General features: G+C 38.8%; 9 protein-coding genes and 2 long non-coding RNA genes across 15 annotated transcripts; 7 read left to right on the top strand and 4 right to left on the bottom strand.

Annotated features, from left to right (window-relative positions):
- The first annotated feature begins 9,204 nt into the window (after positions 1-9,204).
- Positions 9,205-31,110, top strand: LOC122651435 (U-box domain-containing protein 33-like). Its single transcript, XM_043844814.1, has 7 exons — positions 9,205-9,762; positions 10,262-10,380; positions 13,235-13,344; positions 27,657-28,194; positions 28,595-29,146; positions 29,590-30,312; positions 30,514-31,110. Exons 1-7 carry the CDS (start codon positions 9,462-9,464, stop codon positions 30,694-30,696), a joined length of 2,526 nt encoding a protein of 841 aa, XP_043700749.1. The 5' UTR covers positions 9,205-9,461; the 3' UTR covers positions 30,697-31,110.
- Positions 31,111-32,571: 1,461 nt separating this feature from the next.
- LOC122651436 (clathrin interactor 1-like) lies at positions 32,572-34,128 on the bottom strand. Of its 4 annotated transcripts, none has more exons than XM_043844815.1 (4): positions 33,874-34,128; positions 33,616-33,765; positions 33,339-33,500; positions 32,572-33,221 (listed from the first exon to the last, which is right to left on the bottom strand). In XM_043844815.1, the coding sequence occupies exons 1-4, from the start codon at positions 34,050-34,052 to the stop codon at positions 32,732-32,734; spliced, it is 981 nt and encodes a 326-aa protein (XP_043700750.1). In that variant the 5' UTR covers positions 34,053-34,128; the 3' UTR covers positions 32,572-32,731. The 4 variants fall into 4 exon arrangements, with proteins under 4 accessions (XP_043700750.1, XP_043700751.1, XP_043700752.1 ...); XM_043844816.1 differs by having other exon boundaries at positions 33,616-33,738; XM_043844817.1 differs by lacking the exon at positions 33,339-33,500.
- An 8,292-nt stretch (positions 34,129-42,420) lies between these two features.
- LOC122649436 (probable protein phosphatase 2C 23) lies at positions 42,421-45,725 on the bottom strand. Its single transcript, XM_043842601.1, has 4 exons — positions 43,905-45,725; positions 43,672-43,785; positions 42,948-43,212; positions 42,421-42,851 (listed from the first exon to the last, which is right to left on the bottom strand). The coding sequence occupies exons 1-4, from the start codon at positions 45,579-45,581 to the stop codon at positions 42,736-42,738; spliced, it is 2,172 nt and encodes a 723-aa protein (XP_043698536.1). The 5' UTR covers positions 45,582-45,725; the 3' UTR covers positions 42,421-42,735.
- A 16,137-nt stretch (positions 45,726-61,862) lies between these two features.
- Positions 61,863-84,353, top strand: LOC122651767 (ergosterol biosynthetic protein 28). Of its 2 annotated transcripts, none has more exons than XM_043845298.1 (3): positions 61,863-62,022; positions 69,883-70,089; positions 84,168-84,353. In XM_043845298.1, the coding sequence occupies exons 1-3, from the start codon at positions 61,908-61,910 to the stop codon at positions 84,236-84,238; spliced, it is 393 nt and encodes a 130-aa protein (XP_043701233.1). In that variant the 5' UTR covers positions 61,863-61,907; the 3' UTR covers positions 84,239-84,353. The 2 variants fall into 2 exon arrangements, with proteins under 2 accessions (XP_043701233.1, XP_043701232.1); XM_043845297.1 differs by lacking the exon at positions 61,863-62,022 and adding an exon at positions 66,605-66,812.
- On the bottom strand, positions 66,075-69,888 carry LOC122651770. The gene is made up of 3 exons (XR_006331506.1): positions 69,758-69,888; positions 66,274-66,824; positions 66,075-66,236 (listed from the first exon to the last, which is right to left on the bottom strand). It is a non-coding gene; the product is annotated as an uncharacterized LOC122651770 (long non-coding RNA).
- Positions 84,354-89,133: 4,780 nt separating the features above from the next.
- Positions 89,134-92,216, top strand: LOC122649437. Its single transcript, XM_043842602.1, has 4 exons — positions 89,134-89,296; positions 90,681-90,766; positions 90,947-92,093; positions 92,182-92,216. The coding sequence occupies exons 1-4, from the start codon at positions 89,134-89,136 to the stop codon at positions 92,214-92,216; spliced, it is 1,431 nt and encodes a 476-aa protein (XP_043698537.1).
- A 17-nt stretch (positions 92,217-92,233) lies between these two features.
- LOC122651766 (protein TRM32-like) lies at positions 92,234-94,193 on the top strand. The gene is made up of 2 exons (XM_043845296.1): positions 92,234-92,720; positions 93,337-94,193. Exons 1-2 carry the CDS (start codon positions 92,264-92,266, stop codon positions 93,981-93,983), a joined length of 1,104 nt encoding a protein of 367 aa, XP_043701231.1. The 5' UTR covers positions 92,234-92,263; the 3' UTR covers positions 93,984-94,193.
- A 6,570-nt stretch (positions 94,194-100,763) lies between these two features.
- LOC122651769 (metallothionein-like protein type 2) lies at positions 100,764-101,408 on the top strand. Its single transcript, XM_043845302.1, has 3 exons — positions 100,764-100,902; positions 101,047-101,130; positions 101,280-101,408. The coding sequence occupies exons 1-3, from the start codon at positions 100,838-100,840 to the stop codon at positions 101,371-101,373; spliced, it is 243 nt and encodes an 80-aa protein (XP_043701237.1). The 5' UTR covers positions 100,764-100,837; the 3' UTR covers positions 101,374-101,408.
- Positions 101,409-108,670: 7,262 nt separating this feature from the next.
- Positions 108,671-114,531, bottom strand: LOC122651768 (outer envelope pore protein 16, chloroplastic-like). Its single transcript, XM_043845301.1, has 6 exons — positions 114,373-114,531; positions 114,196-114,247; positions 112,132-112,163; positions 110,506-110,539; positions 110,304-110,371; positions 108,671-108,815 (listed from the first exon to the last, which is right to left on the bottom strand). The coding sequence occupies exons 1-6, from the start codon at positions 114,484-114,486 to the stop codon at positions 108,675-108,677; spliced, it is 441 nt and encodes a 146-aa protein (XP_043701236.1). The 5' UTR covers positions 114,487-114,531; the 3' UTR covers positions 108,671-108,674.
- LOC122651771 lies at positions 112,441-120,328 on the top strand. The gene is made up of 3 exons (XR_006331507.1): positions 112,441-112,451; positions 116,041-116,045; positions 120,072-120,328. It is a non-coding gene; the product is annotated as an uncharacterized LOC122651771 (long non-coding RNA).
- A 2,228-nt stretch (positions 120,329-122,556) lies between these two features.
- On the top strand, positions 122,557-133,244 carry LOC122649886 (mitochondrial import inner membrane translocase subunit Tim9). Its single transcript, XM_043843142.1, has 2 exons — positions 122,557-122,743; positions 132,813-133,244. The coding sequence occupies exons 1-2, from the start codon at positions 122,649-122,651 to the stop codon at positions 132,997-132,999; spliced, it is 282 nt and encodes a 93-aa protein (XP_043699077.1). The 5' UTR covers positions 122,557-122,648; the 3' UTR covers positions 133,000-133,244.
- The last annotated feature ends 1,249 nt before the right edge of the window (positions 133,245-134,493 follow it).

Raw genomic sequence — 134,493 nt, 5'->3', positions numbered from 1 at the left:
ACTCTTGAAATCTCTCACGACTTCTTGTACTGATTATCCATTATTCATCAGTTTCTCCAATTCTTGCTCCTATATAAAAGCCTGGGATATAACTGACATGTGTCATGCTCTTATTGAAGCATGCATGGCCCCACACAAGTCTCATCTAATCCCATTTTATATATCAATTCTTGGATTACATGTGAAATATAAGTCATGATTCCATGACTCATGAGAAGAGAAAATGAGGAGAAATATTCGAAGGTTGGGTACTTGAGTTAGTACAAACCACAAACTCAAAAAGAGGTCAAGAAGGGTGACATTTAAAAAACAAAAAACAAAAAACAAAAAAAAAGAAGAAGAGTCCAGAAGGGGGTGGAAGACTTGTTTTTCGGATTTTGGAGAGTGCTTAGATTTCATCATCAAATGGCATAAAGGGAAGCATAGGAGACTGTTATATCTACTTTAAGCATTTTATTAAGGTAAATTGTCCAAATTAGGGTTTTTGTTGTGTGTGTGTGTGTTGGGGGAGGGGGGAATTAAATACATATTTTTAAAGGAGTAGTGCACTTCACCTTACAAGCCTTCAACACACACTCTCATGAGGCATCATTGCATCTCATGCTCATCTCTCATGATTTTGCCCATCTCTATCCATCATCTCTCTCTCTCTCTCTCTCTCTCTTTCTTTCTTTCTGTGCCTCATCTCCAATCAATTCCCACCTCACTTTCTAACTCTCCCTTTTTTGAAAAGAAAAGAAATTGTTGGCTTGCGATATACTCTTGTTCTGCAACTTTCCTTGTAATACAAGGAGACATGTTCTCCAACATGGAGGTGTGTGAGTTCCTTACCGAGCATATGTAATCATAAATTTTTGTTAGGACATCTTTTTGAGTTTATTATGAAGTCTTGGTGTTTTATAGGAGTGTATAGTCCTTTAGGCCATCTAAAAGCTTTGACACTTTCTAAACTTTACCTATCTCATCAAATCTCAATGTATTCTTCTTGTTTATTTAGATCATTCTTCCATTTTGGCCGAAAAATAAGATCAGATAGGTATGAGAATAAGACTATAATGTCAATAATTTGCTAATTAAAGTAAAATATACTGCTATTTGAGGCTGGGAAAGCCTCACCCCTCCTCATGAAAACCTCTATATGTATATACATGTTATTAAAAAAAAAGGGAAACAGATCTCTACTTTGTGGTGTTTTCTATGCCCTCTCACAGGGCACCGTGAAATGTTGCCTCTGCCCTCCCCTTGGGTAGATACCTAGACGTACTCCCCCATTGGCCCAGATGCTTTTGTAGAGGTCATGCGACCAAGTAGAAGTCTCTTGCCCTAAAAAAATAAAAGAAAAAGAAGAAGAAGGCATAATTAATTAGCTTAGCTTTGTTTCCATACAGATCAAGACCGATTATCCAAATCGTAAATATTAAAAAAAGTATCCAAAAATGCTAATCGCACGCAATTAAGGCTTGATATATACAGAATCTAATCCCCTATGGCATGAAGACACGCGTTACAGAGTCAAATCGTACCGGAGAACGGTTTAGGAAATAAGAACCCACAACCCGACCGAGCCCTCAGTTGCAGCCTCACGTCGGAACCATGCGTAGGAAACTTTACACATGGCCTGCCAAGAGCACAATCACTGACAATACTGACAAAATCGTTTAATGGTTCCTGCTCAGATCTCCTGCCTAACTTGAGAAACATATAACCCTAAGGAGAGGTAGGACATTTGAGACAACGTCATATAAGGGAGGAGGAGGAGGAGGAGAGAGAGGGGGTAATACTCTTAGGACTGTTTCATTGTTTGAGACCTTGAAGCACTGAAACCAAGCTTTCTGCTTCCGGTCTTGTTAATTGTTGTTTTGCTCTGGGATCTGACTTAGGCATTGGAGATTCCCCCCAAAACCCATTCCGATGCACTCATCTGCTCAGTCTTCTGATTCTATTGTGTACAGAACAGAACCAAACCACGAGAGGAAGATCTTGATAGCAACAAGGCTTTTTCAAACCAAAATGCTCCTTTAACCTGTTAGGTGGTATAGCTACACTCATTGGTAGTTAAATATTAGAGGATATCCACGTCTCCTCATCAATCTTTAACACTGTACTTACTTCTTAGAGACCCTTTTGATGAGTTTTGAATAATAAAACCAATTTTTCCTAGCTACCAGCCGTACATGCTTAGACATTCTTCATTGAAACTAATTTGAGACAACCATGCCTTATCCAGAGATTAAAGCAAAAAGTGATGAATTAATTAAACATAAAAAACAAAAAATAAAAACTGACCTAATTACTGTATTATTACCTCCCTGGACTTGTTTTCAAAGTGGAATAATTTTTTTGTTTTTCTGATGATCCCATTGGATAAAGTCCAGGAAGAAGGAGACACAAAATCGTTAGCAAAGCAGATTGAGATTGGTTGGGTTAGTTGAATTAAGGATGATGATATGTTTGTGTTTTCTAAAAATAATGCTTAACTAATTTCTAATGGAACACTGAATTAAGCTTTTTAATTAAGAAGTGTTGGTATTAATCTGTATACTATAGCATGCATATATGCATGCATGCATGGAAAGAATTAATTAATCTCAAATTTCATGTCAGTGATCTTCATCTTCTTATGGAAACTAAGAAGAAAACTTGGAAGGAAAGCCAAACGAATAACAACACAGAGTGGTTGGAGTAGAAATGTCTAGTTTCTTAAAACTTAATTAGATATAGTCTCCTTTTTCAGTATCCTTTCCTTATAATTATATTATTTGAAAGAACATGCATGTCCCTCCCTGCCCCAACTTGAGTTTAAACCGCGGTTCAGATTTGAAGTTTATTTGTTTGGTTGGGTTGAGTCAATTGGGTATAAGATTTATCTGATTCTGGTTTTGCAGTAAGGGTCATTGATATGTCCTTGTACAGGTTGTTGAAGAAACTTGCAACACCAAAGTACGTCCTCTTATCGTATGAAGATGGTAGACAGAAGAGTTGAGTTGTATCAAACGATATTGCCCTTGAGGTTTTTAAATGCCCCAATTTGTGTCATCCGGGTTGACCATGCGTTTATACCTCCATGATCGAACAATTCTCAAATCAAATAAAGTGCACTTCTATATGTGATTACATAAAGAATCCGAAAACTGTACTCACTAAATCACTGACACTGACAGCGAGACACCACCAAAAGATGTCTCCAAAAGACATGCCTAAAAAATCATGTCTTTTAACCTAAGCTTTGTTTGTTGACCATTCAAAAAGTCTTCCAATATTCATATTTATTGATCATTTAGGTACCTATTAAGAAGAGATTGAACCTTCTAATATATCTTTATAAAATAAAATTATATTTTAAGTTTTTTTATTTTAAAAATCATTTAAAATTTCCAACAAACTCTCAGGCCCGTTACCATTTTGTCTCGTGTGGTTGCTAGGTTGCTGAAGTCATGTTATAATTAAATATAAAAATAAAAATTTTTTTTTTTTAAAAGGGGGAAGTTTTCATACACGGCTGTGTAAGCCGTGCATGTGAGAGGGTGGGAGTTTCAAGGCATTAAATATGGGTGGATGGTTTATGACTTTTCCTACTCTTTGTGAGAGGGAACATGATCGTGCATGCTTGAACGGCCGTGTATGAAATCTTTGGCCTTAAAAATATAATTATTTTCCAATAAAAATATTTGTATTGTGTTTGCAATTAACCAGAGTCGTAACGGCACGATTCAGAATTTTATAAAAACCATAATAAAGGGTAAACTGGTCTAGACTCTAGACCTGGCTGGGCGTGTAATCAATTTGTTCAAAATTCATAAATTCCCCCAACTGAGGCCCAGCCCACTTGTACTTCTAGTCACAACTATCACTGCAACTCAAGTCCAGCCCGGCCCAGCCCAGCCCACATGTTCATTATCATAGCTAGGCCAAAATAGAGAGAAAGCATTCTAGCCTTTTTCCCAGAATGAGCAATAGGCTCAATTCTGAATTTCGACATTGTTGGGTGACCTAGCTAGGTTCCCCCAAGATTGACCCAAACGCTACTCTTTCTGTTGCATCTTAGGTTGAGTGGTGAAACACCTCTTTTACCTTTAACAAGACAAATAAAACCATAAGCCAAGAGCCCAGGTTTGTCTCTGGTAAATTGGAAGTAACAAAGTTGTTCATAGGAAAATAAAGGAGAAAAAAGAAATTGCTTTCAACATGAGTGAAGGAAATCAATGGTCATCAATGATCATAAATGTTTACCCGGCCGTCTTGCTAGACGCTTACTCATATGCCATACTTGTTGTAGCTCACTCCCAACCAATTATCAGCAGCAAGCTGCCTGACCTAGCTTTCAGTTGGCGAAGGTAATGAGTCGCACTAGGTTGCTTGCAAGCCTTTATATTAGTGGAGGAGGTATTCCTTCATTGTGGGCATTAATGAGGGTGAGATGAGGATCAAAATCAGGGTAGGGGCATTTTTCAAACTTTCGTCCTATAGAGGAGTATTAATGATTGTCAAATCGTAGGTTTTCCTTCTCCTACGGTGTATTAAAACTTTTTGCAAAATATTGCCACAATACCAATCAGGTATCTAAAAGTAAAATTTGGGAGAGGATTCTTTGAGCAAGTGACATAGAGGAATGCACTGATGAGGTGAGGGGTAATAGTTTTGTACATATAAGACAGCGAGGTGATTTCATATGTGTGTGTACACCCCAGGTGTCTTAGAGAATCTCTTCCTATAAAATTTTAATTCTCGCTCTCTTGGTTTTTTGATAGGACTTTGAGGTACCCAACATCCATTTGTATTTGTGAAGTTTCTCTTGACCTTAACAAAACATTTGCCTCTATGTTGAAGCTTTTTAAAGCCATGGTCATAGTGTTACTAAGAAGAAGAAAAAAATCAAATTCTAGCTTCCTTGCATGGTTTGTTGAACAATTGCATATAAATTAGATTTTTTTTTAAAAAAAATTTCTTTTGGGGGAAATTTTAGAGAAACCTACCCGACATGGTCCATCATTTTTGGCCACAAGCATATATTTAGGTCCATATGAAGAGCCTTTCCCTGATGAACCTTAAAAGAAACATTGTCCCTTTCAGAAATTATCAAATTATATTGCATTTGACGATAACAACTTATCTTATGTTGTGTAACAATGGTCTTTGTAGTTTGTTCCCAAAAAAATTTTAAAAAAAAAAAATTTAAATATATGGTCAAAACTCAAAGCCTGATTCTTCTTTATTTTCTTGTTTCACAACACATTATCGATTCAAAATCTATTCCGATAATGCACCCCAAACAAAGCCAAAATGAAAACGTATATGGTTCAGTTGCTCACCGTCAGATTTTGGATAAGAAAGCGGTTTTTAATTATTATTATTATTTTTTCCTGATAGATGCCTTTTCAAATGTCCGGATAGGCCTGATAAACCTAAGCCCCGGTTCTTGTGTGAGAAAGAAAGGAGATCGTTGTGTTCACGTATGGTTGTCGAGTGATGATAGAGATTATATTTCTGGTTTTCCATTTTTTAATGACATTTGGATGAGATGATTCCGTCATGAATTATTATGGGAAAAAATATTGGACATTTGGGCTTCCGTCAGTCGTGGGCCGCTGTTACCTTATGGGGCCCTGTATTGCAACCACATTGGCTATCAGCCGTTGAAAACAAAAATAAGAAAATTAGAAAACAAACAAATTTTGTTTTTTTTTTTAAAAAATAGATACGACAAGCTACACATGTGGGCCCCAATTGTTCCTCTTCCTCACGCGTTTTAACAACCTTTAATCACAACCTAGGCCCCACCGTCCACCTTTATTCATGCAGTCATCTTAACTTTAGTTTTTTTTTTGTTTTTTTTTTGTTTTTTTTCTATACCCCACCACTTGTTCCGGTGCAATAGACAAAGCCAAGTGGGCCCATCTAAATCCGTATTATTTTTTATATTTTTTTTGGTTGAATCTAAATCCTTATTACTAGATTAACCCATTTTTTTTGTTTTGGTCTTAGGTCCTCTATTAGGAAGGCTCATTTGTTAGCCACTGGACTCTTCGCTGGGGATTCTCTCGCATATGGGGGTAGAATCCACCTCCTCTTCTTGTATCTCCTCAAAGGGACTTTGCCTCCTAAATTTTTTACTTTGAATAAATTTATTTTATTCGTATAAAAAAAATGTACTATTAAATCAATAATTATTATTGTCACAACAGTCTGTGATTTTTTTTTTTTAGCATCATAAAGTATATATCCAACTTCTTACATAAATGATGTGTTTATTTTGACTATTGGGTAGAAAGAATATACTTTAGATTAAAGATTAGGCAGGTGTCAAATTTTAGTATTTAATTCAATCAAATAACTAATGGATTGGCCCAAATTGGCCCATCTAATCCTATCCTTAAACTGAAAAATCTTAGATGCCAAGAATATATTGATTCTAGGACCCATCAAGATGGATCCAGGTCAATTGCGATATATATCGATCGGGACCCAACCTGAATCTTGATTCTGTGTTTTGAATCTTTGGACCAACACTCGCGTATCCAAAGAACCAAAGAGAGAGTGAGGTTATTCATAAATAAATAAAATCAAAAGGCAGAGGTTTTTTGAGCAAGTGTCTCATTGCTTCAATAATTGCCATTGGATCGATCAAATCAGAATCGACCATGATCGATCTCAATTTTGGATGATTGATTTTAGGATTTCTGAGACTGAATCGCTTGCTTTTCAAATCTGAAGAGTCGATGCTAAGGTCGGAGCTTATATATATATTTCTTTTAGGGGGGGGGGGAGGAGAGAACTAGGGAGGGGTAAGGTAACAGCCAGGAAACTCGAACTCGATCGAGATCTCCTGGTGAGCATGGGCACGAAGCGCACCACAGCTCACCAACTAGCAAGTGTGCTAAGCAACTGTTGTTATACTGAAATACTTTGTGTCTATACTTGTCTGAAACCAAATTAATCCAGAAACCATTAATACTGGAACAAAACTAGTTGGCATTCTAGCTTTCGGCGGTTTCAACAAGATATTTCGAGATGGATTTTATTGGGACATATTATTGTTCTCAAACTTATAAATTTGAATGAATGTTGGAGCTGGAAGCTTGGGAGAAGGAGACATCGTCAAATTGAAAATTTGGAATTGGTCTAGCAAATAATCTGTAAAATTTTCTTGCAGTCATTTCAAGCTATTTGCAATACTTTTTCCTAATCGTCCATCTATGTATGTTTTAGGCTTTTAGCTTTTTATGTGTCAATGTTCTTAGCATCAACATCTACAAAACTGTTTAGGCAAGTTGTGGTCCATAAGTAAGAAACCCTACAATTTGGATTTGATTCACATTAATGTGTTGCCAATTGTCAACGGCAATTGGAGATAATGCGTGGTCCAAAGTAGTTTGAATTCAAACTTCTTTTTTCTCAGGGACTTTCATAGAAAGGGGCAGTAGTGATTGTAGGGGAGCGAGGATGAAATGGGCCGGGGTAGGGCGGGAGGGATTGTAAGGGGTTGTAGAGGCTAAAGATGAAGAAGAAGATGAAGGCAAGTTTGTTGTTCAAGAAGAAAGAGTATGTAGTTTGGGGGTATGCTTACACCCTATTTTCTTTCACATATCAAAACATCACTAGGAGAGATCCTATATGATAGAAGGGCATCCACAATCCCATTTGAACTTGTGTGACCCTGTTTAGACGGAATTGTGAGGGGCATTATTTACACCTTATTTCGGTCAATAAATCGAACTTATTTTCAATCAAGATCGACATAGTTTAAGTGATTGAAAATTTTTTCGATGATCGATGAGTGATTGACGAAGTATGAGTGATCGATAAACAGTCAGTAACCGACAAATAGTTAATGACTGACGAACTGTGAGTGAGTGATAAATGATCAGTAACCGACGAACGGTCAACATGAGAGTCATAATCAACATTTAAGGAAGTGGGTAGTTGTGAAACCATCTGATAACTATCAGAAATCATCATAAACCACTAAGAGTGTCTATAAAAGAGAAATTTAGCAACAAAGGAAGGGACCTCAAATCAACACAACAAATTTATCTTTTTCTTTTTATTTTAGGAGTAGGAATAATGTAAACTTTTGGATCTTGCTTGGAGAATAACTCCAATACTATGTCTTTTTAAAAGACATCTCTTAGCATCAAGTTGTAAACTTCAAAAGATACATTTTTGCAAGTAAACAAATCGATTTTAAAGTTCTTATTCTCCATCTCTTGGTATTGTAATTTTTACATTTAAAAACCCTTAGAGCGTCTGAGGCAATGGTAACATGATACTAACGAAAAGAGGGGTGGAGTGGGATAGCAGCAAATGATAGGCGAAGACAGGGAGTGGGATTTCAGGAACGGATGGGCGTAATGGAAGGAGAGACATTGTTTTGTGTTGTTTTGTAAAATCTAACCTTATTTTGTGTATTTTTATGGAAGAATGTTCTTTGTGCCGCAGCACAGCTTATGCCCAGGCACATGGGCAGCCTGTGCAAGGGGACAGGGTGTCATTATGCCTACGCCCTACCCCCTACCCCCATGTGCCTGAGCATAGGCTGCGCTGTGGCACAGAGAACAGCGCACCTTTTATTAAAAGTGCAACAATAGTAGGTGATGTACCACAAAAAAAAAATAAAAAAATACAATAGTAGGTGATTATTAAAAGTGGGTAATCATAAAATTACGGTGAGACCCACCCCACCTAGTGACCTGTGTGCTCTAACTTATTTCATAGTTGGCTGCACGTTTGTCGTTGCCGTGGTGTATCCATGCCATTGGAATCGGCATCCATCCATGATCCATCCCTTCCATCCCTTCCCTCCCTTCCCAGCTCTTTGGGTTGGAGAGGGTTGATCGATCATTGGTTCCTCAGTCCTCACTCATCATCATACACAGACCCACTGTTGTGTGCGAGAGAGATAGACTCTCTTCTTCTTGACTTCTTCAGTCACAACGTCACAACGTCAGAGAAATGGCATCATCCGTACGTTTCGGCATCTTCTAGGTTTTTGTTTTTACTGTTTTCTGTTATTAATTATTGAATGACATCTCAGATTCTCAGTAGCTTACCATTTGAGATTAAACCCCCACAAAAAAAAATTTAGAACATCAATGGAGGAATGATATGATTTTCGTTGACGGGAAAAGTTTTCCTCTACCGTGGTAACTGGTGAAGGAAAACTGCCTCCTTTGTTGACCTACTCCCTAATTGGAGAATTGGAGAATTGACCACCACTATGATGGATCAGGGATGTCATAAGAAGATGCCCTTGTTGGCACTATCTCAATAGTTTTATTCCGGCGCCGAAAGTGATGGAGAATCTCGTGGATGAGGGAAATTCTAGGCCTTTCATTGTTTATTACAAGTATTAATATTAGTCCAGAGTCCCAGAATCCAAAACAAAATTGAGAGAAATAGAGAGAGCTCAGACGGGAAGAATTGAATCGACGGAGGCATCAGTTTGTGGGGCGTCGGACTGGAAGATGGAGCTGCTGACACCCACCCCTCCTCCCCAACTCGCCGGAGCTTACTTCTCCGGCTTCTATTCTCCGACTACTTCCCTTTCCTCACTCGAGCCTCCTTGCGATCTTCATCATGATCACGATCATGCTATGACTCCACGACTGCCGGAATTTAAGGAAGAAGTTGGTGACACAGTCACAGTTGCAGTTGGGAAGGTTGAGAAAACATTGCCTTTGCTTCATTTCTGTTTTCGGAGGTTTGGATGCCGAGAGATCGTTCTTCTTCATGTCCATCAACCTTCTCCCACCATTCCTACCCTCTGTAAGTTCTTCTTCTTCTTCTTTCCTCTCTTGTTTTTTTTCCCCCAATTTAAATTTTTTTTTACTGTGACATGTTTCTTTTCGGTGTGCGATGGGTTTTCTTCTCCAACTCTGGAGTGAAATGGGTTGCTGTGACATAGGCTTTTAGTTTTTTGATTGCTCTGAATTCTCTGAAATGATTTTGTTGATTTCCCTTTTATCATTCCCTTTCGAGGGTTCATCTAATTTCTCCTTGTTCTTTCTCTGATATTTGATTACCCATCTCCAAAGCTTCCTCGAGAACTTGACCTGTATATTCCACTTCCTTTTCACGTTGCTTGTGTCTAATTCGTTCTGAACTATTGTGTTGTTATACTTTCGAATACCCCTTGTAGGTTTTCACTCTCGGGCGTATATCAGACTTGTATTCTTCCTTCCCCTCAGTATTTGCTTCATGATCGAGTAATTTTCACTCATTTTAGTGGCAATTTGACAATAGTTTCTTCTTTTGTTACCTATAGTAGGAAAACTGCCTGCCAGTCAAGCAAACGAGGAAATGGTGTCTGCGCATCGGAAAGAGGAGATGGAACAGACAAGAAAACTTCTATTCAATTACTTGACCGTTTGCCGGAAAGCCCAGGTATTCTTCTCTCTCTGATAACTTGTCTTTCCCCTTTTATTTGTAGTTTGGGAGATGTTAAATTTGACATAATATCCGTAATGGGAGTCTCTTTACGCATCCTTGGATATTTATAAAGCAAACTTATACTCTCAGTTAATCTTTTTGTCTCCACCTATGATAACAATCTTTCCATCTGCCTGCTGAGTTTGAGAAGAAGAAATTTTAGGGAGTTTAGCCTGCTGAGTTTGAGAAGAAGAAATTTTAGGGAGTTTAGTCTCACATGAGTATTACTAACAATTAGTCTCAGGTCCATCCCAATCAACTGCCCTGCTGTTTGAATGATGTGATGGCACTCCCAATGGACGAAGGAGGTCTTTTGAGTGTAAAGAGAGGCCATAGTTGACTAGTGCAATGGATCATTTGCTTGTTACATTGGTGGGTGGACAATAGTCCCTCTCTCTCTCATGAGTTAAACGAAGGATTCCATTTCCCTGATCAGTGTCGGGATTGAGCGCCAAACTTGTTGTCAGCAACCTTGTTCTCAGGCAAGTGTATGCATCTGATGTGTATAATCTACCCCAAATACACAAGACTACCAGATCAATGACCCTCTTGATCGGTGTAAACCGACCACCAAAATTTGCAAATAACATATTTTCCTGGCGCATCAGGTAAAATTGCAATAGTAGAAGACAATAAACATAATTAGATACTGAAAACTGACTGCTGATTCATGGTTGCTTAATATTCAGTACCTATTTGTGTCCAAGAGAATAAATTCTCTGGTTTCACAGTGATCCCAGATTCTGATTCTATGCAGGGAATAATTAAACAATGACATATCTGAGCATTCTAAGCATATAAAAGTGGGTCCTGATAAGTTTAATGAAGGTTAGTGAATTTCTATTGTTGTCAACAGTGCCACATCAACTGACACGGGTAGGTCCATGTGATGGAGAACACCAGACCCATCTCATGTGTTTGTGTTCATGTGGTTGAAACATAGTTGCAAAATATGGGAAGGAAAAGCAACAAGAACAATAAACAAAAACATAACTATTGGGGAAAAAAATGTAAATATAAAATGTGATTAATTTGAACAGAGAAGCATCATAGTATTACTAGTACTAATCTGTCAAACAACATGGAAGTAATCCAAGAGTTATAGCATACAAACTACAGAGTATATTTACCAAAATTGACAAAAAAGAGGACAACCACAAGCTGTTGGCTACTTGGAATTTAATAGAACCACACTTGTGTATGGTCGAATATGGGTTCAAGTTTTTCTTCCATAGTTCTCCTGTTGAAGATGTGTTGAGAGCCTCTATTTATAGATTTTTGCTAAGCTTTGGGCAAGGAGTTGCTAATTAAAGGTAGAACCGTAGAACAGTGGAATTATAAACCATAATAGACCTAGGTTTTGAAACCAATAGCTAAAATTGGAGTTTTTCTTTTCATTTTGTTTTAAGGGTCAATTAGAAAATGTTTTTATGTTGGTGGATGCTTGACCCCCGATGGTGGGTGATTTCTACTTGAAACGGAATGATTTATAGCTCTTCAGAAATGGTTTGTTTGATCAATGTGGGTCCAACTGCAATGTGGTGGAGGGCCGGTTAGGAGAAGAGAGGAACTAGGGAGAAATCAGAGTTGCAGGGGGTAAAGAGAGAAAAGAGAAGACACACGCACAGCCACTTTTTGCACAACCCAACAACTTCAACTTGCAAACGCTCAATTCTTCATAACTTCTAAATCTGTGTTCTCCTATGAGTTCAATGAATAAATAGAAAATAGTGTTGCATAGGAATAGAAACAACCCAAAAAGGAAACTACCAAAATAGACTATAGCTAAAGAAAGGAAACTACCTAAGAAGCTCCTATGTAATCTACCCATTTCAAATAAAAATAAACTAAAATAAATATTGCAGCCTAAGTGAACTACCAGCCCTTTCCAGACCAGAAAATCGGTTTAGGACCAGTCTTTGGTTTGGGCCTCCAAAGTGGGTCATATCGGTCCAGCCAGGCTAAAGCAACTGCATCAGATCAATTTAAAAAAAATAGGTATTCTGGAAAAATTCAAGTTTTATAAAGCTCAATGTTTTGATAATTTCGCAAATACTTGCTAACCATAGAAAGAATTACGTTTAATAAAGTTGGAATGTTTTGGTAATTTTCCAAAAGTTTAGGAATTCTGGAATTTTCTTTTCCTGGTGGAGGGGGTTGGCGGAGGTGCTTGGGGGGGGGGGGGGGCTAAGGATAATTTGGAGAAATTGAAGAAGTAACCTGTTTTCATCAAAACTAATAATTTCACCATTTAAATCCCTGAAAAGAAAAGCTTGTTTCATCACTTGTGGAATTTAATCCCTGCTTGCTTGATGTCAAGCCAACCATGAAAAAAATGAGGGTCTACGATCATTTTCTGCAATTACAACATTTTGTGCTTTTGGGAGTCTCTTGGTAACTGACTGACTGACAGTGAATATAAATGCACAATACTCCTTTCAAATGCCAAAGGGCTTTAGGTAATAATTCACTATCATTTTATCTAAGATTGATTAACAATAAGACTGATCAAGGAATTAGAAGGTGCAGACAAATTGGTTGGAAATATTTAGTGAGTGCCTAATTGAATCTGGGATGAGACACGGAGAGAGTTACACTTGAACAGAATCTTTCTCCATGTACATCTTGGCAGCCACTTAAAGGTGATGGAGGGGTGAAATTGATCTATTCTGAAGGTGCATGGACCTGCTCCTGTCCCTTCTGGATAAAACTTGGACCTCTTTGGTTCATCATCATTCAAGTGCTTATGCTGGCTCCTGGTTGTTGGGATGTTTACTGAGTTAACTCATATGAAGCTGCCACTTTTCAGGTGAAAGCAAGAGTCATCACCATTGAAGCTACACAAGTTAAGAAAGGCATTGTAGATCTGGTCAACATACACAATATCAGGAAGCTTGTGATGGGGGCACCGCCGGCTAAGTAAGTGTTCTCATCTGGATCTAACTTGGTTGAAAAGCAAATGATCTTTTGTCTTATCTTGGCTCTCTTGCTTTTTTATTTGGCTCTTGGTCCAGTAATATTGTAAATAACTTTTGACTGATTTGTAAGTGTTCTCATCTGGATCTAACTTGGTTGAAAAGCAAATGATCTTTTGTCTTATCTTGGCTCTCTTGCTTTTTTATTTGGCTCTTGGTCCAGCAATATTGTAAATAACTTTTGACTGATATGCTGAAATCCTGCAAAATCAGAACATGACATATTTATTTTTTCCTACATAAAGGTTGAATCTCTAGTTTCCAGCTAAGAGACTCTTGATTTTCAAAAGTAAGTATTCAATGTGAATTGCCTGAGTTGGTAAGGGCCTGTATTGTTAAATGATAGGCTTGAGGTTCAAAATTAAGGTTAAGTAATGGATAATTGGCCTGGGCATTTAAAATGCAGCTCCATTTCGGTCCAATTGAATCCCGATCTTTGACTTGACACGTGACTTTGATGCTGCGAAGCTGTATCATGTAGATAGAGGTGGGGATGGTAGGATATGGTTATGTAGCTTCTTTTTTTTTTATATATGGAGAAAGAAATTTCAGAGGGATTATTCCCAATAAATTAAATAGGACCAGCTACCAGATGTGGTATGTAGGTTTTTCATGAGGGACGATGAAGTTTCATTGAGAAACAATGAGAGAAAAGAGATGGAGCTGTGGAGGGATCTGTCTTTTGAACATCCCCAACCAACCCAAACACCCCCCCCCCCAAAAAAAAAAAAAAAAGAGGAAAAAGAAGAACGACCTACACATTCTTCTGTTCCCTTTTGCTCTGTCCTATCTATTATTGGCTATTTATGTTATTAGATCGTTATTATTAATTTTTCAAATTGTTGCTTGGAATGACATCAATGGTTCATTTTTTTCCCATCAAAGTCAGTAAATCAATGGATATCCCTAATCCCTAATGTATTAGCTGAACAGAAAAATAATCTATATTTATTTTTAGTCTCATTTTTCTTTGTGACCTCTAATTTTTTTTAAATCAACAGTTGTACTAAGATAAATTTCGATTTTCAATTCTTGGGTTGATCATCATACAACTCATAAACATAGCCTTATCCCAAGTTCCCAACTAAATGGGGTTTGCCACATGGATCCTTGCTCTCCAATCAGTTCTATTCAAAGTCATATGCAGTACAAGGCCTAAGCTATGCATGCCTTTTCTCACCACTTCTCCTATGGTTAATTTAGGCCTGCCCCTGGCTCTTTTAGTACCTTCAATCTGAATCGAATTGATCATCATACCATTCCTGTTATTTTCTCATTTTTCTCTCCCTTATGGGTTCTTCCTTTCCCACCTACCTCCCTAATTTAGTTTTACCCCTCTCTGCTCTATCCATGCGTTTAGAGGTCGGAGTGGTCAGAGTAACCCCAACTTGTGTACTGAACCTATCCAACCAGTTGCAAACTTCAATGTAGGAATATCATATTACGGGAACACAATAATTGCAACTTTGAGCGTGAAAAAGAAAGTTCCAGGCATGTCTCCACGAGTGGGAAGAGTTGGTTGGCTGTATGTGTCTCCACCATAGTTATCAAGGCGGGAAGGCAGCCATTGTGTTTTAGAAGGTCAAAAATCAAGGCGACACCGACATGGCGGCAAGGCACCCAAAGCGTCCAAGGCGACCAAGGAGCCTGGACGCCATGGGTGACGCCTTGATAATTATGGTCTCCACATGGTTCTCTGGGGATGAATAGTGATGCAGGACAATCTTGGATCAGGCCGACCCAACTGATGTACAACATTGGACCGACCCAAACCCAGTTGAACCGGGTCCAGTTTGAGTGTTTGGATCTAGTAGGATTTTAGGAAGTTTATTTTATTTGGGAAATTATTATGTAATCTTTTATTTTAAGGTAGTCATTAGACATATAGGGAAATTTCCAATTTGAGTTTTATGGGTTTCTATTTTAGTTAGTATGGTTTTAGTAAGTAATTAGGAGTCTTTATTTTAGGGATTTACATTTTTCTTGTCTTTATTTAAGATTGTATTCAGCCACGTTTTGGAATTAATGAATGCAAGAATGAATTGAAAAGAAAGTTTGTGCGTGTATGCACACCCCCCCCTCTTCTTCTTCTCACGACTTCTTCTCCCCCCCCCCCCCCCTGATTTCTCCTCAGATTTCCCCTCTTCTATTCTGTTCCGCATTATCTGGTATCAGAGCCGAAGGATCCCATCTTCTTCCTTTGCATGTGATCTATTTCCCCCATTCTATTCTTCTCCCTCCCTTGTCTTTCCTATTTCCTCTTTTCTGTTACAGTTCTGCAGTACAGTGAAAAAAAAAATAAAAATACCATCGATTCCCACTGCACCCGCCAGCCCCTTTCTCCTACCCTCTATTTCCCCACCTTCTTCCCGCTGTGAAGCACCCATCCATTCGATTCCCACAAAAAAAAAAAACCTCTCTGTTGAGAACAGAGAAGCCGAACCAATACCCAGGCAATCACCTCGATTCCCACTGCCTTCCCTTTCCCTAGAACCAATCGTACAATACCCCTTCCCTTTAGGGTTCCACCATCAAAAAAAGGAGAAAAAAAAAACTCCCATTTCAGAGCCTCCCATTGCTGCACATTACTGCAGCAACCCATCGACCCATTGACATCCACTGATATCCCAACCCCCCCACCTCTCATTTCCCCTTCTACCTTGCTGAAACACTGAAATACACATTAAAAAAAAAAAAAATTCCCTGCAATTCCCACCGACAAACCCCCAATCCCATCTTTTTCGTTTCCATTACCAAAACCCCCAACCCCCTTCTTGGTTCCGCTATAACCCAAAAAAAATAATAATAATAAAAAAAGAGAGAAGAAGAGAAGAGAAAGTGAGAGGCAGAGAACTCCACCGATCTTCCCTTTCTCCGCATCGTCCCCTGCGAAGTCGCATAGATCATTCACGCTGCTCATCTCCAGAACACGCAGCATCTCTTTCGCTGCTTTCCTCTAGCTCGACTACATGGCAGACTCCGCTTCGGAGTGGAACTCCAGCCGCTGGTTGTCCATTGGAAGAAGACAGCCTCAACACGTCTTCCTTTTCTTTTGATAGAACCTCATGTCTTCCACTCCAAGATTCCCACGATAAGTTCCTCTTTTTAACCCTCATTTTTTCATATTACCCCCACCCTCTCACGTCCTACTTTAAGTCGTACCTTTTTCTTGTTTTCCAGAATTGCCAGCTTCTTTCTCTCTCATCTCCTTTTCTCCTTTAATTTTAGTACTTTCCAAGTTTACCCCTCCCCAGCCCCACCAATCACTTCTACACCACATTTTTTTCTTCTCTCTAGTTGAATTTTCATAATTACAAATCCACCATCCATTTAGCAATTTCAGTTTAATTACAATTCTGCCACCGTCCTTATAACCTTCATTGTATTTACAATTGGCATCAATGTTCTCCAAACCACCACCGAACCAAATTCTTTTAGTTACAATCCACCAGCTGCTCTATCCTATAACTGTGAAAGCGTTGCATCAAGTGTTTTCTCTTCATGGATTTGTTGAAAAGATCAAGATCTTTCAGTAGTCTGCTATTGTTTGTCAAGCTTTTGTCCAGTATCAGTCACTCCTGAGTGCCGTTTCAGCAAGGAATATTCTTCAAGGTCGTAATATTTATGATGATTGTTGTACACTAAATATTCAATTTTCATGCCTAAGTGAGTTACAATTGAACTACAATACTGAATGGTCATGGGATTTCATGAACAAATCAACACAGGATGAAGAGCTCTTGAGACTTGAACGGCTGGATCGTTTGATTGGAGAGGTCTTGAATAACCTTCCAGTTACCCATGAAATGCAAATGGCTGCCCCGCCTGCTAATAGGACAGTTCCTGAAGAGCCTGACGTTGAAGCAACGTTAATTGAGAATGAAGAAGTTTCAGTAATTTCTGTCTTCAAGGAAGATCCAGCCCGCGAAGTTCCTGTTACCGACACTCATGTGGAAAACGTCGAAAGCAATATGGTCGCATTAGTGGACAATGAGGTCGAGACCAAGGAACTTGGCCCTTTAACAACTATGATGATCTTGACCAGCCAAGAGGATCCTAAGGAGCTTGAGATTGAAACTATGGAGGTCAAGAACACAATGGAAGGCGACACATATGGCCCTATGGATACGTCCGACGACGTTAAGGTTGGGCACGTAGAATTCGTCATCCCCTTGAAGTACTTTGAGGAGTGTCGTCCTTGTCTTTACGATTACATCCGTACGTTCACCCCATCCAAGTTGTTGATGGTGGATGTTGATCGAGTGGTGTTGATCCTCTCCTTTTTTAAAACTCGTGGTCGAGTTTTTCTCAACATCGGGAGAGTTGATGCAGGACAATCTTGGACCGGGCCGACCCAACTGATGTACAACATTGGACCGACCCAAACCCAGTTGAACCGGGTCCAGTTCGAGTGTTTGGATCTAGTAGGATTTTAGGAAGTTTATTTTATTTGGAAAATTATTATGTAATCTTTTATTTTAAGGTAGTCATTAGACAAATAGGGAAATTTCCAATTTGAGTTTTATGGGTTTCTATTTTAGTTAGTATGGTTTTAGTAAGTAATTAGGAGTCTTTATTTTAGGGATTTACATTTTTCTTGTCTTTATTTAAGATTGTATTCAGCCACGTTTTGGAATTAATGAATGCAAGAATGAATTGAAAAGAAAGTTTGTGCGTGTGTGCACACTCCCCCCTCTGATTTCTTCTCAGATTTCCCCTCTTCTATTCTGTCCCCCATTAAATAGTTTAAAGGCAGGATGATTGAATTCCAAGAGCTTAAAGGGGGAAGGAAGAAGAGATCAGAGTTGTGCCCACACAAGACATCTTTTGGGATTGGAGTTTATATTAATAGATAGCTTTTAGGGAGTAGTGTATGAAATTATGACAGCTTCCGTTATATGGATTTGTAGTTTGGGGTTGTGGGAAGTCAAAGTTTGCTTTTTGTTACTGGGGCAGTTGGTTAATTAATTATGAGGTATTTCATGGATTCTTTATCCAGGCTTATTTTAGTTTGACTTTTTATAGCCCCTTCTGGACTGATAACTACTCTGGGAGGGGTTTTACCTTTAGTCAACTTCTGTTTAGTGGTTTTACATAGTGTGGACAAGGAACTATAGTCTTATAGTCGTCTTAAGGCTTCAACCGGGCAGCAACTATATAGAGCATGTTCCACCTTGAATTTAGTGTAGCTTCTCAAGTTTGGGATTGATTGTTTAAGGTATCCCTCTTCTCTTTTATCTTCTACATCTTCTTTTTCTTCCTTTCACTTTCTGTTCTCTTAAACCTGTTTATGGTCCTTAAGGTACGGACAAACTTGGATTTTTAGCTGTGTAGAAAACCGAGAAATAATTCAAAGAAAGTAAAGAAACAGAGTTGAACTGCTGATGCTGTACTTGTTGGTTATTTCGCCTTTGGAACACATTTTGCATCAGTGGAGCACTATTAGTCCAGCCACTACAACCTCCTTTGCTTTTCTATTTGGCGCACAAGTAATAAAGGATTCCCCTCTAGAGAACCTGTTATTGTTATGGGTTCTAGGGTTAGGCATCTGTAGTTGACTTGCCGCTCAAATAACCAGCCTCTCAACTTCCTTCACTGTCCATATCTTGTAAGAATACTATGTCTTGTATAGGCCTATCTTCAATTAACCTTGCTATTCTCTTTGCCTTTGATGCCAACAAATTATTTTGAGATGACAAATGATGAAATTCCGCTGCATACTTCCTTGCAGTATTATTTCCTTGCCGACAATTTGGATACCAAGTAAACTGTGGTCATAGTCTTGACGAAGGTACTGTTCGCTTAATTTCTCCTTCATATAAGCCCACAATCAGATTAAGCTTTTATCTTCCTCTTGAGATTGGTCTGAAGCTCATGCCACCATGCAGAGGCTCCTCTTTTTAATCTATAAGTCGCTAATTTCGCCTTCTTATGCTCAGGAGTATCCATGAGCATAATTAAAGATATGTATGATGAGGTGGTGACTAGTGTAAGAACCGTGGGGAGTCAAAGTAGTGAATTCCCAATTACAGTTGGGTTACATCAAGGGTCAGCTTTAAGCCCTTATCTGTTTGCGTTTATCATGATGAGTTAACCAAAGACATCCACGATGAGGTACCTTGGTGCATGCTTTTTGCTGATGACATTGTTATAGTGGATGAGACAAAGGCTGGGATTAATGCCAAACTGGAGTTATGGAGATCAACCTTATAATCAAAAGGTCTAAAAATAAGTAGAACGAAGACAAAATATATGGTATGTAACTTTTGGCAACACCGGGGACGGAGAATGAGGGGGTGAAAGTTGATGGAATGGAGATTCCGCAAAGTAGCCATTTTAGGTATCTAGGATCGATTATTAGTATGGAAGGTGATATAGAAGATGATGTCTCACAGAGGATTAGAGTAGGGTGGATGAAGTGGAGAGGGGCAACCAGAGTGTTATATGATCGATGGATCCCTTTAAAACTTAAAGGAAAGTTTTACAAGACAGTCATAAGACTGTCTATGATGTATGGTGCGAAGTGTTGGGCAGCTAAGAAGTGTCATATAGATAAGCTAAGCGTAAAGGAGATGAGGATGTTGTGATGGATGAGTGGCAAAACCAGGAAGGATAAGGTAAGGAATGACCATATAAGAGATGGTTTGAGAGTTGCCTGATTCAAGATAAGCTTTGAGAAAGTCATTTGAGGTGGTATGGCCATGTCCATCGTAGGCCTTCGGACACCCCAGTTCGGAGGAGTGACTTGATTCAGATTGAAGGTACTAAAAGAACTAGGGACATGCCTAAAATGACCCTAGGAGAAGCGGTGAGGAAAGATATGCATAGTTTAGGTCTTGTCTCTAGTATGACGTCGAATAGAGTTGATTGGAGGGGAAGGATCCGTGTAGCCGACCCGAGCTAGTTTGTGTTTTTTACTTTTGTTACGATGTTGTGCTTCTTTTCTTCTTCTTTGTTTTAACATTGTGTCAAAGGATCCATGTAACCGACCCCATTTAGTTGGGATAAGGTTAAGTTGTTGTTGTATGCTCAGGAGTATCCATGAACTAAAGTCAACCAGTCAAAAAAGTCTTCAATGGTGAGTGTACCATTGAAGTGGCAGATCAATCTTCAATTCTTCATTCTAAAGTCATTATCTTTGTTCCTGCCATCCGATTCCTTCTTCGAAATACTCTTCTACATCATAACCAAAACTGCTATCACTCTTAGGCACGTCTCCTTGCACTTATAGCGTGTGGCCTAACCTAATTGAGGTTAATGGCCTGCTGTACATGTGTACTATTATTGATGAGCTTTAAGAACTCGGTTTCGGTACAGGTTTTGCCCTGGCCAAAAACCGAGTTGGGGTAAACTTTTTTTTTTTGAACTTGATGGCTGGTTTCGGTGGGTTTTAGACTTATTTTGGGGCTGAAACTTGGTACTCAGCCTATTTTAGGCCATTTAAACACAATGGCACTATCAGATTCTGCAAAGACAAAGTCCAAATAGGAGTTTAACTTCGGACCCTAGGTTGGTAGGCGACGATGTACTAATAAGCCCTATTCTACACATAATTTAGTAATTGAATGCAATCAAATCATACAATTAATATAAAACAACTTAAATAAACATTACAAATGTAAAAGTGTACAATACATCAATCTTAACATATTACATCTATCATCCCATGCCATATTGCTGAATCAAGTATTCAACTCCATATCATGCCACAAAGTGTTCCCATGTCATAGTCCTGTTGTAGTGTTGCACATAGGTTGCCACACAACTCATGTAAGTATGGTCATCAACATATTCCAAGTTCCCTATCCTAGGGTATAGAAGAGGCGGTTGCGATGAGGCGTGAGATTCACTGCTGCTGTCACCAGGCTGATTTAAGGAAAAATTGGTTTACCTTAAAAATATCTTCAAATGTGAGCTGATTTCTCACAAATCTTGCAAATTTGTAGATTTTGTAACCTCTTCCCTGTCTCCGGCAAGTTCTCTGTTGAAATCATAGGCAAAAATGACCTAAAACTGAGTTCCACACCACACACGCACACACACACACACACACACACAAACTTCTCTGCCGAGACAGTCGAGAACTGGAAGGCTTAAAGGGTGGTTTGGGTCAAAATCTCGGTTGAACCGAAATCTCGACCGAGTTGGGGTATTTCTGAGTTTTGACCTCCATCTCGTCTTGCCGAATAAAAAAAGTGAGTTTTTACCGAGATCTCGGTGAGTTCTTGTACCATGGTTATAGACAAGTGTTGTCTTTCGATGTTCCCGATCATCTTCTACTGTTTCTCTTATCCATAGTTGCTGGTTACTGTGATCCGATATGGTTCTATACATCTGTTGGTTGAACCGTGGGTTAGAGAGAGGGAAGAAAATAATAGAATTGATTGATTTAATGAGAGAAAGACCCCCTCTATTTATAATAGAGGGGAAGTTACAACTTATATAAGCTATGCGATGTGGGACTAAACCCACACAGCCAACTAAACACTTAATAACATAAAATACCCCCAAAAGGACCAGAATACCCCCACGGTATTCTGGAGTACATTATTCTAACACTCCCCCTCAAGCTGGATTGTACAAATAATAAAGAAGGAAGATCCAGCTTGGACTAAAAGAAAAAAACTCTCTCCATAACAATGCTAACACTCCCCCTCAAGTTGGCGCATACAAGGTACTAATGCCCAACTTGAATGAAAAATGGGAAAAATAAGTTGTAGCAGAATCCAGCTCCAAAAGGAATGCAACTCCCAAATAGACCTTCAAGAACTTGAAAACAAAATAGACCTTCAAACTTGGGCAGACTTAATCAATTGTCACCAATCTTCAACAATTGTCCAGGGATGAATCTCTGACTGATAATCTTGAAGGTAAGTAACTAGGGCAGCAAGCAGATGAGTCAGGCAGCAATAAAGATCAAGCAGAGGAAACAACCAAACTGTAGGATCTCATATGGGCAGGCAATAACCAAACATCTTCAAAACTTTAACACCAGCCTCCCCCTTACGGCAAACGTAACCCAATAACAAGGTAGATACTTATTGGCAATGGTGAAACCTCTGACCTTCTATGTTTTGGCACCAAGTGTCCTTGCATGTTCTGCTCTCTCCAATGGCTGCAGGTATACTGTATATAATCCCCCCTCACGTATAGTGCACGTGGACATAAGAGAGATTAGGTTAGAGATAGGGCCAAACATAACATTCCAGAATGGTTCAATGGCTGCCAAGTGTAATGGAAAAAGAAGAAATGGTAAAGAAGAGAATACCATTAACTTCCAAGGGTGTTATGGGTAATGCCAAAGGTATGTTGTGGGAGGTGATGAAAGAAAAACAGCAGTGGGATAATGGAGTAGGATTAACTTGGGTAACATAGAAAGCTCCAACCATCTTCCATCAATCAACCAAACACTTTAAATGGAAACCCCTGCAGGGGAGAAACTCCTAACTCTAATATTCAGATCTGATTCGAAGTAAGGAAATGCTCCAATTGTCAAGGCTTGATCAATCTTCAAACAGGGAGGAGCAATTGTGCAAAAGATTCCATGGTAGAAACTCCCACATGCTAGACAGTACTAAGAAGATATCCGGACAGCAATGAATGGAAGTAGCCTCAACAAAACTGGATCAGATCTGAATCAGTAACAATGCTAGTATTCAAGCTCCAAAGTATGCTGGATTTGAACCAGAGAAGCTTCACATAACTGAATAAGTGCGTAGGTGCAATCAAAAAATCGTGGAACACTAGTGTAATCCCAAATAGGCTGATCTCCAGGGTAGCAGATTCGAGTCTTCAATAATAAAAGAAATTCGATCTCCAATAAAAGGAAACTCAGTCATAATCATAAGGCAGCAGGATTCCACATGAAGGCAGCAGTAACACATCAACCAGTCATGCTTATAGAAGCCAATCAATAACACCAGCCAGGTAGGTAGTGAAGCTCAAAAATAACCAGACACATCCATAGGCAGTTGAAGCAGCCAGCCATAGAGTAATAAGTAAGTGAAATAGGTTGTAAATTGAAGAAACCAAGCCAACAGAATGAACCGTAATTTTTTCCAAAAATAACTGATGAATGATGCTGAAATATGGGTTGAATATTCCTCTGATATGTATAAGACTCTCCTCAAAATATGAGCTTGATAGGAAAACCCTAACCCTAAAATCGATTGTTGTCAAGGTTTTAGAAAACCCTGAAAGTGAGATCGATTTAGGGAAAGGGGGCTGTAATTGCTGATGTAGACATGTGATAGATGCTGACCAAGGCTGCTAGAATGGAACCTCCAAGATGAACAATCAATCTCCAGTAAGAGTGAGATCTGATCGTCAAAGGGGATAGACTCCAAAAAATCGCAGAAGTAGAGCAGGGCAGCATTACAGCGCTACACCAGCATAAAGGACCTTTTTCAAGCCTTGAATTGATGAAGGAGAGTTCTCTTTTAATGTTAGAACCACCTTCAAAGCACTCGAACAACAACAAACATCCCTAACCCAAATCGATTTTATTAGGGTTTTGGAAAACCTTGAAAAGAAGAGATCGATTGGGGTAGGGGTCTTCAAAAAACTTGAATAGGTGCAATATTGAGGTCGATTGGTCCTTGAAGTGGGAGTAATCAGCCCTCAAAAAACTAGCAAAAACTTAAACCTGAAAGTCAGGGTTTTTGGCAGGTAACTAAATTAGCAGGGTTTTTTGCTGTAGAAACAAATCCAACCATTAGAAATGGTCCAAATTTAGGTCAATTAGGGCTTGGATTAGGTGGGAAATATCCTTGAAATATTGGCTGCATCTGACAAGGGAAAACCCCAAAATCGATTGGAGTCAAGGTTTTGAAAAACCCTGACAAGGTGAAATCGATTTGGGGATTTAGGCTGGAAAAAATAATAATTGATGGAGAGAAAGAAAAGAGGGAAGTTAGGTGTAGGAATAGGGTAACATAGGGCTGGAAAAAGACTGCATAGGGTGTTCCTCTATTAGAGGATTAGGTTTATCGAGATCTGATCTCAAAGAAGGAGGAACCCCAAAATCGCAGAAGAGGCTTCCAGCTGTTTTTTAATAAAAAACGATAGAAGAGAAAGGGGGCAGCACTAAATCATCGATATGATGTTTACCTTATTAGTGCTGCCCCTGTTTTTGGGCTGAAAAGGAGAAAAACAGGAGCAGGAAAAAACGAGAAAAGGGAGAAGAAGAGGAGAGATCGATTGGAAGGAAAGGAGGGAGAAATTAGGGTTTTTCTCTCTAACCTAGATCAGACCGGCTCTGATACCATGTTGATTGAACCGTGGGTTAGAGAGAGAGAAGACAATAATAGAATTGATTGATTTAATGAGAGAAAGACCCCGAGGGGAAGTTACAACTTATATAAGCTAGGCGATGTGGGACTAAACCCACACATCCAACTAAACACTTAATAACATAAAATACCCCCAAAAGGACAGAATACCCCCACGGTATTCTGGAGTACATTATTCTAACAACATCCTATCAATCAAAGCTTAGAAGACTCTTGCATTGAAGCCATGAAATTAGTTTTCATAGACTGCTATAGCTCCGTGTTTTTTTTTTTGCAACTCCACCAAGGCAGTCATGGGGTTGTTGCTAAAAAAATCTCCAACTTGCTGGTCATTGTTCACCATGATGGAAATTTTAACGAGATCTAGATCACTGAGATTAAAGCAGAAAAATAGAGGAATAATCCCTGCAAATGCAATAGCTGCTTTAAAATATATTAAATCAGTAAAAGACGAAGAGTGATCTGTTTGCAAATTGATACATCTCTTAATAGACCTAAACCCTACTGAACAATGATCAGAAAATCAAGGACAACATGGCATTTAATAAAAAGGAAAAGCTAATGACTAAAATATCCGTACAAAAACTCTCAGACTATGTATCATAAGTTTTCTGATGCATGTCGGAATCACGAGACCATGGCCTCTTTGGATGGGTAAAAACCTATCAAATGACACCAATATCACTTAAAGCGGAGAATTTTTTACCATTCAAAAACAACCCTGAAGAAAAGTGATCAAACTGAGCGTTTGACATAAAAGTCAGATCTGAGATCTAATGTGCCTCCTATTGTTTCTTCTGCTCTTTTATTTTCCGATCTTTTTCTTCTAGGCCTTTCTTCCATCAACATCCAATAAACCTTCTTCTAGTTTCTGCCCATTGATCTTTCTTGATTTAATATAAATATGATATAACTCAGCTCTTTGATCTTGAGCAATAATCTGGTCAATCAACCCCTTCACTTTCTGTCTTTCATCAATCATTGCCAGCATATACAACCGGTCTATCCTCCCTCTATCCTTCATCATCAAACCACCATAACAGCAACCCCATAATCTTCTCTATTCAAGTCTCAGAGACTCAGACAGCCTCGTCAATAACCAACAAGCCCCAGCCATGCCGTCTACTTGCTTTCCATCAATAACAGAACCAAACTGCAGTCCATCAAACCCTACTCCCTTATATCCTAGCATGTTCCTACCATTCTGATGTAAATAAGTCACTTGGAGGGCTTATTTTATTGAACATAAGCTTTGGGTTGGGTATATATGTGTTGGGCTTTTGATCCCATGGGTTTATTTTTTAATTGGTCAATTTAATGGGCCTAAAATATGGGTAGAAAATAGGAAAACGGGATTTACTCCCTTGGTTTAGTTAGAGTCTTATTTTGAGTTTGTTTTCTTTATTATTTCACTTTCTTAGTCAATTTAGGTTACCTTATTAGTTTAGGATAGGGTTAGGCATTTCCTTTTTAGTGTCTAAGTCTATTTTAGAGTCTTCTATATAACTTTGTAAGGGAGGCCAGCATTGAACACGAATTTGATTAATGAAATATTGGCTTTAGCCTTTGTTAAAAAAATCCTGAGATAGGTTGGGTGAGATGCCCAGGGTGAGCTGAGATAGCCATCCCCTTCCCCAACCTCCATCGATCTCCAATCAAGCTCCAATCAAGTTTCAATTCTGCCATAGCCGATCTTTTGAAGAATCATATTCAGTTGCTGGAATTTCTCTGCAAGGTTCAAGATATTTTCAAACAAGTAAGTCTGAAATTGAAATTCTGCAATATTCTTCTTCTCTTCTAGAAGGTCACATACAAGGTGATTTTTGTGAGAATTCTTCCTAGCCAAATCTAACCGTTAGAACCTGCTGAAATTTTGATCGAATCTTCCTCAAACCCTAAGAAAGACTTGATTCAAATTTCATTACCATAGCCGATTGTGAAATTACCCTTTTACCGCTCAATCCTATTTCTACTAGGATTCCTCAATAATTTCAGATTTAGTCATCTGATTTAAATATAACTTTCAGCATCTCTTCTCTCCCATATAATCCACTCTCTCCTAACTTAACCTTAACATCTAACCCTAGATCCCATCAAACCCTAACCCTAGTTTCACAATTTCACATAATTTGACCTAGCTGATTTTTCCAATCCCTAGCAGATCCTGGTTATTGGTTCTAGTTGGTTTCCTACCAATCTAGAATTACATTACATTCTCCATCACTCTGACCAAACTGTAATCCTAATATTGGCTTGTAAACACTAGTTTTAGCGATTCCAGTGCTTGCTAGGATTCCTGTTGTTCCACAAACAGAAGCTGTTGCCCTATATTCTTCTATAGCCAAGTATTTTTCTAGGATCTTGGATTGGATGGTTACACTCTTTGTAGACTGGAAACTGTTGTGAAACCCTAGGTCTACATTGAATTGGAGTCAGCTTTGTTTGTTGGCTTTACTTCTCATTAGTAAGTTATGGAGATTGTGAAATGTCATAATGTTAGAGACAAAATATCTATTTTAGACTCTGGAATGGCAGGACATCGATAATATATGGTGAGAATCCAATATAGTGATGAAACATTTGAACTTCCTTTTCTACACAAAATTTAAAATGGGTAAACAGCTGTACTATTTGGTGATTAGGTCATATACTCAAAATAAATTTGATTTTATTTTTGTCTTGTTTGTAAAAGGTTGTAAGATGTCTTCAGTTCAGCCTACCTAGCTGCTTTCACACAAGGAAAAAGGGACGAGGGTTCTAAATAATATCCAATTACATATTCTAAACCTCCCCCACCCCCAAAAAAAATAAATAAATAAATAAAAGAAAAAAACTAGCTTGATTCTTTTGGGTTTTCTTTTCTTTCCCCCCCTAAGGATGTTTGTAATTGTAAATTGATTAGACTGTAAGCCCTGTGCTACATCATTCTTTTGGCATATGGACAATTCTAATGAATGCAATACAGTTGCATGAAGGTGAAGAAGACCTCAAGCAAAGCAAACTTTGCAGCCAAAAATGCTCCTCCATTCTGCGAGATATGGTTTGTCTACAAAGGGAAACATGTCTGGACGAGGGACGCTTCTGAAGGCCTGACTATTCTCCCTTCAGTTATCAGTCCATCTGATACAGTAATTTCTGAAAGACTAAGAGCTAGTTCATCATGTAATCTTATGGGTGAGCACATATCCAATCATACATGTCTTCAGACAGATTCTCCCAGTAGTGGTACACTCTGCTTTGGGGTCAGAAACCAGGTCCATACAGTATCAGATAAAGTAGAAGTCGCTTTATCTACAAGTGGGTCCTGTTCCACCAATCAGTTTGATTCTTTGCCTGCTGAAAGGCTGTTACCAGCAGAGTCTGACTCAAAGGTAGAGGAAGAAAGTTTATGTAATCAGCTTAAGGAGATGATGACACTAGCTGAGACATCAAGGAATGAAGCATTTACAGAGCTTGTGAAGTGCAAAAATTTGGAAGCAGAAGTTTTTGAAGCTATCAACAAGGTAGAAATGAACCTGATTTCCTTGCTTTGTATTCAGTTTTTTCTGCAAATTCCATGATTACAACTTCAAATTTCTTGGGAACATTCTTTGGAGGAAAATTATTAGTAGAACTTCATTGTATTTTCTTTTTCCTAGACTTGGGTTCTTTTTTTTTGTTTTGTGCGGGGTGGGGGGGGGGGGGTTGGGTGGAGAGGAGGTTGGTTTACAAAAATTTGTCAGTGAATGATAATACATAGAAAATCAGAAACTGAATATCTCATTGCAATATTTCAAAAGAAACTTCGATGATTTTTTGAAACATTTAGAAATTTTGCGAAATATCATTAGGTTCCAAAATAATGGTCACACTTTGGTTAAGTATATTCGCCCCTGTTAAGATCTCCTTCCTTGCTGCTTCCAGGTCAAAGTGTTTGATTCTTCCCTTGCACGTGAAATTAAGCTTCGAGAGGAAGTCGAGGACATACTCAGAATTACTAGACAACAACAAGAAAAGCTCTTGGAACAAAGAGAAGAAGTTACTAGATACCTCCAGGAGATGATGAGAAACGTAGCTGTACTTGACATTCATCTTCGGGACTCGACTCGTCGGCATGAAGAAGCTGCTGGAGAGTTGGGATTAATCCAAGCATTCCTTGCAACTATCTGGGATGAAAGGGAGAAGCTACAAGAGCAAAAAGCAGAAGCCGTGTCTCAGCTGGAACAGTGGAGAGGTCGTGGACATGCTGAAGTACCTAACTGTGATGGGTCCATACGCTATGTCAATGAATCTTCTCAGTTCACAGAGTTTTCTTTGTCAGAACTGCAGACTGCAACATGCAACTTTTCAGAGTGCTTTAAGATTGGTGAGGGAGGATATGGATGTGTTTACAAGGGAGAGATTTTTAACCGAAGTGTTGCTATAAAGAAGTTGCATCCATATAGCATGCAAGGTCGATCAGAGTTTCAACAAGAGGTAAACCTCTCTCTCTCAAGCAAATATACTAAGTTGGCATTCAGTGGACTAGGAAATAACACATTCTCTCCTGTCTTCTCTGTGGCCAAGATAGTATGCAGTTATTTGGGTCAATCATTTGACAGATACCATATTGGTTACAGTGAATTAACCAAATTTCATTTCTTTAAAACCTTCTTCCTCAACCATTCACCATAATTTTTCTTGCAGTCTAAAACACTGTGATGATAAAATGATCAATTTGACTTTCCAGCATATGTTCAGTGTCTACTACATATGGGTTTATGGTTCTTCTGTCCTGATCCAGTACTCTCCCCGAGTATATTGACTAGAATCAAGAATATGATGGGCAATAAGATTATCTAGGGATGCTTATTCAATTGGATATCAAAATGCCCATGGTTGCATCATGTGTCTTAAATATCGTGTCTTCATGCTTGCAGGTTCTAGTTCTCAGCAAACTACAACATCCTAATTTAGTTAATTTGATTGGTGCATGCCCAGAAGCTTGGTCCCTGGTTTATGAGTATTTGCCAAATGGGAGCCTCCAAGATCATCTCTGCCGAAGATGCAACACTCCTCCCTTAACGTGGAAGACCCGGACACGGATTGCTGCCAAAATTTCAAGTGCCCTCCTCTTTTTACACTCCTCAAAACCGAAAAAAATCATCCATGGGGATCTGAAACCTGAAAATATCCTTCTTGATTCAGATTTTAACTGCAAAATTGGAGATTTTGGGATTTGCAGGCTTGTCCCTGAGGAAAGTGTTGATTTTCCAAGTTTCCGCCGGAATACTGAACCAAAGAGCGCATTTCTGTATACAGATCCAGAATTGCAGCGGAATGGAAATCTGACACCGAAGTCTGACATTTACTCCTTTGGGATCATTATTCTACAGCTACTCACTGGTAGGCCTCCAGTGGGACTGACCAATGAGGTGCATCGGGCTATGTTGTGTGGGAAGCTGACATCGATTTTGGACATGTCCGCTGGAGAATGGCCTACATCTGTGGTAATACGATTGGCTGATGTGGGCTTACAGTGTTGTGAACTGAACAGTCGGGATAGACCAGAGCTGACACCAGCTATGGTTAGGGAGCTTGACCAGTTACATGTTGCCGAAGAGCTACCTGTGCCTTCTTACTTCTTGTGTCCGATTCTTTGGGTAAGTGGATAATGACTTTTTTCATGTCTCAAGACTGGGACCAAGATTTCATGGGTTTGGTATAGTAACTAATGTACAATACCAGTGAAAAAATCATGGTCTCAAAGCCCAAAAAGTGAAAGGATCTCACTTTGCAGAAGCAAATGTGTCGTGTTATTCCTATTGTTGGTTAGTGCTCACACAGCAACCTTGTGCTTGCAGGAGATAATGCACGATCCTCATGTGGCAGCTGATGGCTTTACCTATGAAGGCGAGGCCATTCGAGGATGGTTGGAAGATGGAAATGATACTTCTCCAATGACCAATTTAAAGATGAGCCACTCGCATCTTACTCCAAACCATGCACTTCGGCATGCCATTCAGGACTGGCTTTCTCAATCTTAAAACCCTGTATCTGCACGTGGGCATCTACCACATTGTGCATTTATGAGCTAGGATGTATGTTTCATTTTGTGTATGTATGTATGTATGTATGTCATGAAAAGCAGGATGTGGGAAAGTGGGATGGAGAATGATACTCCCAAAAACTCAAGTAGGATAAGATGTTAGGAAATAGCTCAGTTCGGGAACACCTTTGTTTTAGCCATCAGTCCCTATGTGTGACTTGTGGAGGTAACCTGGATGTGATCTCCTGATGGCTGCCCTCTCAATGGTATGCTTCTTTAGGTACTAGGTTGTCTGTATTTTGTAAAGTGCCCTTATTATTTTCCCGAGGATAAGTGGTATCGGGTGAATTTGTTGTCCTGATGTTTTGAGTTCTCAACCAATTTGACCATAAATAGAACAGAGCTCTTGTATAGTTGTTCTCTGAGCGGAATGATAATGTGACTTGATTTTTCAGAATGAACATCTGTAATTTACGCAATATACTGCACATTGTCATGTCAATTTGAATCATGGGTTAAGAGAGAACATGTAATCGGGAAAACTCGACATAGATGATGGTGTCCCAGTGTTTCCTATGACTTGCTGCTAGAGACTTGTGGTGTCAAACTAAATTTGGGAATTTTCTGAGATAATGAAATCAAAAGGTAAATCTGAGAATCTGATTTGGGGGGAATGGGTGACATTAAAGGAGCAGTGAGATGTGCAGCCTTCTGGGAATAAGAAAGATCTGAGTATCATTACTCATAGTTGTGAGAGAGACTCGTCCCTTGTCATTACCTAAAACAATGACGGGATCTTGTGAGGAACACCAACAGACAATACCACATCTGGTTCCGGCCTGTGGCGAAGAAAGACCTAAAGAAAATACTTTTAAGCTGGACTGGATCACCACTATTTTTATTGGATATTTAGTCTCTTGATTGCAATATCAAGAGTAGTAGGTTACTTTTGGCGCAAAATGCAGGCTTAGAATTAAGTTAAATTTGCAGGTAAAAAATCTTTGTAAAAGATTAAGATTTTGTTTGAAAAATTCCCGTTTTACAGAGTTTTTAGCTGATAACAAACATAGCCTAGAAGTTAAAAGAAGAATAAGTAAAAAAATGTTAAATAATCTAAACAGTAACATATAGTCACAGTTTTTGTCAATGGATCACACATGTTCTTCATGTGCCTGTAACGCTTGCATGGTGGGGGAACTAACGGTTATATAAGAATGTTAAGTAGGCTGTATCTATATTTTATCATGCAACACCAATTTCTAAATTTATATCATAAAAAAAAAAAAAATTAAAAATTTTGTATTTTAGTTTTGTTTAGACGTGCTAAGGGCTGCTTTATCATTCCTTTCACCCCTTTATCGGGCTGTGCATCCAGCTATGTGTTCCACGCACATTCCTGATACTCGGAGTTGCCATGCCCACCATCTGTTCGGAGTTGGGACTTGGTAGAATTTGCCCTTAAGGGGAAGATGTACAAATCCTTGTAAGTCTTCACATTAGGTTATTCATATCCGATGTGGAATCATTGCTTTTGCGGATTACTCCTCACTGAATATTTGGGATTACTCCACACCTTAATGTGAACATTTGAGATTACTCCACACCTAGATCTTTTGATGGGTGTAGATCATTTCAGTGCTTAGAAATCATCTTTAGATAATTTCCCAAGTAACCAAACCACCAATGGATATGGAACGATTGAAGTTAAGACACCAATTAAAGTCTTTTACCAGTCTAATGAAAAGTCAATACAATTACTCAGTTTGGTATTCAAGATTGATCAATTGATTTTTGCTCACATGTTATCCATGAAAGATATTGGTTCTGATTCTTCTTCTTGTAATCAAATGTACATTAAGACACTCATGCATACATTATCTCTTTTTCTCGTAAAGAAAAAATCAGACTCAACATGAAGCAACTCACTGATTCAAACCCATGTTTATTAACTCGCAGACAAGGTGTCCATCCCACTTGACTGGTTTCAGACGCTCTTGATAGGACTCAAAACACCCTTGCAAGAGTTTGTTCCCTTAAGTAGTAGTTAGGGAAGTGGTAAACTGGAGTTCAGAATTGATGAATGGATGATCTTCTTCAATTGAAAATCCCACATTGACTTCATCTTTCTGATTATCCAAAAGAGATATTGACTCTCTTTTGCAGTCCCATTCATGGAGTTCTGGAGTAATTTCCTCCATTGGGGCCTTATTTTCTTTAAGACTTTTGTCAATCTGCTTCTTTATCATCTCATTCTTCTGACCTTCATCAGAACAATCCAAGGAGAATTGATTATTGTCCTCAAGATCATTAGATTCTGAATGATTCCTCTCATACATTTTCATGGAAGAGTTTCTGAAACTCGTTGCTTCAGTTGATGAAGACCGGTGACTGAAGCTGCCAAACCCTTCAATGCCACGAGTTAGTTTGCGAGCTCGGTCCCTCTCTTCTTTGAGGAGTTGGCTCTTTTCCAGCAGCTTCAACACCCTCTCGGATTTCTTCCTGACAGTGAGGCCCCAATTGAATCTGCACAGTGCACATACACCATACAATCAGGACAATATATTGAGTCTGAAGTCTGAACCACAGAGGAAAAAACAGAGAATTTTCAGATTACAGAATACAGAGTGAGTAAAGACAGACCCTCTCTCATCAATATATTGAAAGCTCTCCATCTCCTGAATTACATCTTTATCAGTCTGAAACTCCTCTGCGACACTCTCCGGTCCGTGGGTCAGAAGGTGTTCCAGTAAGATCAAAGCCTTGTAGGAAACTCTCCAATTTTTTCTGTCAAATCTAGACAGTCTGGAAATAATAATAAAAAAAAGAAACAAAAAAATATGAATTTTGAGAAGAATAGGAAGTAGTCCATGGAAGGACAGAGATCCTTAAAAAGTTGAGAAATAATCCAGAAACAAACCTTTTGTGCAGAATATCAACAATTCTCCAGTAATCATCAACTTCAAAAGCAGCCCTCGATATCAAACCCATGGTTCGTGTGTCAGGTGCCCATTGATTCTCATTTGTAGCATCTTCTGTCAATCTTTCAAACTCAACCAAAAGGATATCTCTAGATGAAACACAGACTCGAAAAACAAAAAACAACAAAAGGAAAAAAAGGAAGATTGATGATACAGATAAACAACTATCTATCTACATCAGGAGAAGAAGAACTTACAGTTGTGCAGGGGTACAATCGGTCAAAGCCAATCGTGCCATCTTGATCTTCTCTCTGAGGAAGAAAGAAGCCTGCTTCTTGAACTCATGGAAGAAAGGGGTACCCATGTTAGTGGTGTTGTTGTTGTTGCTGGTGATGGTGGGGTTGGGGGTTGTTGTTCTGGTTCCAAGGATCGACATGTTTAAGGTTCACTGTTATAGAAAGAACGAATTTTGACAACTTCTGTTTGGCGTAAGCAAGAACCACAACTACTCCTGTGGGGAAGAGAGAGAGAGGAAGAACAAGCAGAAAACAATGGGTGATGGATGTGTAAGGTAAACAGAAAAAAGGACAAGATTTGAGGAAGGTGAAGATTTGAATTTTCGAAGGATAGTTTCAAAAATCAAAACTTTAGCTGTAACCTTTACATTCATCAACATGAGGTGGGGACACTAGTTTCAGGGTTTTAAAATCCGTATCAGTTCAGTCGATTTGGGCTGATCTGGTTCGGGATTGGAATCATCAGACTGATTCTGTACAAAAATTAGGGCTGCGTTTGATATGTATTCTAAATTTATTTCGCATTCTTGGATGATAAAAATAGCAAAATCGATTTAAAACGCATACCAAAGACAACTAGGGCTTTAGCCGTTCAGGGGGATGGGGTGTTTTTTGCCGGTTCCCATCTATTCTGAACTGATCTGGGACCCATTCTAATTAGCTTGATTTAAAAGGTCTTTTTCGTCCATGAATCTTCCTGTAACCTTCCACATACAATGAGAGTCAAATTCAATTTTTTTTCTTCTTCTCAGCTTTCCCAGTCTCTTTCTCTTGTTTTTTGGCAAAAGACTTGAGACTTTTTGAATTATAAAAAATTAACCCTCGCTTGAGTCTTTCTTACTCCATTATGATATATATATATATTGGTAAAAATACTTCATTATGATTATGATATTACTTCTATAATGTTGCAGTTGCCTAATACAACGTGCAATTCGTTGACTTTGACTAATGTAGACAAATTCAATATAATATTTTAAAAACAATTTTTATAGAATAATTAATTTATTTATGGAAAAAAGAAAATCACGATGCCAGAGTGCAGATTCTAACATGCATCTTCTCACATAATGAGATGTAGGGTTTACGAGTTGATCCTCTTTCTCTCATGTTTTGCCTCATATGGGTCCAAATGGATGATACCATTCTCTACATTGCCATTAGGGTGTTGTGCACATTCCTTCCCATATTAACAATGTGGGAAAACCTCTCCCTTTATATATTTATTTAAATTTCTTCACTTGATCTAGACTAGATGCATGTTCTTTGGTTACCACTTAGAGTAAAATCCTTCCATTTTTGAATTTCCAAATAACACTTGTACGTTGTAAGGTGGAACTTTACCATAGATGGCAAATTTTATTCAATCTCTATCTATATGTTTTGTTATAAATTCTCCCATGAAATGCTTCCTTTTTATATCCCTCAATGAAACAAACTTTCACTTAATTTTCTCCCCAAAAAATTCTAAAATGCCCATTTTATTCTTCAATAACACTTGCCTAGAAAATATTTACCCAAAAAAAAAAAAACACTTGCCTAGATCATCCCTTCAATCCTAATTGTGTATTGAAATAAATTAATTGTGTATTACATGATTATTAAAATTATATTAGTCATCTAATGATTATATTGAATTTTAATACCCAAAGGGTCATGCTCAATCTCAACAAAGTATATTATTAAAAAAAAAATAAAAATCTCAACTAAGTATGTGTTATATTTTTGTGATACTGTTCATACATTTTTTTAGTATGTCTAATAATTAGATATCAATTTACTACAAGTACACATGATGATAATTTCTGGGGCTTTTATGGCATGTAACTCCAAAGAAAGGTATTGTAAGGTCATGAGATGTGTCTCTTCATCTTTGTATAGATTTCAAATTGATATTTATATTGTTAGGTTAATAATTATGTATTATTGAGATGACCTAACTACATATTGCATAATTGCACATCGCCACCCTCAGTCTTAACAAGTTGTGATATTTATGCATGTAACTCCATTCCCCTTTTTCTATTGTATTTTTTAATTATTTATCAATTTACTCTAATTACATAAACGGAAAAGTAAAGAGCCACATTCCACACAAGTGCCTCTGCGGTTAATAATCTATGCATTTTAAATTACCAAGGGAATGTTTACCGAAAAAATAAAAAACCATCAAGGGAGAAGGCGAAGTGAAAGCTTGATTCATTCAGAAAATTAAAAAAGAAGTGTTTGAGAGTTTTTAGGTAAATACAAGTGAAGTTTTTGGAAGAGATATGACTTCCTTATCAAGTCATTCACCCCATCACTTTATTTGTTGGGATATCCATGCATAAGGTAGAAAAAATAGTCCCACATTGGATATGAAAGGGGATGTGAGTGGGTTAATAGGTATTTTGACACCATCTTCTTAACGGTTAGCTTTTGAGGATGAGATCCAAGTCCCTAACAAGTGGTATCAGAGTCAGGGTGTGAAAATTCTCATTTGACCGAGGGTTCTCGGGGTTTGTTCTCAGGCTCCACATGTTTGTCATCCGCGTGAAGGGGGAGATTGTTGGGATATCTAAGCATGAGATAGAAAAAATAGTCCCACATTGGATATGAAATGGAATGTGAGTGGGTTAATAGGTACTTGAGCACCCTCTCTTTAACGACTAGCTTTTGAGGATGAAACCCAAATCCCTACCATTATTGAGCAATAATTTTTTTGTTGCTCTTAGGCTAATCGATCCATGCAAGTGGTCATCAAGTTATTACAAAAAATCAATATCAACAATAAAAAAAAAATAATAATAAGAGATTCATTGAAAGGTCTGGCCTTGATAAGTTTATCAATGCGGCAAATCTCCTTGTGCCATGTGGAATAATGATAAGACAATTTTGACCGTTGTATTGCTACTAAATACATTGTATTATTTTGTTTATATATAATGGGTTCTATACATGTATTTGACCGTGAGTGATATGGTATTGCCTTTCCTTGCATATTCACCCCTATAATGCACTCAATATTCCTCGTACCCCCCTAAGCGGTACAATATTCCACGTACCACCTTTCAATATTCCACGTATCACCCCTGCTTTACACCCCAAATGCATGATAGGTCTAATCCGTTAAATACCACCGTTAAATGCCAAAATTTTGACCATTTTACTCTTTGCTCTATTTTCTTAAATCTAAAAAGACTTAATTACCCTTACTTATTTGTTGCCCTAAACTAATTGAAAATGACCATTTTACCCTTTGTTTTATTTTTATAAATGAAAAGACTTAATTGCCCTCATTTATGTATTACCCTAACCTAATTTGAAAAGATTATTTTACCCCTAAATACTTGTTCCTAAAAACCCCAAAATGCCCTCATCTTCCCCAAATCATCATCTTCTTTTACACCACCACCGCCACCCAACTCGACAATCGACAATCGATAATCGCCGCCGCCTACGCCGCCGCTGCCGCCGTGAACTGAAGGGAACCCTTTTTTGAATAAAATCTGGAACCCTGCAAGCCTGCTTCTCCTCGATCCGACACTTGCAACAACCGATCACTGAGACGAAGAACACCTTTGCTGAGAAGATGAATGGAGACCCACGTTCGATTGCAGAAATTTCAAGTAACAGTGACTGAGGATTATTACAGACATATTAATACTTAAAATAAAAAAGGGGTGAAGAATATGAGAGAAGGGAGAAGATGGGACGATGGAGTTCTGGTTATGGGATTGGGGTACTCAAAGAGAAAATAAAAAAGGTTTCCGGTGTTGGATTTGGGTTTGGTTGAGTGGAAAGAGAAGAGATGGGTGGGGTTTGATATGGAATAAAAACTAGAAAATAGGAATTGAAGATAAAGAAGTGGGATTGGTGGAGATTAGAAGAGGGATTTCATCTCTCGGAGATGGGTTTGTAGATGGAGAAGGGAGAATAGGGTATTGGAGATTGGGGTTTAAAGATGGGAAAACAAAAAACAAATGGATTTGGTAGGTCTCAGAAATGCGATGGAGATGGTAAGAAAAGAAATCAAAATAAAAGAAGGATAAGTGGAGAAGAAGAAGACGATGTCGGACGAGAGTCTTCTACCCCGGCTCAGGGAAGCTTCGAGCTTTCTCGTCTCAGTGCTCCTTTTTTCTTTTGCTCCCTCACTCTGCTGCTCTCTGTTTCTCTCATTTGTCTTAGAACCCAAAACCAATGGTGGGTGGCAGTGGTGGTGGAGGGTATGTAAAAGAAGATAATGATTTGGGGAAGATGAGGGCATTTTGGGGTTTTTAGGAACAAGTATTTAGGGGTAAAATAGTCTTTTCAAATTAGGTTAGGATAATACACAAATGAGGGCAATTAGGTCTTTTTATTTATAAAAATAAAACAAAGGGTAAAATGGTCATTTTCAATTAGTTTAGGGCAACAAATAAGTGAGGGTAATTAAGTCTTTTCAGATTTAAGAAAATGGAGCAAAGGGTAAAATGGTCAAAATTTTGACATCTAACGGTGGTATTTAACGGATTGGACCTATCTGGCATTTGGGGTGTAAAGCAAGGGTGGTACGTGGAATATTGAGCCGCTTAGGGGGGGTACGAGGAATATTGGGTGCATTATAGGGGAGTGCGTGTGCTTTACCCGCATATTTATGAGTTTCTTAAGAATGTGTTTTTAGGTCCTCGAAAATAAATCCTTATGTTTGTAGTATAAACAAGACCTTAGAAGGGCATGGATATATCCAAGGAAATAAAACACGGTATTGGGTATCAGATGGGTCATTGTCAATATCAATACCGATATTGATATTGATGGAAAATTATCTCCTCCAATTCCCTGCTCAACCCAGTTCCCCCAGTGCCTATAATAAGGGGAGGTGGATCCCACCTGGGTAGAGTGTTCGGACAGGGGTAGGGTGGTCAGTGCACCCCCCCTTTTATTATAGGTACTGGAAAAATTGGACCGGACAAAGAACTGGAGGGGACAGATCCTGATATTGATAGCATCGATTGAATCGGTCTGATTCCAGATCAAAAAGGCACTTTTTTTTGTTAAAATTTTCATTTTTTTTACTGTATTTGTACTAAATTGGTCCTAACGATCTAATACGATACCGAAATTAAATTCCATGTCATGCGTCCCTTAAATGACTGATCAACGTTACATACCTAATGGTAGTAATTTTTCATGTCCACAGGTTGAGAATGAATATAGGGCAGCCAATAAATATTAAGTAGATATAGAACAGAGGAGCATTCATGAAGAGTAGTTTGTTTGCTGCAATGAAATGCGCTGTTATGAAACTTTCTTGAAAGTGACCTAATGCGAGCTTTCACAAAAAACCAAACCTTATGCCCGAGGGGCATGGTGTCAGGGTCAGTTTGACTAATACCTTCCTTTACTTTCACAATATTTAAATAAGAGGAGAAAGAATGCTACTTGGTGCATGCGGTGTGGCGTCTCTAGGCCCAGGCATACCGGTGAGCGAAATGACCATTGCACTCCATGGAAAGGCAGAATTTTCCAGAAATGCGGTAGTCATTTCGTCCACCCCTATGTCTAGATGCAAAGATAGCATACCACACATGCCCAGATAGTATTCTCTTAAATAGAAGTTTTCTTTTATTTTTTTTTTCTAGTATGGCTTTTCTGCCGACATATCTTCATCATGGCATGGTTTAAGAAGAATTGAATTGATTCGACTTCACAATCCTTCTTTGAATCACCATGAATGCATTTGGGTATTTCATTTTTTATAATTTTTTCTTTGATTCTTTGCAATGAAACTAATCTTTAGGTAAGTTTTGGCGGTTAAGAAGACATTAAAGCTAGCACTTTCTCTCAATCTAAGAAAGGTCATATTTGAAACTGATAAACTTCTTGTGATGCGTCTTCTAAGTGGTCAAACAGATGTTACTCCTTGGAGAATTGGGATAGTCATTAACGATTGCTTCAATTTGGTCTCGTTGTTCGATGGTGTTAGGTTATCTCATTCATTGAGGGAGGGTAATGCTGTGGCAGACTCTATGGCTTCACTTGCTGAGTCTTCCCAACATTCTTTATGTTGGATTTCTTCTCCTCCTCCCTTCTGTTGTATGCTGACTATATTGGAACATTGTTCCCCCGGTAATAAAATCTTCTTATCAAAAAACAAAAAAAGGTAACATAGATAAAACTTAAAGGATCATATCTTATATTCTGACTAGGAAATGACTACGAATATCTTTAGATTCTGACCAAAGGATTATAGACAGACCAAGATAACCGGTGCTAGTGTCTTTGTTTGGTTCTCCAAGCTTTTGAGAAATATTTTTTGAGGGCTTTTGGAGTTGGGAAAGTGTCATCTTGTTGATGCTTGTGAGATAACCTTATATTTCTTCCAAGTGGTATTACTCTTCCCTTGTTCTTGTTGTAAATATCAAGTTTTGGATAAAAATTTGAGAAGAGAAACTTTGTAATCTTCCCCATGGTTTTTCCCCCCTCATTGAAGGGTTTTCAACATTAAAATTGGCCTTGTGTTTTGTTTGTGTTTGCTTGTTTTATGTTCTGTACTTTCAATATTTGCATATATGCTTTTGTGTATGGTACGCACTTTTGTGTATGATATGCAAGATTGCAAGTTTGTTTTTGCATTTTTGTGTATTATACAAACTTTCTCTGTCTATTAACAATTAGAATTTTCTATCAAAAAAAAAAAAAAAAAGAATTTAATGAGGGAGTATATGATTGAATTTGAATCTCAAATTTAACGAACAACCTATAGAAACTGTCTCTGTCTATTTAACAATTAGAATTGTTAGATCATTTTATCGTGTGAAAAATTTTTGTGGACTGTCAAGAGAAAGCTTATCGTCATTGATTGTGAAGTGGCAATTTTCCGTTTGAAATTAATTATTGTATCTTTATTTTTTTAATTTTTGGGGTCAACCTCATAGATTAAACTTTGATCGGAGAATTACAATTTTCCTTTTAAGTCATTTTATTTCTATGGGAAAAGATTCTCTCAAGTCTAAGCCCATCGTCGATGTCGACGATACACTAACACCCTTTCCTCACGTGTAACTACCTCTTTAACACGTTATATATGAAACCGTTTTGTCGCTCTTCATTGATGCGCTCTACTATGCCACATACTTAGAAAACCCTCTCCCTATTTTTCATATATTCACACTGGAAATGTGTATCGGAGGACCATCCCATCACAGCTCTAGATAGAATTTTGAAATGAGGAGGCTCAAGCCTCAAGCCTTGATCATGACAGTTCAAAATATCCAACCGGATTCACATAATTTGTAACGAGTTTTCCATTGTTGAGTTCCCAAAATTCTTTTATTTTGTTAAAGGAGTAATTAAATATGTTGCAAACCTCACATATATAATCCAAGAAGAAGTCAAGAAGAATACGTCACAATTTTGTTAATTGACTATATAGACTTAAAACTAATTGTGTTGATATATTCATACATATCTAACCTGAAAGCCAACAACTTCCCTGTCATTTTCTAACAACTTAAGGAGATAAATTCAAAAAAACCCAGCGAAATCGACCACTTTCCAATAGCTTCCTACACAATTTGGAAAACCAAATTCGTTGGAGGCAGGAGCCCATGGTTGACTCAATGGATTCATAATTTTCTTGTTTCAAACTAGACATGGAATGTCCTTTTCTGTTCTCACTTTTCAAACAATGGGGTTTGATATGTTCAGACTTAGGAAGAAAAGAAAAAAAAAAAGAAGAAGCAAGTGTTGGGTATTGACAATCCTTGTCTTTGACTCTTGATCCTGATTCCAACTGCATCAACAGGAGATTTAGAGTTTCCTTTTCTCTTCAAAACCAAATATCTATTGCTAAACCAATTGACCAGTCTATCATCTTGGTTCTTAAATTAACCAACACCCATTTGCAAGATCCCCTCCACCTAATAGTTCATTCAAGCTTATATGTTAGAATCTAACAATTAAAAACAATCAAACCCATCACTTAAAGTGATGAGTCTATATATAGTGTTTGTATTGATTCTGTAGTAGACATGCTGCTCCTCACAGTGGAGGTATGTATTACACAAGGCAATAATGCTTCTTCAATATTGTTATCTCTTATCTATGAGAGCTTTTCAATTTTAATTTACTTGAGGAATATAAGGCAGTTGGTAAAAAAGATAATATGGAATATAGGAATTGAATTGAGTGGCTCTTGAAACAGAATATTGATTGATTCTATTCTCAGAACATTACTTTTTTGCACTAAGTTGCATTTAAGTTCCAATTTCTGAGTGTCCCTCCATGGAGATAACCAAGATAAATTTTGACCTGATAATATTATTCCAAGCAGGTCAGTTACTTGAGTCAAAATGCTTTAGCCGGTCCTGCTAGTTCACCAACTAGTTATCATCTTCCCATGCTCACTCTGTCAGCAATTTGATTCCAAATTACAAAAAAAAATTTGAAGCTAGCTTGTTTGTGTCTCCTCTCTTATGTTACTGATTACAACTGAGAAACAAAAAAACCTGATTGGCAAATAGAAGAAAGAGGCATAAGGAGTCAGGACCAATTGGTCACTCTTTTAATAATTACTTTTCATAATGGAACTTTTTTAAGGAGTCCCATTTTATTGGAAAGTTACAATTTTCTACAACCGCTTAAAATCAAGAAGCAGGTTTTTACATCTTTACACAACTACAACTCTCTCTCTCTGTCTCTCCCCGAAGTTTCAATTGGTATGTTACAAGGTGGCTTTGGGAAAAAAGAAAATGGGGAAATATAGGAAAATGGTAAACAAAAAGAACAAAAAAGGGGGGAAAAATGAGGGCCTCAAGTTTCCTGTGAATGAGACTATATTTTCTATTTGTGGACTCCTATTTACACACTTGATCTCCATATCCTTCCCTCCAAAGAGATAACAATGACAGAGACATCATCGTGATATTTGCGACGATGCCCTTGTGGTATTTCAAGTAACTCATGGAAGTCCATACCTGTGATAAACCAAAAACAATCTCAAGTTAATTACAGTTTGGGTGATTTGATATCTACATCTACCTTATTCCTTTGAGTACATATTCAGGACTTACCAGCTTTCTTTGCTGCACGAAACAAGACCTCTTCAACAAGATGTTGTGCTGGATCTCCGTCGGGTGACAAAGAAAGGAAGAGTTCGACTTGTGAGACTGCCTCTTCATTGGTGAAATATTGGTAGAGCCCATCAGATGACAATATCAAAAATCTGTCTTTGTGCCCGAGTCTCTGGTGGTGGAGAGATGGGCAACAGGTGATGTACGGAGAAGTTCCTATATAATCTATTCTGAACATCTCCAGGAGTGCATTGTTCCATTTTGGCTGCAGAAACCCAAGGAGCTAATGTGTTAAAAAAATGGCTAAACCTCTATCTAATCTAACTTGGTATGTGAAAGAAATGAACTTTAAGCTCCTTATTTGATCATGGAGTTGCTTATAAATATTAGAAACATTTAAAAATCATATGTTTGCCATCATATACTAAATCTGTAAATGAATACCAAATTCGAAGGCAACAGGATATTCTGTAACATCCATTGGAACCATGTCATACATTATGGATTTGATGAACCCAAAGTTCGAAGGTTCCCATTGCAGTGGACCTTTAAACCCAAAGATCCACCAGACTTTCTTCCATGAATGAGGTCTTAACAACTGAGTGGGAGACTCCAACATACAATTATGCCTCATGTAGCAGAGGCCTAAAGGCAGCTTCTTCCCACTTCCTATTCTCCTCTTTTAGTTTTACTACTCTTATCAGAATGATGATGGAAAGGGTACCTGTTTGAGAAAGCCAGCTCCAAAAGCTCGTGTGACCTTCAAGGAACCTTTTACTCTATCGTTCAAGAGAGCAGAAGCATCATCTGGATGTTCATTCTTTATTCTCTGGACTTCCTGAAATGCAGAGTAAATTTAAGTCAAGGAATTGCTTAACCCAAAGGAGAGCACAAACATACAAAATCATATATGCGAAGGATTGCTAAACACACAAAGGATGTGCTTAAGGGTTTTACCTCTTCCACACAAGTGGAATGGTCCAGAGTTAGCTGAACAGCAGTTAAACTGGGTAACTTGTAGTGCTGATCACCATCGAATGCTTCAAGATCATGCAAAGTTTCCTCATTGATCCGTTCCAAGTCTTGGGGACCCTTTCCGATCCACAGGTCGGGCTCCTCTTTCTGAGCTAAGACTGCTCTACTATCACCCACATTCATCAAGTAGACATCCTCTCCTTTCATCAACATCACGAGAACACAAGAGCCCATCAGAGCCAACTCAGGATTTTCCATTACCATCGTATCGGCAATCTCTAAATAGGCTTCCTCTGTTTTTCTTAAAGCCTGAGAAAGAGCTTTCAAGACGTCCGAGTGATTTATACCATCTTCGGAAACATGGTGGCTCAACTGTTCCTTTAACCTGAGGTCGAGTTCCAACCTCTCCCTGTCCCATTCGCATTTCCACCTCCTCTGACTCTCGTCCCATTTCTTTGCTGCTCCTCTAAATCTATTCCTCGAGTTCTTCCTACTTCTCCTCCTCTTTAAATTCGAATTCAAGCTGGTGTTAACATCTCCACCTCCGGAGGGACTAGTTTCAGGCTGGACACACTGAGAACAACCAAAATCAGCACAATTCGGATTCTCAGTCCTAATATGATCAGACTGGTCCGTCTGAATCGAAACTTCCGCCTTCTCCTTCTCCAAACAAGAATCCGCCACAGGAGAATTCGTGGTATCGTGTTTATCATCCCACAACAAGCCTTCGAGCTCCTTATGTACAGCAGTGTAAAGATTAGAGAGAAGATAATCAGGAGCATCAGGACCATTAAATCCATCATAAATCCCAACGAAAACCCAACCATGTTCTTCCGAGATGACTACATGAACTCGATCTTCTCCGGCCTTCCCTTGAGCCCATTGAAGATTCTGACTCCCCAAAGAATCGTCATCATCCAAGCTCGTTTCGCTGCTCAGATTAGTACTGCTAACGATTAGATTCTCGCCGTTCCTATCGGACCCAGCAATCCAGTCGGATTCCTTAACGGAGGCAACCCTTTTAACTCCCGGAACAACGATGGAGTTGCGGCCACCACGAAAGGTCTTAGCGATGGCTCTGGAGAAAACCCTCATCAAAGAACCTTTCTTGGATCGGAGCCTCAATGCGTTACCACCGTGGGAGAAACTCCTCTGGAACTGATCAGCCCCTTTATCCATAGGGCCAGAAAAGATGGAGCCGCGATCGAGAGGCCCCGAAAGGAATCCCCTTTCGATGGGTCCGGACATGAATCCCCGCTCGAGGGGTCCTGAAAAGACACTACCACCACCGGGCAAGGGACCAGAATTGAACAAAGAGCGGGGGACTGGTTGGAGGGGGATAGAAGCGAATGAATTGGAACTCTCAAAAGCGGCAGGACGATCGAGACAATTAGAGGAGTAAAGATCGCCAAAAGCAGTAGAGAGAGGGGTGGAGGTGTTGGCACTTACAGAGGCACCGGAGATGGAGCGGAAGGTTGTAGTCTCTTCGGAATGAACTTTAGATGAAGAAAAGAGTGAGGGATCGGGACGAACGTAGCAGAAAGAGTGGCCAAGACCTTCATCCAGAGGCTCTGAAATCACGAAAGCCATGTCGTTCCGACGGGGAGCTCCTCCGGCACCGGAGAAGCAAACGCTGAGCTTCCCAAAACCATTACCCATCGAGACGGATCCAGAGAAGGAAGAGAAATACGAAAACCCTATATGGAGTTGAAGACTTTAGAGCCGATCTTTCATTGCTAGTGATGCTTCTTCGATTTTCTCTGCTTTCTTCTTCTGGGAAGAACCAAAACGAGGGATGATGATGCAGACGCGTCAGCGGAGAAAAGAAGTAGCGAAGGTGAGGCGTTGACTTTTGGGTTTGGTTTCTAAAATCTCATCAAAGCCCTCTTTTTATTTGATTCTGTACCTTTTTTTCCCCTTTCATAGTTTGGGTAGTTACGTACTTTCCTTTGGTTAATTGTAATTTTTATAAATGATTTTTAAATTTATAAAAAAAAAAATGGATTTCGCGTTTTGTGCGTGTGTAAGCGTTGACTAAAGGGGGTGGAGGGGCATGGGCCGTAATTAACTATTACGAAAGTTGTTCAATAAAGTAAGGGGGTGGTGGCGGTGGGGGAATAAATTTGAAGTCAAAAGGGAGAAATCCAACGGTGTTTGGGGGTTGTGCCCCTATGCAGCCGCCGTTGGATTATCATGGAACCGTTGACTAACACGTGTTAGATAATAATGGCAGTCGTGACCCTTGACACTGTGAATCCCCACAAATTAAATACATCTCCAAAATCTGTACCAAAATTACATTCCAAACCCTCCACCGGTTCACCCCGAAAAAAGTAATAATATATATTAAAGATATTATTAACTTGAATTTTCTTAAAAATGGTCGCCCCGTCGCCTCTTTCGAGTTAGAGTTAGGCTGACTTTCATTATTTTTTGTTGTTTTGAGAAGTTTACAATTTATATTTGGGCGATTGTTCTCTGTTTCGGAACATACTAATAAGCCTAGACACATGGGAACGATCACGTCAATCATTTAAAGGGGTAGGATAGTCATTTTGCCATTCTTGTGTTTGACATAGACAACATTTGAATTTTAAATTTATTTTGGAAGATGAGGGTGGGTCTTGGTTCAACGGTTAAGGTGTCTCTATTGTAACCTAGAGGTCAAGGGTTTGAGTCCTAAAAACAATTTTGATTGGAATCTCGATTGCAGCCAATAAAAAATTGGGCCGAGATTCTGATCAAGGTTTGAAAAATTGGATCAACCGATTCCAATGGATCTGGATCGAACCAACGTTATACGGAGACTAGTATTTCAGGGATTTTTGCTCGATTTCCACCAATTTTAAATCAATTCTGACCGATTTCGATCTGGATATTTCTAAATTTTAAACGTTGATTCCTATCCTATCCTATCCAAATGGAATCACAATTTTGGGTTTTAAAAAAACACTGAATCAAATGTAATATGTGACGTTTTGAGCTCTCTCCATGTTTGTCCTCTTTTGTAATTTTATTTTGAAAATTGGAGGAATATTAGGATGTGAAACGTGGAGTTGATCGCTTTAGACGCACAGAGTGGAGTGGAGTTGGTTGCAGGGATTCTTCTTTTGTTTTTTTAACCGTAGTGGTGCATGGTGCGTGTTGTACTGTTGCGTCCGCGCTGTATTGACCGGAATACCCCTGTTTCTTGGTTGACCTTCAATACTTTTTTAACCCTCATAGCTCATTCCATAGAGATTGGCCATTGGACGGCTGAGATTTTTTTTTTCTTTTTTTTTTTCAACTCTGGATTACTGGATATTGACCTCATCAAGCTTGACTTTTTTTTTACTTTTTTTTCTTTTTTATGTTTTTTATGGGTGTTGTCTACCGGTTAACTGCCCAATGGGACATTAACTATACATCTACAAAATAAATTATTTTTATTTCTATTTCAATTATTTTTATTTATCACCCTAGGAGTGGGTTGGAAACGTAGGTTCAGGATTCCCTTGATCCAATAAGGTCCTCTCGCTTAGAAAGAAAGGCCTGGTTGACAGGAAGATCATAAGTCTAAGGGTGTCAATCAATTGGTTTGCTATTGGTTTTTATTAGATTTGGACCAAGTTAAAACCAAACCGTTAAGATAAGTTTCGATTTTGGTCGATATCGGTTTCAATTAAATTCAGTCTAGCTTTTTATCAGACTTTTTGTATCAAATCGGATGATTATCGGGCTCAATCCAGTCTGATTTTGGGTTTACATGTATACATAAGGAACTTGACGGGAATATCCTAGTTTTTTTTTTAATTTTCAATTTCTTATCAGGTTACTATTGGTCCAGTCTCAATTTTTTTGTTTTATCAGATTCAGTTTGGTTTTCAGTTTTGATTGGTGTATTCAATCATTTTGATTTGTTTTGATTTGTACCAGTTCTATAAAATCTTAATTTTAAACCAAACAAATAAGGGTTCAGTTTGATTCAAACCGAACCAATCGATTTTTATTGGCCAATAGTAAAAAGTATGTTGGAGTATTTATTTGTGTAAATTTTTAATATGTGAGGATGTATAAATTTTAAGTCTTAAGAGCACTCCTATAAAAAACAAAAAAACAAAAAAAAAACTCATGACCAGGTAAATCATCCCTAGCGAGACAATAATTTCCTAAAAAATATTAATTGTTGAATCAAAGAAATGAAGAATGATCTATTTTTCAAGTTCTTACTTAATTTGCAAATTTGTGATAAGGGTATATAAGGGTGTTAAACGGTTTGGGCTTTATATAAGATTTTTTAAGTAAAACCAAAACCAAATCGTCTAGTAAACGATTTCGACAGTCTCAGTTTTAAATGGCTGTAAATAGTTTCATTAAGTTTTTATTTTTTATTGAAACGACTTCGTTCTTTAACTCTTTTTTATTGAAATATATGTAAACTTAACATTAAATTTAATTACTTATTGTTATATGTTTTTTAATAAATTTAATGATATAGTTATTTGTATGTTTTAGTTTTTTATTGAAAAGATTTGAATGCCTCTTAATTTTTTAGTGAGATTTTTTTTGCTCTTGAGTGTGTGTCATTGACCACACACTATTGGACTCTTTTTATTCTAAAGAATAGGCTCCTAAATCCTAGTACACTAAAGAGAGAGAGAGAGAGATTTACTTCAGCAGTTCCTAGAGTACTGGTAGATGCATTTCACCAGCTTCTATTTGCTTGCTCCAATTAGGTTGAAGTGAGAAAGATTTATTTGTCGATCCAAGGCTTGCCCTGGTGGTTCGCTACTCCCTTGGGAGAACTGCGTCAGGAGCTTGATCGGTGGTTCAAGTCTCCTTAGCAACACCTAGTCCACATTTAATTGCTTTCCAAGAAGTGGAGCCTTTGGATACCATATTTGACCCCTTGTGGGTCCCCTCATTGCCTCCTTGTGGGGTCTTGTTGAGGTTGATGGCCAATGGGCCCTTGAATTGCACCCAAAAAAAAAAAAAAAAAAAGAGAAAGATTTTTTTTTTAATGTAATTTTTTGGGGTCAAATAACTTATTTGTTGTGACATATATACATATAATTCTTTTCTCTTTTATGGAAATTTTATTGTGGTAGTTATATGTTTATTATTTTATGCTTCTTTGCAATTGTAACCAATTGCTTGTAATTTTAAAATTTGATCACACAATAGACAAACTTAGAAAAAGTATAGACATAGTATTTGCAAAGAAACTACAAATTATCGAGTATCCATCGTTGATTTGTATGTTTCAACGAGTGTTTAATCTGACTATTACAAATTTTCATGTATCATTCTTTTTCCTATCTTCTACTTTAATGCCTATTGATAATCTTATATAGTTTTTTTCCTAATAACTTTAGGGGAAGGTGCACCTAAAATCCTCACCTACCCTCCCCCCCCCCCCATAGAGTAGGTACCCTGTAAGGGTGTCAAAACTTAGGACCAACCGAAACAAAAACCAACTCAAAACTGAAATTCCTTAACCATTTGGTTTTGATCTCTCTCAAGCGCGCACGCACACACACACACACACCCACCCACCAGAGCATGACTTAACAAATGGTTGGTGGGTTGAGGATGATGTTGGCGTTTCAGAGTTGAAAACAGAGAGAGAAAGAGAGATTTGGTACATGGATGCATCAAACACTGAAAAAAACAAGAAAAGAAGACTGGAGAAGAGGATGTCTAAAGACTAAAACGTCACAAACCAATACAAAATATAAAAATATATGGAGGCCACAAAAACCTAGTAGGTTCTTTATTGAAAAAGCAATGAAAAGTTGGACTAACCCTTCCCACTTCCATAATAACAAACCCACCCATTTTAGATTCCAGATTTCAAAGCTTCCATCATTTCATTTAATTTACAGCTAGTGGAGAATGGAGACACCCTCCTCCACCTCCACCTCCACCATCTCCACAACCCATTCACTTAACCAACCTTATCATCTCCCTCCCACACCCTTATTTCCTGACGTGCTCTACCTCCTACTTAGCCTTATTTACAACTCATGAACGAATTTGTATACACCTTAGAGAGACTTGGATGGATTCAACAAACATTGCAAGAGATCTTCAAAAATAAATAAATAAATAAACCATACAATAAGAAGCTTCTATATATGGTCTCCTCTATGGAATAGCATCATATAATTATGACTTCCACCCCATGTTAGCCTTAACTTTTAGGGGCCACAAATGTTCTATAAAACCTATTTAAATTAGGAGAAATTATTATGAGTTAGTGCTCTAAGTGCATTGACTTCCAATTTTTAAAAAGCTTCATTGGTTCATCCTCGATTTTGACCTCCTTTTTTGTTTATATACATATTTTTATTTTATTTTATTTTTTTCTCTATCTGTGACTCTGTTCCTCTCAACTTGTAAAGAGGGAGAATGATTGCCACATCTTCAGATGGTGATTTACTTGATCAAATTTCATAAAGAAGAATAAGTACCTACCCAATAAAAAATTACAGTACTTATCCATTCTTGTATTTAAGTCAAATTTTAATAAATATCCTGGATACCTTTTACTGTCATTTGATTTGACAACCATTTTTTATCCCAAAAAAAGAAAAAAGATTTGACAACCATTGCAACTAATGGAGGGAGGGAGGGAGGGAGGGAGGGAGATTCTTCCTCATCCCCAATTTCCCAATCATGCATGAATAGTCAAACCATAAATTTAAAATTAGTGAATCCATCGCTTAACAAAGTTTAGTATCTTTTTATCAATAGTAGAGAAGTAGAGTTCCACTAGTTTTCCTTAAGTCATGGTGAAGGAGGAATTCTTTCACATTTCACAACTAGGCGAACTGGCCCTTCTATCACAGTTGCTTCAATTAATCCGAATAATTATATCGATTGACTTTTAGAATTTGATCGTCCATTGTCGGACTCAGATTAAGTCGTCGCTGCAACTATCATACTTGACATGAGAAACCTCTTGTATCTCGCCGCTACAACTGCCAGACTCAATTTCTATTCTCATTCCTCCAAGTCCCAACGCAGATCTTCTACGGTGTGCTACCTTATCCTGCCTGTGCTACTCAATCACAGGGCTACGTGCAATGACCGCCTTACCCCCGCTCGGGTAAGGCGCTCGGACAGGGGTAAGGCGATCAATGTGCACCGCCTTGTGTCTGCACAGCACAGCAGGACGGGCAGCCCACGCCATAGAAGATCTAGATCCTCCAAGTCCTACTTAATTAGAGTAGAGATTCTCTACCAATCCTCAACTATGAGTCTACAATTCATATATATATATATATTTGCATCTCTCTATAACTCTATTTCTTAAGCTTAAAATCCACATGGGTTCAGTGCCAATTTAGCTCTCCTCGAACTGTGGCGGGAGCTAGGGTCCAGCCCAGCATAACAAGGAGAATTTTGATCATTACACAGGTGGGACCCAAGACTCCGGCTTCCACCATGGCTGGAGGAGAGCCAGATCCGTTCGGTGCACCAGTTTGTTCATTGCTGAAATTAAGAAGAGAGTTACACGAGGCTGGCTACATTCTTATGGAGGGACCTACTAGTAGTAAGTATGGTTTTGAATCTTCCAATGGCATGCAGGACATATATGCTAGCCACTGAGTAGGCAATTAAACACTTTGTGGCATCAAAGATTCACTGACCCTCCTAGTTTGAGATCTATTTATGCGCGCATGCGCGCTTACTTGCTTATAATTAAATATCTGTGTTCAGAGAGACCCGGACTCCATTGTGCACCAAACCATCATTAATTGGCCATTTCCAACCAACCATTGCCACCAGCCTAGGGTGTCTAAATAGAATAGAATAGAATAGCAGAGACCAAACATTTTGGATTGCCTTTGATGGCTCCATCAATCAATCACTAATCATACAATTTCTGTGAAGAAGGCAAAGTGCCTAAAAATCTAACAAGCGTCTGTACGTGATTGTCGGATTTTGGTGGGTTCCAAGCTCCAACACATCCACCACCACTCTACTGCAACTCAGATGACCTCATCAAACTGATAATGTGAACCAAATTAATTAAGACTCTCCTTTCCCCTCCTTATCTCTCTGCCTATTAATGTTTAGTTACTTAAATAGGAGGGCGTGTAGCTTTTCTCCTTTGCAGGTCCAACAGCTTCAGCCCTCACTCCTCAGTCTTTACCACCACAAAATGGGGTTCAGTCCAGTTATAAGATATTGGTTTAGGTTTGGGCATAATAGACTGAGCTCAAACATTTATACATAAAACGGGTCGTGCCTGGCATTCGATTGATCTAGCTAGAGCCCAGTTCATACGCTCCTTGTTCCTAAGGCCTATCAAAGAAAAGGAAAAAAGTTCTCTGAACTGCTTCCTAAGGGAGGGTACATCACACACACACACACTCTCTCACTCTTGGGTTTTTAACAAATGTCCCCCTAAAAATACCCATTTGTCCAAATGCCCTCCTTCAATTTTTTTAATTGTAAATTTCCCTCTACTTTCAAAATATTGTAGCATTTGGGTCTAATCCGTTAATTTGGTATGTTAGATGTTAGTTTTAAAGAATATAATATCTAAAATGCCCTTCTGATAACAAGCCGCTAAAATTACAAAAAAAATGATTAAATTGCCCTCATCTTCCCCAAATGATTTAAGGTTGAAACTAAAAATCTAAAAACCCCTAAGAGATTTCTAGACGTCTCTGAAATCCAATCTTCTTCAACTATTAGGTATGTGTTTCTTTCCTTTCCTGTGCTTCAGATTAATTTGAAATCTGTAACACGCTTTAGGATTATCTGTTTAATTTGTTTGTTCAATTCAATTTTATAAATCTTAAGAATCGTGTCCGATCCGACATGTCGGTTTGTTCCAGCGGAAGGTGAAGAAAGTATTCAAGCCGTCTTCAAAATGTAAATATCCTCAAATCTTCTTCTTCTCCTTCTGTATTTCTCTGTTATCCCCAATTTCTAGTTGCATCTCTTGATTCTCTTCACACTAATATAAAATTCATCGAATTGATAAGGAAAAACTAAGAACAGTTTCTGTGTATTTACACAATGTAATCAAAAGACGAGATCTTGCAGTTTTTAGGCATTAATGATGCATATCGGTGGCTTCTGGCTGATGGCCAAAAGCGAATAATCCCACTTAGACAGGGATCGTTTGAATGCATAAAGATAGAATGATTTTCAAAGGGGTTATCTTTCATTGATTCATTAATGGATATGGACAATCCTTTACTTGCAAATTAAACAATTCGTTTGTCCAATTTGTTCATGAATCATGATAGAGCAACTATTGCTACCTTCTTTCGCCTAATTTTAAAAGCAAAGCAAGTTCCCACCAACCATTAATGCTTAATTTACAACTTTGTTTGAGGAAGGTTGAGCCAAGTTAGCCACAAGTTCATTACATGCACCCTAATTGTTGAAGAAGATTAGATTTAAGAGAGGTATTGAATTCGTTTAGGGTTTTTTAGATTTTAGATGAGGGCAATTTGATTATTTGATTTTTTTTAATTTTGGTGGCTTTTATTAGAAGGGTATTTTGATCATTAGATTCTTTAAAACTAACATCTAAAATCTCAAATTAACGAATTAGATCAAAATATTACAATTTTTGAAAATAAGGGAGAATTTGCAATTTAAAAAATTATAAAGAGACATTTGGACAAATAGACATTTTCAAAGGAGGCATTTGTTAAAACCCCGCTCACTTCCTCCCTCTATCTCTTCACACAAAATGACACCATTCCACGACACATAACTGGTGTGCTCAGGTTTTAAAATTGGGCAACGGTGACGGAAATGGGCATTGTCGATTTCGATTCGAATCAGATCAGAATCGTCTTAAAAAGCCCTAAAATTGATAGATCCCGAGAATATTCCAACGATTATGAAGTTTTTCTTTTTTTTCAGAATCAACTATATTGAATTGCCAAAAATCGGGGTTGGTATCAGTTGATTCCGATATAAATTGATAATGATTCTGGAGTTTTTTTTCTTCGGAAATTGACTGTATCAAATTGCCAAAAATGGGGATTGGTATCAGTCAATTCATATATGAATCATCGGCCCAATTCCAGATCTAATTCACCGATTTTTTAAACTTTCAAAACCAAACCGAAACCATGTATCAAAACCAATTGAGCTATTTAAATCAAATGGGTAAAATATGTGTTTCAAAATTAAGACTTATTTTTTTGGGTAAACAAATTAAGACCGTTTAACAATTAACTCTTTAGATTTTGGGTTCTTTTCGATAATAGGCGTTATCTGCATTCAAATAAAATAAAAATCCTCTCCAATTCTTTAATTTGGCAATACCACCTTCCCTGCATGACACATGACATTACAAGATCTTGTGGTGGAGATTGAATTACTCCATTTCATGAAGTCCAACCCGATTTGGCTTCCGGGTCACTCCCAACCCGATGAGATTCTAAACCCAAAACGCAGGAAAAAAAAAAAAAAAAAAAACACGTAGGAAAAATCGACTTTTCCTCTCCCTCTCTCCGTTCATCACCTTCCCTCCTTCCCACCATTGGAGAGCTTCAAGTTCTGATAATCAAATCACAAGCTCTGCAACTTGGAGAATGGCTCTGGCTGGGAGCAGGGGAGGGATCTAACGGTCACAGGAAGCTTTGTTAGGATTTCAACTTCGCGTAGAAGCACTAGCATGTATACCTTTTTGTTTCTCTCCCTGCTTGGTGATCCAGTGTTCCCATGTTTTTTTTAAGCCCTAGGCATCAGAATTCTGTTATATAGAGATGAGGATATTTCGATGGTCATCGTGTTGAAGATCTGCTTCCCCCCCTTTGTGCTACCTTAAATTGAATAAGAGTTTTCGTTTCACATTTATTTATGACGGTTCAATTTTTTCAATTAGAATTCTTCGTTGCAGGTAATTGTTATAGTTTTGAACATCCAAAGATGGTTTTCTGTCCAAGTGTGATAGCAAAATAAGAGTAAACAAAAATAATTTTTTGTAGATCTGCAAATTTAACCGAGATTTAGAAGACCTGGCGATGAAAAGAGTCAGATTTTCCAAGAGAAGCTAATATGTGGAATTGCTTTGGAAATCCATATTCAGTTTATCCTTCTATGATTTTTTTTTTGGGGGTCACTTTTTGATATTCGAAAGAAAACAAATGAACAGGGTGGAATTTCTTTGGAAACCCATATTCAGTTTATCCTTCTCTGATTTTTTTTTGGGTTTACTTTTTGATATTCTCGAAAGAAATCAAATAAACAGGGATTGAAATACCCCAAATCACTGAAAAGGTCTGGAAAAAAGAAAAGGGGAATTTACACATACCACCCCTGAGGTTTAACGAAAAGATATTTTCACCCCAGTTTTGGAAAATTCTGCGTACCCCCCTGAGGTTTGCAAACGGTAACAAATAAGCCCATTCCGTTAGTTCATGACTAACACTGTTAAAAATTAGACTTGAACTGACGGAATTGTTCTTCTAAAAAGAACCCAAAAAAAAAAAAGAGGTGAATGGATAAAATTATCCTTACAAAGGAAAAAGAAAAAAACCTGCAACTCATCTTCCCCAATTCGATTGGGGAAGATGAGTTGCAGGTTTCAAAACCATAAGGGTGTTGAAGCCCTGCCATGCTCCCAAATAGAAAATTAACTAAAAGACGAAGAACAACTACATTGAAGATTATAATAATGAAAAAGAAAAAAAATTAACATAAAAAAAGGGGAGGGGCGAAGAAGAAAGTAACAGACCAGAGAGAGGGCAGGGGTACCTCCGTCTGCAATAATCCCAATCCCAATCCCCCTTTGAAACTTCAAGATTGGAATTTGATTTGATAATCTAAGCAAACAAAACACTAAGAGGAGGAAGGTGAGGATTCCGGCTTCCTGCAGAGGATCATGTGCATCGGAGTGAAAATCCTAGTATTCCCACCTCTGGCCAGGTAATCAATGGTCACGAATAGCATCTCATGGACATCGACAACACCCTTAGGTGCGATCCCAGTCCAAGATAGCAGAATCACCAAGATATGGTTTCTCCAGTAAGCAATCCTTCCCATCTTCAACCTCTGCCACCATGGTTTTGAAGGGGGTTTCGCCAGATCCTTCTCTTTCACGACTTCGAATCCAACCTTCCATGCAGTGTCTGCAACCTCATTGTACCTCCTCAATCCAGGCAATGCATCACCTCTCTTAATCCCATGAATGATCTCCACCTACTCCGGGTCCTCCGCCCTGTACCTATCGGTCGTGACCCACTCGTAGGACAGGTACATTGATCCAGGCTTCAACACCCTGTAGATCTCTGCGTAGACCTCCTCAAGCTTGGGAGGATGGCAGGTAGCTTCTTGTCTTTCCCCTTCTTCTTCCTGTTGCCAGTGAGATCAAGGGAACAATCGATGTCTTCGATGACTATGATGAATTTGTTCAGGAACAAGTTGCACGACGTGATTCCAGATTTCATTGGTGATTTGCCCGAGTTGGAAGTGTTGCAGCTTTGGGAGAATAATTTTACTGGAAGTATTCCTTAGGGACTTGGAAGGAATGGCAAGCTTCAGCTCCTCGATTTGTCGTCGAACAAGTTGACAGGGATTCTCCCTCCGGATCTCTGCTCTGGAAATCGGCTTGAGACGTTGATCTTATTGGGGAACTTTCTGTTCGGGTAACATTCCTGAATCAAGTTTAGGGTTAGGGTTTGAGGGTGGAGCAGAGATTGATGGTGAAAATGGTGATGATTCGGTTCAAAAGAGGAGTGATTGAGTGGCAAACGTTTTAACAATCAATGGAGCGCTGGGATGGTTGCAACTCATCTTCCCTAATCGCTTTTGGAGAAGATGAGTTGCAGGTTTTGATTTTTTTTTTTGTTTGGGTTCTTAGAAGGGCAATTTTGTTAGTTCAAGTCGAATTTCTACCAATGTTAGTCATACACTGACAAAATGGGCTTATTTGTTACCGTTTGCAAACCTAGAGGGGTACGCAGAATTTTCCAAAACTGGAGGTGATAATATCCTTTCATCAAACCTCAAGGTATGTGCAAATTTCCCAAAAGAAAATCCATCAGACCTTGAACCTCTCCAATAGTGGGAAGGAGGGAAGGAGATGATGAGGGAGAGAGAAAGTTGAGGTTTTCTGCATTTTTCATTCCTATTTTTCATCGGGTTGAGATTGATCCGGAAGTCAAATCGGGTTGGGCTTCATGAAATGGAGCAATTCAATCTCCACCACAAGATTTTGTAATGCCACATGTCGCGCAAGGAAGCACAAGGAAGGTGGTATTGCCAGAAATTGCCAGATTAAAGAATTGGAGAGGATTTTTATCCGTAACTCATGGGGTGGCGATGATTATTTTCCTTTTTGGTTGGGTGTCTCCATAGTCTTCTACATGAGTAGAGCAAGCAGTGAGGGTTTGAACCCTGGGTGCTCACAGCCGAGATTTCGGTTTAACTCGTGCTTCGCATACATTCGGCTAAACAAGGATTCTGATCGAAAGAGGTAATCGTTAGTAACAGGGATATGGGTTGTTCTCTCGTTTAGATAAAAGTTGTTTCTCATTTATAGAGGTATAGTCTACATCGATAATCTAAAGCTGTGTTTGATATGTATTCTGAAATCTAGATTGTAAAAAAACGCTATTTGGATAACATTCCATTCTCAAATGATAAATCTTTGGAATGGAGCCAAGAATGCATCACATTCTGGAATGCGATTTTTTTCCATTCATTCCGTGTTCTCATTCTTCCACTTGTATCAGGAGTTGCCCCTCCTGAGCTCTCGTTCCATACTTCCACTATTTACTTGTCGTGATTGATTTCTAGGATCAATCAGAGCCTTATCGTTTTCATACCCACAACAATAGTTCGAGTTCCGGATCCGAGCTTCGAGGTAAGCACGCACGAAACGATACTCTTCTCTTTCCCTTTCCCTTTCCCTTCGTTCAGTTTAGCTTCTAGTAATTTCATTTCTTTCTGCGCTAAAACAAGAAAACCGAACTTTCTTTGGTCTAGCGATAGACATTCCATCCCATGTTTCTCTGCAAGCGGACATGGATGTAGATTGTGCTAGCTTGTTTGAATTGTTGAAACAAGAATGCATTAGCCGAAGAAATTACTTGATTTGTGGCCTGAAGCCTCGGTGTTGTGCAAATTCAGTCCAGCAAGCTTCGGTTTTGTGCTTTTCTTTTTTGGAGTTTTGCGCTTGTGTACTACTTGACTTCTTCGGCTCAAGCCACATATTCAGTCCAATAAGCTTCCATCCCATGTTTCTCTGCAAATGCTTGTTTGAATTGTTGAAACAAGAATACATTGGACAGGGACCTTTGCGCTTGTGTTTTACTTGATTTCCTCCGCTCAGGCCACAAATTTAGTCCAGCAAGCTTTGGTTGTAAACCCTGGGACCTTTGACCATCAGTTGTTTGATGAAATGCCCAAAAAAAAAAGGGGCAAGAGGTTTATCCCTATTTAAAATCAAGAATGGATTAGCCAAAGAAGTATCCAAACAACGTTTTCATTGTTAGTTAAGAATGCATTCTGCATTTCAAGAATGAGAATGCATACCCAACATAGCGTAAGATTCTTGTTTCCTTAGAATGCTTTTGTATTTCTTTCTCTCCAGATGTGATATATCATTATAATGTGGTACAAAAGCTTTAAGTACTTGATTACCAGGTAACTCACTCACCAAGTAGATCAAATTGGAAACACCAGTGAACAAGAAAGAGAATGATGGGATCTCAAATTGGTAACCACAAGTAACAAGAGAAGTGATAAATATAATCCCACAAATTAGTAACCTGTTGAAGCTGCAAATAGGACTGAATAATCTTCTTCAAAGTAGAATGAATCCCCAAATAAAAGAACACGATCAGAATAGGAAGAAAATAGAGATCGAACAGCCTTTAGGGTTTTGGGAAACCCTAGATTCTCTTGGATCGATGGTAGGGTTATTTCTGTTGGTTTGGCTGATGAAGATGGTCCTTGGCAGCGATGATATGATGAATGTAACTCCAGAATATTGATGAGAATAACTCGCAGAAGAAAATCTCAGCAGCTGCAGAACTCTTGAAGTCAATTGGGCAGATTTAGGGTTTGAAACGTAAAATCAATGGAAAGGGATGGGGGAAGGGAATGGGTATCTCACCCTATGCCTCTCACCTATCCTCTATCAGGACTTCAACAATACTCAAAGCAAATTCTCTATTTATTCAATCATGGGAGCTCTCAAGAGCTGATTACATGTTTATATAGCCTGATGGCTGAAACAAAAATAGAAAGTAGAGTCTAACTAGGGTTCTAATTTCTAACTAGGATTCCCAATTAGGAGTACAACTCAAACATAACTAGGAAACTAAAACCGATGGAAAGGGATGGGGGAAGGGAATGGGTATCTCACCCTATGCCTCTCACCTATCCTCTATCAGGACTTCAACAATGCTCAAAGCAAATTCTCTATTCATTTACTCATGGGAGCTCTCAAGAGCTGATTACATGTTTATATAGCCTGATGGCTGAAACAAAAATAGAAAGCAAAGTCTAACTAGGGTTCTAATTTCTAATTAGGATTCCCAATTAGGAGTACAACTCAAACATAACTAAGAAACTAAATAAAAGTCTAATAAAAATAAAACCTAACATCAGCCCATGATTTTTACTGCTGGTGTAGGGTAATCCCTACACCTATCCCTACACCTACGGTGCTGCTTGTGTAGGGGAATCCCTACACTTGTGGCTGTACTTCTTGGTATACAACCTAGATACATCAATTCCTCTAATCCAGCTGTCCAGGTCCATATCATTGTTCATGTGAACAGTGTTTTTGCCTTTTTCTTCATGCTTCAATCTACATCAAATCCGACCTTGACCCGGTGTAAATATATGTCGGAGAGACGGGTCCCACAACTTTGGAGCCACCACCTAGATTTTGGGGATCTAGGATCCATATGGATGTGCTCATTTATTGGCTTAATGGTCTTTGTTTTTGGTTGATTCCAAATTGTACCGGTCCGACCATGGGATTGGTCAAGTTATGGTCCGGGGAAGGTGTTAGTCAGCCCCAGTCCATCCAGTAAAACCGGTCTTCCACAAGCATTCTAATTAGTAAATAAAATATTCTAAGCCTAGCACTCAAAAGGATGTAAACTGCCTTAAATGGAAGGTTGGAGATACTTACAAATCTTCATCGTGCTACATTTTTTTAAGGTAGTATATAAAGTGCAAATCGAAACAAATTTAAATTTCTGTCAGTACTATTCAATAGAAATAGAATCGGGTATTGGTTTCGCCGAAAATATTTTTGAAAAATACTTTCGGGAGTTGGGCCCACTTAAAAGTAATTTACATAAAATAATGAGTAAAACGTGCAGTTTTTATTCCATCTTTTGGCACTAGGGTGATAAAAAACACCAAGTTATAAAGTTTAGGCCAATTCTAAGCCCATTTATCTGGTCAAACCCTACCAAGGATGATTCAGTTCCTTGTAGGGAAGTTCACCGAAATCTCTTCAGGGGAGGGATTTTAGTTTGTTAGGTTCAAGGTCATGGGAGACTAATAGAAACGAAAGTTCCAAGCTTGTTCTTGATTTATTCTGCAAGGTTTTACTGCAGATCCTCCCGTTTTGATTTAGATAAGTCACCTAAAGGAGTTTATTTTATTGAAAATAAGCTTTGGGTTGGGTTATATATGTATTGGGACTTTGATCCCATGGGTTTACTTTGTAATTGGCCAATTTAATCAGCCTAAAATATGGGTAGAAAGTAGGAAAACAGGATTTTCTACATTAGTGTAGTTAGAGTCCTATTTTGAGTATGTTTTCTTTATCATTTCACTCCTGTCAAGGAGACCAACACTCGACCCCAACCTGAGGCCCTGCTGCTGGCTGGTTTGGCCTGTGGGCTTAACCTTCTATTTTGGTGCAACCTTCAGATCTTTCAATCCCTCCATCAGAATTGAGTGAAGTTTTCTGCAGAGCTTCTCCCCCATACAAACTCCACTCGACCTGATTTTGATCCTATTCTGTTGGTTGATTTGGATTCCACAGCTAAGTTCTCTTACCTTCTAATTCTGTGAATTTTCTGTTTGGCTGTTTCTAGTCATCCAAATTGACCCAAACTTTGGGAGTATTTTTTACTGGTCCCTACTTGAGTTCGACCCTGATATTGGCCTATTTTATTGGCTGAAACTTGAATTCCAGCACCACCCTTTTATTCTAAACTTGTGTTGATTCAAGCCCTTACACCTAAGTTTATTTATTGTCTATTGTGGGTTTACTTGGGACTATTTCTGACCTAGATTTAGTCTTACACTAAACAACTTTCTTTTTCCTTTTTATTTTATAGAAACACTCTTTTGACTCGATGTTCTATTTTATCATGTTTGCTTGTTTATGTTAATCATGCATTATCATTGCATCATAAATCACACATATGCACCTCAAAGACCATCATTTAGGCACATGATCTAATCATGAGCCTAGTATGAAGACACGCAGTTCACTCATGGTGAAACCGCGACCCTTAGTCTCGTAACTTTGGGTATATAAAAGAGGATGTACCGCCCAACCGCTTGCACACTATATGCAAAGGCATCATGAGACGAAGTAACACCAAAATATACCTAAGGGTGAACCTTATGTCCCAAGCCAAATTCATGCACCATGTAGGAACATAGAACCAATGCTTACAGAACAACTCAAGAAATCAAGTGTTTGTGGTGGTAATTGTGGAATATATCATATGACCTTGACTTGTGGGTAGAACCCATACCAATGCACATTGATTGTTTGTGTGGGCTATATTGTTATGTGATGCATGTCATGAAAGCACAACATATATGGTATGAGGTTGATGGTTAATTGCATGAGTGGGTTTGTGAAAGGAAGGTACTTTCTCAAATTTTAAGATAAAATTACCCCTAATCTATAGTTCTATACCCATTAATTGTTACACCTATCCCATCAAATTTATAAAAATTGCCATCGGTTAATTCTTGGCTGATAATGATGTAAATTGTTTGATTTCCTTGACAGGGAAAAGATTTTGACAAAATATGAGGGCGTTGGGGTGGTGGTTGATGTTTGTTGGTTTCCTTCGACTGGCTTCAGTTTGGTTTGGATTCTTTGATATATGGGCTCTCCGACTCGCTGTCTTCTCCAACACCACAAGTGAATTCTCTTTCTCTCTCTCTCTCTCTCTTATGTTTTACCTTTTTAAACTGATCAATCTTCTGTTGCTAAAATCTTAAGTGTCAATGTCTGAATCAGACTCCTAGTGAGTTGCATTCTGAGAAGATTTGGTAGAACCGGTATCCATTCAGTCATTGGGTCGCAGAATCAGACTGACTTGGTTGATTCTTTCAATTCTTCCAGATCATTCCTGAGGAAATTGTTTCAACTGGGCTACTCATGAAGACCTTTTTGGTCTATTTTTCTCTTTTTTGTTTTTGTAATTCTCTTCTTTACTCTTCTGATACATTTAAGGGTTTTGGACACCCTTTTTGCTGATTTAACTTCCCTAGCAAGAATTTAAGATATGGAACTTTTCTTCCTCACAACAATTTTTTGTATCTTTGAGCTTCTCTAGTAGCCATAAGAATAGCTTATAAGTTGCACAAAATGTTGCTCTTTAGTTAAAAGGGTGTGGTTGGTACTCTTACTCATTTATGGAATTTTTGTATGGTGATGATAAGAATATTATGTGAATCATGTAGTAATATTGGTATAGAAGTGGGGGATCCGAGTGCGAGAGGGGGTGTGTGTGTCCTTAATTGTTGAATCACTCTCTGATGTTGCTGTTTTCCCTCTTCTTGCGAGGAATGGAAGTCCAGTGTGTTGTGTGCAGGAGGTACGTGGTGCCCCTATTCATGCTTTGTCTGAGTTTGACCATCTTGATGGGGTGCGAGGCTCTGAAGAGGGTATGCGAATCCCTGCGAGAGAGATCAACCCCACTGCTTCTCTGAAGCAGGTGCAGGGGCCTGGAGCTGAGCCTTCTGCTGGTTTTACTTGGAGTTCTTTGTTTGGAGCAGGGCAAGGTAAAGGTAGTGCTGGGCTGAACCTCCATTGTATCCCTTTGGCCAGTGCAGGTGGTTTCAAGGTTGCAAAAATCGGTAATGTGGAGCTGGAGCCTTTGATTAGAAAAATGGAAGAATACTCTTGTGGGGCACTTCATAGGAAGTAGATCTCTGTTCCACCTTGCGAGGGAGGTGCTGTTATGGTTGTGGAACCCTTGGGGGAGATAGATTCCTTTGTTCTTGAGAATGGGTTGTTTGTTTTTAAGTTTTCGGAAGAAGCCGATAAACTCAAGGTTCTAGAGGAGGGACCTTGGATGGTGACTAGAAAACCCATTGTTCTTTGGCAGGGGGCTAGGAACATACAGCTTAAAAAAATCAACCTATCCACTCTTCCAATTTGGATAAGCCTTCCGGGTTTGCCATTCCATCTTCGGGTGGAACATGGTCTAAGTGCTATTGGTTCAGTCTTTGGAGTGCCGATTTGCTCGGACAGTAGAACGAAATCCCAAGACTGGCTAGCTTTTGTGAGGGTTTGTGTTGAAATATCGGCGGATATGAAGTTACCGGATTCTGTTCTGGTTAAGGATGATGAAGGCTTCTCATTCTATCAAAGTGTTTGTTACGAATGGAAGCCCCCTGCTTGTAGTAGCTGCCATACCTTCGGTCACTTCTCTGGTGTAATGCAAGAGTCGACCTCAAACCAGGGAAACCAGCGGGAGATCGATTGCAACCAGGATCAACACAATAAGGATAAACAAATTGAATAACTGAAACTTTTATTGCCTTATTTTAAATTTTTTTTTTTTTTCTGTTTACATATGAAAGAAGAACATAAAAAAAAAAAGGATAAGAAGAAGAAGGGGATATAGATAGATGGAGGGATAGGGATAGGAAGGTGAAGGCTATCTCAGCTGTTGAATACAATTGGAACGTGGGAGAGAATGAAGTCCAGATTATGTGGAAAATTTGTTCCACTGCCCAGATGTTCTTCCAGAAACTCCAAAACCTACGCCACACAGCTATCTCAACTGTTGAACACAAGTCTTCTCAGACCAAACACTTGCAAGCAAGCAATATTAATTCCATTAATCAAGCCTTAATTCAAGTACAACTGATTGAGCCTATTTATAGCTTGGCCTAAGCTTCACAAAATAGAAAGTCTCAAAAATAGAAACCAAACGAAAATAGAAACTAAATCTAACTCAAAGGAAACAAAAGACTGAAATAGAAACTTAAGAAAATAGAGACTTCTAAATAAAAGCTAAGCCTACTTTTTAAATCTGAAATTAGAAACTAGTACTAACTTGCTAAAACTGAATTTAGAAACTATTTAATCTCTTGTTACAACCCAACTGGAAAATAGAAATAAGGTAAACTAACATAGCTAAATAAAAATAGGAACAAAGATGTCCATATGTGCCCCCAAATCGCTGTTCACTTAAACAGTACTGTTCATGTTAACAGTAACTTCTTTTTTTAAATTTTTGTCTTGGTCTCTTATCTTCGTCATGCGTCTCTCTGGGCTGGGGCTGCCTTTGAAGATGCTCCATCGAACCAACAAAAACTTGCCACATCATCAAACCAGGTTGCCTCTCACAATAGTCGAATCCCACAACCTTGCTAGGCTGGTTTTGGGGCTTGTTCCTGCGGGTACATATGGACTTGTGATCTACATCACGGTGCTTGCAAATCTGAAGCCCCCCATGCTCCTGCTAAGCGAGGTTTCCTGAAGCGTTGGGAAGCAAAACGTGGGGTTAGTGCTGGGAGAAGTGCTAGCCTAGATCCATCTAACCAGAGCTCCAATACGGCGGCCTCTACCCATGAAGTTGATCTTCCTCAGTCCCAGTCTCAAAGAACACAGTCTCCACCTCTCGTCGACTAGAATGCTTTGCAATGGCCTTGTCCTTCCTCGACGCCGGTTGTGAGGAAGACGCACAGTTCCCATAGTTTGCATCAGGTCTCCCTTCCACCTCTCGTTTGCTAGAATGCTTTGCAACGGCTTTGTCCTTCCTTGTCGCCGGTTGTGAGGAAGACACACAGTTCCCATAGTTTGCATCAGCCCTCCCTTCCGTTAGTTAGCAGATAGTTTGGAAGGATTAATTTTGAAGCTTTCCTTCCTCATGATGGGTCCATGACAAGTGACATGCTAGCTCCTTCAGGCCAGTCGTTGCTGACTTCAAATAGCTTTGCTATTTTGGAGTCTTTTGAGGAGGTTAGACAGCTGGGCCCTATTGAGACTCCTATTCGAGTGCAGCCCCTGACTCATGTTCTATCACACCATCAAGCGTCCAACGCTTTAAGTAGCATGAGAGAGAATAATGATAGAGATTGCTCCCTGTATTCTGCTGAACCCTCTGGAGAGAGAGAGAGACAGTAATATTCAAATTGTCTTAGAAGTCGAATTGATGGATGTAGAGATGGCCGCCCTGTTGGGAGGTCCTTTGCAAGCTTCGCTGACTCATCTGCATTCTCAGTTCGAGTTGGCACATGATGTGCTAATTGATAATCCAAATGGGGACGTGGTGACCACTCCACTTACTGTGGATGATAGTGCTTTTGACATCAATGGTAGGGGAGTATTTGGATCTAATGGTGCCTTTTTGGATTGAGAGTCTTTCCTTAGCTTCTAAGAATCAAAGCAAAAATTGGGTGATTCCTCCCATTCCTCCCTATAATCCTAATGGGAAGAAGGTCAACTTTATATACAGGTGATTGGTTATTTGGGTTTGATTAGGTCCTTTGTTCCTCTTTGGGTGGTCTCCCTTCAGCTTTATTAGGCTGTAAGTTAGTTTGTTGTTTTGTTGTGGAGCTCTCTCCTTGTATTCTTCCGTGTTCTTTCCCCTTTTATTTTTTTGGGGGAAAAGATTCTCTGTGTTTCTTTAATATATTTTTCATTCATCCAAAAAAAAAATATTGGTATAGATGTATGAGTATGAGTTTCCACATCTTCGTTTATATGGTTTTCAATTATTGGGTATGCATTAAATTATATGGATAATCAGTGATTTATTTATAATTTTTCGATTTGTTTGGGAGAATCAATATGAATCCTAAAATGCATGATTTAGGTCCCAATTGGATTCAATAAGACCTCATTGTGATTCTATAATTTTATTTGGTAGTGAAAACTATTTAGTTATTTAACTTCATTCATTTGAACTTTGGGGCGGGAGGTGTAAACTTTGGGATTCAGGGTGTAGAATTTTGTTGCTTCAGAAGAATGTTGAGTTGTGGGGCATTTGGTACATGGGTGACTATAATTGGAAATGCCTTCACTTAATGAAATCGTAAATTGACTTCATTCCTTATCTTATCCTCATTTTACTGATGATGAACTTGTGATGAAGTTGTTTCTGCATTACAGCGCAGCTATTAATCTGCAATCCTTAGTTGTACTTGACAATACTAGTCTGATTACTTTACTTTCTGCTTTCTTAGTTGCTTAAGATCTATTTATGTTTTGATTATTTCCATTATCTTGTTCTTCTATTCCTTTTGTTAAAACGACGAAGCCATATTCAGAGTTTGGCCAGAATTTGCTCCTAGCAAAATATCTCCTCAGGAGATCTCTATCTTTTTACAGCTGTTTGGTTAATTGCATCTTATTGCATTTAATTCAAGTTTCCACAATTCAGTGTTGTTTTTAAGCATTAGTATTATGCAATTCTGTTTGCATACCGAAATCATGATTGTTTAAGATTCATTTTCTCTCTTTAGGCCAATTTATCTTTTGCAGAATGTGTGTTCTTATGGTCCCAGTTACCTTGTTCCTACTCTTCGCGGGAACAGGGGAATCTCAATTGCTCGTGGATACTCTTTTCTTTCATCAACCACCTGAGCATTGTTTCTCCCATACTGATTGCATATGGAGCCATGCTTGTTTTAGATTCTTTTTTTTATCTCTTCAAGCTAATTTGTCTTCTGCAGAATATGTTCTCTTGTTAGGAAATAGTTTAACTGTAGAAAACCTAGGACCTGTAACCAGTAACTTGAGAGAAGAGAAAAAAGAGAGAATGAGAGAATAATAACTTGTTGTTTTCATTGATAGGAAAGCCCCTCTATTTATAATAGAGGGGAAATTACAAATAAAAAGGGGAACTCCTAATCAGATTAGGAATTCTTAATCATGATAGGATTCCAAGTTACAATAGGAAAAGAACTAGAACTAACAACTCTAACTGAAACTAAGACTAACAACTCACAGTAGAATTAGGACTTGACATAATTAGAAACTAGGACTCCAACTAGGACTAGGAAAATAGAAGATACACATATCAACCAAATCACTGTTCACGTAAACAGTGTCACGTGAACAGTACTTCTCAACACTCCCCCTCAAGCTTGATTATACAAATAAGTAAAGAAAGAAGATCCAGCTTGAACTAAAGAAAAAAGAACTCCTAATAATGCTAACACTCCCCCTCAAGTTCGCGCATACAAGGTACTAATGCCCAACTTGAACAAAATGAAAAAAACTTAGTTGTAGTAGAATCCAGCTTGACATATGAATGTAGCTCCCAAATAAACCTTCAAGAACTTGAAAAAATAGATCTTCAAAACTTGGACAGACATGATCAGCAAACCGGGACTGGAATGTCTTCCAAAATAGGCAGCTTTCAACGATCTTCAATAGCTATCCAGTGATGAATCTCAGATTGTCATAGTGACGTAGAATCTTGAAGTGAAATAACTAGAGCAGCAAGTAGCGAAAACAAAATGAATCAGGCAGCGGAAAAAAACTGTATCAACCCAATCGAAAGTCCTCAAATAGGCAACAACCAAATATCTTCAATATTTCAATACTTCAATCTCCCCCTTACGGCAGACTCAACCCAATAACAAAGTAGATACCCATTGGCAATGGTGAAAACTCTGATCGTCTATGCTTTGCATCAAGTGTTCCTGCAAGTTCTGCTTCTACAATGTCTGCAGGTGTACTGTACAAAATCCCCCCCTCACGTGTAGTACACGTGGACATAACAGAGATAATGTAAAAGATAGGGCAAAAACATAATATTCCAGAATTTTCTAAAAGTGCTATGGGTAATTAAAAAGGAAGGAATGACAAAATTGTAATTTACCAGAAGTTTCCAAAGGTGTTATGGGTAAATGCCAAAGGTATGTTTTGGGATATGAAGGGAATTAGAATTATTGAAAGGGAACGGTGTTGGAAAAAAAAAGGATGGCATGACTGTAATTTGGTGGAAATCCACTTTTAAATACAATCCAAGCCAAGGGGTAAACTGGTAATAAACCAGAATTTTCAAGGGTCGATTGGGTAGTCAAATAGGAGAATGTATTAAACAGGTAATGGCAGTGCCGTAAATAACCAGAATATTGCAAGGATTTTTTGGTAATCAAAAAGCAATGGATTGCAATAAGTAAAATAATGGTTATGGAGAGTGGCAATTTGGTAAATAATCAAAATTTTCAAGAGGCTCTTGGGTAAATAAATAGGGGAATGGCACAAGCTAAGGCAAAAAAATGTTACAGTCGTAATTATGGTGAAATTCAATTTTAGCACAAGCTAAGGCAAAAGGGTAAATCTGGAATGAATTATAAAATAATGACAAAGGAGACTTAGCCACAAAGGAAGGGGTATATACGGAAACACATAAAGTAGATAAAGATATGACTAAAGGAGATACCGTAGATGAACTTTAAGTGGAAGGGTAGTTTGGAGAAACAATATTAAAAACAGTTTAAAGATAAATACCATGACTAGCAAAAGAGGGAAGTCACGATGAAGAAGAAGTCTACTTCCTCACAAAACAGAGGCAGCGTTACCAACAAGGCTGTGAAACCACGACTCTTGCGGGAGTAGGCTCTCTTCTTATAGCGGACAACAATCAACAATCGGCAGCAGAGATAGCAGCAACAATCGATACCAGTTGAGACAACGCAGCATCGATCAGCTAGCACAGCCGAGATATTGATGAACAAGCAAATACTTGATGGAGAATGAAGGCGAGACAGCAAAGCAGTTCAATCGATCAGCAAATCATGGTAGTATAACAAGTGCAAATCAGAGGCGCATGTAGCAAACCAACAGCTACTACTTTCTTGTAATCAGAAACAAGAAAGAAAACCAGAACTAACGTCAAGTCTTCTTCCTTTCAGAAACCAGAACCCACAGTGGAAATCAAGGAAAGATAGGCACTAATCAAAGGGGGAATCGAGGTGGAGAAACCCTTAGCTGCAGATTCAACATCAACATCTCTGTTCAATTCGACATTGTTCGTGTAGCCTTCGATAGAAACGAGAAAACCTAGTTCAAATATGATCTTCAGCAGTAGCAGCAAACCGATACCCAAATATTGAATCAGTAATAGATAGAAGACCATATAAATCTTCGATCATCAAATCAGCAGAACAACTTTTTCACAATCACAAGTATAATTTTTCATAAAAAACCTTCATTGAATCGCATGCGAAACCCTAGTTTTCCTTCTTTGAACTAGGGTTTCCTTCTTCAACCGGAAACCTAAGACGACTCTCAAAACGGCAACTGGTTATAGCTTTGATACCATGTAGAAAACCTAGGACCTGTAACCTATAACTTGAGAGAAGAGAAAAAAGAGAGAATGAGAGAATAATAACTTGTTGTTTTCATTGATAGGAAAGCCCCTCTATTTTTAATAGAGTGGAAATTACAAATAGAAAGGGGAACTCCTAATCAGATTAGGAATTCCTAATCGTGATAGGATTCCAAGTTACAATAGCAAAAGAACTAGAACTAACAACTCAAACTGAAACTAAGACTAACAACTCACAGTAGAATTAGGACTTGACATAATTAGAAACTAGGACTCCAACTAGGACTAGGAAAATAGAAGATACACATATCAACCAAATCACTGTTCACGTGAACAGTACTTCTCAACATTAACTTTTTATTTTCAAGCTTTTCTAATTTAATATAATTTAGATTCTATTGGTACAACTCTTATGTACACCTTGTGTTATGATTTTTCTGTGACATTTATTTCTGATGGAAAGTATTGCTGTTATGTAGTGACCGAAGTTCATGGAAGGACATTCGGAGTCTGGACCTTTCTGACATGCACTCTTTGCTTTCTTTGTGCATATAACCTTGAAAACAAGCCCCTATATCTAGCCACCTTCCTGTCATTCATTTATGCCTTTGGTCATTTCTTGACTGAATACCTAGTGTACCACACGATGGTCATTACAAATCTGGCAACTGTTGGCATCTTTGCAGGTATTGTTTTTCCTAATAATCAAAATTGAGATGATTATCAGTACTATTTCTCTTGCGTAGATTGTTGTGCTTCAATTACATTGTTGAGTACAGCTATTCTCTCACATAGGTATCTGGATGACACTTCATTTGATGTCTGCGATCATTAATACTTGAAGATGTAGCAGATTATTGTGCATTTAACATCTAAAGAACATGCTTTCTTAACTTACGTCATTAATCTTTGCCTTTGGTTGTCTCCTGACTGATTCCACCGTTGCCATCTTTGCAGCTGTTAATTTCATAATATTAATTTATATAATTTTGAGATCTTTATGTGTCAATTATCCCTAATATCTTTTCTTACATGGAATTTTTTTTCCTCTCTTTCTTGAAGCACAGCTTCTTTTCCCCATATATTAATAATGATGAAGTTCAATTAAAATGGGTCTATGAACAATAATATTGATACAGAGCCACATGATGGTTATGGCTGTTGGTTTGTGAACCTGAGGTGCTGTGTGGAAACAGATGAGATTCATAAAGTGATGGATTATTATCTGAGTATTCTCCTAGATTTGAGATAGGATACACGAAGTCTATCTAAAATTTTATTTATTATCTAAGGCCATTTCTTTCTCTCTGACCATGTCTTTCGATCTTTTGATCCATATCTTTTTATCATTTTTTTCGTCATCAACTGAAGCATTCCTTGATGTAGATGAACCCATGTATGGGCTTCACTACCACAGGAGAAAGAACCAGAACCAGCATTAATGCTGGCCCAGATCTGGTCCCAATCGGCCAAGCTTTGGAGCTTCCAGAAACCTTGTTTCCCTCTCTACCGATTCCAAGTTTTGACTCCTATTTTGTCTTTTTGTGAAGCTTGGACAGAAAGAAAGGGATGTTGGCAGGACATGGTGGCAGGCTTGGATATATTGATAACGATTGTTTTAGGGCAAATGACACTTAGTGTACACAACGTTTGGAGAAATTGCACGTAGGTAACCAACATTTGGAATTGTATCTTTTGGGGTACCTTACATTCATAAACATGATGTTTGAGGTACCTCACGTTTCAATAATGTTTGTTTGAAGTTCCTTATTTTTTTATAATCCCTTCATACCCTTTTTGTCTTCTCGAGTGATAGAAGTGAATGGGGAAAGAGAGCAGGGAGAGGATGGGTGGGGAGAGAGAGAGAGAGAGTATTGCCGTATTGGGCCTTTGATTCCATGTGTTTACTTTGTAATTGGCCAATTTAATGAGCCTAAAATATGGGTAGAAAGTAGGAAAACGAAATTTACTTCATTAGTTTAGTTAGAGTCCTATTTTGAGTTTGTTTTGTTTATTATTTCACTTTCCTATTCAATTTAGGATACCTTATTAGTTAAGGACTGAGTTAGGCCTTTCCTTTTTAGTATCTAAGTCTATTTTTGAGTCTTCCATATAAGTTTGCAAGGGAAGTCAGCATTGTACACGAATTTGATTAATGAAATATTGGTTTGAGCCTTTGTGAAAATCCTAAGATAGGATAGGTGAGAGACCTAGGGTGAGATGCCCATTCCCTTCCCCCATCCCCTTCCATTGGTTCTTGATTCCAAGCACTAAGGCTGTCCAATCGATCTCAAGGTTTATTCAAGTTGCTGGGATTTTTTTCTGTTGCAGATTGTTCTCATTCAAATCTGGAATTACATCATCACAGCATTACTATCAAGACCCACCTTCATCCACCAAACCAGCAGAGACAACTATACCATCGATTCAAGGGAAACTAGGGTTTCAAAACCCTAAGGCTGTTCGATCTTTGTTCTGATCGTGTCTTCTATTTGGGATTCATCCTACTTTCAAGAAGAGTATTCAATCCATTGTCAAGAAAAGTATTCAACCCATTTGCTACTTCAGCAGGTTATTGTTCCCTCACTTAAGTTCCCATTGTTCTCTTTTCTCTTGGGATTACCAATTTGAGATCCCACTGTTCTCTTTTTTGTTCACTGGAGGTTTTCTATTTGATCCTGCCTGGGACTAGACCTATTTTGGTTCTAGTCTTACATTAGAAAGGATAGGGAACCAGGGGGTGGCGCTACAATGTGGTTTGGTTTGAATCGAAGAAGGGTAAGGCGACAGTCTGTTGGGACGGAGGGTAGGTGCAGGGGCGGGGGTTGCAGAGGGGGTGGGGGTGGAACATGGTAGTAGGAGGCGGCGGGATTGTGCGGTTGAGGAGCAGGAGAGAAAGGAATGGGTAGGGGTGCGGGACAGAGTGGGGGTGGGGAGGAAGAATAGATGAGGGTGGTGGGGGAGACCTCTCGGTTTTAGGTCGAGGGATGGGATTGTAGGGAGGTGGGGCGGGGTTGCAGGAGAATTTCTCTCCTCTTCTTCTTGTCTCTTCTGTTGCACACCCCGTAAGCAAGATTCCAACGAGGTGAAGTTTGATATTACAAATCCAACTACTGATTGCCAGAAAAGTTCGAAATTGACGATGACCAGAAACTTCGGGCATTTTTCGACAAGAGGATCTCACATGAAGTCATTGGGGATGCCTTGGGCGAGGAGTTCAAGGGTTATGTTTTCAAAATCATGGGAGGATGTGACAAACATGATTTCCAATGAAGTAGGGAGTTCTTACTCCAGACTGTGTCTGTCTTTTGCTTCACAGAGGGATGCCATGCTCCCGTGGGTATGGAAGGCGTAATGGAGAGCAAAGGAGGAAGTCTGTTTGTGGGTGCATAAGTGCATTGTCACCCAAGACCTCTCAGTTCTCAATTTGGTTATTGTGAAGAAGGGTGAGATTGAGAGCAGGGGAAGAGTAGAGATTTCGACCATGTTAGATGTATTAAAAGTTAAACAAGAACACTGCCTGCCGAAAGTACTGTTGAAAACTTAGAGAACTCTTTCTAGCACTCAAAAACACAGAGCCAAAGGCCCGTAAGACGTGGGTAAAACCCTTATTTTGTAGCTTGAGACTCTCCTTGAGCATCTCCACTACAATTAGCAACCAACCTCCCTCGAAACCGTTGGATTTTGAGTGAGATATAGCCAATATAACATCAATGATAAAAAAAAAAAAAAGAAGTCTAAAAGACCTTCCACAACTCAAATCAAGTGTTACTCATCTTTGGCAAGGTTTCCTTGCTCCAAACTACATGGTGAAGGCAATTGGAATGAGGTTAGGACTCCAAGAGTTTACATCTAGCAATCCTATGCTACGAACTCGTAGTATTAAACCTAGGAGTTGACATCCAATGGACTCAGGTCAACATTGGATGGGTATCTGTCGATAGGTCTCCATTGGATATCGACTGATGTCATTGCATGTCGCCTCCAAATGGTGAAAACCCTTATTCACTTTTGGGGGCCAATTTGAACCTGGACCGGGTTGGTCCATCAAATTAGGATGAAAAATAATTAATTTAACAAGGGGCGAGAGAACGCCACCTGGGCCTCTAGAACCTGCATGCGCACGCCGGGCAATGGGAGCATGCGCGCAAGCATCGATTTGGACGGGATTTCTGTCTTTCCATGGGGGTAGGGTGGTACTTTCCATGTGGGCAGGGTAGTACTGTGTCTAGGCGTAGGAGCCATGCTGGCCATGCGACCAGGTAGTGTTCTTTTTCCCTTCAACAATATAAAACATGGAACATTAAACGACCAACTCGGCTTGGACCCTGCAAACCCTGCTAAGGGCATTTTCAATCGTTGATACCAAATGTTCAGAAAAATGTTTCTAATTGAAGTCTCAGGGGCGAGAGAGCCTAGGCTACTTCAGTACCTAAACCACGTCCATGGGGATTTATTCATCCTCACCATGCATGCCCCCTCAGGGTGACAAAAATGAGATGTCTACATGTAGAAACCGCTTCCTCTAAAAGGCCGACCTTGTAGGAAAGAGAGGAAACAATATGTATATCATACAGGAGTTCTAACACGGCGGACTATCCAAAGGGGGACACAGGTGGATAAATAATTTTTTAACACTTGCCTACTCCCAGGGGGATTCGATACCGTGACCCCTGCCTGCTCTGATACCATGTTGGCAGAATCGTGGGCTAAAAAAGGGTGAATGAGAGAATAATTGCTTGTATTAATTGATAGGTAAGCCCCTCTATTTATAATAGAGGGGAAAGTTACAAGAGACTAAAATAGGCGATGTGGGACTAAAACCCACATAGCCGACTTACATTTAATAGCATAAAAACTACCCCAAATGGACCAGAATACATATTCCAACACTCCCCCTCAACCTGGATAATACAAAGAATTAAAGAAAGAAAATCCAGCTTGAACTATAGAAAAAAGAACTCCATAATAATGCTAACACTCCCCCTCAAGTTGGCACATACAAGGTACTAATGCCCAACTTGAACAAAATGGGAAAAAATAAGTTGTAGCAGAATCCGGCTTCAAGACGAATGCAGCTCCCAAATAAACCTTCAAGAACTTGAAAAAATAGATCTTCAAAACTTGGGCAAACTTGATCAGCAAACCGGGATTGGAATGTCTTCCAAAAAAGGTAGCTTTCACCAATCTTCTATTGCTGTCCAGTGATGAATCTCTGAATGATAATCTTGAAGATAAGTAACTAGGGTAGCGAACAGATGAATCAAGCAGTAGAAAATAACAACCCAACTGTAGAACCTCATATCGGCAGGCAATCACCAAACATCTTCAATACTTTAATACCAATCTCCTCCTTACGGCAAACTCACCCTAATAACAAAGTAGATACCCATTGGCAATAGTGAAAACTCTGATCTTCTATTTTTTGCACCAAGTATTCCTGCAAGTTCTGCTTTCTGCAATGGCTACAGTATACTGTACATAATCCCCCCCTCACGTGTAGTACACGTGAACATAACAGAGATGATGTAAGTGATAGGGCAAAAACATAATATTCCAGAATTTTCCAAAAGGTGCCAAGGGTAACGGAAAGAGAAGAAATGGCAATTTAGAGGATACCATAAACTTCCAAGGTAGTAATGGGTATATGCCAAAACTATGATTTGGGAGGTGGTGAAGTGAAAAGAAGCAGTGGGATAATGAACCATGGACAAAGCAACACAGTAATTTACAACCTGCTTTCAATCGATCAAACTAATTCCAAAACACCAATCTCCAATGATCAGATCTGAATTATAAAAAAAACAGGTCTAATTTGTAGAAGGAGAAGGTACCATTCTGCAAAAACTTGATCGATTTCACACAAGGAAGTACTAGTGTGCAAAATTCCAAACTATAAACTCCCACATGCTAAATAAAACTGACGAAGATATTTGGACAGCAATTGATGTAAGACGCTTCAACAAAAAACTTGGATTAGATCTGAATTTGTGAACAATGCTAGGATCAAGCTCTCAAAGGGAGCCAGATATGAACCAGAAAAGCTTCACATAACTGAATAAGTTTGTAGTTGCAACCGATAACCTTGGAACATATTGTTGTAATCCCAAATAAGCTGATCTCCAGGGTAGTAGATACGAGTCTTCAATAATGAAAGAAATTCGATCTCCAATAGTAGGATACTCAGTCTCAATAATAGGGCAGCAGTAATCCACATAAAGGCAGTAGTAACATGTCAACCAGTCATGCTTATAGAAGCCAATCAATAAAACCAACAATATATGTAGTAAAGCTCAATAGAACCAACAAATATGAGATAAAGAACCCGAAAGATCCATAGGTAGTTGAAGCAGCCGGCCACATAGGAACAAGTAAAAAAATAGGTTGATAATTGGAGAAACTGAGCCATAAGAATGAACCTGAATTTTTGCCAAAAAGAACTGATGAATGTTGCTGAAATATGGGTTGAATACTCCTCTGATGGTTATAAAACTCCTAAAAAAATCAGCAAGAGTGGACTGCTCTAACCCTTAGATCGATTATAGTTAGGGTTTTGAAAAAAAAACCCTGAAAGTGAAGATCGATTGTAGGGAAGGGGGTTTCAACAAAAGTGATGATGACTTGTCATAGGTGATGTCTTCTGGTAATAGATGCTGACCACAACTGTGGGAATGGATCTCCAGTTCGAATAACCAATCTCCTTGGTGATTGAGACTTGATCTTCAAGTGGGAGAAACACAAAAAATTGCAGGAAAAATAGGGCAGCAGCTATCTTGTGTAATATAACTTCTTCAAGCCATGAATAGTTGAAGTAGAATGCCCATCTTGATGGTAGAAACACCTCCAAAAAACTCCAACAGCAGCAATCAACCCTAACCCTAAAATCGATGTGTCAGGGTTTTGTAAAACCCTGAAAAGGAGGATCGATTGGGGTTAGGGGTCTTCAAACACTTGGAAAGAGGCTAAGATTGAGGTTGAGTGGTCCTTGTAGCTGGAGTAATCATCCCTCCAAAAATCAGCAAAAACTGAAACCTGTAACCCTAATGTCGATTTGAGTCAGGGTTTTAACAGGACCCAAAAATAGCAGGTTGAGAAGGTTTTGCTGTAAAAACAAATCCAGCCATCAGAAAGTGTCCAAACTTAGGTCGATTAAGGCTTGTAGTAGTAGGGAATCACCCCTAAAAAATCAGCTGCATCTGAAAAGTGAAGCCCCAAAATCGATTGGAGTCAGGGTTTTGAAAAAAACCCTGACAAGTTGAGATCGATTTGGGTATGGAGGCTGGAAAAGTTAATAAAAGATGGAGAGAGAAAGAAAGGGAAGGAAGACTATGGAATAGGGTAAAAGAGTGCTGGAAAAGGCTACATAGGGGGCTCCAACAATGGAGGATCAGTCTTCATTAGGTAGAAATCAGATCTCCAAAAATTCTGGACAGCTCCAATATCGCAGGTATGGCTCCAGCAGATTTCGAACAGAATTTTTTTAATTAAAAAAAGGTAGAAAGGGAGTGGGGCAGCAACTAAATCATTGATATGCTGTGTTTACCTCATTAGTGCTGCCCCTTTGCAAGGTTGAGAAGAAGAATAGAAGAAGGAGAAGCCGAGAAAGGAAGAAGAAGTTAGAAGTCGATTGAAGAGATGGATTAGGGTTTTCATTCTCTTTTTCTAACCTAGATCAGACTAGCTCTGATACCATGTAGAAACCGCTTCCTCTAAAAGGCCGACCTTGTAGGAAAGGGAGGAAACAATATGTATATCATACAGGAGCTCTAACACGGCGGACTATCCAAAGGGAGACATGGGTGGATAAATAATTTTTTAACACCTGTCCGCTCCCAGGGGGACTCGATACCGTGACCCCTGCCTGCTCTGATACCATGTTGGCAGAATCTTGGGCTAGAAAAGAGAGAATGAGAGAATAATTGCTTATATTAATTGATAGGTAAGCCCCTCTATTTATAATAGAGGGGAAAGTTACAAGAGACTAAAATAGGCGATGTGGGACTAAAACCCACATAGCCGACTTACATTTAATAGCATAAAAACTACCCCAAAAGGACCAGAATACCCCCACGGTATTCTGGAGTACATATTCCAACACTACACTATATGAAACGATTTTTTTTCTACAGGCATTTAGTTAGAAGGTTTGTGAACTGTGGCTATAACTGCTCAAGTTCATTTACACTTTGTTTCGCTATATATTGTTTATTGGAATGTCCGACATGCTTCTTAGTAGACCATTACAGTGTGAAATATTCATTATTTTTTATGGTCAACGAGAAACATTTAATGTGGAAAACGGAAGTCATCTAATTGATAACTGCTAATTACTTTGCTGATATTATAAATTTGAAGAAAGAGCTTGAAATTGAGTGTATAGCGTCAAGAATGACTTCTTTTCAACCTTGGGTTATTCATGTAGGAGAATCCTCTAAGATGACTTAGTATGTGCATCTGCACAACTGAGGCCTTGACCAATTGCCCAAAAGGGACCCTTTGGCTCCATCCAATAAAGAAGAGCAAAGATAGTTTAGTGCAAGTTTTATTAATTAGTTGGTAGCATCTTTAATTTTTCAATTGTTTTTTTTAGTTCTTTGGAAATTCTTGGAATGGGCTTTGTTTTGTTGTAATTTGGAGATTCACAGTGGGTCGATGATAAAACATATGGGAGTCTAGTTTAGAGGTTTTTTTTTTTTTTTTTTTGGGTGAATGGAAAATTAATTAAGAGGGAAAAAAAGGAACAAGAGCGAAGCCTGAAGGCAAGACAATGGGGGGACCCCTATGAAAACAACAAACAACTAAATTGATAGATCAAAAACCAGGGGAGGGGATAAACATTAACCGAAGGATGATACATCAAAATCCTGGGATGGGGCAGAAACATTATTAAAGATGATACATCAAAAAGCCGGGGATGGGGGAGAAATAAGAGGGAGGTCCCAATTATTTGCAAGATGCCTATTTCTCAATGTGTTTAGGCTCACAGAATGAATGGGTAGAAGTTTATTTCTGATCTAAAAACTGGTTTCTTAGATCTGTTCTATAGTACGTGACGAGGAGGTCCATCTTCTTTTATTTCTTTCCCACCAAATATGGTGAATCACAGCACAAAAGAAAAGCTTACCAATATTATCATAAATTGACTTACCACTGAAATTAATTGAAATCCATCTCCATTCTCTCCTGAAAGGGAAAGATAGTTCTTTGACGAGGCCAACACTTTCTAAGGATCCCTTTCCGGATAGATCTAGAAAAAGGACAAGAAAAGAATAGATGGTCTACATTTGCTTGAGAGTTCCAATAGAGACAACAATTAAGTAAGTTTCTCTTGAGAAGGAAAACCTGGGTAGGAAGAGACTGAGTCAAAACCCGCCAAGCAGTAAAACTATGCCTAGGAATGTTTGTACTAAACCAGACAATCCTATGCCAAGGGACTTTCTGGGATTTTGATATTATCAAATTCAAGGCAGTTGCAGAGGTGACTTTCTTTGAAGAATTTGCAAGCCATAAGATTAACTCACCACTCCCTCTTGGCCTTACCAGTGTGGAAGGAATATTAGACCAAAATTCAATTAATTTATTGGAAGTAATAGGCCCTGGATACCAAATTTCATCTTGGATAATAGAGGAAACCTTGGCCAACCTACCTAAACCAGCATCAATTCCTGATTCGATCACCGTATCTGGAAATGAGGAGAATATTTGGATGCCAATTATCAATTCACAAATAAGTATCACATCCATCATCAATACTTGATCAAATGGTGTCCTTGACAAGGTGTCTTTACTTGAGAATTTTCCTCCAAGCCCAAGATGCATCTAATGGGTAACTGACAGTCTAATTGGAATCTGATTTTAAGTATCTTGAGTATACTTAATCAATCCAAATGTTTTTGTGTCTCGACACTATTTTCCAGATAAGTTTGATGATGCTTGAGTGTTAGCTTCCTTTCCTCTACAGAAACCCAATCCTCCCTCATTTTTGGGAGGCAAACTTTCAACCAACTGATAGGATGAAGGAAATTAAGGTTTCCTGGGCTTTCCAGAGGAAAGAGGACATAGGAGATTCAATCTTAGAAAGGATGGAGTTAGTTTTAAGATTCTGGGGTTGATTATGAATAGTTTTTTGGGCAGTAGGTTTCTCTATCATTTTTTTTTGGCATATGGAGATCAAAGTTATAAAAAAAAAAAACAGTTTGGATTTGGGAATTTGAATGGTTGTTGTATTGGAAAACCATAGGATGTTTTCCCTGTTTTTATTATTATAGTTTTTTTAAGAAATAATGATTATACTAGACTAGAAAAGAGAGTATAATGAAAGGAGCCACAATAAAGAGAAGAACCACTGCTCCGCCCTGAACAAGGAAAGAGAAAGTAAAAGGAGAGCTCGGAGAACAGACTACAACTTCACAAAGAAATTCTCTCCTTAATATAAAATTTGGGACAGAATACTAAGAAATGCTCCCCTCATTACAAATTCCAGGACAAAATACTCCCTGGTTTGCTATATCTTCGGCTACATCATTTCTTGTTCTCGGTTTCCACTTGAATGAGGTATTTTCTTATGAGGGAAGGTTGTAGACGTGTCTAATTAGATGTGAGAAGTGCAAAATTCAATCAGATTGCCTCCATATCCAACCTATGACAATGCCTGAGTCACCTTCAGGCCCCTGCCTATGTACCTGTTCTTTTTTATCCTATTCAGGGTGTAATTCGGCAATGCTTCAAATAGGAATATGGCTTGGCAGTCAAATTCTTCTGGCTTTTTTATGGCCTTTATTTAGGGATAAATAGTACCTTTTTTTTTCCCCTTTCATTTCCACCTAAAAGGAACATTTGTGTTTGTGATTTTATTTTCCTTTGTCTATGATCTGGGAATGAGTCCTTTTCTACTCCACTTTGCATATAGAAGCCCTGGTTATGGGTTCAACGTAATTCATAATTTTTCACGTACTATATGAATGAAATTGTTAAGTCTATTTAGTTTTCCAAATTTACACAAGCATTGAAAACTATCTATGAACTTTTCTGTTGAAATTAGCTTACTAAGTCTATTTAGTTTCTTTGGTATATGATCTGGGAATGAGTCACGTTCTACTCCTTTTCTTTTTCCCTTCTTCATTCCTCTCTTCTTTTGAGGGGTTGGTTTATTAATCTATTCCACAGTCGGATGGCTGCTAACTAAGTCACTGAATTCTCCAAACTATTCTAAGGGCATAGTTTTTTCAAGGGTCTTTGAGCCAGAAGCCCAGAAGTTATTACAGAGATCAGGGAAATCAGGGTGAAAGGTCCAAATCAGTTGAAAATGAAAAATTTTCTTTTAATGATGTCTTTTAGGGGAAGTGTCAAGAATTAAAGGGTTATGGTCTGAGCAAATAGATGAAAGTTTTGAGAGGGCAGTAAGAGGAAAAGATTGAAACCAAGAAGGGGAACAGAAAGCCCTATCAAGGCATTCCTTAATAAGTTTAGGTGGTTTCTGCTGATTGGTCCAAGTGAACCGGGATCCTGAGAGAAGAATTTCTTCCAAGGAAGAATTATTAAGGTTGTCCAAAAGAAGGGAAGCAGAAGAGAGAGGACGAAAAGGGGCACCCCCCAACTTGTCCAAATGCGAAAGAACTTCATTAAAATCACCGATGATACAGATGGGTCCTGAGATAGTGCTTAGGAACGAAAAGAATTCCTTTCAAAAGAGCAAATGAGAATTTGATTGAGGGGGGGGGGGGGGGCATAAATGCAAATAAGCCAGAAAGCACCCACATTCAGATCCAAGGTTTAAATAGCAAAGAACAGAGGGAAAGGAACAATATCCAAAATTTGCACACCCACTTTGGCAAAGATGCATAAACCCCCTTTTCCTTTAAAATCCTTATTACTGTTAGCATACAATAAACGAGTGAAGTTCTCAGAAATACCTGGCAACTTAAGCAACGGGTGATTTTGACACTTTGTTTCACAGAGAAAGATAGAATCAGGATTAACTTTCCGTATATGAGACAAAAGGCATTGTTAATGCCCCTAATATTCCAGGACAGGATCAGCATGATAACAGAAAAAAATAAAGTAGAAGAAAAAGAAAAAGAAAGAAAACCTAAATCACCTTGCTTAAAAACGCCGGCGAGGAACAAAGGAGCGTAACAAAGCACGTCGATTAAGATCAAACAAGCAAAGAGACAGACTGAGAAGGATAATAAAGAACACTGCGAAAAAATTAAAAAACTCAGAGAAAGAGTATAGGAACGTTGCCGAACTAGGTAATTCTGCCCCGAGCACTTCACCAGGTTCTGGGATTGGGGGGGTGTTCCCAAGAGTGTCAACATTAAGATCTTGGTTGGACCCAGAAGACATAACATCAACCCAATCTTTGACAAGGGCCAGCAAGGAGGTAGGGTCAGATGAGGTGGCGAGGGAAGACTCCAAGAGAGTACTAAAGCTACAGAATTCTGAGGCAAGAGATGGTGGAATTTCAGTCGTGACCAATTTGCTCTTCTTACTCACAGGGGACCACGAAGCAGAACCCATGAAAACCGCTCCTCCTCCAGCAGGAACCTCAGGAGATGGACGAAAAACTGCAATCGAAGTCGAACCTTCCAAGGGTGAGGGCGCCAAGCGAGTTTCCACCGGAGGATCAAAGGTTAGAGATTCAGCCAACACATTCTCAGCAAATAATCACCAAGGGAGGGAAGAGGTTGGAGATCCACAAACAGAGACGAGATGAAAGATTCTTCGCTTGATTGAGGACTATGAGGCTTGAAAGGAGCAGCTTCTTCAGGGCCAATATCAACAGACAAAACTTTTCCAGACATAACAAAGGGAGCTTCAGAGGGCATAAGCGGGTGCGGAGTTCGAAGAGCCAGGGTCCAAAGGAGCCGAGACCTCCACTTCCAGGGCATCACAATCCATAGTGATCAAATTATCAATAGGAAGAGGGCCAAGTTCATCAGAGGAAGTTGGTTCCGGTTCCAGCATAGTGACATCCATAGTAGAAGACGGAAGCAGAAAGGCCGCATTAATCCGAATAGGATGAGTTAAAGCACCTTCAAATAAACCCCGGGGGGGGGGGGGTTCTTCTTGGTAGAGAGGATCTTTCGTACGAGCAATAATCATCAACATGGAACAGCCGTCCGCAACGGAAACAGATTTTAAAAGCTTCATATTCAATTGAGACAGGCAGAGAATCACCATTGGAATTTCTAACTGTAGAGAACAAACAGACTGGCTGTTTAAGGCGGAACAGGACTTTAACCTTGGCCACAATCATCGGCAAGCCCGCCTCCTCAGAGAAGAGATTTATGTCAAGAACGCGTCCAATACAAGATACAACTTGTTTAATGGATTCATAGAAGAAAGCCGCAGCAGGAACCGGACTGATTTGGGCCCAAATAGGGAAAGAACCCTTTTCATACGCATACAAATCATCATCAAGGGCATGTTTCACCAGATTAATCATAGTTTTGCCACACCACCAAGGAGCAAGAGCAAGAACCTTGTCACGTTCTTCACCAGAACTGAATTCCACCATAAAACCTCCCTTCTCATAACAACATAAATACACGGCCCCCAAAGGTGCCCAGAGCTCCACCAGTTTGGAACAGAGAGAATCCTTAGAAGGGCTGGGGTACCCCAGGGAATTACCATAAAGAATCCTCGACGAGAACAGTGTCTTACAGCCAAGAGAAGCAGGCCCCTCAGCATTAGAAGCATCAGTGCTATATCTCCAAACAGCAGAGGGTGGACGAAGAGATGCATCAGATCGTCCAATCCCCAAGCTAGAAGAAGCCAGACCACGGGAGGAATGCCCAGAGGAAGAGCGGTGGTGGAACCCTCGAACCTGCGACATGGAGAGAAGAAAAAACCAGAAGCCAGAGCCCGTCGTGAGAGCAACTTCACAGACAAAGTGCGAACAAGAGACGGACTAGGAAAGTGAAGCAGATAGACTTCCAAGAGAAAGAATATGAAAAGGCAAGAGAAAAACGGAGAATAAGAGGAAGAAAGAGAGAAAAGGCATCAAGGCAAAAGGTAAGTGAAAGGGCAAAGATTGGGAAAGGTGGGTCCTAATAACACCCCGTCCTAGAACCTAGGAGCGAAAGGGACAGCTACCTAGCTCGGGAACCGAAACGTATCTAAGGAAAACGTAAAGAAGAAAACACGAAAGAGAAGAGTGGAAACTCAGTTCAAAAAGGAGAAAGAAACAAAGGGCCAAAGGGTCATGTTGCTAAAGCTCCAGAAGCCTCTTCAGTGATTATTAGTGGCATTTGGCACTGCTTGCGGGATTTGGCTTTATCAAAATGCGACAAGCCTACCATGTAATGGAAATCTCAAAGCATTAGAACTGTACTTAAATAACCAGCTGGCAAGTTGAACTTATCTTTAATCCTCCAAAACAGGCAAACGCTTTATTTTTTCTCTTCATATCCCCTAATTATATGCATCAACTAAGAAGCCCTCATTGGAAGCTGGAGTACCTGTATAAACTGTCCCAAAAACACGCTTAATGTTATGATGATTGTCTTGTGATTTCTGGTTAGACAGCAGCCCGCCTGGAGTAAGAAGCAGCATTCTATTGTGGCCCCATTACTGTTCAATCTTCAATGTCACTGTTTCATGTCATAATCCATCTTCTTGGTTGCAAAGTTGCATGAGCATTGAACTTGCTGAAAAGTACTCACTGTTTTGACCCAATTTTTTTACTGAAGACTTGTCTGATTGAATTTTCTGAGCGAGTTGATATTTTTTTTTATGGACTAACAAGACTTTGTATAATCAGGAACATCAATAATATGGATGTTGCTGCAGTGGAATGCTCATCAACCACAGGCTCCTAAAAAAATTGAATGAATCCTCAGTAGGGGTCTGATTTTTCTGTTGCAAGGGATTTTGGTAAAGATACTAATGCTAAGTATTTTTAGGAAAAATGCATTCATTTCTTAATGAAAAATTCTGATGGTTAGGGTTATAGCTTATAGGAAGTTTTTTTTTTTTGTTGATTGATTGGTATCTTGCTTCTGGCATCCCATAAAAGCAATAATAGCTATTAAGATGTGCTTCATTACTTTATTGTCTGGCTATTTTGATTAATAACTCATAAGTTATGGGCTTACCGAAAAATAACTCAAGTTACTTTGTTTAGCAAAGTATTTTTACCAACACGCCATCATGGAAGTTACTACTAGCCATTTTATTCTTGTCATTGACGCTCTTAGGAGTTAATGAAATGCCATATTTATGGTAGTAATGATTAATGGAGGACTAGTTTGTTTTTTTTTTTTTTTTTTTTGGTTTTTCACATTGTCACTTTAGAAGATATAAGAAAAGAAAAAAAAAAAAAAAAACAGAAAATGTGAAGAGGTGAAGAAAATAAAGAAAACTATAGTTATTGTTTCCCTACTCCCACCCCCCCCCCCCCTCCAAAAAAAAAAAAAAAAAGAGGAAAAGGTGAAAAAAGGCAAACTTTTTACAGGTGGAACAATGCCAAAACAGAAATTACTACTGGGGAAACTTTGATTGGGCTGAATTTTTACAGGTGGATGGAAGACTCTAGGGCATTCATATGCACAAAATGAGTGCCAAAAATGTTAAGCAGGCTGTGGCGGTGCTGCCTTCCCAAAGAAAAACATGATACTGTAGAATCAAGTTTAAATAAATTGCTCTTTTAGATGGTGTCCGTCAGCTTCTTTTGCTTGCATTGTTGGGCTCAATTTGGATCCTGAGAATCCAAAAGGTCAAGTTTGAAGCTGGTGACCATGTTTGCTCAAGTTGATAAATTAGATTGCCATCACGGCAACTACCTCCATTACTCCTCCCAATGGCAAGTGAAACTCCACAACAGAAATGGAAGACTGGCAAGATCTGCGACACTGAAGGATAAGACCAAAATGAGTGCACTCTTAGGGGGGGGGGGGGGGTGGTGTTGATAACGAGGAGGTGGAAGACGGGGGGAAACTTTGTAAGATGGTTTGGTCATGCCAATTAAAAGAATTGGTTTCATATGAACAAGAACAATATGGTTCAGGTTGAAGGCTCTGCAAGGGAAAGGAGTAGTCTTCTGGATGACTTCCTTTGCAAGGAAAGCTGTTACTTGTCATCGCCACTTTTTGTATGGGCAAGACTCTTTAGATACTTTGTTTCTTTCTTAGTTATAAAATTTTTATTTTCATCAAAAAAAAAAAAAGTGCTCCATTAGGAAACGCCAAACAATCAAGCACGACATGAGTTGTATTGATTTGGGGGGAGGGGGTTGCATAACTAAAGAGCCTGCTTTTTGCTTCTCCGTCAATAAAATGAAGAAGTGGTGGTTACGGTAAAACAGATTCCAGCAGTTACATCCAAAGCAAGGAGAGTTGAAATCACAGAAGATGCAGTTAACACTTAAAAATCTGTTGTATCTCTTACTGTGTGTCTGAGAAGATGGAACCACTCCAATGGATATCTAGATCATTGACAAAGAGGATGGGGAGTTGCCAAAGGAATGGCAATGCCTCCTTGGACAACTACCAAAATTCCATGGTAGGCATCACCAACATACAAATTTCTGGTCTCTCAATCGAATCTTTGGCCAAGAGGATGGCCGCATTGGTACTCTAACTCTGATTGCTCCGACGCTTTTGACTGGATTCCGCCAGCATAGTTGCCCAGAGCTTTTATGATCTGTAGAATTTATATTGCAGGAAGCATTAGTATATTGGAAGGGGAAAAAAACAAAAGAGGAAAAACCCAAGGTGATTCGAAGTGTATCTATTGATGTTTCACAACTTAACAATTTGGTGTAACAAGTGCAGATGTCTCCAATACAACTCTGTGTATGGTCCTAGATTATTAAGATCGAACTCCAAAGACTCAGGACTATATACTCCAACTTCCCCCGACCCAACTGGCTTCAATTGTCTCTTGGCCAGTTCTTCATGACTTTACCATACGATGCAATGTTGTGCTTCACGGAGGCCTAAAAAAGTCATGAGTCATGAGGCATGACCCCTTCCCCCCTAGGGGGACCAATCTGAAAGGGATCCATCAAAAGGAAGAGGGCCATGAGAAAAAAGAGTGGATGCTGGAATAGCCATATATTCATCTTTGAATGGGCTTCTTCTATTCTCCATGAGAGGACGGACGACTTTGGTTTTGGAAGATACAAAATAAGGGTAACGAAGATAAGTGAAATGAAGAGTTTTTATGCGTTGAATGGTTGGTCAAATACATGCCCTTTGCTTTGCTTTTGAGTGAGCGTTCACTTCAATGGTTGGAGTAAAGGTTTTGTCCTCGTTTTTCACATTCTTTCTTTTTTTTAAAGGAAACCCAACACAAACCTACTTTCCCCCCTCGTTAATATCTACATCATTGGTGATATCTGATAACCGAACTCATATCTGATAACCATCATTGGGAAATATAAAATATTTGAGTGTGACATCTCAACAATAAAGAGTGTTCATGTGCAATCAAAAGAAGAAGAAATGAGAGAGAGAGAGAGAAGGTTTGATTTTCACCGTAAACCCAACAACATCCTTCTCTTGACTGTTTTGGACCGGTTAGACCATCCTTCTCTAGAACTAGTTCGAACTATTTTATGGTCCATGCATGGTTTCATCATGCACACCCTTAGCTGCTCTCTCTCTCTCTCTCACACACACATTTCCCCTTTTTTTTTTGGCCGGGTGGGGTGGGGGAGAGAGGTATGGTTGGAACGTATATGGATAGATCCTAAAGCTCACCATTTATCCTATGAGTCAATCAAAACCATTTTGAAATCCTATATTTTACTCCCCTTTAATTGCATTTTGGTTGTTTAAACATGTAAAATGATCAGAAGAACCATATGAATACCTCTAAAATGAGATAAATTTGCCATACTTTTGTCATAACATGTTATTATTATTTAAAAATGGGTTTTGCTATGTGTGGCCATAATTAGTTATATTGAGCTCCTATCAACATACTGAATTTTCCATTCTTCGTACAATAAAGGATAGTCTTCTTTGTCTCAATCAGATTCATCGTTATAAATTATAACGTGTTGAGTCAAATGGTTCATCCAATTTCTCTCATATATAAACCCTGATAGTGATAATTGTTAATTCATTTTTAAGGATTTTGCAATGTAGAAAAGAACAAGTCAGATAGTTACAGAAATTTATTTAGTTGAAAATTGTTCTTCATTTTTAAGAGTAGAAGAATCTTGAAAAGAACAAGTCCAAGAGTTAGGGAGGAAGGTTAAGTGTTGACTCAGACAATTGACTTGTGGTTCAAGTTTGATTAAAATCATTTCTAGACGCCCAACCCAGAGTTTGACCAATTCAATTAAACCGGATCCGATAAATGGCTCATCTGATCAAATTTCTTATCCTCCTTAAAAACTGCAAAAAACACTTCCACATCCAAATCAATTTGACTCGTCAACCCCATTGGCAAACTTGATCCGTTAATTAATGGGGGAAGGTTTAATTAGAATTTTTGTTTTTTGAATCCAAGTTTTTAGCAGATTTTAATTTCCAAGGAAGGAGATTTGATCCAAACGCAACTGTACAGTTAAAAAAGTTAGTTAACGTCAGTTGAGGAATTCCAAATTGCGAAGCAGTCAACGAGGAGGAGAAGGAGATAAGAGTAGAAGACTACGGAAGCGGACTGGCGGAAGAGCCAGAGCAGTTGGCGGGTAAATAACGCCGAAAGAGAAGCAAGTTGAGGTTTCATCAATTATGATGTCAGCACATAACAACTCGGTGTAATCAATTTCGTCTCTTTCACAAATAGTCGAAACACCAAGTCATAGTTGGAATCAGAGTAATCCTCTCTCTCTCTTTCTAACTACTTTGGTGTTCTCTCAATGGCCCTCAAGACACCCGAGAGTCGCTCCTCTTCCTCGCTATTGTATTCTATTCTTCCTCGTTTTGGCTTCCACTTCCCTACCCAACGCTAAGGTATGACTGCTTTAGTGCTTCTTCATTTCATTTCTTATTTTCTTGATTATTTTTTTACTAATTCAGGCTTTAATCCCCCACCCCAAAAACCCCATGTCATCCTTTTTGTTTTTTTTTTTTTTTCTATATTTTTGGAAGATCAGCATCAGCGCCTCTAATTCTGTGATATTTGATTAGTGTTAAATTTTTTTCTTGTGTTGGAATTGGAACCGATTGCTTCGATTACTTTCTGCAGCCCACATAGACATATTACGTTTTCTTTCTGGTGTCAGGTCCCAATGATCATTCTCTGTTAGTTAATTAAATCTTTAAATTACGATGTATGGATAGGAATTCCTGATGCTTCAATTCTCCATGGAAGCTTTTGGGTTTGATTCCACCTTTGTTCTTGAAGGCTATTTCAGAATTAAAAAAGAGTTTTTGGAATGTTGTATGGGACTCTTTAGTTTTCTGGGTACTCTTATGTTTAGTGTTTACTTCCTGTTTTGAGTCCTGTTTAGTTTGTTTTCTCTCGTTATCTGGTTTGTGGAGTTAGGCATAGGCCTTATTGATTTTGTATTGGTTCGGAATTTGGCCGTTGCTTCTTCTTTCACTCTTTTAATAAAATTTCCATCTCAATGAAGGAAGTCCTGAGCATGAATATATATTGCAAACCTCAGGCACTCATGATGCTGGTGGTAGACTCTGTGAGTTGAACATGCATGTCTTTGTGTGTGCAATGGGCAAATCATACTTCATAATGGCCTTTCACATTCCTGACTAAATTTGCTGATCAGGTTTCACAATTTGGCGGCATCATTTGTTCCTGTAGTGCCATAGCAAATGGGGAAAAAACAATTGCAACGTAAATACTCCAGTATGTCATTTGACGACTCCAACCATGGCTGCATGCCAGACATATTTCATATCCTCTACTTCCATCAGTGGCATAATGTCAAAAGGATGCTCCCACACAAGAAGCACAGCCCTGGAAGGCAACCTGGGGGTAAGAAATCTATCCTAACTGGACTCTCTCGGCTTTTTCACACGCTATAGTTTATATATAATTTTGTTGATTGTGAGTAGTCTTGTGTCTTTGGCTGTGGATTGGTGTTTAATTTCAGAGGTTCATGTGGTGTAAATTGTAGACATCCAATGGAAGGTTTTGAAAGGCTTGGAGAATCAAGCTCTAAGAAGAAAAGAGCCCCACCATGCCTCCAACTTCAATCTTAATACATGAGCAAATTCTGTTTGTGTCTCAGAATTTACAAAGGGAGGTCTTGAAAGTTCCTTTTTCTGATTATCCTTTTCAAGATTTTATGAAAGACAAAGCATCCAAGGCCACCAGCTCTTGTATTTGAGAATTAAATTCACAGTTGTAGGAGAGCATACATTGGTTGTGTCTAATAATCTCCTCATTCAGAATAGTTGTTCTACCCTAAAACCAAATCATTTCAAAGATAAGGTCTCAAGAATATTCATTATATTTCTTAGTCCCAACTATATTTCAATTTAGATTTTGCCTCCACATAGTCAGAGCTTACAGTTATTGTTGTCTAGAACTTGCATTCTCTCCACTTCGCTAGTTTACAGTATCTGATAGTCAAAGATAATAACCAAATTAGCAATCTAGTCTCTTTAATGTTCTCCATATTTCTTTTGTAGGAAGTGGATCTTGCAATGCTAAATGATTTTAAAACTTCAACTTGTCCTTTCCAAATTGTCTTCGTGCAAATATTCTAGCTTTTTCCTGGATGGCAAGCTTATATACATGTTTTAACCCGAGAACATCGGGATCTGAGAAGCCTGAATTGGTTGAGCAGAAACAGAAAAGAAAGGCAGGGTCTCATGCAACATATTTATATGTTTCTTATCTGACCAAATGATATGTATTGTAAACAAATGGGATCTCCCGTGTTCTGTATTTGTTCACTGTGAATGGTCTCAAATACCTATAAACAGGTGTAACAGAAATGGTAAAATGCTTTTTCTTTTGATAAGACAAACAAAATGCTTTTGCCACCCAAAAGCTTGCTATAGGAAAGGAACCTTGATGCATGACAGATGTAAATTTTTTTTTTGGATTGTATAACAGATGTTAATTTACATTCTGCAATTAATGAAAAGGAGTTGGACTGTGGATTACATGTCTCACACCATGTATCCAATGTATGTCTGACACTGATATTTCATTCATTTAAAGAAGTCCAGGCGGTACTTCTGCTGAATTCTGCAGTTTACAATTTCTATATTGGGATCAGAAAGTATACCTAAAGTGCAGATATAGGGGATTTTCTAGCAATGGTATAATGTAAATGCCACGACTCCTATTCCATTGTGTGCCTTGTAAATTTTGTAACTTCTTTTTCATTTTCCTTTTCTTTCCTCAGGCCTCAAAAGTTCAAAAATGGATCAGAATATCCCTAATACCATTGAAGCAGAAGAATCCATGGATGGAGAAGTAGACAAATTGCTTGTAAGTAACATATGATGATCTTTGTAGGCATGCTTCCGTTGTTTATTTAAGGCAAACATGCCATGTATGGATTATCCATCTAATGAAACAACTGCTGGTTCCTTCTCCCAGTGTTTTTTGCCTTCTTACTCATTTGGATTTTTTCTTAAGAAGACAGAATTTATTTTTTACAATTTTCAGTTCGAAGAGGAAATGAAAGAGACCAGCCCAACCAACAAGAAATCTGGCAAAGCCCACATCAAAACACTAATTGCAAAAGAAATATCAAAAGAAGGTGACCAAAAATGCCGAACTAAAGTGTTCCCTGCGCAAGTACGGCTACTGCGTACTTATGCCTTCCATCATTTGGAACCTTTAGATGATGGTTCCTTTGAGGATATAAGAGAAAAAGGTGACAGTCCTAGAATTAATCATCGGCAATATAATGTTACGAATACTGGTGTGAACAAGCTGGTCCCAGTCATGCTAAAGCCACCTGATACAGATTCCTGCAGTGAAAAAAGTGAGGTGTGTGAAACAATGAATGCTGGGAGTGACATGGGGCATAATCAAGTTGATGAGTTGAGGACGCAGCTAATTCAGAATCATCCACTTCTTCGGGATAAGCTGGACAAGGGCTTGTTAAAGCAGAAGTACATGGATGCTAGGGATCTTATTAGAGAAGATTCACTTCCCCAGTCAAAGGAATTTCTGGATGTTCTGGAGGTATTTCAGATAAACAAGGAGTTATTTTTAAAAACTCTACAAGAACCAGATTCTTCTCCGACAAATGAGTTCCAGAATGTACACATTTCCAATGCAGAGAGAGAATTGACCAAGTCAGGTTCATTCCCAGTAGCTTACTTGTCATGCAAAAACAATGGTAGGTCAAGCAATCTCAAAAACAATCTGAAGGAAGTTAAATCTTTTACAAAACGAGAGGGGCAGTTGCAAACTGGGAGTTCGCTAATTGATTCTTCAGATGATGTTATCACAGGATTGATGGCTGATCATGATGAGCAAGAAAGGCTAAGAACTGCTGAAACTTGTAAAGATTCAGATTATTCTCTGGGCTCATCCCATGCATTGAAGAACCAAGGGGATAATCCAGTAGTTACAAACCGTTTCAAGAATATTAAGCAGCGGATAAAACATGCAACCGAAGGTAGTGGAAAGGAGCATCATCGGATTTCCATGGATGCAACCCTTCATAAAATTACTATTGACCGTAAGCATTCAAAGGATGGGAAGAAGGAGATGCCTGACCACTGGAAGAAGCCCACAACAGACACAGATTTTAAGGACAGTCCTAGTAGTTCTGGGAGTGACAGTTTTGTATATGCTCTTGGCAAGGGTGGACTCCATCACCTCAGAAGAACAACCTCTCTTAACGAATCACTGGATAGATACTCTCAACTGTTTGAGTCTACTTTCAGCAGAGAAGCTAAGCAACAGCCATCTAACAGATTAATCGAGTCTACTTTCCCTAGTGGACCAGCCCGAAAAGCCTTTGGAAGGATGCTATCTCTACCTGAAATCACGTCTTTTTGTTCTCTGCCAAGTGAGGTGGATACTTCTTGTTTGGGGATGCCAGTTAGAATTCATGTGGACAGCCCTGCTAATATGGAAAGGTCCAGTTCTGATCAACAGACGCTTGCTGATCTTCCTATATGTGCAGAAAATGACAGTGAGTTAGAAGCTTCAGCAGAAAATGCAACTCAAGAAATTTTGGTGGAAGTGAATAGAAGTATTCTAATTGGGGGGGATGAGGTGGGACTAATACTGAATGCAGATGATGATGGTAAACTGGATAAAACGAGTGATAATTTGGACAATCAGCCAATGCTGGAGAATAGTTCTACTTCTCACCATCAGCAGGAGGTTGAGCTTGCAACAGATGCTTGTGTTAAACAGACACAACCAAGTCCAAACTCGGTTTTAGACTCCCACCCTTCAGAGTTTTTCATCACAGAAGGTAATTTCCCTATGCCAATTATTTTCTTCCTCAGACACTATAGCGTCACTTATCACACTCTAATCTTACTCCTCACTTTTAAGTGTTTGTTAACATAATTAGGCTTCTGAAAAAATGTAGGGAATTTTAATTTCTCCTATTGCTATTTCATCTACAGAGGAGGTTTACCATCTTTGATCATGGCTCCTCCAAAACGGAAAACACAACTTTGTTATATCAACTTAGATAGATAGTGTATTTTTTGATATCTCAACTTAAAAGTGAATTAATTATTTTGTTCAGTAAGAAAAAAAGAAAGTTGCAACTATTGTTAGATAACTAAGACAGTTGATTATCATCCCGATCTCAATGGTCTGGTACAAGTCTGAGTTGTTGGTTTTCCAACAATTAATGTTTACTAGTTATGGAATAAATATGGACAGAAACAATAGGTAATTTGTATAATGCTTCAATGGAATTTAAGTGTTTGCAATTTCAAATAAGTTTTATAGAACTCTTGTGCACTGATATCTTGAAAGAAAAATGTTTAGGTAGCAGCATGTTGATAGAATTAGATTGCTTATGAAATAAAATATTGTTGCTAAAAGTAGCTATTCCTTGGATTTTCTTCAAACAGAAGCAGACTCTGAGTTAAAACTGAAGCTCATAGATTTCAATGAGCTGGACTCTTTGGTCAACATGCCATGTGGGAAAGGAGGCATGACAGAGATTGAGAATGTGACAATTCTGAGCAAGCATTTTGACAGTAGTGACCTTCCACATGTCCAGGTGGATAAAAAGGATGAATCTGATTTTAATTTTGTGAGGGATGTTCTCAAGCTATCTGGTTTCAGTGGGGATGAGAAGCTCAGGACATGGCATTTACCAGACCAGCCAATTGACCCCTCATTGTTTGAAGAAGTAGATTGTTGCAGACAGGACACTGGTAGCAATTGTGATCACCAGCTTTTGTTTGACGTAGTTAATGAGGTCTTAGTAGATATCTATGAGAGATCGTTCATGTACTGGCCCCGGCCTTTGTCCACCAATTTGAACATCCGCCCACTGCCCATCGGCTTCCATGTTCTTGAGGAGGTATGGGCCAGTATTAGCTGGTTCCTGAGCTATCAGCGAGAGTTGGATGACATCGCATCTCATGATCTTGCTAAGGCTGATGGGTGGACGAACCTCCAGTTTGAAAGTGAGTGTGCTGGACTTGAGCTTGAGGAATGGATATGGGATGAACTCCTGGAGGAAGTTATTCTTGAGCTTGAGGTGGCCTGATTAGATACCCTTTCGAAGGGTGCTTTCTTTGTCATTCTTTTCAGTTATACATAAAATTTTGCCTCCTTATTTACTGTGTAAGTAATAGGGTTTCTTCATTTAAAACATTGTATAGATAGAGATGAATATAGGAAAAGGAAAATTCTTGTGAAAATTAGATACATTGTACAGTTAATGAAGTGTTTTACTTTGTTGAATTATTTGCTTCAATATCCTACTTCCCCGAAATTTTCTATAGTGACAAAAAAAAGTATTTTCTCATAACATGTCCGGATAAAAGACATGGGAGCCACCTAAGAGATCGCCCAACCTTAATCCTAAGATGAGCAGATGAGATCCAACCATATGATTTTTTCTTATTAAAAAAAAAAAAGATAAATAAAACAAAGGATCATTGGGGTGAAGCTGAAACAACTTCTAGAATTAAGATTAATAGAACAATGACTTCAAATCACAGTTTGCATTTGTAGTCATTACATTTAAGTACAAATAGTGAAGAGGGAGTTGCTGTACTTCGTTAGTATCATAGATTCCCAGTTTTCATAACTCAGGTCTCCTAGTATCTGCCACAGAGCATGCCAAGTTGGGCAATCTGAATCATTGAGTAGAGGGAGTACAATATTACGTATTACTCAATGGTCAAAATTTAGATTGTGTTTGGTATGCATTCTTGGAGTGTATTCTAGGTCAATAATGCATTCCAAGACAAGAAATCATACCATACGCAACCTTAGTCTGCCACTTGTGATCTTCAATATCTAGATCCAGTATTTATTTAATTTACATTTGTCATCTCATCTTCTCAATCTCAACATTTTGTGGATCTTGAAGGCGTTTGAAATCGTATGGTGAGCATGCATCCCAACGTGTGCCCAATAAGCCATCAGGATGTGTGCAGCACAGCACAGCCCAGCTCAGCTGTTGGATGTCTCATTAGGCACTCATTGGGCGAAACCGTGGAGCCCAATCCAACGATATGGGAGAGTAAAAGTTCCACAGTACTTTACTTGTGGTTTTGTCTCTTGGGAAACAAACAAAAAATAAAAGAAAGATAAAAAAGTGGTTAGCAAGGGCTCGAACTGAGAAACCCACAAGGTCATGCCCTGGATTTAAAATAAGAATAGGAATAGGATAGGAAGAACGAGATCATAACAAAACAAAAGGGAAACCAGATCTTGGTTGTCTGATATATAAAAAGGAGTTGCTAGCTGGGCAGTTTACGAACAGAGAGAGATCTAAAAGATCAAGTTAGCCCAATGTCAAGCTGGGCCTTTGCTACTGGATGGGCTTAGGATTTCAGGAACCCGACCCAACCCCACCTGGGTTACTCCCCAAGGTTTAACAATGTTTCAAATGGTCCGGTCTTATATTGACTGAACTCCACCCAATTCTGCTCTCATTGTCATCCCTCGATCGTTGTAAAGGGAATTTTATATGTAAACACCTAAAACAAATATGGGCATAGGTTTCCCTTTCCCACGCAGCTGCTGTGAGGGAATCTCCCCCAGACCACACCAATAACGGCATGAGGGGCAGTTTAGTCAATAGGGCCCATATGGTATGAGAGGATTGAGGATTGAAGAGTGATAGTGTCAGTGAGGAGTCCACATGATCAGACATGAAAGGATGTGGGAAAGCCTCCCCACATCGCTGGTGTGGGCATCTTCTTCCCAAAAATATCTCATGAAATGAAGGACCGAGTTTTCCTTCAGCCACAGTCAATGTGGTATCTATTGACCAAAGCCTTCAATCGATGTCCATAGGAAATCATATACAATAAGGGGGTATATTCGACCATCCGTAAATAAAAGGCATATTTTTATGGCCATTGATGGGGGTGGTGATCCTTCACCGCGTGGTGAAGGAAAACTTCTTCCAATGACATCATGAGACCCAAGTGACACATTAATTCTTCCTCAATGTGGACCGGGCTTGGCTTTTAGCCTAAAAAGGAAATAGTCGGGCTTGGTCTGACATTGGACCAAGCCAGTTTCAATTGAAAATTGTTTATTACCAATTGGATAATGTTTTTCAGTTTTTGTGCCTTCTAATGGTGAAATTAAGGTTTTTGTACATGGCTCTCACTTCAGCCATCTGATAGACATGATTGATTAGGTGTGTGATACCATTGACCATTGTTGCACTTGGACGGACATTTGGGAATAGTGAAGGGCATTTTTGACATAGCTCCAACTTACTGGGAGAGTAATGAATAATGATGATGGTGTATTTGGGCATTTTTGACCTCCAACAACATAAGGGCTTGGCTGCTTTTAGCCTAAAATTGGTTATTTTATGGCATTCCAAGACTAGACCATAGCTTTATAGCATCATTTTGATTTACTACATCAAATTAGTCGTGTGATCGTCAAGAAGATGATTTAAGCTGTGTTTGGTATGTAATATTCTAGGTCGAATTTGCATTCTTGGATAACTCTAAAAATAATTGTTTTTATCGTCTGAAAATGAAAAATCGACCTAGAATACATTCTAAAAATGCATATACCAAACACAATCTTAGACTCTTAATGGTGATGTGTGCCTCACCTTGACCTTCCTCTCTCACAAGGAAGATAAAAGAAGAATTTCTTAATTCATAATGAAGACTAATAGAAGAAGAAGAAGGTGGTGGTGGTGGTGGTGGTGGAAACTGGAAAAGAAGTCTTTGTAGGTGACATCAAAAGGCAAATCCTACTCCACAATGGAAGGATGGAAGCCACTCAGGGGCCACCACTACACAAAGCTAAAATCAATTCTACAATAAACTACTCTAATTATAAAAGAAGACGAAAACCCTTCTTTTTTCGGTAAAAAGAAGAATCTCTCTCTCAACGATTGTTTCTCCTTCAGTCATTGAGAGAGAGTTTGAGAGAGAGAGAATAATAATGAATGGGACAAAGTGGGGTTCGTTCCCATAAAAAAGAACACTTTAATTGGACTTCGAAGGCTGAACGCAAATCTCCTTTTCGCTTTTCTTTTAATGGAAACCGATGGATTTGTTGATGGATGAGAGAGAGAGATATCTATCTATTAACCAGATCAGAGAAGGCGAAAACCGAAAACCATTCTTTTTTCTTTCATTAAGTAGGAAAAGGAATCCATGGAAATGGGCTTGTTCCACTTTTAAACAACTCTTAAACAACTTTATGAAATGGAATAATGGAGTCTTCCTTCCCTACTCAATAAGCCCAAGATCCTTTCAAGACTAGTCGATGTGGGATTTGATGATGAGGATTCTTCCTTTTACCAGCTCCGTCAGCTACTTTATGGCCCTGAAACTTCCTCCCTCTTCTTCTCCAACTATCTGACATTACCAAGAACTTCTTTGAAGATATTGTTTTTACTGTTACCATTGACACTAACATTACAGATCTGATTAAGAAGATGGCTTCTCAAGCAACGCTGAATTGGCATAATTTTGTACATTTTGGGACATTTGTATATCTTAATAAGTTATTTTAATATATAATCGTTGGTATTTTCACCAACCCAAATAGAAAAAAAAAAAAAAAAACAATGCATATATCTTACATATCTTACATACGCAAAGAGAATCCGAACTCATGTGGAACCATCTTGTGGGGCACATAATCTTTTGATCAACAATACAATATATATATATATATTTGGTCATTCAGTTGAGATAGACCATCAAATTTGACATTTGATTTATTCAAATGACTTTAAATCTATTTAATAGATAAAATCATTGAAGGAAAAAAAAAAAAAGACATCAAAGGATCAATGGAAATGAATGATTTGAGAGGAGGGGGAGGGGGGGGGGGGGGGAGGTCATAATTCATGGGTGTCATTTACATGAGAAAGGGTTTCATTTCACTATGCTTTTGAAATTATTCAAGAGAAGCTATTTTGATAGCCCAAGCTAACATTTGTAAATTGAGTATCAGATGTGTTGTAATTAAACCCCATTATTAGCTAAATGTCAAATAATATTGAGCCCATCCCAAGTCCCAATTATATATATAGTAAGTCAGTCCATCATGAATTGAGCCTTTTATCCTTGTATTTTTTTTAATTTTTATGGTTAACTAAAACTAGTAAAATTACCCATTACATAATCCTAAATCCTAATACATATTATATAAGCTAAAGAAGAGGAAGGGAAAGACTAGAGGATCACAACCAATCCACCTTTTAATTGTCAACGGGGAAAGTACGTACAAAAAATGGTACTACAAAATTATTGTACTACATATGTTAGTACCATTTGTCCAAATGAATCTTGTATAGTACAAATTACTAATCAAATGGACCTACCCCAAGTCTTGGTTGCTTCACTTAGTAATTTTTTAACTTTATGGATTTATTTATGGACACAGTTTTTCTTCATCTATTATTGAAGAGAAGAGACAACCTCTTATACTACCACATGTGATCCTTGAATTGGATTTGATAATAGAAGGTAGGAGTTTAATGATGAAGCTCATTGTCAGAGAGTCCAATCATAGGGTCACATGATTCTCTCTTCATCCAAGAGGGCAAAAAGCTCTCTCCATATTATGGCATTGGTCACAAATTCTTCTTTACACCTTTTTAATCGTTGTATCCTTGTGAGAAAGCGTAAGAGAAAAATATAAAAATAGAACTTATCTGTTATGGTTGTAGTCATCACGATCGTCACATTAGGAAAGATTCATCACAATACTAATAATCAAAATCACACCAAATTCTTAGAACTCAATCTTCATGTTAGGAAAGTTTTGTCACAATACTGATCAAAATCACGTCAATATCTCGGAACTCAAGTGGTAGAGGTCTGAGTCTTGCCACTTTGACACTCTCCTTAAGGTCTTAGACATCCTTTATGGTGTAGTCATAAGTTTACAAATCAGCCTCCAAGATAAAACGGTTTTATGACTTCTGACAGAAATCATGCACTTATCTGTTGTGCCTATTCACACACACACACACACACAGGAAGGAGAGAGAGAGAGAGAGAGAGAGTACTTAAATGAAGCAAGCAACCTTCTTATATATTTATAGAGGAGAAGTACCTTTTGATCCATCTTTTTTAATAGGTACAAGTTCTTTGCCTGATCCAACGTTTGATACGCTTTATACAAAGTCCAATGCAATTTTGTTGACGTCAACAACACGTCAGATAAAATCTAATCCTCTACGTTGCTAAAACCTCTCAAACTTCAAACAGAGAAGAATATACATTATTGATAAAGGTTAGATATGACATCTAGAAATAAAAGCTCAACTCAATGTATGACTAAAAAATTTCATCTCCTTTGCAAGAAGCAATAAGTTCATAAAGGTCTAAAATTCAACACTTATGAGAGACCAAACAAGATAAAACACAAAGAGAACTATTTTAAAACTTCTTTTGCTTTAAAAGATCATCTAAAACTAATAGATTAAGGCTAGGCGATAAGGCTACAGACCTAGCTTTCCTCCGGCCATGACAGGAGCTGGAGGATCTAGATCAGCCAAAACAGGGGGGGGGGTTGGTCATTTCATAGGGTGGGGCCCATCTATGAAATCATCCAAATACCCCTATTTTAGTTGGGCTGGATCTTTCAATTCCTGCCATGGCTAGAGGAGAACCAAATTGTACATTATGATTTAATGATCCTCCCAGATCCAGTAGTGATGGGACCCTCATGCACTTCAGCTGGTGATAGTATTGTTTTTTATCATCACTGTTGCTAATTTTATCAAACAAACAGAAAAAAAAAAGTGAGATACTTATCCAGATAATAATCGAAGATAGAGAAACGCAAAATTTTGTATCTCCAGCTCCATATATCTCTATGGCCAAGACAAATACTTGGTACAGGAAGGGAGAGGTCGGTGTTTATATATACAAGAGCTAATAATAATATTGGATGACAAGATATGTACCCAACTGACCCTTTAATTGTCATTCTCGATCATCATTTATTATTCATATCTCTTTTTTATTTTTTCACAAGTATGAGAACAATAAGATAAGATAAGATAATATAATATAATTAGAGAAATACAAGATGCAAAATACTAATAAAATGTATTCCCTTTCATTTTCATAACATAGTTTTTTTTTTTTGGGGGGGGGGGGGGATGTAAGTTTTATTTCACCTCCTCCGGTGAAGAGAGAACCTCTTAAACTAAGAAGACATCATCTGATCGAGTGTTGAATTTAGAGTGGGGATGAGTATTAATGCAATAGGGGATGGTGGGAGTTTAATTATGATGAAACTGCAGGTGTTTGTTTTAAATTTCTGGATCACATTCGGCCGATCCAGCTAGCTAAGGTTGATTTGATTCACGGAAGGAAACTAGTTTTACTGTTTTAGGGGTTTTATTAATCGGATTCCCACTGATTTTGAACCGATTCTGGCCGACCCGAATCCAATCCAGTAAAATTCAAAATCAAAATTAGTCGTCGGACCAATCCAGATTCCGATTCCTGATTTTAAAACCCTTTTAATATTGGGAAATATTAAGGGTGTGGGAGTAAATGCTATGTCATTGCAAGGTTGGCATAATTCAATTCAATTCTAAACTTTCTGATAAAGTAGTAATAGGTCTCCTCAGTGTCTGAACGGGAGCATTACTGGGTGGGTTTGGGTTTGCTACGAATTCGTCGTCTTTAGGACTTTTAGAACCACACGCATCAATTGTTTTTTTATTTTTGTTTTTTGGATTTGCGTTGGATGTTGACAAGTGTACGGTGGATACCATCTCAACTCTACTCAAAGACCCTCCCTCAGTTTCCTATAAATAGGGAGTCGACCTCCATCATCACCCTCATCCTCAGAGCAGAGATCATCAGAGAAGTCTCCAGGAATCCCTCTTTAATTGCTTCCTATTAACAATTCTTCATCTTTTTTCCTAACAAGAAAATGTCTTGCTGCGGTGGAAAGTGTGGTTGCGGCACCAGCTGCGGTTGCGGCAGCGGCTGCGGAGGGTATGAAATCTCTTTTATTCTCCCTTCTATTGATTTCCCTTCCCTTCCCCCCCTTTTAAAACCATGTTTAACTTGCTCTCTCTCTCTCTCTCTCTCTCTCTCTCTGGGTTTGAATTGAAATTCTTGTGGTTTGAACTGGTGCAGATGCAAGATGTACCCAGACTTGTCTTTCTCCGGAGAGAGGACAACCACAGAGACCATCATCGTTGGAGTCGCTCCCGAGAAAGCGTATGTATCATCGTTCCCGTCCTAATCCCTAACGAGGAATGATGAATTTTAAACCTTTGTTTTTTTGTTAAATTTGTTGAACGTTTCCATTCTTCTTCTTATGGACCTTGTTATATATATATATAACAATTTTTTTTTGGATTGGACAGATACTTCGAGATGTCCGAGATGGGCGTTGGGGCCGAGAACGGTGGCTGCAAGTGCGGAGCTAACTGCACCTGCGACCCCTGCACCTGCAAATGAGAGTCCGGCCGACACTCGACACTCGACAGTGGCTGCTCTGCCTCTTAATTTTATGAATAATAATAATATTATACAACATGAATATGGTCTGTCTCTTGTGTATTGGTGTCTGTCTAGTCTGAAGCTTTTCTAAGCTTCCAAAACAATAAAGTAGTAGCCTTTCTTTTGCTTGCTTCTTGTAACCCTCTTTCCATGGCTGCTTTTGTAACTGTCTTCAATTCCGGTGACTTATGGTCGTCGTCTCTCTCTGTAACTGTTCTCTCTGAGAAAAAGGTTATGAATTATTATTAATTAAAAATGGATGAATGGTTAACCCCTTTCTATGTTATCAAAAATAAAAAAATTCACCCCTTTCTAGATTTCAAGTTTCAATTTTTTACCCCAAAAAAAAAAAAAAAATTCAAGTTCTAATTTTTTTTCATTAGGTTTCTAATGTTTTACAATCGTTAGAAGTCTATGTAATCCTTTGATTCATCTTCACGAGCATCATCATGATGATGATAACGATGACCTTGAGAAGTGTTGCAGATCGAGAAAATTTGTTTTAGATGCCGTGAGTGAGACGTGTGTTAAAGTTTTCTTCTCTTCTGAATGGATTGGATTATTGACGAAAATCATTAAATGGAGGAGGGTGTGGTGGGTGGTGGGTGGTGGGTGGTGGTGGGTTTAGGTTTGATTTGAATTATTTTCAGTATGGTTCGTAGGGGTGTAAATGAATAGCTGAAATTCATTTTCGTATCCATATCCGTGTTCGTATCCGTTTAGCATTATCCGAATCCGTTCGAAAGTTAAACGGATGCGGATATGGATAAGCTATAGTTAACCGAAAAGTTATATTTACATGTAAACGGATAAAATATTCGATCCGTACCTGTTTAGCACTATTCGAATCCGTTTGATAGCTAATCAGATGCGGATGCGAATCCGTTTACAGCCCTATTGATTCGCTTTCAATTATCATATTTTTCATAATAATTGTCTTTGTTCTGTAAGGGGTCGACGGTGGATGATGGTGGTGGACGCTTATAGCCGTTCGTCTTTGTAACCTTTGTCTTTAATTACGAGTTACGAAATTACGGGCCCACTCACTTACCTGTTGACCGCTCCGTTTGATTTGTGGGAAGATAGAGGAAACCGAAATCATAGAAAGGCAATGAGGAAAGGACTTTGGCTGGGAGTTCAGTCGGTTATGAATCAGGTCCCATCATGAGGTTCCTCTCCCCCTGTCGGTAACTCTTGGTAACCGGCCACTTCATCTCATCTCATTGATCTCGCTCCATTCATGGGGTGGGGTCAGGTATGATCCCACACCTCAATGATGGTCCCCACACCCATGGACGGTGTGAGTTGGGATAGCGAGGCCAAGGATCCGGATTAGGATCGTCTTCACGGAATGCCCAGGGCGCTGTCAGCCGTTGGGCTGTGCCGCACACATCCCTAGGAGTGCACCGAGATGTGTGTGGTACAGCTCAACCACTAGATGCCCTCTGGCAACATCCTGGGTGCACGTCTCCCTGGAGACGAGCTAAATTGAGGGGATCCGGAGTCTAGACTCAATTGAAAGTAAACGTACTTACTTGTATTTAGTTTTGGTGTACTACGGTGTACATTGTACTTGCAAAGAAACCATCTGTCCTATTTTTACCATTTACAAGGGGATGAGGGGTATTTATGGAAACAAAATAAACGTGTAATTGGTTATGAGATATACATTCACCTGTACGTATGTGTTCGTTTGAGTTTTCGATGGAGAGAGTCTAACCCATTTAGTTCCTGCCCAGCCAGGTCCCCAGTGCCCCTAACAAGAGGGGGCACAATGACCACCCTACCCCTGCTCAAACAGTCTACCAGGATGGACCCACCCCCTTATTAGAGTCACTGGGTGGGGAACTAGAAGAGATAATTCCCCCCCCCCCAAAACCCTTAAATGCCCAGAAGTTAATGAACTTAGAGCATACACGTAGGCTTCAACCTCGATTAAGTAATAATGGTGATGGCATGTGACCTTTTGTTTCCATTAATGTCCTTTGACCTTGGGAAATAGTGGTATGTTTGGCATATTTGGCTTCAGTGTCTAACAAAAGAAAAGGAAAATGAAGAAATGTTGGGACTTAGATATGGATGACGTTTTAAGATATAACAACCAAAGAGGACAATGATAACGAACTTATAAATGAGAATAATTAAATAAAGGGTTTTGGTTAGTGTCACAATGTTTCTTTTCCTTTCCTCGGAGTCTTTTCTGAAGGTCACCTTGGTTTACTGACATTAGGCTTTTAATCATGATCTATACAGCTTACATGGATTTCCAAAATAAATTAAAAAAACAAATGAGAGAACCCACGTTGAACAAGGGTTTATTCTACAACATAAGATTAAGGATCGAGTCTTCCTTCAATTACATTGAATGGGAATCAATTCGTTGTGGGCTGAAGGATGTGCGAGAGAGAATATTTTTGGATTTATACTAAAAACCTATAAGGGTTTACGAACCCTAGTATAGGGTGGTGAACCTTCACCATGCCGTGAAAGAAATTTTCTCCTAAGATTAATGTTTTCATTGTAAGGCAGTTAAGTGTTCACTTGAAATTTTGTATTTCATCTCATCCCTTATGTGGGTTTGAAACCTGATATTTTTTTCAATTCGCCAATTTCTATTTAGTGCATTCTAGACCTAGGATCTATTTTGAGAATACATATCAAACACAACACTATTGTCAATTCCCGAATGTTGACAACTATTTGTTCTTTTTGTTAACTTTCAATAGAAAAAAAAAAGATAATACTATTTATGTTAAGGGTTAATTTTCGTGTAACCAAGAATGGTTATACTGAGAGTCACCATCTTACATAGAATTATAGAATGTATAATACAAAGGGGCAGTAATGATGTTGACATCATCGATTGTATGAACAAGCACAAAACAATCGTGGCTACAGTCTCCGTGTAAGGAAAACCTTTATATTAAAGTTTACCCAAAATCGTACAATATTACGAAGAATATTGGTATCATTTTAATTTGGAAAAACTTGGGTACATATTTTATCCCCATTATATACTCATATTGGTTTGAAATTTGATCAATGACCGACTTACCCTCACTCGGGCAAGGCACTCGGGTAGGGGTAAGGCGATCATTGATCGCCTCATCGTGTCTAGGCAACACGATCCTGCTGGGCAGCTCAACAGTAGAGGATCCAAATTGTCATACCCCCTTGATGTAACATCTTAATTGACAAATTTTTTTTTTTTTTGAAAGTAAACAAGAGGGCTCTTGACAAAGGTGTTCGGGCAATTATAAATGACTATGTCATGGCAACTTCTCACAACATTCTACCACTCATAATATGACAAAATGTTCATCAAAAGAAATGGTCCATCATTGTTTAGCTACTTTGATAATTGATTATTAACCACATGTCCAATAATCAATTCAAATTCAATTATCCATCCATGTATGTTAATGTATTAATCTTGTATTTTTCTACCATCCATGCATATCTAAACAATCAGAATCCTCTATGATCAACGTGCGACCTCACACAGGTAGAGCGTGGACTCGAATATTTGGGATGTCCTGACCCTAACATGCTTATTAGGACTGTCCTTCCTGCCTTCTTGGACAAGTTTGCACCTTTTTTTTTTTTCTTTTTTTTTTTTTATAGAAAGTTTGCACCATTTTGACAACATTAATAGTTGGGGGGGGGGGGGGGGTTGAGTGGTAATCGAATATTATAATGGTAATAAAATTTTTATAATCAAATAATTAGTAGCTTTCTAGTTTATTGTATTTTATTGAATGGATATACTAATTATATGACATAGTTGGGGGTGAGTGGTAATCGAATATTATAATAGAAAGAAACATTTTATAATCAAATAATTTAGAACTCTTGACTTATTCCTCTTTGTAGCTTTCTAGTTTATTGTGTATTATTGAATGGATATACTAATTATATGATAAGGAAATATGATTGTTTTTACGAAATATTTTTAAACTAATCAATCATTCAATATCTCTCTCTCTCTCTCTCATTAATATGTATGATTTTCATTAAATAATATATAGTTATACTAGTTTTATTTAGCCTATTATTCATATATTAAATATATACAGATGACAATCAAACACCCTTTCCCCTATTATCATTTTTATGTATGTTTTAATGGAAATATCGTTTTTTCTTACTTTGCTATTACATTTTATATTAATTATCTAATGGGATGCCAATGGTAAGTCTGCATACATAACTACCCTACCCCAAACCTCGCATTGAAAGGAACCTCATGCATTGGGTACACCCATTTTTATGCCTGTAGTAGGAACTTTTCAACAAGCCAATTTTAAATGCTACACTTACCATGTGGCAGGTAATTCAGATGGACCCAAATCGTGTGAACAGGTGAAAATTTTTTTTATTAGAAAATGATCCTGGGATGTCTTGGCAACTCTATTTAGCCACTCCCTCGATCATCTCTATTCCTACAAATCTTTCCCTCTATTGCTTCCTTGAATTACAATGCCTTTTCTCACTCCCAAATTTGTGGTTTGTGGCACTCCTCTTTTCTGTTCCCCTTTATGTTTGCCCATCATTTGTAAGTATTGGGGTTCATCTTGTTGTAATCAAAATGGTGAAGTGAGAAGTTGTAGCCTTCTTTTGCTTGCCCTTCTTCTTATTTTCAAAAGTTATTTAATGTAAGGGTAAAAAAGAGTTTTCAAAATAATTTGAAAATAATTTACCACTATATCATTATTAAAAGTTGCATATTTTTTCGAGTAAAGCATCTGAAATGATAGGATTTATTTTCATTGGAAAAAAAGGAAGTAAGATTACAACTATTTTTTAACAACCTTAATTAGTTACAACCAGATTTTCCCATAAATATTGTTCTTCATTTTTTCTAAATTACAAGGTTTTGAAAAAATGTACTTCATCACATGGAAAGCAGATAAGCTGAAGGACATGTTGAGATTTTGGGCTGCCAGCTCAAACCCTCCATATCTGGACCGGGAAGAAAGCTGGTTTTGTATTCAATGCCCATTCCATCCCCATACTAGAGATTGCACTTTGTTGTTTTGTAACATGCAATAACTAGTATGTTAGTTCTGCTACTCTCATCAAACTCGCAAAAATAATACCCGAGATTGCTTTGATCTGTCTCTCTTGTTATTTGTGAAGCCTGATCTCATCTTAATCCAAGAATTACTGGTGATTCTTCTCCAATATTGGTGATCTACACGCCTCTGAGTGGGCCAAGGGTTGGAGATCCGAATTTTTTTGTGAGTCGTTTATACTGGGAGGTAATTTTGTACTCTTGAGGATTAAGGTTTCTCTATATTGTATTGCGGGATATGCTATATATAAGGGATTGAGGATTAGTAATTTTTTATTAACGAAATAGTGGAAATCCTTGGATTGAGCTCCTCTCCAGGGAGCCCAGCACACCTAGGCATGCGTCGAGATGTGTGCGGCACAGCCCAACCCTTGAATGCCCCCTGAGCGTGCCCTAGGCACTAAGGTCCCTGGAGAGGAGTCGGATCCGAAAATCCATCTTAGCACTCGACCGTGAACGTAAACCCACCTTCTCTAAGTCGCACAACCGCAACAACCCAAGTTATTCTTTTTAGCACTATTGAAGTAATAATTGTTTGATCAAATCTATTCATGGGTTTCAGGTATTTCTTAGGGAAAATTACATGATTAGCTACTTTTGGGTTTTCATTTACAAAACTGTCCACTCTATGTTTAAGTTAACAAAAATAAACAAAAACAAGTTAAGGTTTACAAAACTGGACAAAATAGTGTCTCTCCCTCCCTCACTTACTTTTTTAGACATTTTTACCCCTGCTGTTGCCTTCTCGCCCAGGCATCCTGGGTAATCACAAGGAAGAGAAGGGAGGGGCGGGTTTGAGTAGCAGAGAATGGCAATGGCAGGGACAGGGGTGGGTTGCAGGGAACGGAGGATGTTTGGGCGAGAAGGCAATGGTAGGGATAAAAATATCTAAAAAATTAATTTTGGGAGGGAGAGGCACTATTTTGTCCAGTTTTGTAAACCTTAACTTGTTTTTATCTATTTTTGTTAACTCAAACATAGAGTGAACAGTTTTGTAAATGAAAACTGAAAAGTAGCTAATCATGTAATTTTCCCTATTTCATACTGATCACAAGTTCACAAAAGGCTTGCAACTCTGCTGGCCCTATCCTGAGTTGCCATGGCTGGAGGAGATGCTGGGCGGCATGTGGTGGAAGGCTTGTGAGCACTACCCTAAATAATATTACTACTCCCATTGTAAATTTCAACAAACCACGATGGCATGGGCATAATTAACTTGCAAACCCTTGGCTAGTTCACTACAGATTGTAAACTATTTTACAAAATTTAAATATATAAACGAAAGAGAATTTAAATTTAACACTGAAAACCACTAGTTACTTGAACCTCGGGACTCCATATATTTGATTATGGAAAAATGAATGTGCCATCACACCTGGCAAAGACTTCAATGCGTTAGAGTTTTACATATTTCTTTTAGGGAAAAGGGATGCTGCAGTGTGGCGTGTACCTGCGCTTAGGCATAACCGCATGCAAAGTGATTGATTCACATCAGATCCTTAACACCATTCTAGGGGATGTGCCGATCATTTCATGTGTAACTGCGTCTGAGCGCATAGATACACCGCACTGCAGTACTAGTTAGCATTCTTTCTCCCTTTTTTTTTAAGAGGGACTTGTTTCTGTACACTATCATATATGAAACAGTCAACACTTTAACGTTCAAATAAGTACACAATAATAGAGCATGTTCAAACAATGAGGGGTTTGTGAACCCTATAATGGTGGGTACACCGTCTTCTATGAGTGGAGGAAAACTTTGTCCATGACGGACTGAGTATCCCTCCACCTACGGTGAATGGGATAGGAGAAGGCAGGAATGGGTATCGGGAGGATATTTTGAAACATAGAAAAACCCTAAGAGAGGTTCATGAACCCTAGGATGGTGAGGATGGTGAGGATGGTGGGTGAACCGCCTCTATGGGTGGAGGAAAACTTTGTCCACGAATCCATGACATAATGGAGAGTCACTTTCAAGTTATTTTTAAAATCTTTTTTCCTTAATTTAAAGAGTTCTTACGAATAAGATAAAATGCAATTAAAAGGATTTTACAATTTCTAAGATCACCAATTTGGTTACAACAAGGTGCAGTATTTCTAAAAGAGAGGCAAAATAGCAGATAGTGTTTTACTTTTCCTTCTCTTCTACGATCTGCAGAGAGTAGGAAGTAGTAGATTCTGTCATTCAAGTAAGATAACTAAGGAACTCAGCTGCAGTAGCAATGGCAGCTCCCGATATAGCAGATAACACAACCTTGTCTTTACCGTTGTCGGTTGCAGCAGATATCAGAGCCCCAGTAATTGCACCCCCAAGCATCGCATTTTTCTGCAAAAAGCTCAAAAGAAAGGACAGAATGACATATAGATTGTTGAATTCACTCTTAACACATTACAAATTTTTTCTAGGGGCTCCCCTTGAAGAAAAGGGGGAGAAAAACAAATAAAACAGAAAATACAGCAATACAAAGCCCCACCAACTCTAGAATGAGTGGGGAAGGGCCCAAGAAGCAACAATGAGCTTATTTCAAAGAGAGTCAGAACATCTAGAGGGCATGGCGGACAACTTGCTTCTAACATCAAAGAGACTGGTGTCTCAGATCTGCTGGAAAGATCTAGATTTAGTTGACCATCTTTTGAGGTTGCGCTCAATCCAAATGATAGATATAGCAACTCCAAAAGCGAGCTTACCCAGATGGTCACCAAGAACCATTTTATGTCTTCAAATATATGAATCATAACTATAAATACTTTTAGCTACTGAATTTGCTGATAATGCAGCATCCTTATTTTACAACAAAAGCCACGTAACTGTATCACATGTTTCATTCTCATTCTTTAATCTGGAGATAATCCCCCCCCCCCGAAGCTCGAAGCTTGGAGATTGGATGTACTGTTACAAGATCACTAAACCTCACTGATTCTAGGGCTATTTCTTGTAGGACACCTAATAGCTAGCAAAACAGTGGTGATTAAAATGTGGGACAGCCCATACCATTACCATCTGCAACGATCATTCACCATCATGCTGTGGCACCCCACCAAAACAAGGATGCAGCCAACAGCAGATTTCAGTTTAAGGACAATGGCTGAGTTGCCAAGTCTTGACCTCACAAGTCACAACTGAGAGACTGTAAGGCACCTAATATTATGGAAGTTCTATGTCAAATAAACTCAATGGGAAACTATAATAGGTTTTGCACCCAGGATTGACTACACCCAAGAAACAGAATTTCAGGACCTCACGGGAGTACCACAGAGTATGACGCCACATGAACGTGGACCATCTGAAAGCAGAGACCAATGCAGCATTGTTGGTGATATGGATGCAACAGCAGGACCCCAGCTACTCAGCCTACAGACCTTTATTTAATATCTATGTTAAATAAATTTAACTCTTAAATAGGAAAATTAGCCTAGTTTTATCTATGTTAATTTGTTTGGTAAGTAGCCTACTTAAACTAAGTTAAATAAACATACTCTCCTAGGAAAATAAACCATAGGATAGATGGGTCACAATTGGAAGGCATGATCCTTTACAAGAGACCATCTCTATAACAAACTGCTAAAAAATAAAAATAAAAAAACCCCCTTTTCCAGCTTTCAAGAAAAGGTCAAACGATGCAAGAGTGCTCCTGCATCCTGACAAAGGAAATCTGTGGATTGAGCAATGTTGAACAAAACAAGGATTAATATCAGCAGTGGCAGCAATCACAGCATGGTCCACAGGCTGAATGATTTTTTTATTGGGATAAAAAAAAAAGGTTTAGCCACAGATACAAAGGCAGAAACATCAGTAATCTAGCAAAGAAATTACCCAGTCTCTTGTGCCACGGACCCTCTCCATCCCATACTCCATTCCTACATAGACACCAGCTATAGTCCCTGCAAATGTGATAAAAGAAATCCTGTATTAATCTATCGCTCCTTGTAGAAGTAAAGAAATCAATGCAGACATGTTGCAATTGTATTATCTCATGCAGCAGAACAATCCTCAGGATTTTGTGTCTTAGGCTTACCCCAATACGCAGCCTCCTTGCACATCTTCTTCAGCTGTAATTACACAGACATCCATCAGTAAAATCTGAAAATGTATTATTTGCATGGTTTTTCCAATTCAGACTGAAGAAACAACAACAACTACTCAGCCTTTCCCCAACTAAATGGGGTCGGCTACATGGATCCTTGCCCTCCAATCAGCTCTATTCGATGTCATACTTGATACAAGGCTTAAGCAATGCATGTCTTTCCTCACTACTTCTCCTAAGGTCATTTTAGGTCTGCCCCTGGCTCTTTTAGTTCCTTCAATCTGAATCAAATCACTCCTCCGTACTGGAGCATCCAAAGGTCTCCGTTGAACATGGCCATGCCACACCAAACAACATAAACAACAACAAGTACAATATAATAGGAGTCTTCATTCATTAAAAGGATAGTCAACTAAGACCTCCATAACATAGTGGTTTCAAGAAGCTCTAATCATGCCTAGCCTTCTCTAAATGTAAGCCATACCCCACAAACTCTCAGATAATTTACCAAATAGGAGACCATACCACATGTGGATTATTGATAAGGCATGACATGTGTGTAGTGCATTTTCAAATCCCCCCTCCCTCATCGTCCCATCTAGGAGATCTTTGTCACAAGCCAAATGATTAAGTAACTGCAGGCATCTATCTTATTGTATGCCATGACCTTCATAAAAAATGTGCTATTTCAGATTGTTAAAATGGTCCCAAGTGTCCAACTTTTCTATTCGATGGAGAACTACAACTAGAGACGCCAGAATAGAGATACTACGTATGTATAACTTCAGACCATTCTCAATCTTAAAACGTGCAGGGGTTTCCTTCAACATCTTGACTCACAAAGGTATGCCTGAAAGCCTAAAAGCGATTTCTGATATCAGCTCCATTGATCACAATCTAACCATGTTAAAGCTCAGGTTCATTGAGGGGTGAATTTGGGGGCTAGTATTTTGAAAGTCGAGAAGAACCAAGAAATTTGGCATGTAACATCACTAGGAGACATGCTATGAACCTGCACGTACCATTGGGTCGAAATCAGTTAAAGACATTGTGGTGCCAATGTCTGAGGCAGGGAGGATAATGACCTCCTCACTACTGTACACATTCATACATGGGGGCAGGAACTCATCATTAGATGGGTTCTTTCAAGGAGAAACCTAAGTTCAAAGAATCCTAAACCTTTCCATTTTTTAATGTTTTTGTAAATTCAAATTGTACATTTGGTAAACCACTTCAGTTACAGAGTTTTAACCAGAAGTAATAAATTATGGAGTTCTTGATAAAGAAAAAGTTGGAGAAATGTAACTACGAAGTGCCTTGCTTTTTAGCTTAACATATCAGATCCAGGTCCAAATCTGATCAGATTGATCATTAGTTAAAATCAAGGAACTAAGGTTTTGAACTTAAAACTCCACTGATCATTAGTTAAAATCAAGGCACTAAGATTTTGAATTTAAAACTCCAAATTGTCAACTCAACCTTCCAACCAACCAAGACATTTTAAGAATTTTATTGATCCTTATGCATATATAATCACCAGATGATCTATTTAGGAAGAACTCTAATATAATGTTGTACAACAACAATAATAATTGAAAGGGCTTCAGGATTTCTTACTGAGTGCTCCATTTTGTTCTTTGAAAAATTCCCTGCACCAGATTTGTTACGGTAAAATTAGAGAAATATTGTTTTTATGAGTAGAGAAAATTAACCAACAAACTGTAGAACATGCATGCTGGTGCATCACATGTGCCTAATATATTAAGTAAACATGTAAGAACAAAAGAAATTACCCCATTAGTAGGAATGTGCCATAAACGCAATGAAAAATTGAAAACTACAGAAATGCTGCAAAGTGCAAGTTAAGCTCCTACATTAAAGATTCACCTATCAGTTGCCAGGTTTCTAATGCTGCGATAATATCAGCTCTAACCTTAGTTTAGCACTTCTCCTTCTTGTGGTAAACAATTTTGGGTTTCATTAGTGTAATAAATGCATTGTGTAGTTGAGAAGATACTTAATCGTTATTTGATTATGTAGTTCATTATCTCTAAGCATCTATCCTCTGTTTCTTACTTTACCCAATGGAAGGTTTATGCAACTACACGTGCTTAATTCTGGCCATATGAAGAGATGCAGCGTTTAGCACTTCTCCTTTTTGTGGTAAACAAGTTTGTGTTTCATCAGTGTAATACATGCATTGTGTATTTGAGAAGATACTTAATTGTTATTTGCTTATGTAGTTCATTATCTCTAAGCATCTATCCTCTGTTTCTTACTTGACCTGATGGAAGGTTTATGCAACTACATGTGATTAATTATGGCCCTCTGAAGATGCAGCATGACGTAAGCTTGACAGGGACAGTGCTTCATTCATGTCATAAAGGATGTGCAGCATAGCATAGCATAACATTTTCTTTGGAAAAAGGGAGGAGCATATTGTTACCTACAAATGTGGGCAGCACATTGGCCAAATAGATTTCTTCCTAACAAGGTCCGACACACAGTTTTGTAAGGACTGTAAGGTTATACCAGGGGAGAGCCTAACCAACCAACATAGATTGGTGGTCCTGGATATGTGCCTCAGTACGCAGAAACGTAAGATAGGGGAGCCTATTTGCCCTAAGATAAGATAAGGAGGTGGAGCTTAAAAGGCGGTTCCTTGAATTCATTTACTGATAAAGTGGTCAAACAAGGATATTGGGACTTTGAGGGAGACACGATGTGGAACGAGATGACATCTTGCATCAAGAAGATGACTAAAGAGGTCCTAGGAGAAACGAAAGGAAACATTCCCCTTGGGAGAGTTGGTGGTGGGATGATGAGGTTCAAGTAGCTACTACAACAAAGAAAGCTAGCTTTAAGACATGGCAAAGGACTAAGGAAGCAAAGGATCTGTAAAAGTATAAATTTGCCAGAATGAAGTTAAGAAAATTGTGGGGATAAGGCTATGTTGTTGCTGTTGTAGTAGGCCACAGAGAGTTGAACTCGTGACCTCTTTATTGTGAGGATTTGGTCTTTGCCAACTGAGATAATCCCCTTTGGGCTGTAAAAAGTTCTATTAATTACTCTTCTCATGGTATTGAATGTATTTTTCTTGTACAGATCGATGAAATTCTGCTGTAAAAATTTCAATTAATAACTCTTCTAATAGTACTAAATGTATATTTCTTATATTGAATAAATTCTTCAGCTAGTACAGTCAAAGGCCTCTATAAATTCCTAAATTAAATACTCAGCCAACTTTTTCCTTATGAAATTTATGTTCATTTTTTATTCCAGAATGACAGAATTTCTTTCTTAAAAACAGAGTATTAATTTTCTGGTAATGCTCATATTTCTTTCTTTCGAAGCACCCCAAAATTTTAGGTAGTTCTGGCTCTTGTAATCGAAGAGGAAATCGTTTTAAGTCATGGGCTGCCCCCAAATTGAGAAGGAGAATGAAATTTCAAACAATCAACTGCCAAGAGGTGATCAGGTATACTGGGTAGTGGAACATGGACAAAGAGGTGAGATCAGGTATGCTGGGTAGTAGTGATGTGCATAATTACTTACTTCTGTAACCTCAAACAAAAAATAATCTTCCATGGAAAGTAATCAGATGATGAGTGCAACCAGAAACGCATTCTAAAGGGTAAAATAGGAAATTAAAAAAAAAAATCATAGATAAGGGTAGAAGACCTGCACGGAGGCAGTGATAAGTTTCCTCAGCCGCCACTCTCGTTGCTGCGACCTGCAAGAAAGATGGCACCGAGATTTTATATAAATCACATTAAAATGTATAGAAAGTAAACAAATGAAAATCTCCGAAAGAATCGAAACAGAAGAGAAACAAGAGGGGATGATCGAAATTATTACAGCACCAATCTTCAAGAAGCCATCGAGGGTGAGGTTAAGGTAAGGATTTCCCATATCGATTGCAACATCGACCTTCGGGGATGAGTATGAACCTGAAAACCTGCTGCTCGGCATCTTCTTCGTACGCTGCTAACTCAATAATCTATGGAGCAGAAAGCTCTAACAATCTATGAGTTTACGATTTATTACAGAGCACTACCAATCACTATATATCGAAATCGAACTACCCTATTCTTCCCTTCTTCTTCACTTCCATTTAATATCTACTCCTTCAAGTGGAAAGCTGTCGTTTGCTCGATTTTTGGTAGGATCCGCGACTGTGTCGGTGACTGTGTCCCCAACCTCCACGTCCCTGATTCCATTGGCTTGTATTTCACGCCCAGTCGAATCTCTTTCTTAAGTTCTGCGCCGCCGAAGTCAGCGTCAATAGTGTCGGCACCGCCCGTTCCTGCCCCTCAAACTCCGCACAAAGAAACTTGAAAATATATCAGAAGATCAGGATGAGCTCTTAGCTTAAATAGGACTCCACCACCATGATCCTTCCAACGCAAAAGTGGGAAAAACAATAAACAAAATGCATGTAATATTGATACACGTCTGGCCTAGGGATGTAAATGGATAACCGAAATCCGAATCCGAATTCGCATCCGTATTCGTTTAGGGGCATCCGTATTCGTTTAGAGATATCCGGAAAATAATCCGAATACTCCGATTAAAATCCGTCCGAAAAAAAAATCCGAATACTTAATAATAAAAAATTAAGTAAATAATGATTTTTAGGGTTTTTGAAGATTAAACAAGTTCTAGAATATGATGAAAAGAGAATCATGATCTAAGAGATATGGATTGAGAGAGAATTGTATCCGCTAGGGGGAGGAAGGTCCGGGTTACACAAGGCAGATATGTAAACGGATGGTCGAAAATCCGAATCCGATCCGCATCCGAATCCGTTTAGAGGTATCCGTATTCGACCAGGGAATATCCGGCTCCGATCACATCCGATCCGTATCCGATCCGAATCCGATCCGTTTACATCCCTAGTCTGGCCATGCATTTAGTTCACTGCACGTTCGGTGTTCTACTGTAACTCTATAACTTCACTGAAAAACAAAGAGAACTTTTGAGTGAGTAAAAAAATAAGGTAACTATTGGAGAATAATAGAAATTTTCTCAAATTTTTAAATCAGGTGTGGTTCTGATACAGCAGTAATGGGAATTTTTCAAAATATCACTCACAGGTGTCAAAAGTTTGTCATGCATGAGTATTGTCCGACCTGAATCGATCAGTTGAACATTGTAACTAGGTACCGGATATTCTGTACAACTGGGTTGGGTCTTGAAAGGCTCAAGGATTAAGCGAACCAGGTCAATGCTATCTGACTCCATCTGGGCCTTGTCTAGACACTCTCCAAGGGGGCGTAAAGTAAGGCATCGCGCAGACTCAGAGCTTCTCCAACCAAGCTGGACTAGAACCGAGGGGGCTTGGAGACAGCTACCAATTAAACAAGTGGCAATTAAGGTGGTTTCGAATGAGGAATCCTACGCCTCCTTCGGTTGACTCAGGCTTTAGAGAGGCATCGCTATTGATCTTGAACACTCCTGGAGGTGGCCGAATCCAGCCGACCCTTCGATGGCTATTACTCGGTTGAGCCGGCTACACTTGAGCAGTAGATGTTGTCTGAAGGAACACCTGGTGGGCCTTATGGGCTGCATTAATAACTTCAATTGAGGTCCAGGTTTTTTTTCTTGAAAACCAAGTCGTTCCGCCCGGGCTAGCCAAATGAATCAAGCTATGAAGAATGCCAGCCCACATCTTGCAACCTGTATGAATGGACTCCCAAGACTTAATCCACAAGTGGACTTGAGACTCACCCGTTTGCAGCACAATAAAGGACAAGGAGGAACCAAACCAGACTAAACTGCTCTCATGAAAGCACAACCCAGGAGTATATGATCAACCGATTCCACTGAAGACCCACAACACTGGCATAGAGGATCAATAGGCACCCGCCTTTGGTTGAGGGCTTCTGCCGATGCAAGCCCTTGAGCGCAAGCTCTCCACGTAAAGTTTCTGATTTTCGGCAAGGTCTGGCAATCCCAAATGTTTCTCCAGACACCATCACTGATCTGGGCCCAAGAGTGCTGCCAAAAGGAAGACGCCTTCTCATTCTGGCGTTGGATGCTCTGGTCAGCAAGAAGACGATAGGCCGATTTCACCGAATAAACTTCGTTCCTTGACTCCGCCTAAAATTGAGAATCCTCTTGAGGGAACAAGCCCAGATGAATTTTTAATATCGCCTCCCTATCTTCTGGTTGAAAAACTGAGTTATGAGCTCAAGGTTCCACTTTCTATGCTCGTGGTCGATGATATCTGAGACTGAGTGAAGGTTGCGCCCATCCGGCTTTGGGTGTTGAAGTCTGAAGTCCTTCAAGGTACGGATCCATCTGTCTTTCCACAGCCGAATTCCATGATCGGTTCCTACTTTCCAGCATAAGCCCGCAGCACGTACATTTATTCCTTCTATAAGGCTTCGCCAAGCCCATGACGGCTGATGGCCTAAGCGGGCTTCCATGAAGCTTATGTTGGGGAAATATATACTCTTGATGAAGCGGGCCCAGAGGGAGTCTGGCTGGCTCCATAAACGCCAGACTGCTTTGGTGAGGAACGCTGACTTTTGAAGAGCTGGGTCTCTAAAGCCGAGCCCACCTTTGGCCTTAGGGCAGCTTAAACGGGCCCAGGAAACCCAATGGATTTTTGAGTTGTGCTCGGTTTTGCCCCAAAAGAAGTTCGCTGCCAACTTCCTCAAATTGTTGTGTGTTGCCATTGGGATTTTGAAGTGAGAGCTACAGAAATTTGGCATTAACATGACTTCCCGGCCTGCATGAGTCCTACAAGTTATGTGGCCATGTGATAGACTCTTGGACGTGGAAACTGCCACTCATGGTAAATGGTCTTAAATGCCACCTCACCTGTCCGTGTGGCAAAAAAAAAATTTGATGTGTAAATAAGAAATATTTCTTGGATCCATTAACCAAAAAAAAAATGATGTGTAAATATTTCTTTTTCCCTATTTAAAATCATGGTGTCTTTACCCAAAAAAAATTACCATTCTTATATGGAAAAGGGATCCTGTCCAGCCGTGGTGGGAGCTGGACGGTCCAGCCCCACTAAACAACAGCAAAAATAGGGGTGGGATGGTCATTTCACAGGTGGATCCCTGAGCCAGGTCCCTCAATCAACTAAATGAATAGGAAAGGCCTCAATGTAGGGAACGACCCTTTTTTTTTTAATGCATATCGAACGGTCCTTCTTTATACCAAAAAAAAAAGAGAACGGTCCTTCTCTAGTGACTAGAAATTACAGATGAGTCAAAGTCCTCAAAGGAACCCCACATCTTCACACACCCTCCTCTCAATCTAGCCGTGGAATGGATTACGTAACATATATCTTATTAAAGGGAAAAACGTTCTCTGAGCCACTGGGTAGGGTGCATTAGCACCCTTCGTGTCTATCTCTCACCTTATATAAAATGACCTTCCTACCCCCCAATGTACTACACCATTTTGATGTACCTCATTGGTGTATTTCCTATTCTGCTTGTTAAGAGAATCCTCTCCCTCCTAATGATATAAATAAGGAAAATGTTTTCTAATATGATTGTAGATAACACACTAGCTACCTCTCCTATCTCTGTATCTCTCTCATTCTCACATAAAATGACTTCTCTACCCTCTATGTACGAAACCGTTTCATTGATCTTCATTAGTGTGCTTCCTATGCCACTTGTTCAAAGAAATCATTCTCTTATAAACCAGCAATGCTAGGGTAAGCTCACATAAACTCCATCCTCTAAGTTCATTAGTTAGGGGGGTTTCATCTACATCAAGTGATAAAGCATAAAGGGTTTTGGAAACCACACTCTTGAACAAAATGGACAAATGAAACTCATCTATCTCTTCCCATCTCTCCCAACCCATACTAGCCATTGAGAATTCTCAAATTCTTTGGCCTTTCAAAACTTTAAGAAACTCATTTTATAGATATTAATACTGCGAACGTAGTAGCTACCAATTAGAATGCCTAAACTAACAACCAAAATAATGGAAATGTCAAATGTGGGGTCAGCCCTGTCTGACTATGAGCCCAAATGGTCTAGGTTAGGCTGAGGATATCCTAATCTGAGCTCAAGCTGCGTTGTATCTGGAATGAGAACTAGAGAACCTAAACTAGGTTTGGGTTCTCAAGACATGTTGCATCAAGGCCGAGTTGGTTTCCTTTTTTTTTTTTTTTGGACAGAGTTTCGCTTCAATCACGATTAATGAGATCTCATTCACTGTAGGATGGGAGAGCGTGGTACAGGATATTGGGACGGTATTTTGGGAAGATACAAGAATCTAGAAAGGGTTTGTGAACCCTAGAATGGTAGTTTTCCATTCACCGAGTGGTGGAGGGATACTTAGTCCTATTTTCTTATGAGGAAAACAAAGTATATGATGTTAGTATGTATTTATCTCTCATGATATCTCTTTTGTAGTTCTCTTTTCTCTCCCCTCATTAAATATACTGCTTTGCTTCCTATTATTCGCTTGGTTTGTATGATGTCAATATACGAGGGCAACATGAAGATCTCAACCCCCCGACCTTTCTTGTATGTTGTTACAAGTTTGAAGGGAGTGATTTAAGGGGTGTAACTTTGCCAAATCAATTCCAAGTTGAAACTGTGCCCATGTGGTTATGCTTAGCGATTTCCGAATCTTGCACTCTGGCATCTCAGTGATCCTTTTTTTATTATTTAAATATAATGATTAAAGGAAATAGGTTTTGATCCAAGCAAACTCCTTATTGGTGTGTGCGACAGAACTTGAAGTTAGACAAATTTTTTGCAAAGTGATACTGGGAGCAACCCGAACAAGTGGCTATTGGCATAACCATGTTGTACATCCTTTGTTAATCAAATGTTTAAGGGACCATTTTTTTAAACAACAGATAGAAAACTAGGTTTTTCAACTCAACTTGCCTTTCTCAAAACCTAGTGATTCTAGGAAAATTATCACCTCCAGTTCTGACCCCAGCTCCCGGGGGATGGTGGACCCCACCATGTTTGGGCATGGGTAGAGGTCATTTCAGCCCCTTGTTAGAGGAACGGGAATCGGCGTCAAAGAACTGGAGGTGATAAAGATCCGTGATTCTAGCGAGGCATGTTTTCTTCTTTTTTTTTAGGGTAAAGTACACGTACCTCCCTATAATGCACCCAATATTCCTCGTACCCCCTAAGCTTCTGATAAGTCCACGTACCACCCTTCAATATTCCACGTACCACCCCTGCTTTACCCTCCTAATGCCATTTAAGTCCACACCAGGTATTAAATGCTAAAAGATGACCAAACTATCCTTTCTTCTATCTTTTCTAAAATTTGAAAAGACCTAATTGCCCTCACCTATTTGCTAAAATTTGAAAAGACTAAAATGCCCTCATCTTCTCCAAATCATCATCTTCTTTTACATACCCACCACCACCACCCACCATTAACACCATCACCATCCCACCGTGAAGCCCCACCTCACTGTCTCTCCTCCCCTCCTCTACTTCCTCCACCTCTCGCAGCCGCTCATCACTCCAAGTTGCAGCATCTCTTTCCTCTCCTCGCCTCCAGAGTCTCGGCCCTCTTAGCTCTAAATTAAGAATCCGATGGATAAGAAGAAGAGAGTAAATGGAGAGGGATACAAGACGAGTTTTTCCAAACCCTAGAATGCAACTTAAGCATCTCCTTGGCCTTCTCCTTGGTCTTGAGGCTACAATCCACCTGAAGCACCAAACACAACTTGGAAACAACACCAACTTGCAGCATCTCCTGAAGAACACTTGAAGTCCCTGAGAACCTGGACACCGAAGACAGTATCCTCACTCCTCTATCAGTAGCCACATGTGAAACCCTAACTATCTTCTTGGACACCACTGCAATACCAGCCGGGTGCCTTAACAACTCCGCTCTCCCTTCTGCGCATCCACATAGCTGATCCAACACCACCAGCACCATCTCAGAATCTCTCTTCTCTGTCGTCTCTAGCAGTATCTCGATCAACACATAAACTGCACCAGCTTTCACGCCTTTGATCCTGTTTCGACTCCATTGACAGAGCTCAACCAATATCATGAAACCGATCCAAAATCTGACGATTCCTCGATTAAAAATTTTACAATTTTAGCATAAAAAACTATCTATTCAAACATCGAAATAACAAAAATTTCAAGCTTGAATCTACGAATAAATATAAAAAGTGAAATTTTAGACAGGATATATTAAATGTTCAAAGGGATGAAGAGAAAATAAACCAACAGAAATGGAAATGAAAAATTAATAATAATATAAAACAGTTTTTTTTTGAGAAAATATAGAACAGTGATTTGGAGGAAAAGGAGGGAAGGTTAACCTCTGTTTCCCAAGTCCAAGAGTCGAGTAGGAGAAGCAGAGGAAAAGATCACTGCTTGCTAAAATTTGTTTTGTTCAGATCGTCAACGTTTTGCGTGACCAGATCTCACAACAGGCATCTAAGGCTTCATTACAGATCTTGGTTGAGCTCTGTCAATGGAGTCGAAACAAGATCAAAGCCGTGAAAGCTGGGCAGATCTGCAAAAGAAATGATGATTTGGGGAAGATGAGGGCATTTTGGTCTTTTCAAATTTTAGCAAATAGATAAGGGTAATTAGGTCTTTTCAAATTTAAAAAAAGATAGAAGAAAGGATATTTTGGTCATCTTTTAGTATTTAATATCTGGTATGGACTTAAAATGGCATTAGGGGGGTAAAGTTGGGGTGGTACGTGGACTTATCAGAAGCTTAGAGGGGGTACGAGGAATATTGGGTGCATTACAGGGGTACGTGTACTTAACCCTTTTTTTAATAACTTCATTTTGTCCTTCTATGAGTGAGGAGGGAATGAGGGTATGGTTGCTACGCAAGTGAGAAGAAGAAAAATGGACCAATATTGAAGACAATAAATAAAAAAAGAGAAAAAGAACTCTATCCGGTAGTGCGGCCTATGCTAGCGCTCCCATGAGTCTATTTCTCTCCTCTTTATGTGAAAGACACCTCTACCTTTTAAGGAGGAGAGAGATAGACACATGAAAGTGCTTCTCTTGGATAGAAAATTACCTCTCATAAAAAATAAAAAAAAAGGGTTTTATTTAGTTGTAGACCAAACTTATGGTCTATAAACAGTATATAACCCAATATACAAAAAAAAAAAAAGACTCAACGAGTCTCACATGATTTAGGCAAAAACATAGAGTTAATGGTCTAGCCATTTCTTAAGCCTAGATGAATCATTAGCCCATGTGGTTAACAAACATAGGACATAAAGGAAAAGAACCTCTGAAACCTTGTCCCCGAATATAGAGTGTACGTGTAGGGTCTATTTGAAGCATAGGTTGAAAGGTTTTAATCAAAGTACTTGAAGCACTTTTTGCCACATGACACTGTTTGATCGGGCTAGATTTAATAGATATATTTGGCCATGTGTCAGCATGTGATTGAAGCTCATTATCATGCTAATTGAATTTTTCCCACTTGCTTTCAAAATGTAAAACATGTCAATTTTCTTTGATACTAGATATAATACAAAAATCAACGGTAAAAAAAAAAAACCTTAGACTCCATTTAGTTGTAAGAGGAATTAAAGGGAAAGGAAGAAAAAATTTTCAAACATAAAAAAAAAATCTTTTATTATCATTATCCCATTTGATTCTATAAATTACTTAAATTTTTGATCATATTTAGTTATGACACATTTTACATCTAAAATTTATTTTATATTTTAAATCAAAAAAAATTGGATGCAAAATAAAATGAAATTTAATAACCAAATATGAAATAATTTGGACTTAGTGATATTGTGGGGGTAATGATTACAAAACTTCTTTCAATTCCCTTACCTTCCCTTTAATTCCCCCTGCAACCAAATGGAGCCTTAGAAAAGTCTCCTTACATGATATATGGTGGGCTACATATTGTTTAGCTAAACTCCAATCTAAGTCATTATTTTGTTTATCCAATGGTTAGAATGCATGAATGAATAGTTGATGTGACAAATCAAGCTGCTTCAGTAGCAATGCTTTCCAACGGTGGTTAAATATTGGCTAGATTTTGACCTGCATATATAATAATACTGTACTAAAATTCTGAATCTTGCTCCTCGATTCTTTCGCAGGATTTTTAGGGTTTAAGGTGAGCCGTGCGTTAGGTCATCGGGAAACCTAAGTCGCTCGATCGAAGAAGATGGACAAGAGTATGCTCGGAGATCTGGATTCTCTACCGGAAGAAGATAAGCTGAGAATGTCGGCCATGATTGACCAGCTTCAAATTCGTGACAGGTTCAAAGTCTTTCTCCCAATTTTAGTTGGTTTGGATTTCTATCATTGAATTTTTGGGTATTTTGATGTAAAGTATAATTGCTCGAGATTGGAATCGTTCAAATACTTTCTTTCTTGCTCTGTCTTTTTCTGATTTTCGTATTATATCTAATGATTAATTATGAAAAAATTGGAGGTAGGGTTGGGGCTTGATGAAACTGTTTGTCATGTAAATGCTGAAGTATATTTATCATCTTCAATATTAGCCACCTGTCGTTACAATCTGCTTGTCCACTGAAGAGGAGAAAGATACGCCTCTTGAAGATTAGGGATGTGTGCTTTGCCCCTTTTCCCCCAGACCACACCCTGTTTAGTTTAGTTCTTTATTTTCTTAGATTTGTCTAGGGTGAATAGTCAGTGATGGAATTAGTTGAAACACAGTAACTAAAGCAGATTATCGGAAGTGTGAGGCCAAATACAGGTAGAGGGGTTGTCTGTTGCTGATGATTCAGTACAATGGCTTATTGAGTGAGAATAAACTGAAATTTGATTTTTCAGTATTCAGTGCAATGGCTTGTTGAGTGAACTCTGAGGATTCGGCTCGTCTACGGCCTGGGTATGAGCGGCCAACGTGCTGCCCACAAGCCCTGGCCCGCCACCTGTTTGATGCTTCATTCGATCGTTCAAGTTAGTTTTAATTAAAAATTTGAATATAAACTAGGCGGGCCAAAGTGGATTCTAACCTGAACAATAAACACCAACCCGGTATTGGGAAACCCAAAACCATTGCCAACCTAAATCCCCAAACCCCCAAATCTAATTTCCCAATTTCTTCTTCTCTGAGCTCACTACAAATCCCTACCGCCGAAGACTTCTTATTCTCCGAGCTCACTGCAAATCACTACCACCGAAGTAGTAGTAGTTTCCATACTTAGTTTTTTTAAAGTGTTTTATGTTTTTAAATTGAATCAGCCCAACCTGGTTGAACCAGTAGTTCAATTTAAGTGACTTAAGTCACCACTTTTATTTAATGTATTTTCTTTTTTCTTTTGGGTCCACCCTCCCACAAATTTAGAAAGGGAGGTGGAGTAGTGTAGTCGGCTAGGAGTGTTCATACTCCTAGCCTGTAAGGTCCTTGGGCCATTATTTAAGCAATAGAAATCGTGGAGCACATTACTCTCCACTTTTGAAAATAAAAAACTGCTTGCAAGCTGCTGCAACTTCTCTTCCATTGTGAAGGTTTGCTTTGTGTGTGATCAAAGCTGGTGGGATTGGTGTCTGATCCAATCGACACCTTGCGGTGTAAAGCCCGAGTGGTTCTTCTACAAATTTTCTTTCAAGTTTCAATCCAAGATCTAATTTCTATTCAAGCTACTGCAACTACTGGCTGTTGCCTCATACTTTCAGCAACTACAAGTATGTTTGGAAGCATCCCCATCCCCCACTTCTTCTCCTAACCCTCTACAGCCCCAAACGCTAACTCCCCCAGCTCAAATTCAAAACCAAACGCCCCCACACTGGCATAGACTAATTTAATCACCAGTTCTGCCCCAAATTTGGATCAAATTTTCCCCTCCTCAATTGGGAAACTCGATCTGAGTTTGGCCTCCAAACTCCTCTTCAAACCCTAGATTCCATCATTCCCCACAAAACCCAAAAACCCTAAGTTTTTGCCCAGCCAATTCCAGCCATTAGAACCCTTCCATAATCTGAGTGAACCTCACTCACACCCCCATTAGCAATCGATCCTAACACTAGACTCATCCCCTCATTTAAACCCTAGATCCCCATATTTTACACTTTTCCAAGACCCAAAACTCTAACCCTAACTTGCTGCCCATTCAAGTTTACACACTTTCATCCATTAAAACATCTCAGAACCTTCACCGATAGACTCCCCTACCTTCACTTGACATAACCCATACTTCAAACTCTAACCCTAATTTCACCAAAAACCCTATTTTGACCTAGCTGATTCATTAGAACTGATCCTGGTTTACTGGCTCCTAGTTGGTCTCCTACCAATATAGGACTACATTAGACAGCCAAGGCGTCTTCTTCTTCGTCGCCCTGCAACTCAAATCCCTCTCAAGCCAAAGGTACATCTATATCTTTTCTTTTGTGGAAGCTTTTGTTTGATTCGGTTAGTTTTAGAAATGGAATTGATAATGAGTTAATGCATTATGGATCTTTTTTTCTCAAACTATAGGAACAAGCAAATTTATGGGCCAAGGGGATAGTGAGGCCAAGACGGTATTCTGGCTCTTCTTTTCCATTATTGAAATTAGAATGAGTTTTGATAGAACACTTTCTTTTCAGGGTGTATTGGGCGGTGTTGGCCTCTCCGCATTAGGTGTCTGTATCTATACTCAAATTACCTTACAATTAGGAGTGTAAGTTTGGTCCTGTCAGCCCGAGCCCACCCTGGCCCGCCCTGAGCCCAAACAAGGCCTCGGCTGGATTTTTCAACCCTGAGGGCGGGTTAGGGTTGAAATTTTCAGGCCCTGGGTCAGGGTCGAGCTGGGCCAGGGTTGAGGCTTCTTAGCCTGACCTGGCCCTGTGTTAGGTTATGCTTTACAATTTGCAATTTTTGTTTAGTATATAATTATCTATTGGTTTACCCAAAAAAAAAAGGCTAATTATCTATTGAACGAAAATATTTGCAATTTTAAGATTGGGAGCTAAGTTTTTTAACTCAAAGAAAGGTCTAATAGTCAATTGAGTATGAAACAAACCAATACCCAATCACATGTGTCTCATTTTTTTTAATGCATAGGACGAGGTAAATGACAAAAAAGGAGGGCAAGTTAGGGCCAACCAGGCCCTAGCAAAAATCAGGGTTAATCATGGCCATCCCGGCCCATCCTGGCCCAATCAGGGTCAATCAGGGTCGGGCTGGGCTGGTCTGGGCTGAGAAATCTCAGCCCGACCTATGGTTGGTTGGGCTTGGGTTGAGCTAAGAGGGCTCAGAGTTGGGTTAGTGTTTTAAAAAACCCGGCCTTGTTTCACCCCTACTTACAATTATGTTGTTACTTACTAAAATAAGTGAATGCAGCTAGCAATGCAATCCAAAGCAGTAGCGCAAATACCAACTCGTGAGCCTGAGACAATGTTCATTGTTTACTGAGTTTTGATGATTGTTAAGTTAGTCTTTTTTAGTCTATTGATTCTGATTATTAGTTTCTAGGTTAGTATAGGAGTCTTCAGTGAGTGAACTTAATTTACATTGGCTTTCAATTTCCAGGTTAGTTTAGGAATCTTGGGTAACTGAAAGTCTAGAATCATTATCATAATGTTGGGATCATATGGAAGCTAAGCCTACGTTTGGTAACGGTCTTGGTAAAGAACATACGTTCTTGGTTAGGAACGTTCTTTGGCTTTTCTGGTCTAGAACGGCATTCTGTGTATGAATATGGCTGTTTGGTAACGGCCTTAAGAACGTTTTCAGAACAATAATAGAACAAAAACGTCGTTTGGTAAAACAAGTTCTTCCAAATTTGATTTTGATTATAATAATGCCATTTCCTTCTAAATTATACAAAAAAATACTTGTAAAATCATTCTCTCTTACCAACCTTAGCATAAAATTAAAATATCTCATTAACATAGCCAAAATAATTATAAAAATATGTCAAATTTCAAAGATGCAATTAAAATTGGATTATTGTGTGGATTAGTGCCATAACTTACTATGCTATAAACATTTGAATAAAAAGGGCCTTGGTGGATTCAAACCACCATCCCCTTGGAACATGCTCATGTTCCAAGTGCTCTACCAATTTGAGCTAAGACCCATCAAGTAGAGCTTGGAATTTACAAGTAACCATGAGACCTTGCTACAAACCTTGACATTCATGATGTTTTGAAGATGCCATCCAAAAGTAATGGCAACAGTGATAATATCCTTGGACCAAATACAAGTGGATCATTTGAACCATGTAATATGTATTATTGTGGTAGACCCCGAATCAAGTTTGTAAGTATAGGGATCAGATTGGGCAGTGAACTAGATGAAGCCACATTGCTTCAATAATTGTGTTTCCACATCAGATGGAATATATCAGCAAATCTACCCACATTGAAGCATATATGGTTTCCCTATCATGTGATTTTAACATTAGATATGTTACTTGTGTTGCTGAGAAATGTGAATCCATCACTTGAATGTCATTCTACAGTTATGAACAATTAAAAAAAAAAAAAAACTTTTGTTGTTAGAGATCACAATGGAAAAATTGCTATTGGGTTCCTCAAGAACCAATACAGCAAAGAGGGGGAATTACATTCAAGAACTAGCAAACTTATGAGGGAGGGAGGGAGGGAGGGAGGGAGGGAGAAGAAGAAGAAAATAGTCTAGTGTGCAAAGTTAACAAAACACTATCTGTACACAACCTCAAGAAAAGGTTGTATGGCTCCAGCTCTAGCTCTACCCAACCTCAAGATCTCATGAAACAACCCTTCCTACATCTACCATTCAAGCAGTGGAGACAAAAGGGTATTTCAGCAGCTAAGATGAACCAGGGACATAAATTATCCAAATGAGTTTTTTCTCAAGCTGAGTAAACTAAAGGGAAAATTACATGATTAGCTACTTTTGGGTTTTCATTTACAAAACTGTCCACTCTATGTTTGAGTTAACAAAAATAGACAAAAACAAGTTTAGTTTTACAAAACTAGACAAAACAGTGACTCTCCTTCCTTCCTCAGCAGTTCCCCTCTGAAAAAATCTCTTTTTTTTTCCTCTGTTACCTGGGGTAGCAGAGAATGGCGGTGGCTGGGACAAGGGTAGGGTTGTAGGGAACGGAGGATGCCTGGGCGAGAAGGCAATGACAGGGGTAAAAATGTCTAAAAAAGTAAGTGTGGGAGGGAGAGATACTATTTTGTCCAGTTTTGTAAACCTTAACTTGATTTTGTCTATTTTTGTTAACTCAAACATAGGGTGGACAGTTTTGTAAATGAAAACCCAAAAGTAGCTAATCATGTAATATTCCCTAAAGTAAACTAGGCCTACAAAAGATACTAACACTCAATTTCACTTTCTGGAGCAAATTTCGTTGTCCCCATTTGCTTACTTGTCCACCCCTTCTACAGTTGCTCTATTCTCCCCAAAGGAATCTTTTGCCAGTGTTCTCCACCTAATATGCATCTATCTCCATGCAACCTGGTCAAGAGCTCCCTAAACCTGAATACTTGTGGTTAAAGCAAATCACTTTATTCCTCTTCTAAGGAATACATCCAAGTAATGCCACAAGTTTTTAGTTTTTGACTCGATGAAAATCTTTCCAAATTCAAATCCATGGTTCATAGATTAATTTCTTAAATCCAGGATTTTGAAGGAAGCTATGGTGTCCCTCTTAAACTTATCCAGTAATTAATATAAAAAGACAGCAAGTGTGCCTTATCTGGTTCAAGACAAGACCTTAAGTGCTCACTTGCTTTGTGGTCAAAGGTCAATTGGTCTTTAATAGGCATTGTCACTTCTTGTGAAATCTGGTCCACCAAAAAAAAAATGTTGTACAATGCTCTGGGTCATCAGGGAGACTGCAAATTACAGCAGAAGAAGAAACTCTGGACATGGATAGAGCAGCCAGTAAAGAAAGAATGCACTAGCAAACAAGACAGTAAGAACAAAACTAAACCAACAAAGATAGAAAGCAAGAGCTCATAATCAGTGAGATGGGAAGAATTAATCCAGCTCTAGCAAGTTGATATGCAAAGCCACAACACAAGCTAGGAAGGTTTTAATCAACAGAAGAATTTGAGATTACCATATTCCCGAGAAGCTAACTAGCAACATAACAAGCACCAAGTAAGGTCAAAATTTCATCAATTTGGAGGCATTTGGTACAATTATAAACAACACAAGTGGACTAGAAAAACCTCTTGTGAGGATGAAAAGAGTAATTAAGAAACTGTCCAAATTGTTATCTACCCACAACCCCGGGGGGGGGTGACCAAGCTTTAAAACTAAACTCCGAGGAATACTTCAACTTCAATGATCAAGACTAGTATCTTTACAACAACTGTGAAGAATGCATGCTACTATCTTACATTAAAATTGTTCCATAAACTGAAAGTTGCTCCAATAGCGAACCATACACTTTACATTACAAGCCCATTAACTCAGAAGTTCTCATTCCCACAAAACAAGAGATTCTCTGCATTATAATCATTCCAATAATTCTCAAAATGGTTTCATGCCATTGACAAGATCGAAAACCTCAAATACCCTTTTATTAAACCATCTAGTCTCACACCACGACGTCATAAGACTTGTTATAATCTCCATCGAACCTAGCAGCCCTATACATAATCAGGACCCATTAAAAACAGAGCTAATAATTAACAAAGAATCCTTGCTTTCATTCTCGTTCATTAGTAGTTGGGTACTGTATCCAGCTACATTTTCTGTGGGTAAGATTGTGAGAGAATGAAGTCATAATATACTTAACAGCAGTATCGACTGCCATATGTCCCGAGAAAAAAATTCTCTTCCCCAACTTCATGACGCTTTTAACTTCCAGAGAGAACATTGAATAAACAAATAGAGAGAGAGGAGATGGTCGGATTTACCTGAAATCGCTGGAGACCACCGTCGATTTTTACGGTCTTAGGTCACACTATGATGTCTAGTGCTAAACAATTTCATCATATAGTTGAAACAGACAGATTTCAAAAGCCCTAAACAAGCAGAACGAGCATCACCAATATGAAACAGAGAGCAAGAGAGAGATTTGAGGAGAAGAGAGAGCGAGACAAAGACAGAGAGAAATAGAGAGCAAGAGAGAGTTGCAGAGACTGAGGGACAAACCCTTGAGACTGCGACAGAGAGAGAGAGAGGGAGAGAGCAAGACAGAGAGAGACAGATAGAAGACGATAGCAAGAGAGAGAGAATGAGAGACATCAGTGGACATGGCCTCACCTTGAGAGACTGAGAAGCTCCACTTTGCTTGCAGGTCTCCTTCTCTGCCCCTTCTAATCGCAGCGCCCTCTGAACTTCAGAATGTTGAAAAGCCAAGAAATCACGGGTTTTACTCGTCGATTTTTTTCCCCATTAAGTTGTTCTCATTCTTTACACACCGTGTCTGAGGCGGTCTGTAAAGAATGTTCTTTTCATCAAGATTCCCTCTGGTTTGTTCTTAAAGACCAAAAGAACGAACCGATTACCCAAACACGATTTTGCGTTTTTTTGTTCTTAAAGAACGAAAAAAAGGCCAAAGAACGTTCTAGAGACCGTTACCAAACGTAGCCTAAGCAAATTGTGGTTAGCATTTTCATTCACCAAAAGTTACCCAGAAGGTAGAGTCCTAGTGCCGTATTGGCCCCAAATTTTGCTTCTCAAGCTATAGGAACACCGTCTGGTTACTTTCAAAGTTTATCAACACCTCCCTGACATGTATCTGTTCTCTTGTTGTTCATGTGTATGAACTATAGTAGGTCGTTGTAGTGTTTCACCAGGTGATTATAGAAAGCAGGAAATTTTGAGATAGCATTGGATATGGACAATCCAGTGATTTCTCAAGTTGACTACAGTGGTCAAGATGATTGTGTTGATAATAAGCTTCGGATCGACATGACGTTCATTTTGAAGAATGGGGCATATGAATATTACAACCGGTATGGAGGAATGGTTGGTTTTAGTATTAGGAAAGATTATGCAAATAAGAGCAAGGAAGATAAGACACTAATAATATAGAGGAGATTTGTATGTAATAAACAAGGACATCGAAGAAAGAACAAGAGAGATATGTACACGACCAAGCCTCGTGCAGAAAGCAGGACAATGCAAGAATGTATATTTTTCGGTTGGCTAATGGACATTACAAATGTTCATTTACTTCATACACCGGATACTAGTCATTTGATACGGTCTCAACGTAAAATCTCAAATTTAGATGCCTATGAAATAGATTTGGCTGATGATTCCGATATCCGGCCTAAGGTTACTTTTGAATCCATGGGTATGTATGCAAGCAAGGGGAAGAGAAAACCTTAGGTCCATAATGTGTTTAGCTTCCATTTGATCCCAACATTATGATGATGATTCCAGACTTAAAGTTGCCCAAGATTCCTAAACTAACCTGGAAATTGAAAGCCAATGTAAATTAAGACAAAAGGGCACTGACAATGATTCCGTACTTTTTGTTACCGAAGGCTTCTATAATAACCTGAAAACTAGTTATCAGACCAAATAAAAACTAACTTGAGAGTCATCAAAACTCAGTAAACAATGAACAATGCCTCAAGTTCATGAGTTGGTATTTGCGCTACTGCTTTAGAGTGCATTACTAGCTAGTTTCACTTATTTTAGTAAGTAACAAAAAGTATGGAATCATTGTCAGTGCCCTTTTGTCTTAATTTGCATTGGCTTTCAATAAACTAGTAATCAGACCAAATAAAGACCAACTTAAGAGTCATCAAAACTCAGTAAACAATGAACAATGCCTCAAGCTCTTGAGTTGGTATTTGCGCTACTGCTTTAGAGTGCATTGCTAGCTACTTTCACTTATTTTAGTAAGTAACAAAAAGTATGGAATCATTGTCAGTGCCCTTTTGACTTAATTTACTTTGGCTTTCAATAAACTAGTAATCAGACAAAATAAAGACTAACTTAAGAGTCATCAAAACTCAGTAAACAATGAACAATGCCTCAAGCTCATGAGTTGGTATTTGCGCTACTGCTTTAGAGTGCATTGCTAGCTACTTTCACTTATTTTAGTAAGTCACAACATAATTGAAAGGTAATTTGAGTATAGATATAGACACCTAATGCGGAGAGGCCAACAGCCACCCAAAATACCCTGAAAAGAAAGTGTTCTATCAAAACTCATTCTAATATCAATAATTGTAAAGAAGAGCCAGAACACCATCTCGACCTCGCTATCCCCTTGACCCATGGGTCTGTTTGTTCCTATAGCTTGAGAAAAAAAGATCCATAATGCATTAACTAATTATCAATTTCATTACTTTCAAAGCAACCGAATCAGACAAAAGCTTCCACAAAGGAAAAGAAATAGATGTATCTTTGGCTTGAGAGGGATTTGTGTTACAGGGCGATGGAGTGGAAGACGCCCTGGATGTCGATTTGTGATTTGTGGTTGCAGAGCGAGCGACGGAGTAGAAAAGAGACGCCTTTAGTGGTAGTGATTTGCTGTGAGCTCGGAAAAGAAGGGGCTCGGAGAAGAAGAAGCCTTCGGTCGTAGGGATTTGCAGTAAGCTCGGAGAAGAAATTGGGAAAGTCAATTTGGGGATTTAGGTTAGCATCGGTTTTGTTGGTTTTGGGTTTACCAAAACCGGGTTGGTCTTTATGGTTTAGGTTAGAATCCACTTTGGCCCGCCAGGATTCTATTCAGTTTTTTAATTAAAACTAACCTGAACGGTCGGATGAAGCACCAAACACGTGGCGGGCCTGGGCTTGTAGGCAGCACGATGGCCACTTCCTTCAGTGGAGACCTTACTGATCCTGGTTTCTGAATCATCCCAAACACCTCTACCCTTTCCCCCTTTTCTCTTATTAAAGTTGACAGGTAAACTGTTTTGTTACATAGGGGATCTGAAGCCCGTAGCGGCAAGGCTCTTGCTGATCTAGACCATCCATATGCTTGAGGAACCCTACCATGTCTTTGGTGCCCTGCCCATCTCACCCTCTAACTTATCATGTGTAATGTCTCACCAAAGTAGATGTCAGAATTTGCAAACATGCCAGCAGATTAAGTTGATTTATGATCAGATTATTCGTATAGTTTTGTGTCTGCTGGACATCATATCGATACATGGTTGAAATCTTTGAACTAATTAAATGATCAATTTAATTATAATGGAATGAAATTTTTTCTCCGATGTCATTTTTCTTATCATGTCCTTGTGGCTGTTTTGCGTTTAAAAGTCTCCTTCAAGACATTTTTGTTTCTCATTTGGAAACAATTTCAAGTACCAGCAATATACGTAGTTATTCCTTGAAATGAATGATTTTCCTTGCAAGTCTGATGGATCGAAATATTTACTGGAATATATTTACAATATTTACACTAATTAAGATTTTGATGTTATTCTTTTCTTCTTTTTTTTCCATTTTCATAACCAATTGCAGCCTAAGGATGTATAATTCATTGGTGGAGAGATGTTTCACCGACTGTGTGGACAGTTTTCGGCGCAAATCTCTAGATAAGCAAGAAGAGACATGTGTCCGCCGGTGTGCTGAGAAGTTCTTGAAGCACTCAATGCGGGTTGGCATGAGATTTGCAGAGCTCAACCAAGGAGCAGCAACACCAGATTAAATTCTCAAGGCTTCAGAAGTGACCGAGTCACCCAGGAGTACCTTTTTACTAGAAGATTTTTTATTTTTATTCTGGATGAGAAAATGTTGTTTTTCTTTCCTTTTTCATTTTCCTCGAAAAAGTTGCAGTTAAAAGGGGTATAAAATTTTCAGCTTTGTTTATGGGAAACCTTGAGCAGTAAGGGCTCTCATACGTTGTTGCTACTACCTCATAGGAGATCTAATAACTTGGAGTAAGATGACTTTTATCATCAAACACTTGGAGGAAGATGACGTTACATTATTCCCATATTTTGGATGAATGAAATTACTTCAGTATTTAAGTGCCTCAGTCGCCCCCCCCCCCCCCTACTCACCAAAAAAAAAAATTATCTTGTAATTCCCTTTTCAATTCCTTAGTGCCTGTAATAAGAGGGGGTTGGACCCCACATGGGCAGAGTGTTCGGGCAGGGGTGGATTGGTCATTGTGCCCCCTCTCTCTCCTTGTTAGGGGCACTAGGGGAACTGGATCAGGTAGGGAATTGCAGGGGATAAAGATTCCCATGTCCAATGGGGAAAGTGAATTATGGGAGAATTATCTCTTTCCCCCCCCCCCCCCGGCCCTTTTTTTTTGTTGTAAAATTTTCTGTGCAAAGGATGGTTTACACAGGATTTCAATTTTCAAGTCTGGCCGATCCGGCTCATCCGATCATTGTATGGAAAAAACCAGAGGGCATTAAAACACCAATGATCCAGGATCATCCGGATCTGAATTTGATTCTTTTAAAAATTTATTTTGCATGGTTTGTGTGATTAAAGGATGGTTGGAAGTTGTTATATGTTGTGTCAGGAGGCAGCACTTTGTTGTCTGTAGTGCGAGTGTGTGACTAGTTTGATATGTCTTTGCCCACTTTACCAGGAAAAAAGTGATTCTAGTTTGATCAGCATAGAAATTGCCAAGTGAACTATTATAATAATCCCCAAATCTCTGTTTGTTTCAGCGTGTGAATATTTTGTTTCGTCAATATAAAAGTTTACATGTTGGAAAAACAAACGGAGCCTAAGAGGGAACAAAAAAGGGTGGAGGCTGCGGACACTAGTGATGTGCCCAACATTGTGTCCGCTTCTCTCCTCACCCCTCCCCATTCCAATCCAACCCCTGCCCCCCCCCCCCCCCCAACCCCAATTGTTTGAGCCCGCTAGCTTCAGGATGCTCTAGCAAAATGCCCAATCTCTGCCCAAAAATACCACTGCTCCAATGCGCAAATTCTTGGACTTAATACTCTCATTAAAGCCCCGATTAAACTATTTGATTTTTCACCCCTCAATGGGGGAAACTACACACTTAACATTGTTGCAATCCCTCATCCCTCTCCCCACCCTAGACCATGGGAGTTCTCAAACATTTGATAAAGTCCCAATTTGTAGCTGATTTTTCACCCTTCGGGATTCGTCTCGTGTCCAAAAGAAAATCCCAAATTTAAAAGAAAGGTACTCTAATTCTCTCATCTCTATC

Source organism: Telopea speciosissima, chromosome 2, assembly GCF_018873765.1.
Source record: "Telopea speciosissima isolate NSW1024214 ecotype Mountain lineage chromosome 2, Tspe_v1, whole genome shotgun sequence".
Lineage (NCBI taxonomy): Eukaryota > Viridiplantae > Streptophyta > Magnoliopsida > Proteales > Proteaceae > Telopea > Telopea speciosissima.
The sequence above is the reverse complement of the archived record's forward strand: the minus strand, read 5'-3'. Positions and strand labels throughout refer to the sequence as shown.

What these genes read in the sequence shown, in the direction of transcription:
- LOC122649886 (XM_043843142.1), top strand. Translation starts at nt 122,649, where the DNA reads ATGGACAAGAGTATGCTCGGAGATCTGGATTCTCTACCGGAAGAAGAT. An exon ending in CAGCTTCAAATTCGTGACAG is followed by an intron (nt 122,744 to 132,812) that starts GTTCAAAGTCTT and finishes AACCAATTGCAG; the next exon opens with CCTAAGGATGTATAATTCAT.
- LOC122651766 (XM_043845296.1), top strand. Translation starts at nt 92,264, where the DNA reads ATGCTATCTCTACCTGAAATCACGTCTTTTTGTTCTCTGCCAAGTGAG. An exon ending in AGAGTTTTTCATCACAGAAG is followed by an intron (nt 92,721 to 93,336) that starts GTAATTTCCCTA and finishes TTCTTCAAACAG; the next exon opens with AAGCAGACTCTGAGTTAAAA.
- LOC122649437 (XM_043842602.1), top strand. Translation starts at nt 89,134, where the DNA reads ATGGGGAAAAAACAATTGCAACGTAAATACTCCAGTATGTCATTTGAC. An exon ending in CCCTGGAAGGCAACCTGGGG is followed by an intron (nt 89,297 to 90,680) that starts GTAAGAAATCTA and finishes TTCTTTCCTCAG; the next exon opens with GCCTCAAAAGTTCAAAAATG. An exon ending in CAGTTTTGTATATGCTCTTG is followed by an intron (nt 92,094 to 92,181) that starts GCAAGGGTGGAC and finishes GTCTACTTTCAG; the next exon opens with CAGAGAAGCTAAGCAACAGC.
- LOC122651435 (XM_043844814.1), top strand. Translation starts at nt 9,462, where the DNA reads ATGGAGCTGCTGACACCCACCCCTCCTCCCCAACTCGCCGGAGCTTAC. An exon ending in TCCCACCATTCCTACCCTCT is followed by an intron (nt 9,763 to 10,261) that starts GTAAGTTCTTCT and finishes TGTTACCTATAG; the next exon opens with TAGGAAAACTGCCTGCCAGT. An exon ending in TCTTGTGTCCGATTCTTTGG is followed by an intron (nt 30,313 to 30,513) that starts GTAAGTGGATAA and finishes TTGTGCTTGCAG; the next exon opens with GAGATAATGCACGATCCTCA.
- LOC122651769 (XM_043845302.1), top strand. Translation starts at nt 100,838, where the DNA reads ATGTCTTGCTGCGGTGGAAAGTGTGGTTGCGGCACCAGCTGCGGTTGC. An exon ending in TGCGGCAGCGGCTGCGGAGG is followed by an intron (nt 100,903 to 101,046) that starts GTATGAAATCTC and finishes GAACTGGTGCAG; the next exon opens with ATGCAAGATGTACCCAGACT. An exon ending in GGAGTCGCTCCCGAGAAAGC is followed by an intron (nt 101,131 to 101,279) that starts GTATGTATCATC and finishes TGGATTGGACAG; the next exon opens with ATACTTCGAGATGTCCGAGA.
- LOC122649436 (XM_043842601.1), bottom strand. Translation starts at nt 45,581, where the DNA reads ATGGGTAATGGTTTTGGGAAGCTCAGCGTTTGCTTCTCCGGTGCCGGA. An exon ending in ATTCCACTTGTGTGGAAGAG is followed by an intron (nt 43,786 to 43,904) that starts GTAAAACCCTTA and finishes TCTGCATTTCAG; the next exon opens with GAAGTCCAGAGAATAAAGAA. An exon ending in GAGCTGGCTTTCTCAAACAG is followed by an intron (nt 43,213 to 43,671) that starts GTACCCTTTCCA and finishes GGGTTTCTGCAG; the next exon opens with CCAAAATGGAACAATGCACT.
- LOC122651768 (XM_043845301.1), bottom strand. Translation starts at nt 114,486, where the DNA reads ATGCCGAGCAGCAGGTTTTCAGGTTCATACTCATCCCCGAAGGTCGAT. An exon ending in AGAACAAAATGGAGCACTCA is followed by an intron (nt 110,540 to 112,131) that starts GTAAGAAATCCT and finishes GTGTAATTACAG; the next exon opens with CTGAAGAAGATGTGCAAGGA. An exon ending in TCCGTGGCACAAGAGACTGG is followed by an intron (nt 108,816 to 110,303) that starts GTAATTTCTTTG and finishes AGCTTTTTGCAG; the next exon opens with AAAAATGCGATGCTTGGGGG.
- LOC122651436 (XM_043844815.1), bottom strand. Translation starts at nt 34,052, where the DNA reads ATGTCGATCCTTGGAACCAGAACAACAACCCCCAACCCCACCATCACC. An exon ending in GATTGTACCCCTGCACAACT is followed by an intron (nt 33,766 to 33,873) that starts GTAAGTTCTTCT and finishes TGTTTCATCTAG; the next exon opens with AGATATCCTTTTGGTTGAGT. An exon ending in CAATATATTGATGAGAGAGG is followed by an intron (nt 33,222 to 33,338) that starts GTCTGTCTTTAC and finishes TGCACTGTGCAG; the next exon opens with ATTCAATTGGGGCCTCACTG.
- LOC122651767 (XM_043845297.1), top strand. Translation starts at nt 66,605, where the DNA reads ATGTGTGTTCTTATGGTCCCAGTTACCTTGTTCCTACTCTTCGCGGGA. An exon ending in AGAATATGTTCTCTTGTTAG is followed by an intron (nt 66,813 to 69,882) that starts GAAATAGTTTAA and finishes GCTGTTATGTAG; the next exon opens with TGACCGAAGTTCATGGAAGG. An exon ending in AACTGTTGGCATCTTTGCAG is followed by an intron (nt 70,090 to 84,167) that starts GTATTGTTTTTC and finishes TTGTATAATCAG; the next exon opens with GAACATCAATAATATGGATG.